At 44.9% G+C, this 144,179-nt stretch overlaps 1 protein-coding gene across 5 annotated transcripts; it reads right to left on the reverse strand.

Annotated features, from left to right (window-relative positions):
• Window positions 1-36,731: 36,731 nt before the first annotated feature.
• C3H6orf120 (chromosome 3 C6orf120 homolog) lies at window positions 36,732-108,815 on the reverse strand. 5 transcript variants are annotated; one of them, XM_029594281.1, is made up of 2 exons: window positions 108,675-108,815; window positions 36,732-38,292 (listed from the first exon to the last, which is right to left on the reverse strand). In XM_029594281.1, the coding sequence occupies exon 2, from the start codon at window positions 38,224-38,226 to the stop codon at window positions 37,669-37,671; it is 558 nt and encodes a 185-aa protein (XP_029450141.1). In that variant the 5' UTR covers window positions 38,227-38,292; window positions 108,675-108,815; the 3' UTR covers window positions 36,732-37,668. The 5 variants fall into 5 exon arrangements, with proteins under 5 accessions (XP_029450141.1, XP_029450142.1, XP_029450144.1 ...); XM_029594282.1 differs by having other exon boundaries at window positions 36,732-38,295; window positions 108,675-108,787; XM_029594284.1 differs by lacking the exon at window positions 108,675-108,815 and adding an exon at window positions 107,219-108,069.
• Between the last annotated feature and the right edge of the window lie 35,364 nt (window positions 108,816-144,179).

The following is a 144,179-nucleotide window of genomic DNA, read 5'->3' on the forward strand; positions in this document are numbered from 1 at the left end:
GTAGAGCTCTGTCTGGTTCGTCTCTGCTCCCCTGGATGTTTTGTTTTCTTCTGATGTTGCACTCAATGTGGTTTCCTCTTCCCTAGTTGAGTCTCAGGAGGATCGGGAGAGGATTTCTGTAGAATCAGTGAGAGGTATTCCAGGAGTGTTTGCTCCTGGGACATTGGGTGAGTTTTACCATCCCCCACACAAACCAGCCGTGGTCACTCTTGGTGCCTTATGGCACCTAATAGGGTTTGGAAGCTCTATGAAAGAATGTCAAAAGATTGAGACTCTTCCTACAAAAGTGAACTCTATAGAGGTTAAATTTGAAGATCAAATTCATGATCTTAAATCTCAGATATTGGCATCGGAGGTGTCTGTTTCTCAAATTCAGTCCTGCAACTTTAAGTTGATTAAAGACCATGGTAACTGCCCTCATAGATTGGAATTTCTGGAGAATCACTCAAGGCATTTAAACCTCTGCTTCTTGAATTTTACTAAAGTGATAGGGGAAGACCTCTATCACATTTTGAAGAAGTTTTTTCTAGAAAGTTTGAAGTGGATAAGGTTCATTCAATTAATAAATTGTTTTTTTCTACCGGGAACTAATAAAGGGACACTATCTCGAGATGAACACCCTGATGCCATTGCAAATTTAACTCAATTTCTTGAGGACTCTACGGGTGAAATTTATGAACGATCAACACTTCTTGTTTCCTTTATATCAGAACAAGAATTGAGTGAAGTTATGAAGAGGTATTTTAAGAATCTCTCTACTTTATTTTATGGTCAGTTAGTAGGTGTTTTCCCAGACTTCGCTAGAGTTACTCAAGAAAGGAGAAGTGATTTCCTTGCATTAAGATCACAGATTATTTCATTGGGGTTCTCATTTGTATTAAGATATCCATGTAAATGTTATTCGTTCCTCGAATGAATGTTTTGTTTTCTTTCTTCCAGAGCAGCTAAAGTCCCTTATTAATTCCAGGAGTTTTCCATCTTCTTTACCTGGGGAATGACAGGCATAATGATCCATGACAATAGGTCTGCCGTAACACGTTTAGCCTGTTTCTCTTAATGGTTTCCTATTACTCCCTTCTTTTTGCAGCCCCCTCCCCCCTGGAATTACCTTTATTACCTTATGGAAAAATGATGTATCTTTGATTTTGTTTTTTCTTATTTGTATAATTTGATGTTTTTCTTTGATACACCATTTTTGTTTTCTGAAGCAAGGTTGTATCCTGTCTAATTTTGTTGAAATTAATAAAAATAAAATGAAAAACAAAAAAAAAACCCCAACAAAAATCCACACCCCAGGAACTAAGGGCCGTGAAACGCAGCTCTCTCAGGCTATGGTGTCAAACTCTGAATGTCAAAACTCAGATCAGTACCACATTGAGCTTTCACTGCAACCACAACTCTCACAGTCTCCAGCATGTTTTAACTGTGGAAAATGGGATCATTTTGCCAAGGATTGCCTGGGTGAATGGAGTGAGCTAATGGATGTTCACCTGGCAACCTCATCAGTTCCAGACTTGGGCGTCCAGAGGGGCCAAGTACCACAACCTGAAAAAGAAGAGCTAATGACTCAAAACTTGGCCTGCTCCTATTGTGGCCAGGAGCATATGACCAAGTCCCTGGCTTGAGGTTGAAGAATTGTGAAGCTTCCCACTTGCAATTTTGTATATATTCCTCACTCTGGCTTGATAATTCCGGTGCTGCAATTGAGAAGCAGTAAAATACTTATTAGGAAGGAACTAGCCCCAAGATATTAAAAGGATTATAAGAAAAGTGCAATGCTTGCTGTATACATGGGAATCAACAACAATATCCAACAGGACAAGTTGTTTTGAAAACACTGGCTGGACAAGCCAACATCTTCCATGCTCATTGGTTCTGGGAACACTATCCCCATTTTGAGAATCTTTGGAGTCAGCTCATGACCCGTTGTTCTAGATCAGACTGCATGTAACCATATGTCCAAGATCCGAGAATTAACAGGCCAATGAAAAAAGAAACTTAGCTACTCCCATTGTTTAGAGACTGGTATAGGGAACATTCTGCCAAGACACAAAAAGGTTAACTCAATCGAGACAGAAATACCCTAAGGCTCAGCGAGCCTGTCATACCTATCCAAGGGCATATGGGAGACAGGGAACCCACTGTTTCCTCATTAATGAGGGGGGAAAGACAAGTCTCATTCCAGGGTACTAACCCTAGTAAAAGCAAGTGCTTACCATAAGAAGGTCCGGTACAGTTATCTGCTCTGGTCTTCCTGAGGACGCTTCCCTGCACCAGGGGATAAGAAGGCAGACCCCAGAACGGACAAGGAAGTCAAGTCTAGGTTAAGATAAGCTTCATTTGAATGCTGTAAAGAAGCTCTTTTCTGCTATTTTGTTTGAATAATAAAACTTATGTAAGGAAACAGCCAGAGTCCAGCCTCCATTTCATCCTCTGGTGCATTTACTAAGCCTTGACTGCTCATGCTATACCACATCCCTATTCTCAAGTCACTTCTTTGACTCCCTATTCATTTCCACATACAGTTCAAGCTTCTCTTACTCCACCTACAAGAACCTTTACTCTGCAGCTCCTCACTATCTTTACTCTCTTCTCTCACCCTATACCCTTCCTCATGCACGCAAGTCACTTCTATGTACGCTCTTCTCCTTCACTGCTAATTCCTAACTGTGCTTGCTACCTGGCTGCAGCATATGCTTGGAACAGACTTCCTGGGTTGGTGCATCATGCTCCCTCACTTGCCTTATTTAAAACCCCACCTTTTTGAGGCTGCTTTTAAGTCTTAATTCCTGATTACCTCTTTACAGCTGAATTAATTTGTGACCACTTTCTTAAATAAATTTCCAGTCTCTTTTGTCCTGTATATTTGTCTTGATTAGACTGTAAGCTCTATCATGACCTGTTTCATATATTTTTGTACAGTGCTGTGTGTGTCGATAGGGCTACAGACGTGATATAGCAGTAATAGGTTACCCTAGGGGACCCTCTGTGTTTATCCCATGCCCTTTTGAATTAAATGATAGCTTTTGCCTTCACTACCTCTTTGCACCCTGTACAAAGAGCTCCTGTCTCTCAGAGAATGAGTCTGGTTTCTGGAGACTAAAATTGCAGACCTGGAAGAGCTGAGACAGGCAGAAAGATATACAGAGAAGACCTTCAGGGACATAGTAGAGTGATCCCAACTCCAGTCTAGCAGTTTGTGTTGCTTTGGAAAAGGTCACCTGGCAGGAAACCATCACCTTGGTGTGGCAGAAAGTGATTCTGTAGCTTGGACCTGCCATCCAGATGATGCTGTATCCTCTTGCACTGAGGATGTGTCTCCAGGGGTCCATGCACAGGGGAGAAGGGTTAGCACAACAAGTGATTCAATCATTAGGAAAATAGATAACTGGATGGCTGGTAGGTGTGAGGATCACTTGGTGACTTACATGCCTATGGTGAAGGTAGCAGACCTTAAATGCTACCTCTTATCAGATTTTAGAGAGTGCTGGGGAGTAACTGGCTTCATAATACATGTAGGTCCCACTAACTTAGAAAGGTGCAGAAGGGAAGTTTGGAAGGTTAAATTTAGACTCTTAAGATAGGAAATTGAAATCCAGAACATCCAGGGTTACATTCTCAGCAATGTTTCCCATTCCACACACACAGAACCTCAGATACAGGATTAACTTCAGAATCTCAATGTGTGGATGAGATGATGGTGCAGGAAAGAGGGTTTTAGATTTATTAAGAACTGATAAACATTTTGGGGAACTGGGACTCTACTAGGACAAGATGAGCTTCACCTTTACCAGAGTGGAACCTGGTTGCTGGTGCTATCTTCGAAGGCTACTGGTAAACCAGCTGGGTCATTCATCAAATTGTGTTAGGGGCTTATGGTATGATAATAGGCTCTAACACATTATATCACATTTATCACATGATGTATGCAAAATTTGCATTACCCACCCACATACCCTCCCCATTACAATGATCTTTTTTGCATGCATGAATAATGCATAAGTATGCAAAGAAGGTCATTACTAGGCAATTTGATACTAATATTTTGTGGCCAATCGAGAAAGTCCCAAAGCTCCTGCTGCACATTTAAAGCAGCAGGGGAAAAAAAACTGCAGCCAAATGGAGAGGTTGAGCAGGGATCATTGCTGACCCTCCCCCAAAATAAAAATAAAATGTAAAGTATGAATGTGGCAGCAGCCCCCCCCCGAACCCCTCCATATGCAAATGTCCCCTCCCCCTTCCCCAGCAGCCTGCCACCACACGAATAGTTTACACTTTGTTTATTGCAGGGGAGGCAGGGCTGCCTCAACTAGTGGTCCCAGGTTGAAATGGGGGTTAACGACCCTCACTCAACCTCCCCGTTTGGCTGCAAGTTTTTTTTGGGGGGGTAGAAAGCGGCCCTTTAAAACAATAGCAGTTCTGTGAAGTTGGGGCCTCGCTTTAAAGGGGCCTTGCTTTAAAGGGCCACTCACCGTGGTCATTTGTGTTTTGGTATTTGGCCACAACACAAAAGAAAGTGCCATCAAGCCACAAGATGTTTGAGGAAGGGGCCTCCCCGCATTAGTGGGACCCCTCCTGTGAAAAAAACGTGTTTTGATGATTCTAGGCCCATGTAAATTAAAATATCCCAATATGGAAGAGGTTGTAAAAGCTTAGGTACATTTAAATACAGAGCACACATATAAAAATGACTCCCAAATGCCTGCATCATCTGATAATAAGCAGGTTGTGGGTATATTCTAAAAATTGAAATACAAATAAACTACTTTAAAATGTTTGCATGTGAATACCAGAAGTGTGAAGAATAAGAATGGAGATGTAGAATGGATGGCGCTAAAGAAAGAAAAAAACAGAACGGGCATTTTGAAAACCTGGTGTAAGGAGGATAACGATTAGGACACTGATACTGGGGTGCAAATTATATAGATATCTTAGAGCAGATAAAATTGGTGGAGTGACAGCAGTATATGTTAAGCATGTTATAGAGTCAAGCAGGATAATAGTTTTGCAAGAAATAAACTGCACTTTTGAATCTTTATGAACAGAAATTCCAAAAGTAACAGGAAAGAGTATAATATTGAGGATATATTACTGTCCACCTGGCCAAGATGAGGAAACAGACTGTAAAAACAAGGGTTTGTGCGCGTGGCTGGGCCTTCTGAGTACAGCACGCATTTTATAACAGGTCCAGCCATGCGCTCATTTGCCGGACCCTGAAAAAGGGTCAGGCTGGGGGCGTGGTCAGGGCAGGATGGAGGCCAGCCTGGACAGCAACCATTAACCGCTCTTCTGGGGAAGCGCAGTCTGGCAGCCGGCTGGCACGCGAAACTCACTTCTGCTCCAGAGGAGCAATAAGTAATAAAATAAAAAATGTAGGGAAAAGTCGGTTAGGTTTAGGAGATGAGGAGGAGAGTAGTATAGGTAGGGGGGGTAGAGAAGGTCCCTCCCATTCTGTTCCTTAACTGGAGCGGACTGGAAGGGAACTGGAGAAGGTCCGATTGTGTCGCAGCGCGTATTTTATGAAAATTTGACACCCCCCCCCCCTTGGCGCACTGCCCGAACATGTGTGCACGGATTTTAAAATCTGGTGCATATGTGCACACAGCCTTTTGATTTTAATATGCGCATGCTGGAATGCGAAGGTTACAAAAATTGGCGCATCCACGTACATTACCCAGGAACCGTGCGCGCACATGGACAGCCATGTGCTGCTTTGAAAATCTATCCCTAAATGTCATATCAGGACATGCAAGTGAGGTAAAATTCTTAGTTGCCATCAGTGACTGATTCATTCAGCAGTTGGTGATGGAATCAATGAGGGGGGGGGGAGCTATATTAGATCTAGATCTCAGTGGAACACAGGATGTGGTGCAAGAGATAAGAATGGTGGATCTGCCTGGCAACAGTGATCATAATATAATTGAATGTGACAATCAATGGAGGGTGAATATTAAGGAAAAATACTGCTGTAGCATTTAGCTTTAAAAAAGGAGACTAGGATAAAATGAGAAAATTTGTTAGAAAAAAACTAAAAGCAATTTAGAACGTTAAAAGCTTGCAGAAGGCATGGACATTGTTTAAAATTACCATCCTTGAGGCCCAGACAAAATGTATTCTCTGCATTAACAAAGATTGAATGAAAGCCAAACGACTGCCCATGTGGTTTAATAGGAGGTGAAAGAGGCAATTAAAGTCCAAAGAGCATCATTCAAAAAATGGAAAGCAGACCCAAATGAGGAAAATAGGAAAGAGCATAAGCACTGGCAAGTTAGATGTAAAAAAAGTAATTAAGCTGTCCAAAAAAGGATTTGAAAAAAAGCTTGTCATAGTAATACATTATTTTTCAAGTACATTTGAAGCAAAAAGTTTGTGAAGATGTCAGTTAGGCTGTTCGATGACAGAGGTAAAAGAAGTGCTCAGGGAAGACAAGGCAATAATACTAATTCATTGCATCTATCTTTACTGAGGAGGAGAGTCATACTCAGACTGGAAATAATTTTTTGATCGTGATGAGTCTGAGTGACTAAATAAAATCACTGTGAAACTGGAGAATGTAATACATCAGATTTGACAAACTAAAGAATAACAAATCACTGGGACTGGATGGTATTCATCTAAGAGTTCTGAAGGAACTCAAACAGGAAACTACAACCCTGTTTCTGGTGATTTGCAACCTATCATTTAAAACAGCCAAGGTACCAGAAAATTGGAAAGAGGCCAATATGGCACCAATTTTTAAAAAAAGGTTTCAGAGGTGAGCTGATATTGTTGGGCCACAGTTAAGCTATTCTAAAAAAACAAAATTACTGACTATATAGATAGACATGATTTAATGGGGAGAGGCATAAATGAAGAAAAAAAACAAGTGCCCTTAAATGTTCACACTACATATAGTCATGGAATTATCTCAATACATTTTTCATTGGAGGAAAAAGGCTTCAGATGATAAACAAACTCTAGGCTTATGATTTGGGCTATGAGTGCATAATCTTTAGCCAAAAAAACCTGTTTTTTTGAAAATATTCATTTGCTTTACATAATGACAAGTGCTCAGACACTTAAAATTATGCAAAAGGTGGAGTGACAGGAGAGCTGGTGAAGAGTGTGGCCCGGGCTCTGGCTTTCCCCCGGTCACCATTTTGCCGTGAAACCGGCAACAGGGAACTTTACTTGTTTTAAAACTATCAGACGCCTGACTCCTGCCGCAGCATTGGATCGGGTAGGAGTTGCTGATTCAGGCAACCACCAAAAGAGAGAGAGGGAAGTGCTGTTTGCAGAGAAGTGGGAGACCTATTCATGAGTGCAGTCTGGGCTCTGTTTCTTGCTTCTTCCTCAGCAGCCATTTTCGCCGTGAACACAACAGCGGGGGGGGGGGGGGGGGGGGGGGGGGGGGAGAATGCACTGAATCGGGTGAGAACCGCTACTTGAGGAGGGACAACAAACAAAAAAATCATAAAACAATAAATATAAAAAAAAGGGAAGAAAGGAAAAGAGCTGCTCCCCGTGAAGCAAGAGAACTGTTGGCGCCTGAGTTCCCCCGAGGTCTCCTGGATCCTCACTTTCTGAGTGAGGGGGAAAAAGAAACAACAACAACGGGGAAAACTCATACATAAAACTACATCAACAAAAGATAAAGGAAGAATTCTGTCACCGCATCGGCACGGGTAAGTGCCATTACTTAATTCAAATTAAAAATACCGGGAGCTGTCCGCGGGGAAGCAGGGGAGCTGAGGGAAAGTGCAGCCCAGGCTCCGACTTTTCTCTGGCCGCCATCTTGACTACGCCACCAACAGCGGAAAACGGAACAAGGGAACAGAAGTCAGATTTTCATCACAGCCCCACTTCGGGTGCGTGCCGCCTCTTAAAAGAGACAACAACAATTAAAATACACTATAAGGCCGCAAAACGAGACAGCTGAGTGCTCCTACAGCTCTTGCCCTTTTTCTCCTTGACCACCTTTTTCGTCACGGGACAATTTTTACTCTGACTCCTGCCTCAGTATCGGACAGGGCAGGAGTTGCTGATTTGGAAAATACTCCAAAAGGGGGCAAAAACAAAAGGACGCGCTATTTGCGGAGGAACGGCAGAGTTGAGAGTGCAACTTGGGCTCTGCCTTTTCCCTGGCCGCCATTTTCGTCGCAAAAACAACAAACGGAAAAAGTAAAGGATGTTGGAATTTTGCTACCGCGTTACCGCTGGTGAGAGCCAAAAATTAACAGGGGACAAACAAAATAAAAACCAACCAACAATCAGAGAAGTGTTTTCCAAGAATCAGGTGTGCTAACGGCGACTGTGGCCCCCCTCACAGCGGCCTCCCCGACCATTATCATTTTTCCCAGGTGGAAAAACAAAAGGGGAAACCTTCAACTAACATCAATAATAACTAACAAAAGAAGAATTCTGCCACTGCATCGGCACAGGTAAGAGCCACTCTCTACACAATTAAAAAAAAATACAAATACAAATAAGAGAGGAAATGATGTCATCACAGACCATGGAAGTTTAGCCCTATTCTTGTGCTTCCCCTGCGGCCTTTTTCTGGATACTTTCCTCCCTCTAAAAAGAAACCGATCGATTTAGCTAAATACTCCTTTGATGCCGCCGGCTCGCATTTTGCGGCCTTGGGCAGAGATCCCACTGAGCGTACAGAGGGGGAACAGCCGGATCCCACACCCCCTGTCCTGTCAGAACATGGGCTGACGATAAACACTATTACCAAACAGGATTTTGATAACTGGTTTGTGGACATCAAGCGCGACATTCGATCTTTGAAAGAAGATGTCACTGAAACGATGGAAAGCCTCTACCAGGAAATGCGTGATCTCAGTCATCGCGTGGAAGATGTGGAAGGGATCGTGGAAGGCCAAGTCCTGCAAGTCACAGCGATTTTGACTGATGTTACCAATTTACAACGCAAGCAGGAAGAAATAACAAATTGGAAGATCTTGAGAATTGCTCACGGCAATCGAATATCAGGATTTGAGTCTTACCAGAATCGCCAGAATAATGCAATGGAAGTCACACGAAAAATATGTGCGGTGATACTGGCTGCACCCTCGTGGCGACATGATGTGGTCGTGGAACGAGTGCACTGGGCCCTGGGGAATGCGCCTAAAGATCTAATTGTGTGCTTCCACAGCTATCTCATTAAAGAAGACCTTTTGCACTGTGCTCGGAAGATGTCCCCCTTCTCCTGGGAAGGCCACAATCTGCAAATCTATAGTGAACTGGCTCCTGCTACTCTGTGACGCTGACGGGAGGTACCACCATTGACGACGCTTCTCTGGAAAGAGGGGATCAGGTACCGCTGGATTTTTCCCTGGGGTATAGTCTTTACCCTGCACGATACCACCTCGCAAGTTAAATCGATAGTGGAGGCCCTCCCCATTTTGCAGGCTGCCGGAGTCGATGTCTCTCAGATGGATAAACCGCTGATGAAGACCCTGTCCCCAGTCAGCCTCAGTGGCAGTGACTGGATAATGCTGCTGCCACGGAAGAGCCACCATGAATTTGGATATTTTGTTAGTCCTAGTAGTTAAAAGGTTATGCATCTTGCATGTCATGACAGTGTCGATGTATGGCTTCTGTTAGTGGTTGTTGGACTGCGAGACCCGAAGCACTTATTAGAGGGACGACAAGCAAGGACATAGTAGGGCAGTTTGGCCTATCACATGGTTTATACTTTAACATCGTTATTGCTTCTCTTGTTATATGTTCTAGCTGGTTTAAAATCTGTTGCTACTTCGAGGGAGGGGAGGAGAACAAGCACAGTAGGTATAGCATTGGCCATATTAGCTAACAATGGGCATGGATGCTGAGAGGAGAGCCGCGGGGGAGGTACTAGGGCTTTCTTCCTGGTCTAAGTGCTCATCCTTAGGATGAGTGGAATGGTTAATCTTCAAGGGGAGGGGTCTGGGAGACTGGGGGAGTTTCAAAAACAGATTATACCCCACTTATTTCTTAAGGGACACTATATCTTTCATAGACACAGCTGGGTATGGACATATAATGGGGGATTTTCGGGGAGAGTCCTGGAGATATGTGAGCCTTATACCAGAGCGGGTGAGAGGGGTATAATGAGTCATTAAAGGTTGATGTACAGTGTATTTCACTCAATGTTAAAGGCTTGAATACCCTGTTTAAGAGACAGATGCTTATCAAAGAATTAACAAGGCTTTCAGCGGCAATAGCCTTTGTCCAAGAAACTCATTTACGTCGTAGGGACGAATGTTTAATGTTCTCTCGGCATTATCCACTACAGTATTATGCTCCCGCCTCCATACATCGGAAATAAAGTGGGGTGGGAATTCTCTTTGCACAGACCCTGGTAGTTCAAGTGCATGATAAATATTGCGACCCTTAGGGCTGGTTTCTTATTTTGAGAGTTACCATCCATGACAGGTCAATGGTATTGGTGAGTATCTATTGCCGCCCTGGCATGCAGGCAGAGACATTAGGGGAGGTGACTCAGCAACTACTTCACTTTCCTGGGACTAATATGGTTCTAGCAGGAGACTTTAATGTGGCCTTGTCTCCTGCGGTAGACACCTCGAATCCGGCCTCTCGCGGGGCAGGGGGAGCTCGAAGGTCCCTGAAACGTTTTATGGCTATAGTCAGGTGATAGATAGCTGGAGGCTTCAGTTCCCTCACAGTACAAATTACTCCTTTTATTAACATCCACAAAATTCCTATACCAGAATAGACTATTTTTTTTTTTTATTTCCAAAGACTTAGTGGGGGGAAACGTCCCAGACAGATATCGAACCAATCACGTGGTCCAATCATGCTCCTATCAGTTGGTTGTTGTCTATGCAGCCTAAAGGCACCGGGCAGAAATTTTGGCAACTGAATGACTCCTTATTGAAGGAGTCCAGTTTTCAGGAACGCATTGCAGAAGCCATAAAGGACTATTACTCACTTAACAATGTTGCCAGGGTCTCGTTTATATCTATTTGGGAGGGCATGAAAGTGGTATTAAGAGGGCATCTTATTAGTTTAGCCTCTTACCAGAAAAAACAAAAGCAGAATCGTAAGGAGGCCCTTTTACAGGAACTTTGAGTTCTCGAAGGAAGTCACAAACACCAGCCGAGGTCCTTTTCCACACAACTTGTCACCCAAAAAAAGAGCAGAACTCGTGGCATTAGATGCGGCAGATATAGCCTTCACATTGGATATCCTCAAGCAGGGACATTATGAGTTTTGGGACAAACATAGTCGATTACTTGCTAGGTGGCTTCAGAAAAAACGAATAAAAGAATTGGTATACAGTATTAAACGACACTCTGGCACAATGCTCTTAAAGCAGCCAGAGATACGGAACAGCTTTTGGAATACGATGAGGAGCTTTGTACGCCAGAGACCGAACCCACTGATGAGGCTATTTCCACCTTTTTGGCAAATATTCCCCTGCTGCAATTATCTGCTGTGGACCAGGTGCAAATAGGCAAACCCATCTCACCCTTTGAAGTAGACTGGGCCATTAAAGATCTCAAACCAGGGGTTGGATGGGTATACGCCTTTCTTTTATAAAAAGTATAGGACTCAATTACGAGGCCCACTGGCCACTATGGTTAATGAGCTACGAGAGGGAGCACGTTTTCTGCCTTATGGGAACATGGCAGGTATTACCATCATACCTAAACCAGGGAAAGATCCTGCAAACTGTGCCTCATATAGACCTATTTCCCTGATCAATATCGATTTAAAAATTCTGGCCAAAATTTTGGCATTTCGATTGTGAGGGTTGATAGGGCATCTGATACACACAGATCAAGCAGGTTTTATACCTGGTCGAGCAACGTCCGATAACATTAGAGAGTTAATTGATCTAATTTTCATCGCAAACTCCTATCCTATACCCATAAGGGGTAGATTTTAAGAATTTGCGTGATCGCGTACTTTTGTTCGCGCACCAGGCACGAACAAAGGTACACTGGATTTTATAAGATACGCGCGTAGCCGCGCGTATCTTATAAAATTCGGGGTCGGCGCGCAAGGCTGCCCAAAATCGGCAGCCTGCGCGCACCGAGCTGCGCAGCCTGCCTCCGTTACCTCCACCCCCCCCCGCACCTTCCCTTCCCTTCCCCTACCTAACCCACCCCCCCGGCCCTATCTAAACCCCCCCCTACCTTTGTCGGCAAAGGTCCGCCTGCTGAAAGCAGGCGTAACTTTGCACGCGCCGGCCGGCAGCCCCGCCCCATGTTCCGGGGGCTGGTCAGGAGGCTGTGGCCACGCCCACGGAACACCCCCGGACCAAAACCACGCCCATGTCGCCGCCCCCGAAATGCCGCGTCACTCCGGGCATGCCCCTGACACGCCCCTTTTACAAAGCCCCGGGACTTACGCGCGTCCCGGGGCTCTGCGCGCCGGTACGTGAGGGCCCTGTGTGCGTAAATCCGGCCGGATTTACGTGCGCAGGGCATTTAAAATCCACCCCATAGTGTTCATGACACTTGATGCAGAAAAGGCCTTCAATAGAGTCTTGTGGACTTATCTCTTCACAGTTTTGCATAAAATGGGATTGGGTGGCTGTTTTGCAGTATGGCTCTGAGCGCTTTACAGTGTATCAAGATAAACCATAGCTATACACCCCTATTCCCGATAAGACGGGGCACACGGCAAGGATGGCCATTATCTCCACTCCTATTTGCTATCAGCTTAGAGCCATTAGTGTAAGCGATCCGAAGGGCAGAAGACGTGCACGGGATTCAATGCGAAGGACTACAGTATAAGTTAACACTTTATGCTGATGATGTTATCTTATCTCTCGCACGACCAATGGCCTCCCTGCCACGAGTATGGTCCTTGATAGAACAATATGGTGTAATATCGGGGTTCAGGATTAACCCTGAGAAGTCCGAAATCCTCCCTGTGTATTGTTTGGATATGTTATTGAGAGAACGGAAACAAGCGTTCCCATTTTGATGGACTGCAGAACCGATACGATACTTGGGGGTCAATCTAAGCCTGGATCTCTCCCAATTAATCCAACTAAATTATTGTCCATTAATCAGGTCTTTAATGGGAGACCTGGATGGGTGGGAAAGGTTATCATTCTCATGGTTTGGCAGGATAGCTGCTCTCAAAATGAAACGCCTACTTAAACTTGGTTATATTTTTCAAGTGCTATGTTGTCTATTTCCGGCAAAGGAGTTACGGTCACTCCAACGTAAGATGTTCGCCTGTGTTTGACGATGACAACCCCCAAGGGTTTCTAGACAGGTCCTCTACAAATCACGCAGAGACAGGGGACTGGGTCTACCTTCCCTACTTCACTATCATGGGGCCTCCCACGTAAAATTTGTTATTGATAGCTATGCTCTGAGCTACCCTAAGAAGTGGGTTGAGATAGAATGAATATTAGTGGGTGGTACTCCAATCCATGCCTTGTTTTGGCCTTTGTCCTGCCCCTAAGAGGGATCTACAAACATTCCCCATAAGTACCCAAACTACATTAATGGTCTGGAAAAGGTGGAAATCTAGCTTAATTCGTACAAAGCAATATTCCATTTCTCTCCTATCCGATATCTTGGGGACTTTCCAGAAGGCCAAAGAAACTTGGTATTTCAATATTGGGAAGAATGAGGGTTAACACACTTGGGTCAATTGTGGCATCAAGGGATGATCCCTTTTGAAGAATTGCAGACTCAGTTTCACCTTATGTACCGAGACTTCTTAGCTTACGCTCAAATTAGACATTTTTTGGGTACCCAAAGGGCCATGACAGGACCTATAACGCCCACGCACGGTGTTTGAAGGCTATTGGTTATTGGCAGGACACTTACAAAAGGGTATTTCTAAGGTTTATCTATTGCGTCTATTGCTATTGACAGGAAAGCAAAGCATGGGATAGCGTGGTAACGTGATTTGGGCGAACAATGGGACAAGGACAAGTGGGAGGAGTGGTTTCGGACGCTGAGCCACTTTTCGATGTCTGCATCTATGATGAAAATCACTATAAACTTTTGTATAGATGGCATTATTCACCTGCACAAGTGGCGCAATGGCTCCCGAGCCGGTCCCCCCTGTGTTGGCGAAAATGTTCTCAGATAGGTTCTTTCTGGCACATGTGGTGGCAATGCCCCAGAATACAAGCCTTTTGGGGTACCTGTCAAACTCTGGTAGAAGGGGTGTGGGACATGCACATTTCTTTGCAAGCAGAATTTTGGCTCTTAGGGCTCTCCCACCCAGCACTAGATAATGAAATGCAGAAAATGTTTCTCTTTATCACAACAGCGGCTAGATTATTGATTGCAGCCCGATGGAAACTTCAGCTTCCACCGACTATCTCAGTTGTACATGAAACTAAGGCAGATACACTATATGGAAAAATGAACAGCCCTCAGATGCGACTCTTTTCCTAAATTTTACAGAATGTGGTCACGATTGATGCGTTATATTATGCTTGAGAAACACTCTAGTGCTACTTAACCGTCACTGATGCTGAGCGGTATTGGAAAAAAGGAGGGTCAGCTTTATTATATGGTATAACTTTCTAGGTGCTAGCAGTGATATATGGGATGTGAATTTTTGCTACAATGGAACTCCCAGGGGAGTGGGGACGAGAAAATGGAAAGAGGGGGATAAGGGATGAATATAGCAGCTATGTGATAAGACAATATCTATACCTTCCAGGATAACCCAACGGTGGGGATATCTGATTGTTTTGATTTGATATATTACAGATACTATTATACCTATTAATGTTTACTTCTGTAATAGCCTCAATTGATACGTGGACATTGTTCATATTTTACTGCTATTGTTATCATTATATTTCAATATTTTGTTTAATAAAATAATAAATAAATAAATAATTATGCAAAAATACTTAGCGGTAAATTTAAAAAGCTAGGCACGCACCAAACTGGGAGATGTGTGTGTCCTTGTCGGGCTGGCATGCACTGCACATATTCTTAAAACTAAGCAAGTATGTACGTATCTCCTGGAATGCGCACAAAAAATTTTAGGGAAAAAAGGGGTGGGGCATGGGCTTTCCCAGATTTTAGCATTAAAACAGCACATAACTATTTATGCATACAAGAGCACGCCAATCCACTGGGAGCACTGAGAGGAGAGGATCACCTTGCTGGTGGCTGAAAGGAATCAGTAAGTTTTTGCTTGGACATTGTCTTTTTTTAAAAGTATTGGGGCTATTTGGGAATATTATTTAGTGTGTTTGTGCTTTTAATAGTCAGTAAGGCAGCAAATAAACAAGTTAGACTGTTTGTATTTTTAAATAGTCTGTCAGTAAGGCAGCTAGTAAGCAGAACTGAATGTTTGTATTAAAAAAAAAAAAGTAACCAGAAGCTAGAAATAAGCTAGGAGCAGTGTATACCTAAGTAAAAAGGTTGAAAAGTTCAGTTACTCACCTTGGAAAGGTGTTGAGGTAGTGTGACTTGGTTTGAATAGGTAAAAACATTTGTTAATCAAGAGAGCAGTGACTCACTCTGGCTGACTAACTGAAGTTAGACTGTTTGTATTTCCCAGCCCACCCACCCACCCCTAGCTCATCCTTTAAGTTACAGGCAGGTGTCACTTTCACAAAAAAAAACAAAAAACAAAAACCCAAGAACAAAAACTTAGAGTTTGATCAGTCCCTTGTAGGCCATAAGAACATAAGAAAATGCCATACTGGGTCAGACCAAGGGTCCATCAAGCCCAGCATCCTGTTTCCAACACGGGCCAATCGAGGCCATAAGAACCTGGCAAGTACCCAAAAACTTAAGTCTATTCCATGTTACCATTGCTAATGGCAGTGGCTATTCTCTAAGTGAACTTAATAGCAGGTAATGGACTTCTCCTCCAAGAACTTATCCAATCCTTTTTTAAACACAGCTATACTAACTGCACGAACCACATTCTCTGGCAACAAATTCCAGAGTTTAATTGTGCGTTGAGTAAAAAAGAACTTTCTCTGATTAGTTTTAAATGTGCCCCATGCTAACTTCATGGAGTGCCCCCTAGTCTTTCTACTATCCGAAAGAGTAAATAACCGATTCACATCTACCCGTTCTAGACCTCTCATGATTTTAAACACCTCTATCATATCCCCCCTCAGTCGTCTCTTCTCCAAGCTGAAAGGTCCTAACCTCTTTAGTCTTTCCTCATAGGGGAGTTGTTCCATTCCCTTTATCATTGTGGTAGCCCTTCTCTGTACCTTCTCCATCGCAATTATATTTTTTTGAGATGCGGCAACCAGAATTGTACACAGTATTCAAGGTGCGGTCTCACAATGGAGCGATACAGAGGCATTATGACATTTTCCGTTTTATTCATCATTCCTTTTCTAATAATTCCCAACATTCTGTTTGCTTTTTTGACTGCCGCAGCACACTGCACCGACGATTTCAATGTGTTATCCACCATGACACCTAGATCTCTTTCTTGGGTTGTAGCACCTACTATGGAACCCAACATTGTGTAATTATAGCATGGGTTATTTTTCCCTATATGCATCACCTTGCACTTATCCACATTAAATTTCATCTGCCATTTGGATGCCCAATTTTCCAGTCTCACAAGGTCTTCCTGCAATTTATCACAATCTGCTTGTGATTTAACTACTCTGAACAATTTTGTGTCATCTGCAAATTTGATTATCTCACTCGTCGTATTTCTTTCCAGATCATTTATAAGTATATTGAACAGTAAGGGTCCCAATACAGATCCCTGAGGCACTCCACTGTCCACTCCCTTCCACTGAGAAAATTGCCCATTTAATCCTACTCTCCGTTTCCTGTCTTTTAGCCAGTTTGCAATCCACGAAAGGACATCGCCACCTATCCCATGACTTTTTACTTTTCCTAGAAGCCTCTCATGAGGAACTTTGTGAAACGCCTTCTGAAAATCCAAGTATACTATATCTACCGGTTCACCTTTATCCACATGTTTATTAACTCCTTCAAAAAAGTGAAGCAGATTTGTGAGGCAAGACTTGCCCTGGGTAAAGCCATGCTGACTTTGTTCCATTAAACCATGTCTTTCTATATGTTCTGTGATTTTGATGTTTAGAACACTTTCCACTATTTTTCCTGGCACTGAAGTCAGGCTAACCGGTCTGTAGTTTCCCGGATCGCCCCTGGAGCCCTTTTTAAATATTGGGGTTACATTTGCTATCCTCCAGTCTTCAGGTACAATGGATGATTTTAACGTTCAACGGTTTTTATTGAGTAAATCAGAAACAAATGAACAGTGGTAACACCGATATTACATATGATCAGGTCCAGATACTACAGCTGAAAATCATTGTTCCACTAACACGAGTACTAGCATGAACCACCAAAACCTCTGAATGTCAACAGCCAACTCATTTTATCCCTCCCATCCCCCCCTTCCCCCCCCCTTTTTTCCCCTTCTGTTTCCCCCCCCCACTCCTTGGTTGTATGTCTCTCCATTGGCGTAAATTACTGCAAGGTTCTCAACCGTGTCGCAGCCACATCATTCAGTATCCGGCTGCGAATCATGGGTGAGAGAGATTGTAAGTACGAATCCCACACACTGAGGAAGCGGCGCTCCCGTTGGAATGAGGTGATCGCCCACTGCTTGTCCATCAAGAGGAGTCTATGAAGATGATTCCTCCATTGCCAATACGCTGGTGACTCCGAAGATTGCCAGTTTAGTAAAATTATTTTCTTCCCCACAGCAAACGCCTTCCGAAGGAATAAACGTGGTCCCTTTCCTCTGATTGTGCTTTGCGGAATCAGTCCAAACAGTATCAGAGTAATCTTAAAAGGTATCACAGCAGTCAACAACCCCTCCAAATACTGCACCAACCGACCCCAAAATCTGCGCACTCGGTACAATCCCAAAACATATGCTGTAGAGAGCCGTCAACCGCTCCACATTTCCCACAGTGCCCAGTGGGCACCAATTTATAGTGTACAGCCCTGATAGGCGGGATGAAGGCCCTCCACAAAAACTTGAACTGCATCTCACGGTAATAGGAATTTGAGGAGATACAAGATACGTGACCAAAGCATCGCTGTAGGTCCAATGCTGTTACCACTGAGGTCCCAGTCCCATTCCAACGCTCGGCTAAAGCCGCAGTAACTCCCACCACCTGAGTACCCATAAGCTTTTTATAATATTTAGCTAGTGTGGGAGCCTTCTGAGTAGATAGGGAAAGAAATGCATCTAACTTGTGAAAAGCTTGGACCTGCCTGATGGCTAAAGGTAGCGAATTGAAATAGTGTTGCACTTGCATATAAGGGAAAACATGTTGAAACAACAATCCATATTGCGCTATTACCTCTTTATGTGACAAGAGACGGCCTTCTTCGTCTAGAACATGGCCCAAGTACTCTATACCTTGCGCTGCCCAATCTTGAAAACCCCGTGTTTGGGAGCCCGGTGAGAACTCTGGGTTACCCCTTAAAGGCAAAAGATAAGCATTCTTTCTAGGGATTCCCAATTTGCGGGTCAGCACCCTCCAGGCCCGTTTCAATGGCGACAGTAAGGCCTCCACCAGCGGCGGATAGGACACTGTTGAGGCATCCGCCTGTAACACATAGCCCAATCCAAGGGGAGCCACCAAAGCCCTTTCCACTGAAAGATTAGTGTACGTCGGGACGCCCCTAAGCCAGTCACGAACTAGTCGGAGATTGCCTGCCACATTATACATGTGGAAGTCGGGTACTCCAATCCCCCCCTGCCCCCAACGATTCTGCAAATACCGAAGAGGTATTCGTGCCCTCCTACCCCGCCACAAAAATTGGCGCAAGGCCTTCTCCAATCGCTTCCTATCTAGAGCCTTAAGAAAAATGGGTAAATTTTGAAAAAGAAAAAGCCATTTAGGCAAAATTATCATCTTAAACAAGTTTAGACGACCCAGCAACGAAATAGGGAGCGAGCGCCAGGCCTCTAATTTTTCCATGGTCTGCTGCAAAAGAGGGGCGACATTACTCGCATACAGCAATGCCAATTGTGCCGGGAGTATGATTCCCAAATAGCGTATGCGAGAATCAGCCCACGATAAGGGAAAGGCCTGTCCCCACCCATCCTTTAAGGACAAAGGGAAGGGCAGCGCTTCAGACTTGCCTAGATTCAATTTAAGCCCCACAAAAGAGCCAAATTCCCGAATCAATGCCAACAAGGAGGTCAGGGAGTTTACTGGATCAGTCAAAAAAACCAGAACATCATCAGCAAACGCTGCATATTTAAAAGTTTCCGACTGAAACCGGATTCCCTTAATCGTACGAGTCTGCTGGATAGCGATCAGTAAGGGCTCAAGTTGTAACACAAAAAGCAAGGGTGACAAAGGGCACCCCTGCCTGGTGCCTCTGCAAATGGGAAAAGCGTCTGAGCAAACATTGTTGACCACTATAGTGGCTAGCGGATCATGATATAACAACTGGATCACCTGATAGAAAAACCCCTTAACTCCCACCAATTGAAGCACATGAAATAAATAAGGCCATTCAACCCTATCAAACGCTTTTTCAGCATCTAGACTGACTACCAAGTGGGGGAAGCCGTCATTCTGACCAAGGGTCATAGCAGCGATAACCTTCCTAATATTTGTTATGGCGTACCGACGTCTAACAAATCCCACTTGACCCAGCCCCAGCAAATCGGGCAGCACCAGTGCCAACCTGTCAGCCATAATTTTTGCTAAAAGCTTCTGGTCAACATTGAGAAGGGAGATTGGTCTGTAAGATTCCGCTTGCAAGGGATCCTTCCCAGGCTTAGGCAACAAAGTGATAGTGGCACTATTCGTATGTGGCAGATAAGAACCCCGTTGTATCAGAGCATTAAAAGCTTGAGTAAGGGGACCTTGTATAGAGTCTCGGAGAGTTTTATAAAACTCAACCGCATAGCCATCGGGACCCGGGGCCTTATTTCGCTTTGCCGTGGCAATGACTAACCGAACCTCCTCCTCAGAAATGGGCTTATTCAAATCTGCTTGCTGAGTGGAAGTTAACTGGGGAATGTGTGTGCGGCTGCAAAATTGTTCCTGATTGACCCCATTCACATGCCCCTGTGAATATAGATTCGAATAAAATTCCCTAAAAGATTGCAGAATGGATGAGGTATCCCGTACCAGTTGCCCCGAGGAGGTGTAAAGAGCAGGGATGTGCCGGGATGCCCTCTGTGATTTAGCAAGATTGGCCAACATCCGTCCCGGTTTATTCCCAAATTGAAACAATCGGTATTGATAGTATGCCCACCCCTTTTTTGCCCTAAGGTGCAATAAAGTGTTAAGTTCGGCCTGAAGAGCCAGGTAGATGGCCCGCGTCTCAGGGCTCGGGGCACCTTGCAGCCTCTGTCTTGCTCGCCGAAGCTGAGCCGACAATAGCACTAATTTCTGGTCCCCCAATTTCCGTCGACGGGCCATGAACGCTATCACATCGCCCCGCAACACTGCTTTAGCAGCGTACCAGAGTAACACAGGGTCTGATGTATGGTCACTATTGAAGCGTAAATACTCATCCCATTTAGTGTGAAGATAATCTTGAAACCCTCGGTCGTCCGCCAAAGAAAGTGGATAACACCACCACCGCCTTCCCGGCTCTGTCACTGCTCTATTGAGCTCTAATGAGATTGGAGCATGGTCAGACACTATTATATCATCTATATCAGCCTGAGGGACATGACTTAGCAAGTTGGAACTAATAAAAAAGTAGTCCAATCGAGCCTGTGACTGATGTGCCCTAGAAATATGTGTAAACGTTTTCTCACCGGGATGGAATAGTCTCCAGGGATCTAATAAATGCAGCGATCTTTCCAAAAATTGAATACCCTTACTAGGAGGTAATGCTTGGGCCCGAGCACTAATCTTGTCCACAAGGGGATCTCTAACGGAGTTAAAATCTCCCCCAATAATGAGTTTCTGCTCAATGTATGGCAATAACGCTCCATATAGCCCATGAAAAAAAGTTAAAGGGGGACTATTAGGAGCGTACACAGTACACAATACTAACGGTTTGTGATCTAGTTCCGCCTCGAGGATCAAGTACCTTCCCTGAGGGTCTTTAATCTCCCTATGGACAAGCAAAGGCACGTGTTTCCTGACTAGGATTGCCACCCCGGCCGACCGAGTCGTACCTGATGCATAATAAGCATTGGCCACCCACTGCCTCCGCAGCTTCTGATGCTCAATGTCATTAAGGTGGGTCTCCTGGAGTAGGACCACATCGGCCGACCTCTTATTGAGAACCGATAGGATTTTTGAGCGTTTCAAAGGTGAGTTAACCCCACAAACATTCCAAGAATAGAGCTTAAGAGTAGGATGCGTCATATTTTAAGTAACCCCCGAGACCCAACCGGATATGCTACAAAACAAGTTACTGAAGTGACCACCCGGGGACCCTCCCAGCTGGAGCCCCCGCGCCGAGGTTCCCGCTAACCGGGACAACAGAGGAACCTGTAACATGAAGTCATTAAATACAGCCCACAACAGCAAACCAAGGAGTGGAACCCACGCACAACCCACCCTCCCCCCCCCCCACCCCGCCCTCTCTCCCCCCTTCCCTCCATACACAGTTATCACTGCTTTCCCCCTCAAATCTCCTTCTGGAGATGAAGATCACTAGTTTGCTGATCGGCACCCCCCACCCCCCACCCAGCCCCATCCCCCAAGCAAGCAATAGCAAAAATTCAAGTAAACAGTACCCCAAGCATACATTCAATGTGCTAACATTTTAAAACAGAACCTCTGTAAAACATGCAGAGAAGAACATATGGAAAAAACCAATGTCTGACAGACAGGCTAACCACAACGAGAACAAGGCTGATATGTCCCATAGACAAATGCACACTCTGTAGCCCTCCAGCTGGAACTGTCCTGGAATAACAGGCAAGCGCTGTGCCCCGATCTGGCAGCTCAAGTGCCACCATTTATCGTGGTGCAGATATATGATGCCCACCTCTATTCAGGTGGAAGCTAAAATCATGGCCCGGAGCAAAGGCTGCCATTGCTAGCAAAGAGTCACGATGCCGCTAACACTGGCGTAACTGTCTTCCCACGCTCCTCGACAAACTTGGCGGCCACAGCCGGATCCGTGAACCAACGTGTACCTTCACTGGTATGAACGCGCAATCGAGCCGGGTATACCATGATCGCTTTCTCGCCCATCGCGTGTAGCTTAGAACAAATTGGCGCCATTGCTCGGCGCTGCTGCGACACCGCCGCGGAAAAGTCCTGAAACACCAAAATACGCTGGTTTTCATATTGCAGGGTTTTACCTCGCCGTACCGCCATCAATATTTCATTTTTATGCACAAAATTCAGCACCTTCGCGATAACAACCCTCGGGCGGGTATCCTCCGACCGCCTCTGGCCCAGTCGGTGTGCGCGCTCAATAACCAATGGGCCATGCGTAACCGCCAAGTCCAACACGGTGGGCAGCCATGTTTCTAGTAATTTAGGTAGCTCCCGATCAGTAAGAGACTCCGGCAACCCAACAAACCTGAGATTCGACCGCCACGAGCGGTTTTCCAGATCTTCCATGCGCTCGGTTTGTTTAAGCACCGTTTGTTTAAGCGCGGTTATCTCCTGCTGCATCGCCTGGTGCCCGTCCTGCAGGTCAGAAATTCGTTGTTCCGCCTCGTCAAACCGAGTCTCAAAGGTTTGAATGGAATTATTCAGTTCTGTTAATTTAGATGATATGGTTAACAATTCCGGTTTTATCGTTTCTTGGATTGCAGCCTTCAGATCTGCCATATTCGCCTGCAGTAATACTTCCGAGGGCTGCTCCTCCCCCTCAAGCATGGCCTCCGAGGGCCGCACCCGTTCTTTTTCTTTTTCTCTGTCCTTCTTTGCCTGTCTCGAAAGCATGGAGCCAAAGCAGGCCACACGATATTAGCACTACAGAGAGGCTTGGTTAGTGAAGTATGGGGCTTCTTTAGACGCCGGATGGAGCCAGATGGCGGGCTAAGGGCGCCGACAATAGAGAATGTGCGACTTCTCCCTTCACAGCATCACGTGATCTCCCAATGGATGATTTTAATGATAAGTTACAAATTTTTACTAATAGGTCTGAAATTTCATTTTTTAGTTCCTTCAGAACTCTGGGGTGTATACCATCCGGTCCAGGTGATTTACTACTCTTCAGTTTGTCAATCAGGCCTACCACATCTTCTAGGTTCACCATGATTTGATTCAGTTCATCTGAATCATTACCCATGAAAACCTTCTCCATTACGGGTACCTCCCCAACATCCTCTTCAGTAAACACCGAAGCAAAAAAATCATTTAATCTTTCCGCGATGGCCTTATCTTCTCTAAGTGCCCCTTTAACCCCTCGATTATCTAACGGTCCAACTGACTCCCTCACAGGCTTTCTGCTTCGGATATATTTAAAAACGTTTTTACTGTGAGTTTTTGCCTCTACAGCCAACTTCTTTTCAAATTCTCTCTTAGCCTGTCTTATCAATGTCTTACATTTAACTTGCCAATGTTTATGCTTTATCCTATTTTCTTCTGTTGGATCCTTCTTCCAATTTTTGAATGAAGATCTTTTGGCTAAAATAGCTTCTTTCACCTCCCCTTTTACCCATGCCGGTAATCGTTTTGCCTTCTTTCCACCTTTCTTAATGTGTGGAATACATCTGGACTGTGCTTCTAGAATGGTATTTTTTTAACAATGACCACGCCTCTTGGACATTTTTTACTTTTGTAGCTGCTCCTTTCAGTTTTTTTCTAACAATTTTTCTCATTTTATCAAAGTTTCCCTTTTGAAAGTTTAGCACGAGAGCCTTGGATTTGCACTGTTCCTTTTCCAGTCATTAAATCAAATTTGATCATATTATGATCACTATTGCCAAGCGGCCCCACCACCGTTACCTCTCTCACCAAGTCCTGTGCTCCACTGAGAATTAGATCTAAAATTGCTCCCTCTCTCGTCGGTTCCTGAACCAATTGCTCCATAGAGCTATCATTTATTCCATCCAGGAATGTTATCTCTCTAGCGTGACCCGATGATACATTTACCCAGTCTATATCGGGGTAATTGAAGTCTCCCATTATTACTGCACTACCAATTTGGTTAGCTTCCCTAATTTCTCTTAGCATTTCACTGTCCATCTCACCATCTTGACCAGGTGGACGGTAGTATACCCCTATCACTGTAGTCTTCCCTGACACACAAGGGATTTCTACCCATAAAGATTCAATTTTGTATTTAGTCTCATGCAGGATGTTTATCCTGTTGGACTCTATGCCATCCCGGACATAAAGCGCCACAGCTCCTCCCGACTGCTCCTCTCTGTCATTGCGATATAATTTGTACCCCGGTATAGCACTGTCCCATTGGTTATCCTCTTTCCACCATGTCTCTGAGATGCCAATTAAGTCTATGTCATCATTCACTGCTATACATTCTAATTCTCCCATCTTACTTCTTAGACTTCTGGCATTAGCATACAAACATTTCAAAGTTTGTTTTTTGTTTGTATTTTTATTCTGCTTTTTAATTGATAGGGATAAGTTAGAATTTTTTAGGTCAGGTGAGTTTTTAGTTACAGGCACTTGGACTACTTTTCTAATTATTGGAACCTCACTGTCGGGATGCCCTAATTCTAATGCATCATTAGTATCCTTTAAAGATACCTCTCTCCGAACCATGCGCTGCTGAGCAACTGTCGGCTTTCCCCTTTGTTCTAGTTTAAAAGCTGCTCTATCTCCTTTTTAAAGGTTAGCGCCAGCAGTCTGGTTCCACCCTGGTTAAGGTGGAGCCCATCCCTTCGGAAGAGACTCCCCCTTCCCCAAAAGGGGAAGGGGGAGTCTCTTCCGAAGAAGGTCTCATAATGGGAGTGCACCAACCAGGCTACACCTGGTTGGTGCTCTCCCATTATGAGACCTTCTTCCTCCAAGGCAGCACCAGGGCTGCCAGTCTGAAGTTGGGACTTGACTACTGTGTCCCTGAAGGTCTCATCTATATACCTCTCTGTCTGCCTCAGCTCCTCCAGGTCTGCCACTCTAGCCTCCAGAGATCGGACTCGTTCTCTGAGAGCCAGGAGCTCTTTGCATCGCATGCACATGTACAACTTCTCACCGGTGCGTAAAAAATCATACATGTGACACTCGATGCAAAAGACTGGGAAGCCCCCCTCTTGCTGCTGGACTGCTGCCTTCATCTCAATTTTGATCAGTTCCTAGTTAAGTTTTAGGTTGCTATGGGAGTAGGAATGTGTCTAACTTCCTTTAAATGTATTAGTGAATTCACTATGGGTCTGGTAGTGGCCTACCGGGGTCTGATCGCATTCTCAATAAAGTTTTTGTTGTTTTGTTTTTTTTTTTTTGTGAAAGTGGCACCTGCCTATAAATTAAGGGATGAGCTAGGGGTGGGTGGGTTGGTAAATCCAAACAGTCTAACTTCAGTTAGTCAGCCTGAGTGACTCACTGCTCCCTTGATTAACAAATGTTGGTCCCTATTCAAACCCAATCACACTACCTCAACACCTTTCCAAGGTGAGTAACTGAGCTGAACTATTCAACTTTTTTACTTTGGTATATACTGCTCCTAGCTTATTTCTAGCTTCTGGCTACTTTTTTGTGGGGGTTTTTTTTTGTGGGTTTTTTTTTTTTTCAATACAATGCACTCAGTATTAAAAACAAACAGTCAGCTCTTTAAAAGTTTGGAGAACACTCAGTTCTGCAGACTTTTAAAAATAAACACACTACTGCTACCTTATTGACTGACTAAAAATACAAACAGTCTAACTTGTTTATTCACTGCCTACCTACTGCTACCTTATTGACTGACTAAAAATACAAACAGTCTAACTTGTTTATTCACTGTCTACCTACTGCTACCTTATTGACTGACTAAAAATACAGTCTAACTTGTTTATTCACTGCCTACCTACTGCTACCTTATTGACTGACTAAAAATACAAACAGTCTAACTTGTTTATTCACTGCCTTTCTGACTATTAAAGGCACAAACACACTAAATAATATTCCCAAATAGTTAGCTTTGCCACAATACTTTTAAAAAAGTCAATGTCCCAAGCAAAAACTTACTGATTCCTTTCAGCCACCAGCAAGGTGATCCTCTCCTCTCAGTGTTTCCACTAACCACATCCTCGGGCAACAAATTCCAGAGTTTAATTGTGCGTTGAGTAAAAAAGAACTTTCTCCGATTAGTTTTAAATGTGCCCCATGCTAACTTCATGGAGTGCCCCCTAGTCTTTCTACTATCTGAAAGAGTAAATAACCGATTCACATCTACCCGTTCTAGACCTCTCATAATTTTAAATATCTCTATCATATCCCCCCTCAGCCGTCTCTTCTCCAAGCTGAAAAGTCCTATCCTCTTTAGTCTTTCCTCATAGGGGAGCTGTTCCATTCCCCTTATCATTTTGGTAGCCGTTCTCTGTACCTGCTCCATCGCAATTATATCTTTATTGAGATGCGGCGATCAGAATTGTACACAATATTCAAGGTGCGGTCTCACCATGGAGCGATACAGAGGCATTATGACATTTTCCGTTTTATTCACCATTCCCTTTCTAATAATTCCCAACATTCTGTTTGCTTTTTTGACTGCGGCAGCACACTGAATCGACGATTTCAATGTGTTATCCACTATGACGCCTAGATCTCTTTCTTGGGTTGTAGCACCTAATATGGAACCCAACATTGTGTAATTATAGCATGGGTTATTTTTCCCTATATGCATCACCTTGCACTTATCCACATTAAATTTCATCTGCCATTTGGATGCCCAATTTTCCAGTCTCACAAGGTCTTCCTGCAATTTATCACAATCTGCTTGTGATTTAACCACTCTGAACAATTTTGTGTCATCTGCAAATTTGATCTCACTCGTCGTATTTCTTTCCAGATTATTTATAAATATATTGAAAAGTAAGGGTCCCAATACAGATCCCTGAGGCATTCCACTGTCCACTCTCTTACACTGAGAAAATTGTCCATTTAGTCCTACTGTTTCCTGTCTTTTAGCCAGTTTGCAATCCACGAAAGGACATCGCCACCTATACCATGACTTTTTACTTTTTCTAGAAGCCTCTCATGAGGAACTTTGTCAAACGCCTTCTGAAAATCCAAGTATACTACATCTACGGGTTCACCTTTATCCACGTGTTTATTAACTTCTTCAAAAAAGTGAAGCAGATTTGTGAGGCAAGACTTGCCTTGGGTAAAGCCATGCTGACTTTGTTCCATTAAACCATGTCTTTCTATAGGTTCTGTGATTTTGATGTTTAGAACACTTTCCACTATTTTTCCCCCTCCCCAAAAGGTTCCTCAGTTCCTAACAAAACTGAATCCCTCTTCCTTGCACCATTGTCTTCTCCATGCATTGAAACTCCGGCGCTCTGCCTGCCTCTGGTGACCTGCACGTGGAATAGGAGGCATTTCAGAGAATGCTACCCTGGAGGTTCTGGATTTAAGCTTTCTACCTAAGAGCCTAAATTTGACTACCAGAACCTCCCTCCCACATTTTCCTATGTGGTTGGTGCCCACATGTACCACGACAGCCGGCTCCTCCCCAGCACTGTCTAAAATCCTATCTAGGTGACGCATGAGGTCCGCCACCTTCGCACCAGGTAGGCATGTTACCAGGCAATCCTCACACCCACCAGCCACCCAGCTATCTACATTCCTAATAATCGAATCACCAACTATGACGGCCGACCTAACCCTTCCCTCCTGGGCAGTAGGCCTTGGGGAGATATCCTCAGTGCGAAAGGACAATGCATCACCTGGAGAACAGGTCCTTGCTACAGGATCCTTTCCTGCTGCACCTGGTTGGTGCTCTCCCATCAGGGCTGCCAGTCTGAAGTTGGGACTTGACTACTGTGTCCCTGAAGGTCTCATCTATATACCTCTCTGTCTGCCTCAGCTCCTCCAGGTCTGCCACTCTAGCCTCCAGAGATCGGACTCGTTCTCTGAGAGCCAGGAGCTCTTTGCATCGTATGCACATGTACAACTTCTCACCGGTGGGTAAAAAATCATACATGTGACACTCTATGCAAAAGACTGGGAAGCCCCCCTCTTGCTGCTGGACTGCTGCCTTCATCTCAATTTTGATCAGTTCCTAGTTAAGTTTTAGGTTGCTATGGGAGTAGGAATGTGTCTAACGTATTAGTGAATTCACTATGTGTCTGGTAGTGGCCTACTGGGGTCTGATCGAATTCTCAATAAAGTTTTTGTTGATGTTTGTTTTATTTTTGTGAAAGTGGCACCTGCCTATAAATTAAGGGATGAGCTAGGGGTGGGTGGGGAAATACAAACAGTCTAACTTCAGTTAGTCAGCCAGAGTGACTCACTGCTCTCTTGATTAACAAACGTTGGTCCTTATTCAAACCCAATCACACTACCTCAACACCTTTCCAAGGTGAGTAACTGAGCTGAACTATTCAACTTTTTTACTTACTGCTCCTAATTTATTTCTAGCTTCAGGCTACTTTTTTTTGGGGGGGGGGGGGGGGGGGGTTTCAATACAAACACTCAGTTTGTATTAAATACAAACACTCAGTTCTTTAAAAGTCTGCAGAACACTCAGGTCTGCAGACTTTTAAAAATAAACACACTAGCTACTGCTTACTAGCTACCTTATTGACTATTTAAAAATACAAACAGTCTAACTTGTTTATTCACTGCCTTTCTATTAAAGGCACAAACACACTAAATTATATTCCCAGATAGTTAACTTTGCCCCAATACTTTTAAAAAAAGACAGTATCCCAAGCAAAAGCTTACTGATTCCTTTCAGCCACCAGCAAGGTGATCCTCTCCTCTCAGTGTTCCCACTACCAGACATATAGGGGTAGATTTTCAAATACTGCGAATAGGTGTACTTTTGCTGGCGCATCAGGCGCAAGCAAAAGTACGTGGGATTTTAGCAGATACGCGCGTATCCGCTAAAATCCTGGATCGGCGCGTGCAAGGCTATCGATTTCGTATAGCCGGCGCGCGCCGAGCCGCGCAGCCTACCCCCGTTCCCTCCGAGGCCGCTCCAAAATCGGAGCGGCCTTGGAGGGAATCCTCTAACGCCCTCCCCTCACCTTCCCCTCCCTTCCTCTACCTAACCCACCCGCCCGGCCCTGTCTAAACCCCCCCTTACCTTTGTCGGGGGATTTACGCCTCCCGGAGGGAGGCGTAAATCCCCGCGTGCCAGGACGCGACCTGGGGGCGGGTATGGAGGGCGCGGCCACGCCCCGGGGCCCGCCCCCGAAACACCGCGCCACCCAGGCCCGCGCCCCGACACGCCCCCCTCGCCAAACCCCGGGACTTACTCGAGTCCCGGGGCTCTGCGCGCGCCGGTAGGCCTATGTAAAATAGGCTCACCGGCGAGCAGGGCTCTTAAAATCCGCCCCATAGTGAATTCACTAATACATTTAAAGGACATTAATTAGACACATTCCTACTCCCATAGCAACCTAAAACTTAACTAGGAACTGAACAAAGTTGAGATGAAGGCAGCAGCAGGAGGGGGGCTTCCCATTCTTTTGCATCGAGAGTCACATGTATGATTTTTTACCCGCTGGTGAGAGGTTGTACATGTGCATGCGATACAAAGAGCTCCTCGCTCTCAGAGAACGAGCCCGATCTCTGGAGGCTAGAGTGGCAGACCTGGAGGAGTTGAGACCTTCAGGGACATAGTAGCCAACTCCCAACTTCAGACTGGCAGCCCTGGTGCTGCCTTGGAGGAAGAAGTCTCATGATTGGAAAGCATCAACTTGGTGCAGCAGGAAAGGATCCTGTAGCAAGGACCTGCTCTCCAGGTGATGCATTGTCCTTTCGCACCGAGGCTATCTCCCCAAGGCCTACTGCCCAGGAGGGAAGGGTTAGGTTGGCCGACATAGTTGGTGATTTATTAGGAATGTAGATAGCTGGGTGGCTGGTGGGCATGAGGATCACCTGGTAACATGCCTACCTGGTGCGAAGGTGGCGGACCTCACACCTCACCTAGATAGGATTTTAGACAGTGCTGGGGAGGAGCCGGCTTTCATGGTACATGTGGGCACCAATGACATAGGAAAATGTGGGAGGGAGGTTCTGGAAGCCAAATTTAGGGTCTTAGGTAGAAAGCTTAAATCCAGAACCTCCAGAGTAGCATTCTCCGAAATGCTCCCTGTTCCACGCGCAGGTCACCAGAGGCAGGCAGAGCTCCGGAGTCTCAATGCACGGCTGAGACGAAGGTGCAAGGAAGAAGGATTCAGTTTTGTTAGGAACTGGGGAACCTTTTGGGGAAGGGGGAGTCTCTTGCGAAGGGATGGGCTCCACCTTAACCTGGGTGGAACCAAACTGCTGGCGCTAACCTTTAAAAGCTGCTCTATCTCCTTTTTAAACTAGAACAAAGGGGAAAGCCGACAGTCGCTCAGCAGCTCATGGTTCAGAGAGAGGTATATTCAAAGGATACTAATGATGCATTAGAATTAGGGCACCCGACAGTGAGGTTCCAATAATAAGAAAAGTAATCCAAGTGCCTGTAACTAAAAACTCACTTGAGCTAAAAAATTCTAACTTATCCATGTCAACTAAAAAGCAGAATAAAAATACAAAAGAACACAAACTTTGAAATGTTTGTATGCTAATAACAGAAATCTAAGAAGATGGGAGAATTAGAATGTATAGCAGGGAATGAGCCTCTACTGTAAATGCTCAGAATGACCACTTTTTATGGTGGGAATTGTAGGTCAATGCTATAGTCCTCTATGAACAATTAATTGGCTAATTGTATCGTAGAAACTCTGGGCATAAAGATCATAGTTGGCTGACAGCATCGCATTGAAGAAAAATATTCCCGAAGTAAGATAAGTCTTAGTTTTGAATTTAAACCATGGACTAAAATATTTGCAAATATAGAGACTGAGAATTGATATCATCATTTTAATTTTCAGGGGTGAAGGATATTACAAGAAGCACGTATAAAAAATAACCAAAAAAATTGTTCCAGTTAGTGGATTGACCTATGATTAAATATAAGGCAGAGTGATAAAAGGCTGTATAGCACCACACCATGATGCCTATTATGATGGTCATTACTTATGTGTCGATATAGATGTGCTGATAGAGGGAAATTAGTTGTTCATAGAGGACTATAGCAGTGAATGATGACAGACTTAACTGGCATCTCATAGACATGGTGGAAAGAGGATAACCAATGGGACAGTGCTATACCGGGGTACAAATTATATCGCAATGAGAGAGGAGCACCCGGGAGGCGGTGTGGCGCTTTATGTCCGGGATGGCATAGAGTCCAACAGGATAAACATCCTGCATGAGACTAAATGCAAAATTGAATCTTTATGGGTAGAAATCCCTTGTGTGTCGGGGAAGACTATAGTGATAGGAGTATACTACCATCTACCTGGTCAAGATGGTGAGACGGACAGTGAAATGCTAAGAGAAATTAGGGAAGCTAACCAAATTCGTAGTGCAGTAATAATGGGAGACTTCAATTACCCCAATATTGACTGGGCAAGTGTATCATCGGGACATGCTAGAGAGATAAAGTTCCTGGATGGAATAAATGATAGCTTTATGGAGCAACTGGTATTTATTTATTTATTTTATTTAAGTCTTTTCTATACCGTCATTAAAGTGGGTACCAGCACATAAAAGTAATGCTATTATAATCTTTCATTTTACTTAGGTGTTTTTTAAACAAGATTAATTATTAGAAGACATTAATTAAAACATGTCCAGGTCAATTTTTATAGCAGTTTGAGTACAGGACTCATTCTATAATTGTAACTTTATCCTTTACTGCAGGGTTCACTTAAAATTGCACACTTAGTGATTACTGTTGTGTGTGCGGGTGCTCTTTGATTGTATCTTGCGCTTCTTTGGTTTTCTATTCTCTCTTCTCTTTTTGAAAAGCTTGTTTGAAGAGCCAGGTTTTTAGATTTTTTCTAAATGTTTTGTTTTCTCTTTGTAATCTTTACTCAACGAGCATGGAGTTCCATAGGATGGGTCCTGCTAAGGATAATGCTCTCTCTCTTACCTGGGTCAGTCTTGCTATTTTGACTGAAGGAATAGTTAGGAGTGCTTTGTTGGCTGGTCTTAGGTTTCTATTGGGCACGTGTACGTTAAGGGCAGTGTTAAGCCAGTCTGCGTTTTCGTTGTGTATTTATTTGTGTATGGTGCAAAGTGTTTTGTATTGTATTCTTTGTTCAATGGGAGGCCAGTGTTTCCGAGATGTGATCACTTTTCCTTTTTCCAGTTAATACTCTTGCAGCTGTGTTTTGCAAGATTTGTAGTGGTCTTAGGGAGGTGTATGGTAAACCTAGTAGAATGGTATTGCAGTAATCAGTGCTTGCAAATATTAGCGCTTGCAGTACTGATCGAAAGTTAGCGGTTGTTAGAAGTGGTTTGAGTTTTCTGAGGATCATGAGTTTGGCGTATCCGTCCTTTACTTTTATGGATATATGTTGCTTTAAGCTTAGTTCTGTGTCGATTATAACTCCTAGATTGCATACTTTGTCTGCTAGTATTATTTGTTTGTTGTTATTGAGTGTGATTGGGTTGTGTGAGATTTCCATATTTTTTTTTCCTTTCTAAATGAAGGAATTCAGTCTTCTCTATATTAATTACAAGCTCCATTTGGTTTAATAGCTGTTTGATAATGTCAAGATACATGTTCGCTATGCTTAATGTTTTCTCAATTGTATCATCAATGGGTAATATTAATTGAATGTCATCTGCGTCTATATAGTGAGTGATTCCCAGGCCAGCTAACAGGTGGAATAAAGGTAGCAGGTATATGTTGAAAAGTGTAGCAGATAGGGCGGATCCCTGTCTATTTTTTCAGACATAGAATCTTTGATTTGAACTTGAAAATATCTGTTACTTAGATATGATCTAAACCAGCTGATTGTTTTGTTGCCTAATCCTATTTCTTCTAGCCTATTTAACAGTATGTTATGATTCACAGTTTCAAAGGCTGCTGAGAGGTCTAGCATCACTAGAAGGTAGTGTTTACCGTTATTGAAACCCCTCATGATGTTATCTGTTAGCGCAAGCAGGAGTGTTTCTGTGCTATAGTGTTTTCGAAAACCATGTTGTGAGGGATACAGGATGTTATTGTTATCCAGGTGTTCTGTTAGTTGCTTTTGTATAGTTTTTTCTATTAATTTTGCAATTAGGGGTAGGTTTGATACTGGTCTGTAGTTGCTTAGGTTAAGTGGGTCGCTGTTTTTCTTCTTTAAGATTGGTTTTACGATTGCTCCTTTTAGTGCATCTGGCATGGACCCTTCCCTCTAAGGATAGGTTAACGATTTTTGTCTGTGTCGGGGATACAGTGTTGGCTATTTTTTTTTATGTCTGTGGTGGGTATTGTGTCCTGCGCATGTGGGGCGGGATTTAGTTTTTTTTTAGCATAGTTTCGATTTCAAACTCGGATACCTCATTAAATGTTGACCACTGTTTAATCTCTCTTTTATTCATTTTAATTTCTTGTTTTGTTGTATTTGAGATTTTCATTTTAAGGTTCTTAATTTTGTCATTGTTCAGGAGCCGACGAGAGAGGGAGCAATTTTAGATCTAATTCTCAGTGGAGCACAGGATTTGGTGAGAGAGCTAACGGTGGTGGGGCCGCTTGGCAATAGTGATCATAATATGATCAAATTTGAATTAATGACTGGAAGAGGAATAGTATGCAAATCCATGGCTCTCGTGCTAAACTTTCAAAAGGGAAACTTTGATAAAATGAGAAAAATAGTTAGAAAAAAACTGAAAGGAGCAGCTACAAAAGTAAAAAGTGTGCAAGAGGCATGGTCATTGTTAAAAAATACCATCCTAGAAGCACAGTCCAGATGTATTCCGCACATTAAGAAAGGTGGAAAGAAGGCAAAACGATTACTGGCATGGTTAAAAGGTGAGGTGAAAGAAGCTGTTTTAGCCAAAAGATCTTCATTCAAAAATTGAAGAAGGATCCAACAGAAGAAAATAGGATGATGCATAAACATTGGCAAGTTGAATGTAAGACATTGATAAGACAGGCTAAGAGAATTTGAAAAGAAGTTGGCTGAGAGGCAAAAACTCACAGTAAAAACTTTTTAAAATATATCCGAAGCAGAAAGCCTGTGAAGGAGTCAGTTGGACCGTTAGATGATCGAGGGGTTAAAGGGGCACTTAGAGAAGATAAGGCCATTGCGGAAAGATTAAAGGATTTCTTTGCTTCAGTGTTTACTGAAGAGGATGTTGGGGAGGTACCCGTACTGAGAAGGTATTCATGGGTAATGATTCAGATGGACTGAACCAAAATCACGGTGAACCTAGATGTGGTAGACCTGATTGACAAACTGAAGAGTAGTAAATCACCTGGACCGGATGGTATACACCCCAGAGTTCTGAAGGAACTAAAAAATGAAATTACAGACCTATTAGTAAAAATTTGTAACCTATCATTAAAATCATCCATTGTACCTGAAGACTGGAGGATAGCTAATGTAACCCCAATATTTAAGAAGGCCTCCAGGGGTGATCCGGGAAACTACAGACCGGTTAGCCTGACTTCAGTGCCAGGAAAAATAATGGAATTTGTTCTAAACATCAAAATCACAGAACATATAGAAAGACATGGTTTAATGGAACAAAGTCAGCATAGCTTTACCCAAGGCAAGTCTTGCCTCACAAATCTGCTTCACGTTTTTGAAGGAGTTAATAAACTTGTGGATAAAGGTGAACCAGTAGATGTTGTGTACTTGGATTTTCAGAAGGCGTTTGACAAAGTTCCTCATGAGAGGCTTCTAGGAAAAGTAAAAAGTCATGGGATAGGTGGCAATGTCCTTTCGTGGATTACAAATTGGCTTAAAGACAGGAAACAGAGAGTAGGATTAAATGGACAATTTTCTCAGCGGAAGGGAGTGGGCGGTGGAGTGCCTCAGGGATATGTATTGGGACCCTTACTTTTCAATATATTTATAAATGATCTGGAAAGAAATACAACGAGTGAGGTAATCAAATTTGCAGATGATACAAAATTGTTCAGAGTAGTTAAATCACAAGCAGATTGTGATAAATTGCAGGAAGACCTTGTGAGACTGGAAAATTGGGCATGAAAGTGGCAGATGAAATTTAATGTGGATAAGTGCAAGGTGATGCACATAGGAAAAAATAACCCATGTTATAATTACAGAATGTTAGGTTCCATATTAGGTGCTACAATCCAAGAAAGAGATCTAGGCATCCTAGTGGATAACACATTGAAATCGTCAGCTCAGTGTGCTGCAGCAGTCAAAAAAGCAAACAAAATGTTGGGAATTATTAGAAAGGGAATGGTGAATAAAACAGAAAATGTCATAATGCCTCTATCGCTCCCATGGTGAGACCGCACCTTGAATACTGTGTACATTTCTGGTCGCTGAATCTAAAAAAAAAAAAAAGATATAATTGCGATGGAGAAGGAACAGAGAAGGGCTATCAAAATAAGGGGAATGGAACAGCTCCCCTATGAGGAAAGACTAAAGAGGTTAGGACTTTTCAGCTTGGGATATGACAGAGGTGTTTAAAATCATGAGAGGTCTAAAACTGGTAGATGTGAATCTGTTATTTACTCTTTCGGATAATAGAAAGACTAGGGGGCACTCCATGAAGTTAGCATGGGGCACATTTAAAACTAATCGGAGAAAGTTTTTTTCAATCAATGCACAATTAAACTCTGAAATTTGTTGCCAGAGGATGTGGTTAGGGCAGTTAGTATAGCTGTGTTTAAAACAGGATTGGATAAGTTCTTGGAGAAGTCCATTACCTGCTATTAATTGAGTTGACTTAGAAAATAGCCACTGTTATTACTAGCAATGCTAACATGGAATAGACTTAGTTTTTAGGTACTTGCCAGGTTCTTATGGCCTGGATTGGCCACTGTTGGAAACAGGATGCTGGGCTTGATGGACCCTTGGTCTGACCCAGTATGGCATGTTCTTATGGAAGTCATTCCTCAGTAAAAGGCACATGGAGCTTGCCAAAAGGTACTTAACGACTCTCATAGCATGAGAAACAAGAATCTCTGGTATGATGAAACCAAGATTTAACTTTTTGAATTGAATGCCAAGCATCATGTCTGGAGGAACCAGGCACCGCTCATCACCTAGCAAATACCATCCCTACAATGAAGCATGGTGATGGCAGCATCATGCTGTGGGGATATTTGTCAGCTTCAGGAACTGGGAGACTAGTCATGATTGAGGGAAAGATGAACAGAGCAAAGTACAGAGAGGTCCTTGATGAAACCTGCTCCAAAGCGCTCTGGACTTCAAACTGGAGCAAAGATTCACCTTCCAAAAGGACAACGCAGGAGTGGCTTCAGGACAAGTCTGTAAATGTTCTTGAATAGCCCAGCCGGAGCCCAGATGTGAATCTGATCAAACATATGTGGAGAAATCTGAAAATGGCCAGGATTGATTAGATGCTCCCCATCGAACCTGACAGAGCTTGAGGGGATCTGCAGAGAATGGGAGAAAGTCCTCAAATCCAGGTATGCTAAGATTGTAGAATCATGCCCAAGATATAGGCTGTAATTGCTGCAAAAGGTGGCTCTACAAACTACTAAGTAAATGGTCTGAATACTTATGTAAATGTGATTTTTTTTTTCAATTAATTTGCACAAATTTCTACAAACCTGGTTATGCTCTGTCATTATGGGGTATTGTGTGTAGACTGAGGAGAGAAAAAAAAAGCACATTATCCATTTTAGAAGGCAGCTGCAACAAAATATGGAAAAAGTGAAGGGGGTCTGAATACTTTCTGAACGAACTATATACATTTAATTTTAAGATTGTTCTGGTCTATGAAACGAAGCAAATGAAAAATTAAATTAAAAAGAGGAATGCTTTTATTTTAAATCAGTTGTGACAAATTCAAGTTTATAAGTATCTGTGATATTTTTCCTTATATAAAAAGGAATCAATTTATATGGCCAAAATCACTTAAATTGTAATGCTAGGAGACAATTCCTACTTGCCATGGCATGTGCATTTATTGTTCTATCCAATGCTAAGAAATCATGGATCCAATGAATGAAGCTTAACAGATAAATTATTGTACTTAGAGTGCAATAATTAATGTACACACTCCTATGAAATTATAGTTAAGTATTTTGCATATTATAAAATGTATACTTGTAATTAAAAGAATATATTAATATTTGTACTCTGGGAATATATTCATTTTAGCAGATTAAAGCACAAGACTACAGTTTTTATGTACATGTTTGAGGGAGGATAAGAGAAAAGTAAGCTACAGTCAACTAATTACTGATTTAAGTTACCATCTCTTACAAGTGCTCATTGTTACAGTACAGTCAAAATTAGTAATTAAAAAAACTGAATTAGAAAAAAACATTTCAACTTTATTAAATGTCTTCATATAAAATTTCTACACTTCTATAGACTAAATGTGATTTAAATATTATTTCATTTACATAATATATTTTGAAATACTAAAGCCAAAATGGAATTGTCAACTTTGTCAGTTTGGTTAGTAAAGAATATATATTGTATCTTCTCTCATCCAAAAAGAAAACTAGAAATATCAAGCCTGCATTGCATTTTAAGATTTAAAACATATAAAGCTAAATGATTGTTTGTTTTCTTATTCTATCCCTCTCCCAAAAACAAATTAGAAAAAAAATGCTATATACTGAATCTGCCCAAGAAATTTATAATCCAGTTTTCACTGGAAACCAAGATTCCACATTTTTTAGCTTTTTAATATATCATTCCAGTGCATGTCCACTTAGTATTGTATTTAAATTAAAAAAGGATCTCCAACACTAGCTTCAAAATCCCTATCAATATAGTCCAAAAGATGGATTCCTCATCTTGAGATGCATCTTGTGGTGAATGCTGCTTCCTTTGACTTGTCTCCATCTTCTCTGGATCATATGAGGATTCAAGAAATGGATTTAGTAGAAGTGTTCTATCATAATATACTTTCATTTCATACTCGCTTTCTATGTGAGAGGGATGGCCATAGATTCCTATCCCTACTGGACGCTGGAAATGAGCAGGCACAACAATAACATCCTGTCCACAAGTTGTCGACTGTAATTCATACTCATCAAAATTAGGATGAAGGGTTGCATCAGACACGTATAAATCTGCATCACCTCTTAAAGTCTGCATTTTGAGTATTATTTTCCCTTCATGATTTAGTCTTAAATAGCTATAGTTGCCAGCTCCAATCTGACCCTGGAGGACATGAAGAAGCATCCATTCATCAGGTATTCTTTCTTCCTCATAGCTTTGTACCATAAACAATGCTTCAGATGTTAGAAGCATCCACAGGATTTTTCGCCAGTATGCTTCCATAGCTTCTATAGGCTTCAAATCAAATGAAGAGGACACCTTTTCTTTCCTATGTCATCTGTAAGCATCCTGCTTATTAACAAAACAAATGGTTACAGACTAAAACCATTTAAGTCAGAATAAAATCAGTTTGTATTATAAAACATTTACACTGTCATGTTCTGAAACTTTTAAGATGTAAACTAAGTGGGCAATATTTTCTCATTAAAATGAGTAAAAATTGTAGACTTTTACTCTGTAGTGATCTGTACACAACACTAATTTATAAAAATGTACATTAAAATAACTCATTTCTAGAACACACTTTAGCTCAGTTACTAAAAAGACAATGATGTACTGCCTCAAAAACATTTAGACTGCAGAACTGTTAAATTATTCTTACCTGATAATTTTCTTTCCTCGAGTCCTGCTAGACCAGTCTGTACATATCAGATTTTCCTCTTCACAGCTGACAGAGGAGACCTCTTATGACATCACTTCCAGGCTTATACGAGAGGTGTGGGTTAGAGTCCAATCCCAGTAGCCTACTGCCAAAGCATAGTGACCATAGAAAATCCTCCACTGCCCAATTTGGTACTACCACCACCAGGTAATTCAGAGTGTTCAGGTATGGTAACTTTAAATTTAACACATGCACACACATACTGGAATTTTAAATCATGCGTGCATATAATATAGAATATGCTTTGTGCTTGTATGTATGCTAATTTTAAGCGGTTACGCAAATAAACATTGTGTATTTTTCCTTAGGACTTGTCAATTTTTACACTCCCAAGTAAGCACATTTTAAAATGTGTGCGTGAAGGAAATAACCAGTTTGACCACTTAGTCCACCAGTTTTCCCAGTCTTTCTAGATTATCAAGACTCCTCTGGTTGCTCAGTCTGCACTCCCCCCAGTTTACACAGACCCCTCATCCAATCAATTTTTGGTGTATAAATCCAGATTGTGTAAAGAGATGTGACACAGGAAGGCCAAGAAAGAGAGACTGACTCCTATGGTGAGCTGAGGCCCAATATCCGCAGTCACCTTTATCTTCCTGGGCAAGAACTGGATTGCTCTAGCAGAACTCAAGGAAAGAAAATTATCAGGTAAGTATAATTTAACATTCCTTATCTTCCTGCTAAACCAGTCATTACCTATGGCTTCCTACTAAACCTTGACTGGAGCAGGAGGAAGATAGCTGTCCTCAGCACTCCTGCTCAAAAGGCCAAGTCTGACCTGGCCTGCACATCCAGTCCGTAATACCTCGTGAAAGTGGGTAGTGATGACAGTGTTGCAGCCTTGCAGGTTTCTTCTGGAGAGACTGAGGATGCCTTAGAACTAGATGCTGCTTGTGCCCTCATTGTGTGAGCACTTAGACCTGCAGGGGCTGCTTTGCTTGCAAGCAAGAATACTGAGGCTCTTGTCTCTTTCATCCACCTGGCTAGAGTGGCCTTGGATTCTTCTCCTTTTCAAGGACTGTTGAACAGCACAAACAGCTTGTCTGTTCTAAAGGAGTTTGTCTCCTTTAAGTACCTCAGCAACACTTGGCATGCAGCTAAGTGATGAAGAATTTAATCTTTGTCTGCCCATAAAGGCTGGTAGAGACACTGATTGGTTAATGTGAAAGGCTGACACCATTTTAGGAAGAAAAAGAGGCTACTAGCCGGACTGTCACAGCATCTGTGGAAATTACTAGATACTAGTCTCTGCATGAAAGGGCTTGTAGCTCTGAAATGTGCCTAGCCGAGCAAACTGCTACTAGGAAGACTGTTTTCAGTGAGAAGTTCTTCAGTGAGGCCTGCCTTATTGGCTCAAAGGGTGGACTGATCAAGGCCCTCAGGACCAACCTAAGGTCCCTCTGGGAAGCTAAGGATATAAATGGTGGGAAAAACAATTTTACCCCACTAGGTGAGCACTCACCTGTACACTTTCACTTGCCCCATACCAAATGATTACTGACAACTTCAGGGAGCTAGCAGCCAACCCTTTCTCTAGGTTCAATTGCAGAAAGTCTAAAACATGTGGTATGCCTGTCTTCCACCAGGAGAGACCCCGTCACTGCAAAATTCCAGACACGAATGAATAGCAGCGATTTTGAGGGTTTCCTTGTCTTTAACATAGTCGCAATTAAAGCCAAAGTGAAGCCCCTGCTATGCAAGAATGCCCTTTCAAGGGCCAGGCTATAAGTGAGAAAGGTTCTGGATTCTCAATTAAGACTGGACTTTGCCAGAGAAAGCCCTGCCCTTTGGACAGGAGGTTCTATCAATAGGCTTCCTTGGCTAGTCTAGGTCTACTAGTACTATTAGGGATGAGTGGCCCTCTATCCTCTTTATGGTCCTGCCCACCAGAGGCCATGGTGAGAAGTCAAGTGGGCTGCCCTGAGCTTACGGACACAGGACGGCATCTATGCCTCAGGAGCCGGGATCTTCTCTTCAACCGACGAACATCTTGACCTTGGCATTCGCCCTTGTCGCCATTAGGTCTGCTGCTGGAGTCGCCAGCGATCTTCTAATAACTGAAAGCCCCTGAGCTCAGCTCCCACTCTTCTGGTTCCAGCTTCTTCCTGCTGAGGAAGTCAGCCTGACTGTCTTTCACTGCTATATGAACCACCGCGAAGAGTAGATTCTCTTCTGCCTACTTGCACAACTGGGCTGCCTCCTGCACTAATCCCCTGCTGTGGGTGCTCCTCTGTTTGTGAACATATGCCGCTATTATGGCATTGTCCAACATTATCCTGACAGCTCGCCTTAATAGTGGGAGAAAGTGCTAGAGCACTAAGCAGATAGCCCTTGTTTCCAGACTTTATCAACCACTGTGACTCTACTTGTGACCACAGCCTTTGGCACTGGGCCCCCCAAGCTGGCATCCATGGTGATTATGATCCACTTAGGAGGCTGTCTTCACCAGTCCAGACTCCTTTTCATCTTTGGAGGCACCAGAAGGCAATATTGGTGGTCCTATGACATGGGTGACCAGCATAATAGAAGGGACTGCTGGTATCATATGGGTCCTGGCCCAAGGACCAAATTTAGTACTGCCACCAAGAGGCCAGAGGTAGCCCATGCCCTGGACATGTCTTGCCTCTGAAAGGTTTACACCTTTTGGACCAAGTTGGTCAGCCTGTTCGGGGACAAAGTGACCTTTTCTTCCTTGGTATTGAACCATACCCCAAAAACGCCAGCGCCCGAGTTGGTTGTAAAATATGCAGTATGCTAGACTTTGCGAGGTTTATTACCCAGCTTATCTGTTCTACGAATTGGACCACTCATTGCAAAGACCTGTAACTCTCCTGTACAGACTTGCCCCTTTTTAGCCATTAGCCAATCAAGATTCCCCATTTACACAGGTCTACACCATTACCTTGGTAAAGGTCTTGGGCATGGTGGCCAAGCCAAAGGGCAGTCCCTGAAACAAAGTGCTTCAAGACACAGACCTTACCAGGCTATGGTAAGAGATTTGAATGGAGATGTGGAAGTAGCTTCTGCGAGCCCTGTTTGACTGAGGCCATTACTAACCTTAACGTCTCCATCCAAAAGTGGGGCATATAGACACCTGTTAAGCTCTTTTAGGTCTAGCACTATGCGAATGGACCATGAAATATGTGCCTTCCTCCCTTTCCAGTGAGGCACTAGCACGATGACTTTGAGGAGCTGCAGCCTGTGCAAAGTTCATTCTATGGTTTCCTTTTGAACAAAGACATGCATGGGGATACCACAAAAACATTCAGAATTAGCTACATGCATTTGGGGATGTAGCCCTGCCAAATTATGTCCAGGACCCATTGGTCCGATGTAATTAGGGTCCATTCCCAAAAAGTGGCTACCAACAGGTACTATCGTGAGGGGGATCCATTTTGCTTCATTGTTAGGAGTGCCCTGAGCCCAAGACTGCAGGAGTGTTATTCTTAGGCCTTCTGGCCCCTCAAAAAAGACTGGGTCTTGGACCTCCTAGTTTGCTGTGATTTACCTGCTTGAAACTCCCCAAAGCCTCTAAAGTGCTGACACCTTGGGTGTCGGGTCCCTGTTCTGAGCTGGTCTTGGGGAAGCCTCTGGGGCTTAAAGACCCTTATGGCCTTTAGTAGCTTCTCTCAATCCTCTGTGCACAGAAGCCCATCTCTGAAAAGCAACTTACCAGGGGGATTTTTGGACACTGCATTGGCTGCCCAGTTCTGGAGCCGTAAGAGCCTCCTGGCCGCCACTGTACCAGATTATACAGGATGTCTGCCAGACAGGCTACCCCCGATTTTAATTCTTGCTGTCTCCTCTGAATCCAGGAGCTGCTTAACCCAGCTTACTACAGGCTGGGCCATATAACCAACACAAATGACAGCCTGCACAGGCAAGGTACTGGTAGAGAAGGCCTGCTTCGGGACAGAATCAGTTTTCCTATCCTGTTTATTTCTCAAAGATGCCACCCCCCTTCCACTAGAAAAGCAAGTTTGCTTACCGTAAACGGCATTTTCCATAGATAGCAAATGAATTAGCCATGCTGTCTGGGTACATCTTCCGTGCCACTAGGTGGCAGAGCTCTCTAAGTCTAGTAAAGTCTTTCAGCTAGGTGCTCCCTCTTGTATCTTCCCGGTTTTGCTGTATCAAAGCAAGTTAGTATACCATGTCGGAACTGTCTGGGGAGGCAGGCGGTTAGCATGGCTAATTCATCAGCTATCTACAGAAAACACCGTTTATAGTAAGCTTTTCTAGTGGAAGGGGAGTGGCATCTTTGAGAAATAAACAGGATAGGAAAACTGATTCTGTCCTGAAGCAGGCCTTCTCTGCCTTCTAGGTAAGCAAACTTGCTTTTTTCCATGTAGATAAGCAGCTGAATTAGCCATGCTGTCTGGGAGTCCCCAGCTGTCGTATTGAGCAGAGATATAAAAGTGTAGTTTGTTTATTGTTGTGCTCAATACGTGAATTATAGGCAGACAGTTCTCAGAAAGGCGTTTTATGTGTAGAACACGTGCTCTTCTGTAGTATAGTCTGGCTCATGTTTGCATCGTCCACAGTCTGTTTGTCTAAACAGTAATGGGATGTGAAAGTATGCAGAGATGACCACGTCGCCGCCTTACATCTGTCTATGAGTGGCATTTCATGGAAGTGGGCGATCGACATAGCCATTACACGAACTTGATGAGTCTTAGGTGTGTTCTGAATGTTTTTGATAGCAGAACTATATGCAATTGGATATCCAGGAAGATAAAAGTTAGTTTTGTCACTGGATATCCTGTTGCGTTTGGGTTAAATGAGAGGAAGAGTTGTGAGGGTCTGTTAGGTATGTGGGTGCGCTTTTTGTAATAGGCAAGTGCACGTTTATAGTCAAGGGTGTGAAGTTTCCGCTCATTGTCATTGGCGTGATGTTTCGGATAAAAAGTGGGTAAAGTGATGGTTTGGTTTAAGTGAAAACTGGAAACCACCTTCGGTAGAAAACTTGGGTGTGCACGTAATGTCACTTCGTCATGGTAAAATTGTAGGTAAGGTGGGTAGTGAACCAAGGCTTGAAGCTCACTAACCTGTCTAGCTGATATTAGGGCAGTCAAGAAGAGTACTTTCCAGGAGAGGAGTCTATGAGGAAAGCGTCCGGAGCTAGTCGGAGAGGGCTTGGGTACACTGAGCAAAAATGTGTCGACTTTTCTGTTGCGTTTCTTCATGAACAGTTCGATGCAGGGAAGACCCCAAGTGGAGAATATGCAATGCGCTGTCTCTTGATGTAGTTTCCATTCGTAGGGTGTGTGTGTGTGTGTGTGTGTGTGTGTGAGAAATATTCTGCTCAATTTGTCTGCTCTGGAATTGCTGACTCCGGGCAAGTAAGTTGCTTGTAGGTGGATGGATCTGCTGTCTGCCCATTCCAGGATCTGGATTGTTTCCTTGCAGAGGTTCCAAGAACCTGACCCTCTTTTATGTAAAATATTGTGACTTGGTTGTCTGTGTGAATCATTACAGTTTGTAAGTGTTCAAAGGCTCGAAGGGCATTTCATACCGCTTGGAGTTCCAGCAGGTTTATGTGTTGGTTGCGCTCAGTTGTGGACCATAACCCCTGAGTCTGAAGATGGTGTAGGTGAGCTCCCCATTCCGTGGGAGAGGCATCTGTGGTGAGTATTACCTGATGTCGAGGGGGGTCGCAGAGGCGATCCCATGGATAGTGTAGTAGCCACCATTGTAGGTCTTTTTTCATGCTGAACGTTGTGTGTACATGGGTCGATAATGGATGTAGGAACTGAGTACATTCGTGTTTGAGGCCCCATTGAAGGCGACGCATGTGTAGACGTATGAGAGGAATCACATAGATAGATGCTGCCATGTGTCCTAGGATGGTCAAGATTTGGCGGGCTGGGACAGTCGTGGTTTGCAGAAGAAGTGAAGACAGCATGTGAACAGTGAGTGCCTACGAGTGCAGTGGGAATGCTTTGACTTGAATGGTGTCTATATAGGCTACGATAAACTGCAAGGTTTGTGCTGGTTGAAGGTTTCACTTCTTGTAGTTTATCAGGAGACCCAGAATGTCGAGGCAAGAAATGGTGTGAAGTAAATTCTTTTGCAGGAGAGACTGGTTGGGTGCTACTAAAAGCCAGTCGTCCAGGTAAGGAAATATTTGCACCCCCTGACACTGAGGTGTGCCACCGCTACTGCTAGACATTTGGTGAATACTCTGGGGGCAGAGGAGAGGCCAAATGGTAGTACCTTGTATTGGAAATGCCTGTTGTCCATCTGGAAACAGAGGTAACACCAGGAATTGGGATGCATTGGTATGTGGGCATCTGCATCCTTCAAGTCCAGTGAACTCATCCAATCGTTGGGCTGAAGGAAGGAAAAATGGACTTGAAAGAAGTTATTTTGAATTTCTCCTTGTGGATGTATTTGTTGAGCGCATGTAGGCCTCCCGCTTTCTTGGGAATGAGGAAGTATTGTGAATAGAAACCAGGGTGCAATATAGAGGAAGGTAGTTCCCGAATGCAGTTTTGTTAGAGGAGAATCTTGACTTTCCGTAGGAGAGGGCCCTTGTGTGTTGCTCGATGTTTCTGGGGAACTAAGTGTGGTATCATTGGAACGGATGTAAAGTGGAGAGATTAACCTTTTATTATTGTGAGGACCCATTGATCGGATGTGATGTTGGACCATGCTGAGCGGAATTTGGATAATATTCCTCCTACTGCCAATGTCTGAGCCGGTGGCAAAATTATCTTCAAAAAGATTGTGTTTTTGATGGTTGGGATTCAGTTGTTGGATGAGCCTGTCGAGGGGCTTTTGTCCTAGTATGCGAACATTGTGGTTGGTAAGGTTGAGGCCTATAATAAGAGTATGGCCTGTAGGTCCTTTGGTAAGTGGGCTTCTTGTATGACGGGTATTGTCATCTGAATGATCCAGGCTGATATGGGGACGTTAGGGACAATACAGCCGTTTTCTATTTTTAGTTTTGTGACTGTTTTGGTGAATTTGTCACCAAATAGATTATCCGGTCGGCCTGGGAGGTTAGCCAGCTTATCATGGACATTGTCCCTGATTGCGCTTGACTGGAGCCATGCCAATAGTCTTGCAGCTTTAGAATTTGCTGAAGTTTTTGAAACCTCAAAGCCCTCATATATAGGATGTAGAAGATGTCTTAATCCTTCTTCCATGTTGTGGAATTCCGTGGGTAGTGTAGAGTCTGAGCGCCAAGTACTGGGCGATAAAATAATTGTTTTGAATTTTTGCGTTAAGCATGTTCGATTGATACAAGCGCTTCGCAAAGTCGTCCAGTAATTTAGCATCTCATGATGGTGGTGTATTTGAATGCAACCTAGACTTTTTTGCATTGCAGATTCTACAACAGATTGATGGGGTAGTTGTACAGTAGAATAAAAGGGGGGGGGGGGGGGGGGAGTCCCTCATACGATATTTAATATCAGTTTTACATGAAGTAGATGGAGTAGTTATAGGGGTATCCCAGGACTTCTCCATGAGGGCATTTAGCACTTGGTGTTGAGGTAGTGGCTACTGGTTCGCTGGGAGTGTCAAATATTTTTAAAATGCCCATCATCTCCCGACGAGGATCGTGAAGCTTTCCGGTCTCCACATGTATTTATTTATTTATTTATTGTTTTTGTTATACCGAGTTTCATGACAGGCATCACATCAACCCGGTTTACAATTAACAAAGTGTGAAAAGCATAACGTAGCGTAGTAAACAATATTCTCAATAAAAACCTTGAACTTTAAATACAGGGAATCACAAAAAGGATGTGAGAAAGTTACAATAAAACAGGGAAAAATTAACTTGGAACTGGAAGGGGGGAGAGAAAAGAACAGAGCAATATTTACATTTCAGCCAATTAATGTAAAAAATTAGCAAGATGAGTAAATAAGACTATGCGAATAAATGTGGCGGTACATCACTGTGAGATGGAACATACGTAACCAGAAGGCTAAGTATGACACAGAATATGAATAAATATGACACAGAATTTGGATCCAATTGTGCTGTTCCGTGAAGTTTTATTCCGGGCTTGGAAATGCTTTTTTGAAAAGCCAAGTTTTTAGTCTTTTCCTAAATGTTAGAGAGCATGGCTCCTGTCTCAAATCTTGTGGGATAGAGTTCCAGAGAGCTGGACCTGCTGAAGAGAAGGCTCTGAGACTCAAAGATTTATGTTGGAAGGTTTTGGCCTTTGGAATTTGGAGTGACTCTTTGTAGTATTCCCTGATGGGTCTGACGGAAGTGTATTTTTTAAGTGGTATTTGTAGGTCGATTTGCGTGTGTTGGTTGATAGTTTTGTATATGATGTTGATGGTTTTGTACATGATTCTATAATGGATTGGTAGCCAATGGAGGTTTTTGAGGATAGGTGAAATGTGGTCGATTTTCCTGGAATTTGTGAGGACTCTGGCTGCAGAGTTCTGAACCATTTGTAGAGGTTTAGTATAAGAAGCTGGGAGGCCTAGTAGTAACGAGTTGCAATAATCTAGTTTGGAAAAGATTATTGCTTGCAAGATTGTTCTAAAGTCCTGAGCGTGGAAGAGTGGTTTAATTCTTTTCAGAATATGCAATTTGTAGAAGCAATCCTTTGTGGTTTGATTAATGAATGGTTTGAGGTTGAGACGATTGTCTAGTATGGCTCCTAGGTCTCTTACATGGGCTGTTTGAAGGAGTGTGGGTGGTTTTGGAAGTATGTTATTGTTTTCCGGTGATATGAGCAGGAATTCTGTTTTTGAAGCATTGAGCACAAGATTTAGACTGTTGAGGAGAAGTTTAATTTCTAATAAGCAAGTGTCCCAGTATTCCATTGTTTTTGAGATTGATTCTTTTATGGGGATCATGATCTGTACGTCGTCTGCGAAAAGGAAGTGTTTCAGGCTTAATTTTGTAAGTAATTGACATAGTGGTAGCAGGTAGACATTGAAGAGTGTGGGTGAAAGTGATGAACCTTGCGGCACCCCTCTATTAGATGGGTGGTATTGGGATTCTTTATTGTGAATTTTGACTCTATATCCTCTGTTTCCTAGAAATGTTTTGAACCAGTTTAATGTGGCACCTGTTAAACCAATGTTTGCCAGTTGTTTTAGAAGGAGGGAGTGGTTGACGGTGTCGAAGGCCGCCGAGAAGTCGAGGAGGATTAGTAAATATGCTTGGCCTTTGTCAATACCAGAGAGGAGGAAGTCCGTGAGTGAAAGTAGTAGCGTTTCTGTGCTTGCGGCTTTGCGAAAACCATATTGGTTTGGGGACAGAATACTGTGGTCTTCTAAGTAGTTGGATAGTTGGGTGTTTACCAATTTTTCCATGATTTTGGCTATGAAAGGGAGGTTGGAAATAGGGCGGAAGTTGTTGGGATCACATGCATTTAGATTTGGTTTTTTTAGTAGTGGCTTGATTGAGGCAGTTTTTAGGTCATCTGGGTAGATACTATGTGCTAGAGAGCAGTTTATGATATCTGCTAGGGTTTTTGCTATTGTGTCAGGGATGAGAAGAAGCATTTTAGAAGGGATTTGATCAAATGGGTGAGATGACGGTTTCATTCTCCTTAACGTCATTTGTATCTCTGTGATTGTTATGGGTTCGAAAGCATTTAGCCGGATGTCTTTGTTTTGGGGGAAAAATGTGTTATCTGGAGAAGTAGAGTTTTGAATTTGTTGATTGAGGAGATCCGATATTTTTTTGTTGAAATGAAGGGCCAGTTCGTCTGCTTTAGTCTGGGCTTGTTCGGGTGGGATATCTGGAGTGATGGGTTTGGTTAGGCTTGAAACAAAGGCGAATAGGGCTTTTGAGTCAAAGATGAGATGATGAACCTTCCGGGCATAGTAGTCTCTTTTGGTTTTCAACGTGGTACTTTTGTATAGATGGAGTGATCGTTTGTAATCAGAGAGAGAGGCCGGTGAATGGGCTTTGCGCCATTTTCTTTCTTTTTGCCGAAGTAGTTGTTTGAGCTTTCGTAGTTCATCATTAAACCAGGGTTGTTGTTTAGATGTATTAGAAGACCTTACTTTGGTTGTCAGTGGGCAGTAAGTGTTTGCTATAGATTTTGTTATTTTGGACCAGGATTGGAGGGCAGAGTTGGGTGTAGAGACATCAATGAGTGGTAGCTCCGAGGTTAGAAGTTTGCTGAGTTGTTCCGAGGTGCAAGGTTTTCTGTATAGGAAAGCGGGTCTTGAGTTGAGGTTAGAGTCTGATCGAGGTAAAGAAAAGCTGGTGGAGATTAGAGAGTGGTCTGACCATGGGACTTTTTTGCAGTTTGGTTGTTTTGTAAGAGAAATACCAGAGTTTGTAAATAGGAGATAGAGCGTGTGGCCTGCTTTATGAGTGGGTTTGTTGATTTGTTGGCTGAAACCCATCGCTGACAGTACGGTGAGGAGAGCTTCACAGTTTGTTGAAAGGGGGACTTTGTCAACATGTAAGTTAAAGTCGCCCAGGATTATAGCAGGGGAGTCCAGATTGAGATGCAAAGTTATAGTTTCGATAATAGGTGAGGAGTCTGACTCTAGTAAGCCTGGAGGGGCATAGACTAGCAGGATTTGGAGATGTTCCGATTTGAACAATCCTAGTTCTAGTTTAGTAGCTGTACTGATGGGGTGGTATGTGAACCTTAAGGATTTTTTAGCAGCTAGGAAGATACCCCCTCCTCTTTTTTTTTGTCTTGGGATGGAGAAGAAATCGTAAGTCTGTGTTGGTAGTTGGTTAATGAGTGCGATGTCTGTGGATTTGAGCCATGTTTCTGTTATGGCGCAAAAGTCTGGGGTTGTGTCCTGTAGTATGTCGTTGAGTATCAGAGATTTGTTGGTGAGCGATTGGGCGTTGAATAGGATTAAGGTGAATAGGGATAGACCTAGGAACTGTGTAGTGGGGGAAATCATGATTGGGATGAGTGATTTGTAGGTGCGTGGGCGGTATTGCATTATTGTTAAAGGTTGGATCGGTGCTGGATGAGAGCTGTTGAACTGGAAGTGCTGCTAGAGATTGGATGAGTGCTGATGGAGATTGGATGAATGCTGCTGAAGACTGAATGAATGCCTCTGGAGACAGGACTGAATGAGTGCCTCTGGAGATTGAATGAGTGCCTCTTGAGACTGGATGAGTGCTTCTGGAGGCTGGGTGAGTGCTGCTGGAGATTGGATGCGTGCTGCTGGAGATTGGATGAGTGCTGCTGGAGACTGGATGTAGGAGTAGGCTTACTTTCTCTAGAAACTGTGAATAGTTTAAATCTTCAGGTGGAGATGCCAGTTCAGGTGGGACCTCAGCTGGATCTGAAGGGTATCCTGTTGATGAATCAGAGGAAGATGTAAGAATAAACTCTTCCAAGGGTGTTGATGGCCTCTGTGGCTGTACTTTCAGTGAGGGCCTTGGAATAGAGGGGGTCTTCCGGCACAAGTGGAACCTCCACTGGAGGAAGTGGTGGGGGCGTGTTTTGCTGATGTTCTATCGACTTCAAAAATTGCAATAGGATGTTTGTTATCTGGGTGCTTGCGAAGCTAGCTCAGAGGTTGATGGTGTAGAAGGTAGGGGCTCTACTGGTGATGGGGCAGAGGAGGTGCCGTGGTCAATGGGCTTTTTGGATGACCTGGGATTGGATCTGATCTCCATCCAGGAGAGGATGATTAGCTGCCTGAGAGACGTGGTGAAGATATGTCTCTGAGTCGACCACAAGGAGTGGAGAAGGTTCCCTAGGTCTTTTATGGCCAGAAGTATGTTTCTTGGGCCCTGGGTGCTTCGGCTGTTTTGGTCTCAAAGGTCCTGCATCGACATGCGCCGGATGCTTCGGTGGTGTGTCAACTCGACGCTGCTGCAACGCACTTTACTCCGTGCGTTGGTGCTTCAGTGCGTCGATGCTCTTTAGGTACGTCGAAGCGTGGATGCTCCCGAGGCGTGTCAGAGCATCAGTGCTTCGGACGCGGTTTCTGTTCCTTGCTTCGGGGAGCCGGTAGGGTCGGTAAGTTGTGTGGCCGCGATGCTGTTGACACATCCCCCATGCCGTGCACCAGTTCTTGAAGGGGCATCGGCTGTGAGTATTTTGCCCGGGGGGGGGGGGGCGCAACAGAAGAAGCCCTTCTGTGAGATGTTGCATTCTTTTTATGTTCTGGGCCCAGAGATGACTTAGTAGAGGCATAAGAGCCCGATGGTGCTGCCATAAGTTGCTGGATTCGAGCTGCTTGCTGGCGCTGCGCTCTTGGGGCCGCAGTCCCTGCAACTTTCCTGATCAGGTCCCAGGCATATATAGCATGACTGATGGCCATCAGTCACTGACACTGTTTTACCACAACTGCAGAATCTGAATCCTGGGCGAGGCATGATAGAAAAAGATAGCCTTTCCTGTGGTAAAAAGTTTTGTTTCTTCTCTTTTTACCTCACAAACTCAAAAGGTCTGGAGAGACAGAGCTCCGTGTGCGATTAGTCGCGCGGGAAAAAAACAAAAACAGGCAAACCCAGAAAGATACAAGCTGAAAGACTTTACTAGATTTAGAGAGCTCCGCCACTTAGTGGCACGGAAGACGTACCCAGACAGCATGGCTAATTCAGCTGCTTATCTACGAGAAAATGGTTGTTTAAAGGCGATGACCGCAACTAGTGCATCCACTCTGGGAATTCTTAAGAGGGCCTACTAATCCTCCAGTGGCAGAGTATATATCCTGCTCATAAGTGTTCCACCCTTTAAGCCCTCTTGGACGCATCCCATTCCAATGGCACCATGGCCCTTAATGCCAGGTGCAAGGACAAGATTTTTGTCGGCTTGCACACCCCCTATAACAGGGGTCGGGAACCCATGGCTCGCGAGCCAGATATGGCTCTTTTGAGGGCTGCATCTGGCTCGCAGACACGTGTCGCCATACTTCGCGGTTCCCCGCTGACCCAGCTGCTCCCCGGACCTCCGCCGCCCGGGCTTAAAATGCTGTCAGCCCGGGCGGAACGCGGCAGGACAGCTGGAGTCAGCGGCACCGGCGTGCTCTCTTCTCCTCCCCCCCCACCCCCCGCGGCCCGGAAGAGGAAGTGGAGAGCATCGGGTGCCTGCGCGGGAAGAAGAGACCACACTAGCGTGGTCTCTTCTTCCGCGCAGGCACCCGATGCTCACCACTTCCTCTTCCGGGCCGCGGGGGGGGAGGAGAAGAGAGCACGCCGACTGGAGTCATCCGGGTGCCTGCGCGGGAGTCATCGGGTGTCAGCCGGGTGCCAGCGCTGGAGTCATCGGGTGCCTGCGCGGGTCTTCCCGCGCAGGCACCCGATGCTCTCCACTTCCTCTTCCGGGCCGCGGGAAGAAGAGAGCACGCCGGTGCTCTCTTCTTCCCGCGGCCCGGAAGAGGAAGTGGAGAGCATCGGGTGCCTGCGCGGGAAGACCCGCGCAGGCACACTAGTGTTCGACGGGAAGAAGACTGCAGCGCGGCTCGGAGGAAAATGAAAATCTTCAACCGCGGCCGATGGGACTCCGCCTTCGCTTCCGCGAGGGCTGAAAATGAAGGAGGTTAGCGTTGGGAGGTGGCTGCTGCTGCCGCGAGTTCCCGGGGGGGAAGGGGGAGAGAGAGAGAGTGAATGAGCGAGCAAGCATGTGTGTTTGAGATCCTGTGTGTGTGAGTGAGAGATTGCATGTATGTGAATAATTGAGAGCCTGTATATGTGAAAGAGAGTATGTCTGTGATTGAGATCCTGCCTGTGAGAGAGAGAGCATGAATGTAAGTTTACCATTGGGACCCTGTATGTGTAAGTTTGTAATTGAAAACCTGTTTGTTTGAAAGAGTATGTGTGTATGATTGAGATCCTTTGTGTGTGAGAGAGATCATGTGTATGTATGATTAAGAGCCTGTGTGTATAAGTAAGAGAGATCATGTGTGTCTGTGTCTGATTGACAGCTGGTTTAGGTGATGGAGCATGTGATTGAGAGCCTGTGTTTAAATGAGAGAGAGAGACCATGTGTGTCTGTGTGTGATTGAGAGCTGATTTAGGTGAGGGAGCATGTGAGTATGTGATTGAGAGCCTGTGTGTAAATGAGAGAAAGAGAGGACATGTTTGTAAGCATGTGAATGAGAGTCTGTGTGTGAGAGAAAAAGACAGCATGTATTTATGTGATTGAAAGCCTGTGTGTGTGTAAGCGTGAAAAGATAGACAGCATGTGTGTAAATGTGTAATTAAGAGCCTATATAAGTGAGAGAGAAAAAACATTTGTATATGTGAGTGACTGAGAGCATGTGTGTATAGGTGTGTCATTGAGAGCCAGTGTGAGAGAGAGCGCTGGTATGTGACTGAGAGAGGAGAAAGTTCCAAGCAAACCACCCCACCTCCTGCTAATTCAGAACAATCTCAGGACACCTGGATATCAAATGTTCCCAGGTATGCAGAGCAAAAAAATTTTTGTATCCTTATTATTTTTCATTACTGGATCTTTGTGTCTGCTATTTTGAAATATTTTGTTGGTATCTGGAAATGTTTTATATGAGTTTTTAATTATTGGATATTCCACTCATCAGCTGTTTCGAAATATGTTCTTTTTGTTAGTACAGTTTTACTGCTGATGATTTTATATTTCTTGATTTGTTTTATAAGGATGTGTGATGTTTCTTTTTTCCTTTGTTACACTGCATACAGAGACTCTGGCTTGTTGCAGTTTCCAATTCAGTTTTTGTCTGCATGCTTCTTGTTATGCGTTTTGGTCTCTTTATTCTTTGTTAGGTGAGGGACAGCACGTGATTCAGGTGAGGTTTTCTGCTGGCGTGTAGTTTCTGTGTAGGACTCTATAGCAGCCTGACTTGGTCCGTTTTCCTAATAGGAGATGTATTGGTGTCTTAAGGCCTGGTGTAATATTTTCAGAGACTTATTGTACTTTAAAAGTGTGATCTTACATAAAATGCACACATTTACTTGTATTTAGTTTTAAACATATTGTATGGCTCTCATGGAATTACATTTTAAAATATGTGGCGTTTATGGCTCTCTCAGCCAAAAAGGTTCCTGACCCCTGCCCTATAATCTGGGGTCCCCTTCCATCCAATTGTCCCTCCGAAGGACAGATAAAACTAATGTAATGTCCTTCCTTAAGTTGAGTGTTAACTCATACCTGTGGAATAGCCACACCACTATAGACTCATTCTCCTCTGAGGAACATTCACCATCTTCTAGGAGCAACAAGAGTCTACCTTGATTAGAATCCACTTCTGACCCTAGATTCCTGGATGACTGTCTGGGCTGAAGAGCCCAAATCTCTTAGTAAACAGGACTTTTTAACGGGAAGACCCTATTCTTGGGATCCTCTGAAGGACCAGGCTGTGGGAGCAGGAGTCCCTAGCCAGTCTCTGAACAGATGAAGGTCTGATTCATGAGATGGACAAATTTTAGTGTTACACCCCTAATGCCCCCCCCCCCCACCAGACAGTTCTTGCAGACATGATGAGAAACCCCCCCCCCCCCCCCCCCCCCAACTACAACTGCAGGTCCTTTTCCTGGTTCCTCTAGGGGGAGGTTCCTGTTGAGAACCTTCTAAATCCCGCGGGTCCAAAGGCCCTCTGGATCCAAGGTATCCCCCCTGTGTCAGCCATACCTCGATGGGTCCCTTGCCTGCTCCCGTCCATCCTGGGTGGGAGAGGCTAGTGCCTCCTGCAGAGGCTGCACCTCCTCCCTATCATGTACGGGGCACAAGGAGCCAGGCACCTTTTTTATGCCACAGACTGTACATCTAAAGCCTCTCATCATGGCATTTTCTTCGGCTCTTTTTTTTTTTTTTTTTTTAAATATACCATAACCTGTTTGATTTTAACAGAGTTACAGAACCAAATCGTAAGATAACAGACCACCTTAGACAAAGAATATATTCAAAACACAAATACAATAATGTAAGTGTATAGAAAAAAGTTGCTTCACTGTCTGAAATTCCCCCTCCCCCATGCCCTAGTAGGAATTCTCTAATATCTAATCTAGAATTAAACCATTGTTACAGAATGCAATGGTTAATACAAATCTTATTGGCTACTAGGTTATACAGCTGTATCAATAAACTAAACTTTATAGTTTTTTTCCTCACACCTTAGCATTGGCTCTGAATAGATGGCAACATTTCCCATAGTCTGGGAGATGTACATCATTTTGAGTTGGGGAGACATCAAACTGAAGATAGTATTCTTCACCAGTAGAGAGAGTATATTCAAACAATCTTGCCATATCTGTAACACAGCCTCAAGGCGAGTCTCTGAGATTGATTTTGCAGTTAAGTATTCAAAAGTAAGGAGTTTAACCATCCTTGCTTTCCATTGAGATAGCACCAATATATCAACTCCCTACCCAAGTATGTTTTTTGTTTTTTTGCTACAATCATAACTTTATCCAGGATTTACTTATTAAGCTCCATTTTAATAGAGACCTCATTGTATATACCAAAAATCCAAAGTCTAGGATCTGCAGGCAAGCATAACTTCCAAATATTTTCAATATAAGCGTGAACTTGATATCAAAACTTCTGAATTTTAGGGCATTGTCAGAAACTATGAAAGTAGTCCCTTATCATTTGACCACATTTCTGACAGTTAGGTGACAAATATTGTAGCTTGGAACGCTCTCTCCTGGGACAAATATTTGACAGAGAAATTTAAATTGAGTTTCCCTTAACACTACATTTTTCTGTTTTATTTTTTTTGAAACTTTGTCATAACTCTTGTTCCATAAGATTACAACTTGGCCATTTGCTAAGGATCCGAGCCCAAGTGATCGTTCAACAAAAAGTCCTGTTGAACCTAGCACAGGATGTTTTTTCCTGCCTGCTCCCAACTAGAACCTCTTCTAGTAGCTCAGGCTTGAACTCGGGATTATTCTGTAATAAATCGCATACATAATGCCATCTGTGTGTGGTAATTAGTACCAGGATTGTAGTTCCCAAAAGCTTTATATTATGTTGGAATCTCCAAAGAATAAAATGGTATACTTGTGTAAACCCGTTCAGGCTCCAAATTTTCAATACCTGGTTCTCCAAGCCAGGCATAAACTGTGGATTAGCCTGAATAAACATGTAGGGGGGGATACTTTGCATGCTCGTAATAAAAACTTACTTAGAGACGACCATGTTGCATGGCAGGAGAATAATAAGTGATCTTTGATGTCACCTGGAATCTCTCTCAGAGTAACTTGAATCAGTGAATTCAATGAGAATGGACACCAACATTGTAAGATATTAAGAATTTCAAGAGGTCTGAAACAGCCAATCATGTAAATGCCTTAGCATACATGCTAAAATTATATATCTGAAAATAAGGGCACTTTAGACAGCCCCCCCCGAGCTGCTGTTCTTATAGTATCCACTGAGAGTCTCGCCATCTTCCCTGGCAATAAAAAGTATCTGAGCATCCTATTGATTTCTTTAAGATCTTTCCTTTGTAGCAAAATAGGAAGCATTTGTAGTACATAACAATTTAGGGACCTCCATTTTTATGAGCTGAATTTTGCCAATTAAAGAAAGATCCCGCCATCTTTGCAGTCATCCCCATGGTCCTCATTAACAACTTAACATTAGCATATATTCTGCCTACATCTGGAACCTTAATTCCCAAATACCTCTTTCCCCTTCAACCCACCGTAAAGGGAAATTGCCCACCCAAAGACTTCTAAGAGTTCTGAGAATATCTAAAACCTCAGATTTGTCTTGGTTAATTTTCAATCCTGCAAATGCCCCAACGTCAATTTGATGTTGTAGAACTTTACTTACCGACTCCCATGGCTCAGTGAGGAGTAAAAGGACATTGTCTGCAAAGGCCACTATTTTAAATATATGCCCACCTTTAAGGCCCTGCATTGAACTATCTGCCTCAATTTTCTTCAGCAGGGGATCTATTGACAAGATATATAACAGAAGAGAAAGAGGGCATCACCGTCTCACACCTTGAGAGATACAGAAGTCAACAGATTTATATCCGTTGGCAATATTAGAAACTGGAGACAGAAGTGATAGGTATCCATGCCATACCTCTGCAATTCGGAGAACCTATATGTCCAAGCACCCTGTCAAAGGCCTTTTCAGAGTTGAAACCTATTGCTACTGCCTGTATGTTACTAGTATTACAAATGTTCATTGCCAAGGTTAATTTCACTATATGGGAACATGCTGTTCTGCCCTCAACAAACCCCACCTGATTAGAATAAGAACATGATATGCTGGGTCAGACCAAGGGTCCATCAAGTCCAGCATCCTGTTTCCAACAGTGACCAATCCAGGCCATAAGAACTGGCAAGTACCCAAAAACTAAGTCTATTCCATGTTACTGTTGCTAGTAATAGCGGTGGACTTCTCCAAGAACTTATCCAATCCTTTTTTAAACACAACTATACTAACTGCACTAACCACATCTTCTGGCAACAAATTCCAGAGTTTAATTGTGCGTTGAGTGAAAAACAACTTTCTCTGATTAGTTTTAAATGTGCCACTTGCTAACTTCATGGAGTGCCTCCTACTCTATTACCCGAAAGGGTAAAAAACCGATTCACATCTACCCTTTCTGGACCTCTCATGATTTTAAACACCTCTATCATATCCGCCCCCCTCAGCCCTCTCTTCTCCAAGCTGAAAAGTCCTAACCTCTTTAGTCTTTCCTCACAGGGGAGCTGTTCCATTCCCCTTATCATTTTGGTTGCCCTTCTCTGTACCTTCTCCATCGCAATTATATCTTTTTTGAGATGCGGCGACCAGAATTGTGCGCGGTATTCCAGGTGCGGTCTCACCATGGAGCGATACAGAGGTATTATGACATTTTCCGTTTTATTCACCATTCCCTTTCTAATAATTCCCAACATTGTTTGCCTTTTTGACTGCTGCAGCACACTGAACCGACGATCAGAGGGAATAACCAAAAAATCTATCAGCTAAAATTTTGGCAAAGATCTTCAAGTCACAGTTTAACAGGGATATAGGCGAGTAAGAAGCTTGGGAAAGTGGATAATTGCCCACCTTAGCCAACACCATAATATATGCTCTATTGAAGCCTGGAGGGAAATGGTTGTCCCAGAGAGCTCCCAGGAAAAGGGTCCCCATAGAGCCCACACGTGCTGACCCAAAATCTTGTAGTAATCATATGAAAAAGTCAGGCCAAGTGGCTTTACATGATTTGATGACTTTAAGGATTTCATATGATTGTATAGGCTTGTTTAGGAACTCTAGCTGTTGACTAAAAAGAGTAGGTAATGATAAACCCTGAAAACATTGGTCCTCCTCAGAGTACAGAAGTTCATAAAAACTTTGTAAATGTCTGGACTTTTAGATACTATATTCCCCTTATTGTTAAGTTTTTCAATAAGGGACTTCCCTTTCCAAACCCTCAATATGTTGGCTAGAAGTTTGCGTGCCTTATTTCCAAACTGGAAAAAATTATGTTCAGTTTGCTGTAACATACGCTGAGCTCTTTGGTGTATAACGGTGTTTAGACTCTTGAGAACACTTTCATACTCCTTATATTTTTTGGAGCCAGGCTATCATTTTATCTTTTGCCAGTTTCAACTTTTCTTCCAGCTGTAAAATTAATTCTTACAATCTCTTATTCCTAGCTATCAAATATGGAGAAATTACTATTTACTCAGTAATTTCTTTTTCTTTAATGAAGACAAGTTAATCTACGACCAGTGGGTTATGCAACTCTACCAGCAGATGGAGATGAGAAAAGCCGAAGTCATATATATCAGCCCTCCAGGATTCTCTGCAAAAGCCATCTGTGGACAACTAAACAAAACATGATCATAATTAACAGACACCCAGTCAAGCACTTAATTAACAGGAAAACATTGAGCTCAGACAAGAAGTATAAAATTTATTTAAAAACTTTTTTATACCGATATTCATTTGCATATCACATCGGTTTACATATAACAGGATTATAACAAGATTTAGAAAATGAAAAATAAGTTACATGAAACAGGGCGGTGAAGGAACAAGATGGGAAAGAAGTGGAAGGATAAAGGGTCGAGCAGGCGGTTAGAAAGGTTAACAAAAAATCATATAACTAATTTACAAAGATTCTGAGTTGCGGCTCTAGTTCAAAGGGTTAACTAAAGGTAAAATAGATAAGCGTCTGTGGATTTCATTGGCGGGGGAAGGGAGAAAGATTTTTTTGAGCAAGGATGGTAGGGGGTTATTGCTAAGAATAGGCCCTTTTAAATAACCAGGTTTTTAGTTTTTTCTTGAAAGTTTTTGTGCAGTGTTCTTGGCGTAGTTCTGCTGGTATTGAGTTCTATAGTGTAGGTCCCCCTATGGAAAAAGCGCGATCTTTAGTGGAGATATGGCGAGTGAGTTTGTGAGAGGGTAGTGATAGGTTTCCTTTGTAGGCCACTCTGGTAGGTCTATTGGAGATGTAATAGTGCAGGAGTCCTTAAACCAATGAGTATTTTGGTTATGAAGTGTTTTATGGATAATAGTGAGGGTCTTGTGGTGCATTCTGGCGGAGATAGGAAGCCAATGAGGTCTCTAAGGATTGGTGTAATATGATCTATTCTGCGGGAGTTGGTGAGGATTCTAGCAGCTGCGTTTTGCAGCATTTGGAGGGTTTGATGGAAATTGCGGGAAGGCCTAGAAGTAAGGAATTGCAATAATCAATCTTGCTGAATATAGTGGCTTGGAGGACATTTCGGAAATTGTGTAGGTGAAGAGGGGTCCTGTAATTTGAAGAAGCAATCTTTTGTGGTGTTATTGATACATTTTTTTAAATTTAAGTGACTGTCCAAGGAGACACCTAAATCCCTGATGTGTTGGGGATAGGGGGAGGGCTGATCTGGGGGGAGGAGGTTGTGGTGGTCTGGAGAAATGATCAGTAACTCTGTTTTTGTGGTGTTTAGGGCTAAATTGAGGTTAGTTAGGAGTTTGTTGATGGTGGAGAGACAGTTGTCACAGGTATTGAGTGCTTTAGGTAGGGATTCCGTGATGGGGATGAGTATTTGCACATCATCCGCGTAAATGAACATAAGAATATAAGAACATAAGAAAATGCCATACTGGGTCAGACCAAGGGTCCATCAAGCCCAGTATCCTGTTTCCAACAGTGGCCAATCCAGGCCATAAGAACCTGGCAAGTACCCAAAAACTAAGTCTATTCCATGTAACCATTACTAATGGCAGTGGCTATTCTCTAAGTGAACTTAATAGCAGGTAATGGACTTCTCCTCCAAGAACTTATCCAATCCTTTTTTAAACACAGCTATACTAATTGCACTAACCACATTCTCTGGCAACAAATTCCAGAGTTTAATTGTGCGTTGAGTAAAAAAGAACTTTCTCCGATTAGTTTTAATGTGCCCCATGCTAACTTCATGGAGTGCCCCCTAGTCTTTCTACTATCCGAAAGAGTAAATAACCGATTCACATCTACCCGTTCTAGACCTCTCATGATTTTAAACACCTCTATCATATTTATTTATTTAACATTTTTATATACCGAGGTTCTAGTGACAGAGTCACTAAGCACATCGGTTTACATACAACAATTGAAATGACTGAATGTGAGTCTTACATAGAACAGGAAAAAGGAGAACTGGGATGTAACTCATTTAAAAATAAAACTCATTATGAAGAAGATCGCATAAAAACAGGAAGCAAAAGTACAAGAGAATTGGTAATCAAACATGTAACAGTAACATATCCCCCATCAGTCGTCTCTTCTCCAAGCTGAAAGTCCTAACCTCTTTAGTCTTTCCTCATAGGGGAGTTGTTCCATTCCCCTTATCATTTTGGTAGCCCTTCTCTGTACCTTCTCCATCGCAATTATATCTTTTTTAAGATGCGGCGACCAGAATTGTACACAGTATTCAAGGTGTGGTCTCACCATGGAGCGACACAGAGGCATTATGACATTTTCCGTTTTATTCACCATTCCTTTTCTAATAATTCCCAACATTCTGTTTGCTTTTTTGACTGCCGCAGCACACTGCACCGACGATTTCAATGTGTTATCCACTATGACACCTAGATCTCTTTCTTGGGTTGTAGCACCTAATATGGAACCCAACATTGTGTAATTATAGCATGGGTTATTTTTCCCTATATGCATCACCTTGCACTTATCCACATTAAATATCATCTGCCATTTGGATGCCCAATTTTCCAGTCTCACAAGGTCTTCCTGCAATTTATCACAATCTGCTTGTGATTTAACTACTCTGAACAATTTTGTGTCATCTGCAAATTTGATTCTCACTCGTCGTATTTCTAGGCCAAGATCTGCTAGGAGATGGCACAGAGGAAGAAAGTAAACATTAAAGAGTGTTGGGGAAAGGGAGGAGCCTTGAGGGACCCCTCGGGTCAGGTTTATGGGGTTAGATTCATGTTTGCCAATTTTAACTTTATAGAGTCTGTCACTGAGGAAGGATTTGAACCAGCTGAGGGCAGTTCTGGAAATACCTATTTCGGAGAGACGGTCAATTAGTATGTTATGATTGACCGTGTCAAATGCAGCAGAAATGTCTAGCATTGCTAGGAGGTATGACTGGCCCTTGTCAAGACTCTTGAGGAGGGTATCCGTGAGGGATATTAGAAGGGTTTCCGTATTGAGGGACTTACGGAAGCTGTATTGTGATGGGAATAAGATGTTGTGATGTTCCAAATGGTCTGAAAGTTGTAAGTTGACCACCCTTTCCAAACGTTTAGCTAGGAATGGGAGATTAGAGATAGGTCTGAAGTGAGAGGGATCTGATGTTTCTAGGTTTGGTTTCTTTAGAATGGGTTTGAGGGTGGCTTGTTTCCAGGCATGAGGAAGAGAGCAGTTAATAATATCTGTTAGTGGTTTGGCTATAGTCTCAAGGATGGAGAGGAGAGATTTTATTGGGATAGGGTCCTCTGGATGAGAGGAGGACTTCATTTTCTTTAGGATTGAGGTTATCTCCGATGTGGTAGTCTGTTCGAATGAATTGAGAGAGATGTTTGGGTTATTTTGGGTGGTGGTGGAGTCTGAGGTGGGAATAGAGATATGAGCTTGTCTACTTTGTTGTGGAAGAAGTGAGCTAGTTCATTACATTTGTTTAAGGCCTCGTTCTCTGAAACTAGGGGAGGGGAGGCTTTTGTTAGGCTTGAGACATAAGCGAAGAGAGCCTTGGCATTATATTGGTAGTTGTGGATTTTGCGAGCGTAGTAGTCTCTTTGTTTTTTGGATTGCGGTTCTGTAAGTGTGGAGAGTGTGTTTTGTATGTGGCTAGAAGAGTAGGGGATGGCTCCTTGCGCCATTTCTTTTCTTTGGTCCTTAATTCAAGTTTAAGTGTCTTTAGCTCTTCTGTGTACCAAGGTTTCTTTTTAATATTAGACGTTAGGGACTGGATCTGACCCCAGTAATCCCCGGAAACGCAGCCACTCAGGACAATAGAATTAGGGCACCCGACAGTGAGGTTCCAATTATAAGAAAAGTAGTCCAAGTGCCTGTAACTAAAAACTCACCTGAGCTAAAAAATTCTAACTTATCCCTATCAATTAAAAAGCAGAATGAAAATACAAACAAAAAACAAACTTTGAAATGTTTGTATGCTAATGCCAGAAGTCTAAGAAGTAAGATGGGAGAATTAGAATGTATAGTAGTGAATGATGACAGACTTAATTGGCATCTCAGAGACATGGTGGAAGGAGGACAACCAATAGGACAGTGCTGTACCGGAGTACAAATTATATCGCAATGACAGAGAGGAGCACCCGGGAGACGGTGTGGCGCTTTATGTCCGGGATGGCATAGAGTCCAACAGGATAAACATCCTGCACGAGACTAAATGCACAATTGAATCTTTATGGGTAGAAATCCCTTGTGTGTCGGGGAAGACTATAGTTATAGGAGTATACTACCGTCCACCTGGTCAAGATGGTGAGACTGACAGTGAAATGCTAAGAGAAATTAGGGAAGCTAACTAAATTGGAAGTGCGGTAATAATGGGAGACTTCAATTACCCCAATATTGACTGTGTAAATTCTCACACACTTACCCCAGACGGCCCAAGCACCGGCCACAAGGCATCCGGACTCTCCTCCCTGCTGCTACAGCCTATCGGAAGCTCCCCGGCACACACGTCACACGCCGGAGGTGAGCGGGGGTTTTAAACCCCAGCACTCTCCTCAGGAAATCCCTTTTGCTGCCGCGATCGGCTGGGAGGACACGGCGAGGGACTGCGCAACCGGCGCCCAGGCCCATCGGGGTAAGGCCTCGCGATTCGCACACACTTACCCCAGACGGCCCAAGCACCGGCCACGAGGCATCCGGACTCTCCTCCTCCCTGCTACTACAGCCTATCGGAAGCTCCCCGGCACACACCGGAGGTGAGCGGGGGTTTTAAACCACAGCACGCCGGGCGTCGCGCGCACGAAGGAGCGCGACAAAGGGACCTGCCCCTTTGTACGCCCCTCTTACGAACATTATCTTGTAACATAATTGATATACGCTGTCTTACCTTTTTTGCCTTTTCTTCAGTCTCCCCCAGTGACTTTCTGGCTGCCTGTCCTTCAACTATGCCACCGCACACATGTTATTGTTCCTTCCCTTATCAGAATAGATACCCCTCCAAACCTTCTTTCCACCTCGCCTTCCCCCCCACCCCTCCAAAAAGGCGTCTTACCACTATTCCCATATCCCCCTCCACGCAACTTCTTAGCTTATCCCTTATATCACTCATCCTCTTCAACACTCAATCCCTGCAAAAAAAAAACAAAACACAACTCACCTACTCCATGATCTCCTAACCGACTCCAAGCTAGAAATCTGTGCCATAACCGAAACATGGTTTAAGGACTCTGATACTCCCCTTATCAACCAACTCCCCGTTGATACCTATGATATTTTCTCTATTCCTCGCAAAAAGAAAAGAGGAGGAGGATTACTCCTAATTGCCAAGAAAGAACTTAAACTCACACCGCAAATATGCAATATTCCCAACCAATACGAGGTAGGCTTCTTCAAATCAAACTCTCTACAAATCTGCATGATTTACACCCCTCCGGGTCTGCTAGAGAAAGATTCCTCTCCTCTTATCGAATTCCTCGCAGACTCACTCTCTCCTGACATTCCCACTATCCTCCTTGGCGATTTCAACCTCCATATTGATTCTATACCACAATCCCCACCATGCGAAGTGTTCATCTCATCCTTAGAAGCTATGGGCTTCACTCAAATCATACATTCTCCGACCCACAAGGCCGGACACACCCTAGACCTGATATTCACCAACCCCTCCATCAACATCATTCACCCCCCCCTCATGCCTGCCTGTCCCCTGGTCTGACCACTCCATTATAAAAACCACACTTGCACTTCAACTGCAACCCCCTTCTACCTTCTCCCATCCTAAAACCTTCCAGTTCCGTAAGACTTGCGACCTAGACACTCACCACAGCTTGCTCTGACATCCCCAATCGTCTTGACTTAACGTCAGCTGGCAACACAGTCTCCTCCTGGACTAATATCACCCTCAATATTGCAGACAAACACTGCCCCATCTCACATAAAACTACCACTCCTACCCACACAAACAAAAAACCGCCGTTCACCCACGAACTCAAGAACAAAAAAATCCACCTTGGATCAGCTGAAAGACGTTGGCGAAAACACCCCTCTCCTGCCTCAAAAACTATCTACTACCAACTCATGCATGCCTATAGAAATGCTATCCAAAAAATGAAAAAAAGATTACGCCAAAAAAAATTAATCACTTACAGTTTAACCCTAAGGCCCTGTTTACCTTAATATCCAATCTCACTAAACCTAATTTAACACTACCCCAGGAACCCCCCACACAAATACGTTGCAATGAAATAGCTCTATTCTTTAAAAATAAAGTATCCAACATCACCTCCAAGTTCTCCCCGAACACCAACAAAATAATACTCCCCATTCTTCACACGTCCGCCTCACTATCATCTTTTGAACTCTCATCTCTCGAAATAGAGAACATCCTAAAAAAAATGAGACCATCATCCCATCCTCTTGAAACCATTCCCACAAAACTCTTACTATCTATCCCTAAAACCATAGCTACACCTCTTTCCAAAATTGTGAACCGATCCTTAGAACAAGGATTGGTCCCCAACTCTTTAAAACAAGCTGTTAAACCTATACTAAAAAAACCCTCTCTTGACCCTACCAACCTATCTAACCTCAGACCTATTTCCAATCTCCCTTTCCTCTCCAAAGTCCTTGAGAAACTGGTAAACTCCCGTCTCTCAGACTACTTAGAGCAATACAATATACTCTCACCCACACAATATGGTTTCCGCAAACATCTCAGTACGGAAACCCTACTCCTCTCCCTCACAGATACTCTAATCAAAGGAATGGATGCCGGTAACTCCTACCTCATTGCTATGCTGGATATTTCGGCCGCTTTCGACACAGTCAATCATAGCATCCTGTTCAACATTCTCATCAGTATAGGGATCTCCGGAACAGCCCTCATGGATAAAATCATACCTCCAAACTCGCTGTTACAAAGTCACCACTGACAATATTGAATCCTTCCCTATAAATCTCGACTGTGGTGTCCTCCAAGGCTCTTCCCTTTCCTCTACCCTGTTCAACATTTATATGCTCCTTCTTACCGACCTTCTTTCTAAGCTTGGTTTCACGCACTTCATCTATGCAGATGACGTGCAAATCCTCGTCCCCTTCACAAATTCCTCTCTCACCGATCTTCAAAAATGGGAAACCTGTCTTGCTGCCATTAATCAGCTCCTAACTGATATGCACTTATCTCTTAACCCCCAAAAAACTTAACTCCTTTTCATCTCCTCCAAACACTCATCACCACCTATACCTTCCACCCTCCCCTCTTCCACTTTCCCCACCCACTCTCGAAACCTAGGTGTCATACTTGACAATCACCAAACCTTACATCAAATCTATCCTCAGCAACTGCTACTTCAAGCTGCAAACTCTTAAAAAACTCAAACCTCTACTTTACTTCTCCGATTTCCATACTGTACTCCAGTCTATCATATTTTCCAAAATAGATTACTGTAACGCCCGCCTTCTTGGCCTCCCTGCTTCCTACATCAAACCTTTACAACTTCTTCAAAATGCCACTGCACGTATCCTCATAAATACCAACAAGAACCACCACATCACTCCCACTCTAATCGATCTCCACTGGCTTCCTATACAATCTCGTATCCTCTACAAAATCCTTACCCTTATTCACAAAAGTATTACTAATGAGCATTACCACTGGATAAACCCCCCTTCCTTCCTCGCACCTCTACAAGACCAACTCGCACCGCTCTCCATGGAACCCTCTGTGCCCTTTCTATAAAATCTATAAGACTTATCGCTACCACAAACAGAGCCCTTTCACTTGCCGGCCCCACCCTCTGGAATTCCTCTCCCCCAAACCTACACATGGAAATCTCCACACCAAAATTCAAGAAAAAACTCAAAACCTGGCTCTTCCTACAAGCCTACCCATCGCTTTCTTCTCATGCTAAATCTTCCCCTTCTATTACTTACTGTTAAAAAATACCTCCTCACAATTGTCAGGCCTCCCTTACTTCCCTAATTTTCAATCCCAATTTCAGATTCAGTAATTGTAATGAACTTATTATTTGGAACCCTGTACATAGCCTCTCCTATAATGATTTTTATCCCCCTCTCCTAACGTAAGCTACCCCTAGTTGAAGTTATCAGCTAAAGTATTTGGCTTATTGATATATTCTTGTTGACTGTTCCTACTGTTCATTGTAAAGGCCATGCCTATTTTATACTTTGGTTATAAGTTATATGTAAACCGATGCGATGTGCAAACGGATGTCGGTATATAAAATCATTAAAATAAATAAATAAAATAAATCGGGACTTGCTAGAGAGATAAAGTTCCTGAATGGAATAAATGATAGCTTTATGGAGTAAATGGTTCAGGAACCAACAAGAGAGGGAGCAATTTTAGATCCTGTGGAGCACAGGACTTGGTGAGAGAGGTAACAGTGGTGGGGCCGCTTGGCAATAGTGATCATATGATATGATCAAATTTGAATTAATGACTGGAAGAGGAACAGTATGCAAATCCACGGCTCTCGTGCTAAACTTTCAAAAGGGAAACTTTGATAAAATGAGAAAAATAGTTAGAAAAAAACTGAAAGGGGCAGCTACAAAAGTAAAATATACCATCCTAGAAGCACAATCCAGATGTATTCCACACATTAAGAAAGGTGGAAAGAAGGCAAAACGATTACCGGCATGGCTAAAAGGGAAGGTGAAAGAAGCTATTTTAGCCAAAAGATCTTCATTCAAAAATTGGATAATACATAAACGTTGGCAAGTTAGATGTAAGACATCGATAAGACAGGCTAAGATGGAATTTGAAAGAAGTTGGCTGAGCGGCAAAAATTCACAGTAAAAACTTTTTAAAATATATCCGAAGCAGAAAGCCTGTGAAGGAGACAGTTGGACCGTTAGATGATCGAGGGGTTAAAGGGGCACTTAGAGAAGATAAGGCCATCGCGGAAAGATTAAATGATTTCTTTTCTTCAGTGTTTACTGAAGAGGATGTTGGGGAGGTACCCATACTGGAGAAGGTTTTCATGGGTAATGATTCAGATGGACTGAACCAAATCACGGTGAACGTAGAAGATGTGGTAGACCTGATTGACAAACTGAAGAGTAGTAAATCACCTGGACCGGATGGTATACACCCCAGAGTTCTGAAGGAACTAAAAAATGAAATTTCAGACCTATTAGTAAAAATTTGTAACCTGTCATTAAAATCATCCATTGTACCTGAAGATTGGAGGATAGTTAATGTAACCCCCATATTTAAAAAGGGCTCTAGGGGCGATCCAGGAAACTACAGACCAGTTAGCCTGACTTCAGTGCCAGGAAAAATAGTGGAAAGTGTTCTAAACATCAAAATCACAGAACATATAGAAAGACATGGTTTAATGGAACAAAGTCAGCATGGCTTTACCCAAGGCAAGTCTTGCCTCACAAATCTGCTTCACTTTTTTGAAGCAGTTAATAAACATGTGGATAAAGGTGAACTTGTAGATGTAATGTACTTGGATATTCAGAAGGCAGAAGTTCCTCATGAGAGGCTTCTAGGAAAAATAAAAAGAAGTCATGGTATTGTTGGCGATGTCCTTTCGTGGATTACATGGACAATTTTCTCAGTGGAAGGGTGTGGGCAGTGGAGTGCCTCAGGGATCTGTATTGGGACCCTTACTTTTCAATATATTTATAAATGATCTGGAAAGAAATACGACAAGTGAGGTAATCAAATTTGCAGATGATACAAAATTGTTCAGAGTAGTTAAAATCACAAGCAGATTGTGATAAATTGCAGGAAGACCTTGTGAGGCTGGAAAATTGGGCATCAAAATGGCAGATGAAATTTAATGTGGACAAGGTGATGCATGTAGGGAAAAAAAATAACCCATGCTATAGTTACACAATGTTAGGTTCCATATTAGGTGCTACAACCCAAGAAAGATCTAGGCGCCATAGTGGATAACACATTGAAATCGTCGATTCAGTGTGCTGCAGCAGTCAAAAAAGCAAACAGAATGTTGGGAATTATTAGAAAGGGAATGGTTAACAAAACAGAAAATTTCATAATGCCTCTGTATTGCTCCATGGTGAGACCACACCTTGAATACTGTGTACAATTCTGGTTGCCGCATCTCATGAAAGATATAATTGCGATGGAGAAGGGCGACCAAAATGATAAAGGGAATGGAACAGCTCCCCTAAAGAGGTTAGGACTTTTCAGCTTGGAGAAGAGACGGCTGAGGGGGGGATATGATAGAGTTGTTTAAAATCATGAGAGGTCTAGAACGGGTAGATGTGAATCGTTTTTTTACTCTTTCGGATAATAGAAAGACTAGGGGGCACTCCATGAAGTTAGCGTGTGGCACATTTAAAACTAATCGGGAGAAGTTCTTTTTTACTCAACGCACAATTAAACTCTGGAATTTGTTGCCAGAAGATGTGGTTAGTGCAATTAGTATAGATGTGTTTAAAAAAGGATTGGATAAGTTCTTGGAGAAGAAGTTCAGTACCTGCTATTAAGTTGACTTAGAAAATAGCCACTGCTATTACTAGCAACAGTAACATGGAATAGACTTAGTTTTTGGGTTTTTGCCAGGTTCTTATGGCCTGGATTGGCCACTGTTGGAAACAGGATGCTGGGCTTGATGGACCCTTGGTCTGACCCAGTGTGACATGTTCTTATGTTCCTAATAGCACCACCATCCGGCAGCCAAGGGCAGGAAGGTGGATTAACCTGTCTTCATTAAAGAAAAGGAAATTATCAGGTAAATAGTAATTTCTCCTTTCTTAGCATTTGGACAGGTTAATCCACGACCAGTGGGATAGACCAAAGCTACTCCCGAAAAGAGCAGGAGGCTGAGCGCGGTCCAATCAACACCACATGTGCAAAGGCTGCATCCTCCTGGGTCTGCACATCCAGGCGGTAGTGCCTGGAAGAGATGTGTAAGGAGGAACAAGTTGCAGCTCGGCAAATCTCAACAGGAGTCAATCTAATCTCCAACATGACACCGCCTGAGCCAGGGGCGGATTGGCCTATTGGGGGCTTGGGCATCCCCCGTTGGACCGGTCACGTGGTCTTCATCTCAGCTCCTGCTGAGATGAAACTGTGGAACATGTTCTTTTGCAGGGCTGCAACACCCGACACGGCCAGAGGGAGGTGTCAGAGCCCAACCCATCAGAGCTGGAGGAAGGTCTTGGCAGGGCCCCAAGGCAGCTGAACCTGACGCAGCCCGAAGAAGGGCCTACAAGCTTGGCAACAAGAACATCTGGCGGTTGCAGGTCCACCTCCTCCCACAGTAAAATGAGCAGCAAGGGCATGGTCAAGGCCCAGAAGGATGACAGAGGGGGGGTGTGAGGAAGCGAGAGAGAGAGCGAGCAAGAGCGAGAGAGAGAGAGAGAATGAATATAAAGATTGTGTGGCCTTCTTCACCCAAATCCACAATAATCTCTAGGAAATCAAAAGATGCCATTTATTTAATGGTATGGAGAGCTTGAGATTTAATTATTTATTATTTTAAATTTTGGGGTGTTATTTCATGTGTTTGCTGTTTTGGAATGCTTTATTCGTGTTTGGGACACATTAGAACAAATTTGTGAATTTTTAAATCATTAGGGGCCCAATATTGTAAGGCGGCCGTTTAACAGGCCGATACTGTTAGCCCGCGCATTTGACACGCTATTTTTACCCCTTATACAGTAAGGGGTAATAGCGCGCAAACACGCGGCCAACCCCCCCATCCGTAACTAATAGTGCCCGCAACATGCAAATGGATGTTGATGGCTCTTTTAGATATTCCCACGCGATTCAGAACAAACTGCACATTTCACTCTCAGAAATTAACTCCTGCCAAAAGCAGGTTTTAATTTCGGCTGGCACCAGGGAAGTGTACAGAAAAGCAGAAAAAAAACTGCTTTTCTGTACACCCTCCGACTTAATATCATAGCGATATTAAGTCGGAGGCCCCAAAATAAAAAAATAAAAAAAATTAAAAATCTGCCCGCAGCCCGGAAGAAGGATGCTCAATTTAGCCGGCGTCCATTTTCTGAACCCATGGCTGTCACCGGGTTCAAGAACAGACACCGGTAAAACTGAGCGTCGGCTATCAAACCCGCTGACAGCCGCCACTTCTGTCAAAAAGGAGGCTCTAGGGATGCTCGTCTGCTCTCCCGCGCGTTTTTTGTATCGGCCCGTAAGTAACTTGGCTGGATATAACTTATCCGGCACAGCTAGGTCACTGAATATACGCATACATATTTGTACTTAGCCATCATTTATAACTGTCTAATGTAGCTGGTAAACTTATGTGGCTAAGCCCGAATATTGCTACTTAATTCTGTTCCACTTATGCAACTATCTTAATTTTAGAAAAAAGGTTAAGGCCTGGCTCTTTCTATCTTAGCCTGGGCACATTTTAAATTGAGAACATTATAAATAGAAGGGGCCTTGAAGTATATAGATTAGGCCATATGAGTATTATGTTATTTTATTGCATTTTGTTTTAGAATATTTTGTCATCCCACACCTTCTTTGGGTGCAGAACAGCAATGTCTGACGCTCCAATTCAGCCAACACTTTGTAAGCTTATTTCCTGCTGCAGAACTCTCCCATGTAGTGTCACTGCTTAGAGACTTAGCAACAGCTTGAATGGTTTCTGTTAATCTGCAAAAAGCTCAGCCCCCGGTAGAAAGTACCTTGCTTTGCTAGGCCTAATTCAAGGCTCCTGCCTCCAGTTTAAACGCCTAGATCTCCAGGCACAGTGCAGGGCTTTTATCTCTGGTTTAAACCCTTAAATCCAGTGCCTGTGGGCTTGCCCACCTACTGCTACATCCACCCACAGCAGTTTCCTTAGGTTCTAACCTGATTAGTGTCCATGTCTCCTTGAAGGGGTTTCCACCAGTCCTCTCCTTCCTCCATTGGTATGGGCTCCAGGTCTGAACTCTATGGCAAGTCCACCTCCATCTCCTCTATGTCTCTCTCTGTCTTTAGTAGCCCTTCTTCCTGTTCCCATCCAGTCCCTTTGTCAGACCACCTCCTCGGCTCCTCACAGTCCACCTGGATGTTCCCGCCCTCTTGAGGTGCAGGCTGTGCAGTCCCTCCTTCTTGGTTCACCTCTCCTCCCCCTCTCTCAGTACCTTTCAGAGCAGGATCTCTTCCCCTAACCTGGGGTTTCTAAGGTTCCACCCAGGTTCCCCGCCCAAACCTTCCCCAGGGATTTAATATCCTTCACGCTGCACAATTCGGCTTCCGTAAACATCTTAACACTGAAACCCTCCTCCTTACACTCACCGACCACCTCCTTATAGGAATGGACAAGGGTACCAGCTATCTTCTCGCTCTCCTGGACATATCAGCCGCCTTTGATACTATATGCCACAATCACCTACTTGTCCGCTTAGAAAGTATTGGTATCTCTGGTTTGGCACTAGCTTGGCTCAAATCCTACCTTTCAAACAGAACTTTCTCTGTCAAAATAGGCAATGCTACCTCCACTTCCCTCCCCTTACTACAAGGTGTCCCACAAGGCTCTTCCCTCTCCTCCACCCTCTTTAATATCTACCTTACCCCCCTATGCCATCTCTTAACAGATCTCAAACTCAACTTCTATCTCTATGCTGATGACATCCAAATCTTAATCCCCATCCACAATTCAATATCCGACGCCTTGAAGTACTGGGAAACCTGTCTCATCCCTATTAATGCTCTACTAACGAACCTCCACCTCGCTCTGAACACAAATGAAACGGAACTACTACTAATCTCCCCCCATTCCAAACCACATTCACCTCACGATCCCATCTGTCAACCTGCTATAAATCAACCCTTTGTAAGAGACCTTGGAGTCCTCCTGGATGAACAACTAAACATGAAAAAGTATGTAAGTTCCATCCTCAAAAGTGGTTTCCACAAACTAAATGTCCTGAAAAAACTTAAGCCACTGCTACACTCTCAAGACTTCCGCACTGTTATTCAAGCCTCCCTACTTGCTAAACTCGATTACTGCAATTCTTTACTCTTAGGCCTCCCACACACCTCGATCAAACCACTCCAAATGTTGCAAAATGCAACAGCCAGAATCATCACCAACTCCCGCAAAACAGACCACATCACCCCCATTCTGAAGGGCCTTCACTGGCTGCCCATCCCCTTCAGAATTCTTCACAAAACTCTTACCACCATACCTCCTCTAAAAACAGCTCGCCTCTCTTCCACTAGGGAAAGAGCTTTCTCTATTGCAGGCCCCACCAAATGGAACTCCCTGCCCATGACGCTTCGATTAGAACCTTGCCCAATCAAATTTAGATCCAAATTAAAGACTTGGCTATTCCATCAAGCCTTCCCTGACTAATCGACCTCCCCAGCAATACTGCCCCTCTATCTGTAATTTACTCCCCCTATACCTGTCCCTTCCCTTGTACACTACCCCTGCCCTTTTGTAACACATCCCCCTGTCCCAGCCCCTTCCCCCTGTCTTTTTCTAACATGTTGCCTTCCATGCTGGAGCTCACCCGCACCTCTCCCTTTATATTAACATATCATTATGTAGCCTCTTATATTAGAACTTGCAATTATTATTTATTTTAAATACATATTTATCAGTTTTATTTGTTCTCTAGTTGTAGTTTCCCCCTTTTCCGGCTTTTCTATTGCTCTAACCAGACTTACATTCCCTGTTATAATGTATTTCCTTCGCTTTTGTTAATATGTGAACCGGCATGATGTGCCTCTCTAATGCCGGTATATAAAAGTTACTAACTAACTAAATAAATAATAACCATCACAATATGTATATATTGATTGTATTTTAATTGTAAACCGCTCTGGCCAGATCTGGTATCTGATAAGCGGTACATAAGAAATTAGAAATACTTAAAGTTATGTGGTTAAGTCGCTCCACCCACTGCCTGTCCACAAATTTGGCAGTCAGCTTTTTAGCCATATAATAGACTTATGTAGCTAAGCAGCAGCCACTAAATGTAAGCATATATTCAATGGCCATTACTTAACCACATAAGTCCTACTTATCCGGCCAAGTAGCACAGAACACACTTTGAATATTGACCCCCCTATGTTTTGATATATACATTCTTTTTCTTGGTTTTAATATTATGAATGTCCTATCTCTTGATTTTATTGCTTGATGTTTTGTGAGGCGTGATTATGTTTCTGTTTTTTCATTGTTTCACTGCATAATACAGTCAGGCTTGTTGTGGTTACCAGAGCATGTTTGTGAGCGAGAGAGAATGAGTATATGTTTGAGCAAGAGGATTATTTAAACCAGTGTCCCTTGTGTGAGTATAAAAGAGAAAGACAACCAGTGAGCATGTGTGTGAGCAAGTGTGTGAACAAGCACGTGAATGTGTGAGAGTGAGCATGTCTGCGAGAGAGAGCATGTATGAGACAGGGTGTGATCTAGTGAGCATTGTGTGACAGAGAATATAAGGGAGTTTGTGTGGGAATGAACATGTGTGATAGAGAGAAAAAAGTTGTGTATATCTCCCACCCCTTACTAATCCATGACAATCTCAGGGCGACTGGAATCTAACGTTCCCAGGTACAGAGAGAGCAGATTTATTTTAGCTTTAATTTTAATTGAGTGTTTGCTTTGGCTGCTGTTTTGAAATACTTTATTGATGCTTGGGAAATTAAAAAAAAACAAAAACAATGTTATACGTTTGTAATCAGTGGATGTTTTGAAATATTTATTCTTTATATGAGTTTGGTTTTACTATTATGATTGATGCTTTATATTTCTTGAGGTTATTGTTTGATGTTTCGAGAGGAATGATATTTGCTTTTTTATTCCATACAGAGTCTGGCTTGCTACGGTTTCAAGTTCAGTTTTTGTCTGCATGATTCTATATTATCTCTTCATTTTGTATTTGGTGAGGGTCTGTGTTCTACATGTGTGACTAAGGTGAGGTATTCTGCTAAGCAGACTTCTAGGGTGGCCCCAACTGATCTGCATGGATGGAATGGGTGTGTTCAGCTTTGTTTACTCACTGCTGGTCTAGAGTATGCTCTATATCTTGGTTATTTAGGAAAAATGTGAAATTTATTTTGGAGATGTTTGGGCTTAATTCTACCAAATTTCAGAGTTGACTTGGCGTGTTAATGCATGTGCTGCAGAGAAAATGCACAAGGAAGGCAGATACCCCATGGGCTGGTTTTGAAAAAAAATCTGAGGCTGCTATTTTCTTGCAATCCTCCCCTGGCCTGAGCCCTAGTGGAAGGAGCACTAACCTGACTAGACAACGACTGTTCAGCATCCACATACCAGCCGTGATAACTTTCTTAATCTAGCAAGCTATCGTAGCCTGTGATGCTGGCTCAATCTGTTTATCCCCACAGTGGAGTCTAAACAGCCAGTCCATCTTTCTGAGAGGTTTAGAAACTTCCAAATACCTCATGATACACTGCTTGATATCCATGGTCCCTAACAGACTATTCATTCACATCTCTCTCCCTTGTCCAGTGTCGGTAGGGAAACAGATTGATTCAAGTAAGAATCAGAGACCAGCTTAGACCAAAAAAAAAAACAAAACAAAAAACGGAAAAGGTTCGCAGTTTGACTGCCCCCAGGAACAGTTCCCGGCAAGATAGAACCTGCAGTTTGGAAAATCTATGCACAGAACACAGTCCTCAAAGTAAATAACCTCAAGGAGAGCTTATGCAGTGGTCGAAAGGTGGGACCCATCAGAAAATCCAGAAGCAGTTTAAGACTCCACAAGGGTGCTAGCCACCACAAGGGGGGGATGAAGATGCTTCACCCCTTTCAAGAACTGGGTCACATCTGGATGGTCCAACAAGATTTCACCAGTCACCTGACCTTGGAAACAGGCAAGAGACTCAATCTGTACCTTCAAGGAATTTAAGGGGCAAGCCTTTAATCAACCAATCCTGCAAAAAAATCCAAAATGAAAGGATCTTAACCCAACAAGGATGAAACCTTCGTTCCTCACACCAAGCCTCAAATATTCGCCAAACCCGAATATAGGTTAAGAAAGTGGAGACTATTTGTGCTCAAAGCAAGGTGGAATCACAGCAGTAGAATATCCACACTTCAGAACAGAGCCCTCTCAGGGGCTATAACATAAGACAAAAATCTAGTCTGATCTTCATGAAGAATAGGCCCCTGTTGTAGCAGATCCCTGTGGACCAGTAATTTGTGAGGAAAGTCCACCAGGAGCTTCTGTAGATCTGCGTACCATGGCCTCCTGAGCGAATCTGGCACCACCAGAAGTACCAACCCCATTTGTCTCTTGATCCTCCAAATCATTCTGCCCAATATGGACCACGAGGAAAAGGCATATAAAAGCCTGCCTTCTGGCCACTCCTGCATGAGGGTATCGATGCCCAAAGACTTTTTCTCCTGCAACCGAAGAAGCGAGGAACCTCTGCACTGTGTAATGTCGCCAACAAGTCTAGAACTGGGAAGCCACAGCAACCCACCATGAGCTGGAACGCTTTATTTGACAATTTCCATTCTCCTGGATCCAGACTGTCTGCTGAGAAAGTCGGCTCTTGCATTGTCTTTTCCTGCAATGTGTGAGGCTGAGATCTCATGAAGATGTACTTCTGCCAATTCCATGAGTTGGGCTATTTCCTGCAACACTTACTGGCTCTTTGTTTCTCCCTTGCAATTGATGTAAGCCACTGTCACACTGTTTGACATCATTCGGACTGCTCGACCTTGCAAGTGGACAATGAATCGCAAGCATGCCAACCGAACAGCACAAGAAACCAGCTGAGTGATGCTCCAGAGACTCCTCTGTACTACAGCGCTCCTGCTAGTGAGCTCACCAAGCCTGGAGGCTCGCACCCATCATGAGTACTAGTCAGTCCGTGTTTGTAGGGGGAACGCCCTTCCTTAGAAGATCCACTTACAACCACCACTACAGCTGGAAGCGATATCCACTGGTAAGTGAAGCCGTATCGAGTAGTCCTGAGACTGTGGACTTCAACATGCAAGCAGTGTACGATGAAGAGGTCGCATATGTGCCCTTGCCCATGGAACCACCTCTAGGGTGGCTGCCAAACAACTCAAGCACCTGTAGATAAGACCACACCATCGGGTGTATTTGTTTGTCAATAGTCGCAACTGCGCCATCAGTTTCTGAATGCGGATCTCCAGCAGAACACCCTGCCGTGCTTAGTGTTGAAACAGAGATACTCCAGTGACTGGGATGTCTTGCAGAAGGAGATCACCTTATGCAAGGTCTGAAGACTTTTTCATGGTCTTCGCTCAAATTAGCCACTCATCTAAGTACGGGTGGACCAGAATGCCATCCTCTCTCAACAATGCCGCTACCACCACCATAACCTTGGAGAAGGTTCTGGGCGTGGTGGCCAAACTGAAGGGTAGTGCTCGAAACTGCTAATGTTGCCCCAAAACAGCAAAATGCAGAAAACAGTTGATGTTCCAGCCAGATGGGAAAATACGGATAAGCCTCTGACAAATCCAGAAACGTAAAACTACCAACTGTACTGACATTATCACAGAATGTAAGGCTTTCATGTGGAAACAAGTGACTCACAATTGATGGTTAACTCTCTTGATATCCAGAATGAGGCGAATGGAATCCTGCTCCTTGGGCACAATGAAATAAATGGAATATCGTCCTGTCTTTTTTTTGTGACATGGGCATTCGGATCAGAGCCCACAGGCTGAGGAACCTTGACAATGTACAATCCACTGCCTGTCTCTTCTGCAGAGAACTGCAGGGAGATGCCACGAAAGCGTCCCGAAGTACACTGAGAAACTCCAGAGCATAGCAGTCTCTTATCACCTCCAAAACCCACTGGTCTGACATGATCTCTGCCCACCTCCGCTAAAAGATGCTGGCAATCCCCTATCTCCTGTTTCTGGGGGGAGGGGGGGCACTGCCGCTCAAGCCTGTGCCCCATCTGGGCTGCCTGGCATGAAGGACAGACCTACCCCAAAGGTCAAGCCATCAGAGAAGCTGCTTCTCTGTATAGTCAAACATTTGTAACCCCTAGCGCTGAATGTTCGTGGCGCCTTCTTTATCCTCTGGTAACAGAGGAACCTGGGACTCACCCTATTTTTTCCCCAACTCACTCCCAAAGAAGTGAGCCTTTAAAAGGCAATTTCATAAGATTAGGCTTTGAAATTGTATTGACTGACCAATTATTCAGCCATAGCTGATGCCTAGCTGCTCTATCCGAAGCCACCCCTCTGGCAGAAGTATGGACCAGGTTGCAGCCTGCAACCGCCAAAAAGGAGACTGCCAATTCCATTACTGCCCTGGAATTCAAACCAGAATCATCAGCTTCCTGAGAGAGAAGCAATCAAGAGCAAGCCACCAAGGAGCAGCAAGAGGCTATTCTGCAAATTCATTGCCACCGCCTCAAAGGCCTGCATAAGGATAGCCTCAATTCTCCTATCCTTTGGATCCTTCAAAGCCGCTCCCCCCGTTCTACAGGGATATTAGTCTGCTTGGTGACGGCACACACCAGCACATCCACTTTCGGAAAGCACGCCTGCTCGCTCGCTGCCGGAATCAGGAGGTACAGCGCTTCCAAGACTCGTCCCCCTTTAAAATTAGCTTCCGTGGAGTCCTATTCAAAATCAATCAATTCGTGAATAGCATCCATAATGGGAAAGAAATATGATGCTTTAAACAAACAAAACTAAAACAGAGTTCTTCTTTAGTCCAGACATGGAATCAGCACCCGGCACCCCCAGCTTCTTCAGTGTCTGGGAAATCAGAGCCGGCAACTCATCTCTATGAAAAAAACGCAATATAGTAATGACAGCAGAAGATGACCAAAATGGTCCATCTAGTCAGCTCAGCAAGCTTCCCAAGGTAGTTACTGCCACTCCGTGCAGGTTACCCTGATGTTTCTCTTAAGGGTAGTAACTGCCGCTCTCTGCCAGTTTAGCTTTATTTCCATCCTCTAGCCTTTTAGGGATCTCCTTGCTACATTGTTCTCTAAGGATCCAACCCCAGAGAATTTCCCCATCTTTTCAGGGACGCATAAACCATCAGACACTGTTTCACGGCAGACTTGCGCATAGAAAAGTGCACGAACGCTGTTATTGCCTACCACGCGGTGTCTGAGCAAAGCCTGATAGCTCAGCCTAGGCAAAAGGCTGTTCAACCCGCCAAGCTGCCACGACTCCCCAAGCTCCCCTGGAAGTGGGAACAGACGTCAAATCTACACACCAAGGCTTGGAGACTAGAAGAGGAATGGAAACCCTAAAATTATCTCTCCCTCTTTTCTCATTCTAAATTTTTTTTTTTTGTTAAGCAATCCCCAGCAGGGAGATGCACATCCACCATCTACTGGAGATGGAAAATACAGGCGGGCTGATGTCAGCACAGGAGTATATATACTGTGACGTCAGCTTTGCTCACTCTCCATCTGCTGGTAGAGGTGCATAACCCACTGGTTGTGGATTAACCTGTCAATGCTGAGAAAGATAATTTCACCATATAAAACAACTTTGCTGGTTTCTCAAAAAAGGCGAAGGAATCCTTGTGTTGAGAATTATTAGTTTCAAACTCCTATGTCTTATCAAGGAAGGACTGAAAGTCTATCTCCTCTCAAGTGACTTGGGAATCTCCATAATCGTTTTCTTGGGTCTGCATTACCTGATTTAAAAATCTACCCATATCTAGGAATGGTCTGAGATGACTGGGAGCCCTATTTCTGCTTTTGATATATTTGAGAAGGAAGTTTGGGAAACTAGAATGTAATCAATCCTGGATAAGGAACTATGTGCCCTAGAAGTATGGGTGAAATCTTTGGTCTCAGACTTTTGGGTACACCATACATCCAGTAGCTGCAGTTCATTACAAAAAGTGTAATCCCCTTATCTCTCCGAATCCAATGTAAATATTCTGCAACAACGGCTCACTACCTCAAATTTTATCAACTAACAAAAACAATTAACTTTGAGGATTAATGCTCAAAAGCATATATTGTATTTTATAATACTTTAACAAACTCTACTGGGGAAGGTATCAGATAGAAGTGCTCACAGTCTTACAGGCTCTTGCCCTATACAGAGCTACAACCCTTCTCATGTATCGGCACTTAGATCACGTCATCTACCATTACCCCATAAGAGTAAGCCTATTTTATTTGTGTTTTTATTTTTAATAAATCACCCAATAAAAAAAATTTTCCTTTTAAAATTTTTTTACCCTTGAAAATTATTCACCATTATGTTTTACGTGGTCCCTCTATTCAATAAAATTACTTATCTTTTCATGTGCTTGACTTCCGAAATTATCAATACTTGTTATGCGCTCACTTGCTTGTTGTCAGCTGTCTTCCTGCCCGACATTGTCAATGTTTCGGCGCAACAAGTGTGCCTGCTTCAGGGGCTTACTGCTCAATATTCTACAAAAAACACATCTTTTTAATATACTCTTATAAATGCATTTCTAAATGACCAAATTCTTAATGGTACTCACTATTCAGATTGGCGCTTTTTTTCACCCGATCTTTCACAGCGTTCAAATATGGCGCCAAAACGCCTTCGCTATCTCAATGCCGGAAATGCATATGCTCTTTATCTCCTGTCACGCATTGTTAACGCACCTATCAGCTGATTTGTCTAGAACACTGACCAATCGACCTCCTTGTTTAGCCCAACTGGGGCTACTGTTTGTAATTTAAAGATCCACTTTTGCTCACGTTGTAGCAAACGTAAGTTTAAATTGCCTCCTCTTTCGTCCTGCTCCATTACCTCTAACACCGTACTTTTTAAACTCCAAAAATTATGTGATTTTTCTAAACAATGTTGCACCAGCGGGGCTTCTAATCTGTTGCGTTTAAGTGCGCTCTTATGTTCTATTAAGCGAGTTTTCAACTGTCTTGTTGTTTTGCCTATATACAAAAGACCACAAGGGCACCATATAGTATACACTACAAAGCTGGAATTGCAAGTTGACTTTTTTATAGGTTTAAACCTTTGAAGTTTATCTAAGGGGATACTGATATTAGAATGAGCTAATGGGCACATCACGCACGACCCACATGCAGAATGTCCATCCCGATTTACTTCATATTGTAGGGAACTCAGTGTTCTAGACAAATCAGCTGATAGGTGCGTTAACAATGCGTGACAGGAGATAAAGAGCATATGCATTTCCGGCATTGAGATAGAGAAGGCGTTTTGGCGCCATATTTGAACGTTGTGAAAGATCGGGTGAAAAAAAGCGCCAATCTGAATAGTGAGTACCATTAAGAATTTGGTCATTTAGAAATGCATTTATAAGAGTATATTAAAAAGATGTGTTTTTTGTAGAATATTGAGCAGTAAGCCCCTGAAGCAGGCGCACTTGTTGCGCCGAAACATTGACAATGTCGGGCAGGAAGACAGCTGACAACAAGCAAGTGAGCGCATAACAAGTATTGATAATTTCGGAAGTCAAGCACATGAAAAGATAAGTAATTTTATTGAATAGAGGGACCACGTAAAACATAATGGTGAATAATTTTCAAGGGTAAAAAAATTTTAAAAGGAAAAATTTTTTTATTGGGTGATTTATTAAAAATAAAAACACAAATAAAATAGGCTTACTCTTATGGGGTAATGGTAGATGACGTGATCTAAGTGCCGATACATGAGAAGGGTTGTAGCCCTGTATAGGGCAAGAGCCTGTAAGACTGTGAGCACTTCTATCTGATACCTTCCCCAGTAGAGTTTGTTAAAGTATTATAAAATACAATATATGCTTTTGAGCATTAATCCCCTTATCTCTGACATTTCTAAGACCTCTAACCGCCGGAGATTTATCTAATAATGGGTCGCTCACGCAGTTATAGTCTCCGGCAATAACGAATGTACCTTGAATATTAGCTAAAGTTATATTCACTAGCTTGGTAAATAAACTATGATTGTATTCATTTGATGCATACAGATTACAGATAGTAAGCTCCTTTCCATTCAGTTTCCCAATAAGTATTATAAATCACCCATCCTTATCATGAATTACCTCTCCTATAGGTGTATGTTCTTGTTAATTATAGCCACCCCAGCCTTCTTGCCCACAGCTGCCGAAAAAACCCCAAAAACCTGATTGTACCTATTCCCTCTTAAGTTTGTTACTTTTTAATTCTATAAGATGGGTTTCTTGTATACAAGCTACTAAAGCCTGATTTTTGTTCAAAACTTGCAGTACCTTTTTTTTCTTAATGGGTGTTGCAGACCATTAATATTCCAGGAGAATTTGCATACCCTTACTCATTTAGATGAAACATATGACAAATACAGGGTATCATAATAAAACAGACCCAGGACACCCAGGCTTGCCGCGGGCGCCATGCCAAAAAACCTGAGGTGTGCAACCACACTTCCTAAAAAAAAATAAATTTGATGATCAACCCTCATTTTATCAGCCCCCAATATTAAGAAATTCCCACTAACTCTCCCATCTCTTCAGCACACTCCCTCTGTTTTCCCCCCTTTCCTTTTCAGCCTTCTAGTCTCTTCCATTCATAACTGCTTCCTCTCGGCAAGCCTGAGGTACGCAATACATGTGGATGGGTGCCATCCCCCAGCGTAAGATAGAATACCATGAGATGTAACCCCTTCTAAACTTCCCAACTCACTAATACCCTATGCCTTAGTAACTATAACAGCAACCATGAGCTCAATCAATTCAACTCTCATGGGTCTTTTCAAACAGTTCTAAAAGGTCCTTTCCTCGACCAAAAGTTTCTCTCCCTTGCAGTCAAAAGGAAATACTGTCTAGTTCATTAGCCAACCAATTGGGTCATCTCCGGCATGGCCCACATAAGGAGACACCAGAATCTTAGAAGAAAACCTATAGTTGTGCAATTACCTGCATCATCAGTTTGTTGCGACTGTCTCTGGCATAGCCCTGCGAATACTCCACATATCCAGGGTTCTGCAAATTTTAAACACTTGACTACTTTGAGTCCATTGTAAATTCTCAATGTTTGCTGTTACATATATATGTAATCTGACCTATTATTCCAAGCAGAAGGATCCCTGCTTCTGGCCAAGGTAGGTGGTGTGCAAATCCGGCATTTGCAGGAACCTGGCGTTGGTGACTGAAAACTGCAGATACTTATCTGCAGTCGACATTTTCTAGAGCGTCACACTGTCTCAAGCACCAAAAACTTTATCATACGAACATCCATTAGGTCGAAACACCAGAGTCTGGTGAAAGAACTATAGTCTAGCACCCTCTTGTTAAGGGTGATTCCGGCATGGCTCTATGAGTAACCCCTGTACTCCGCCTTCTGCACATTTAAACACACTGCCTTGATTTCCCTGTAAACGCTCGATGTCGGTCATCTTGAGTTATACGTGTCTATAATTTGATCTGGACTTAATCTGGAGCAGAAAGAGTCCCAGCCTCTTACCGAAGTCGAAAATATGCATGCCTCAGAGTTTGCAGAAACCTGGCGTTCGTAACAATGCCATAGTTACTTATCCACATCAGACGCCATTTCCAGCATGTCACCAGACAACTAACAAAAACTTTATTGCACTGACATCTAAATAAAGAAAAGCAAGTTTGCTTACCGTAAACGGTGTTTCTGTAGATAGCAGGATGAATTAGCCATGCTGTCATGGGAGTCCCAAGCTCCCGATCACGTTATTTGTGATATGTATGGTTGAATGTGATCTTTAGTAGTGTGGTAATCACCGTGAACAGGAGGATAGAGAGTGCAGGATTGCTTGCCCTATCTTCGCATCCTTGGTTGCTTGTTGATCAAGGCAGTAGTGGAGTGTGAAGGTATGGAGTGATGACCATGTAGCTGCCTTACAAATGTCTATGGGTTGTACGTGTCGAAGGTGTGCCCATGAAGTTGCCATTGCTCTCACTTGGTAAACTTTGGGAATAGAAGATAGATGTAATTTCTGCTTGTCGTAGCAAAATTGTATGCATTGTACTATCCAACTAGAGATGGTACGTTTGGTTACTGGAAGTCCAGGTGCTTTCGGATCGAACGATACAAATAGTTGAGAAGCTCAGGATTCAGATTTTGTTCTCTCTTTGTAGTAAGCTAACGCTCTTTTACAATCCAGCATATGGAGTAACTTTTCCCTATCATTGGAATGAAGTTTAGGAAAAAAGATTGGTAGTTCTATGCTTTGATTGAGATGGAACTGCGAAACTACTTTTGGCAAGAAGGAAGGGTGAGTTCTGAGAACCACTTTTTGATGAAAAAACTGCAAGTATGAAGAATAATGGACTAGTGCTTGTAATTCGCTGATTCGTCTTGCCGAGGTTACTGCTATTAGAAACACTACTTTCCAAGTAAGGTATTTTATATGTGCTGATTCCATAGGTTCGAAGGGAAAAAGCATGAGTTGTTCCAGGACTACGTTGATATTCCATGGAACTGGAGGTCGAAGATGAGTTAGTCCTTTGATGAAATGAAAAAGGATGATTGGATATCGGTGTATCATTTAACGGTCTATGATATGCGCCTATGGCACTGAGATGCACTCTAATGGAAGATGTAGCTAGTCCAGTTTCGTACAGTGTATGAAGGTAATCCATGAGTTTTTCTGGTGGACAGTCCATTGCTGATACGTTCTTGGATATGCACCAAGTAGAGTATAGTTTCCATTTGTAACTGTAGTTCTTTCTTGTTGAAAGTTTCCTGGATTCTAATAAAATGAATTGTGTAGAAGTAGAACTCCTGTTTCTGTTAAAAGGAGCTGTTCAACCTCCAAGCTGTCAAATGGAGAGATGAGTGCAACGGATGTAGAAGTGTCCCTTGATCCTGTAGCAGATCTGGACGGATCGGTAGTCTTATTGGATCTTCTAGAGATAGTCTGAGAAGGAAGCTGTACCACGGTTGCCTCGGCCAGGCCAATGAGTATTAGTTGAGCTTTGTCTGCTATGCACTTTTGATTATAGAAACATAGAAATGACGGCAGAAGAAGACCGAATGGCCCATCCAGTCTGCCCAGCAAGCCTCACACATTTTTTCTCTCATTCTTATCTGTTACTCTTAGCTCCTTGTTCTATTCCCCTTCCACCCCCACCATTAATGTAGAGAGCAGTGATGGAGCTGCATGCAAGTGAAATATCTAGCTTGATTAGTTAGGGGTAGTAGGGGCAGTAACCGCCGCGATAAGCAAGCTACACCCATGCTTATTTGTTTTACCTAGACTATGTTGTACAGCTCTTGTTGGTTTTTTTTTTTTTTCTTCTCCCCTGCTGTAGAAGCAGAGAGCCATGCTGGATATGCATTGAAAGTGAAGTATCAGGCACATTTGGTTGGGGTAGTAACCGCCGTAACAAGCCAGCTACTCCTCGCTTTGTGATTGCGAATCCTTTTTTTTTCTTCACCCCTGTCGTTGAAGCTATGCAGGATATGCGTGAAGCATCAGTTTTTGTTTTTTTTGTTTTTTTTTCCCCCTGCCCTTGAAGCAGAGAGCTATGCTGGAAATGCGTGATGTATCAGTCTTTCTCCCATGCCGATGCAGGAGAGAACCATGCTGGATATGCATGGAAAGTGAAGTATCAGGCACATTTGGTTTGGGGTAGTAACTGCCGTAACAAGCCAGCTACTCCCCGCGTTTTGAGTGCGAACCCTTTTTCTTCTCCTTTGCCGTTGTAGCAGAGAGCTCTGCTGGATGTGTGAAGTATCAGTTATTCTTCTCCCCTGTCATTGAAGCAGAGAGCTATGCTGTATATGCATTGAAAGTGAAGTATCAGGCATATTTGGTTTGGGGGCAGTAACCGCCGTAACAAGCCAGCTACTCCCCTCTTTATGAGTGCAAATCCTTTTTTCCATTACCTCTTGCTGTTGAAGCTTAGAGCGATGTAGGAGTCACAGTAAGCATGTGTATGTTTATTTAGTAAGGGTATTGTGTCAATAGCCATCATTCTGGCGAGTCACCCACTCTTCATTGGTGGCCTCTTGACTTTATGGATCCGCAGTGTTTATCCCACGCCCCTTTGAAGTCTTTCACAGTTCTGGTCTTCACCACTTCCTCCGGAAGGGCATTCCAGGCATCCACCACCCTCTCCGTGAAGAAATACTTCCTGACATTGGTTCTGAATCTTCCTCCCTGGAGCCTCAAATCGTGACCCCTGGTTCTGCTGATTATTTTCCTACGGAAGAGGTTTGTCGTTGTTTTTGGATCATTAAAACCTTTCAAGTATCTGAAAGTCTGTATCATATCACCTCTGCTCCTCCTCTCCTCCAGGGTGTACATATTTAGATTCTTCAATCTCTCCTCGTACGTCATCCTATGAAGATCCTCCACCTTCCTGGTCGCCCTTCTCTGTACCGCTTCCATCTTGTCTTTGTCTTTTTGTAGATACGGTCTCCAGAACTGAACACAGTACTCCAGGTGAGGCCTCACCAAGGACCTGTACAAGGGAATAATCACTTCCCTTTTCTTACTTGATATTCCTCTCTCTATGCAGCCCAGCATTCTTCTGGCTTTTGCTATCGCCTTGTCGCATTGTTTCGCTGTCTTCACATCATTAGACACTATCACCCCAAGGTCCCTCTCCTGCTCCGTGCTCATCAGCCTTTCCCCCCCCATCGAGTACAGTTCATTCGGATTTCCACTCCCCATATGCATGACTTTGCACTTCTTGGCATTGAATCTCAGCTGCCATATCTTCGACCACTCTTCCAGTTTCCTTAGATCCCGTCTCATTCTCTCCACTCCTTCCGGCGTGTCCACTCTGTTGCAGATCTTAGTGTCATCCGCAAAAAGACAAACCTTACCTTCTATCCCGTCTGCAATGTCGCTCACAAAGATATTGAACAGGACCGGTCCCAACACCGATCCTTGCGGCACACCACTTAAAACCGCTCTCTCTTCAGAGAAGGCTCCATTTACCATCACACATTGTTTTCTGTCCGTCAACCAATTTGCAATCCAGGTCACCACATCGGCACTCACTCCCAAGCTTCTCGTTTTATTCACCAGTCTCCTGTGCGGAACCGTATCAAAAGCTTTGCTGAAATCCAAGTAGATGACATCTAGTGCTCTTCCTTGATCCAATTCCTTGGTTACCCAGTCAAAAAAGTCAATCAAATTTGTCTGACAGGATCTTCCCCTGGTGAATCCATGCTGCCTCTGGTCCATCAATTCTCCAGACTGTAGATAGTTGACTATTCTCTCTTTCAGCAGTGACTCCATTACTTTTCCCACCACCGAAGTGAGGCTAACCGGTCTGTAGTTGCCTGCCTCTTCCCTGTTCCCACTCTTGTGAAGCGGGACCACCACCGCTCTTCTCCAATCACTCGGCACCACTCCCGTTTCTAGGGATCTATTGAACAGGTCACACAGCGGACCCGCCAGAACATCTCTGAGCTCCCTCAATATCCTTGGATGAATCCCATCAGGCCCCATGGCTTTGTCCACTTTCAGGTTCTTTAGTTCTTCCCACACATTTTCTACTGTAAAAGGATTTTCATCTATTCCCCTTCCCTCCAGTTTCTTGTTGTTTAGAGATGGTCCTTCTCCAGGGTCTTCTTTAGTGAACACAGAGCTGAAGTATTCGTTTAATATTTCTGCCATTTCTTCGTCTCTCTCTACACATTGATCATTACCACCTTTCAATTTCACTATACCACTTTGGACCTTTCTCTTTTCGCTGATGTATCTGAAAAATGTTTTGTCACCATTTTTTATCTCCTTGGCAATCCTCTCTTCCGCTTGACTCTTTGCTAACTTGATTAATTTCTTTGTCTCCCTCAGTTGATACAAATATTCTTCTTTGTGCTCCTCCCTTTGGGATCCTTTATATTTCTTGAATGCTGTTCTTTTAGCTTTAATTTTGTCAGCCACCTCCATTGAGAACCAGATAGGTTTCAGTTTTCTTTTGCTTTTCTTTACATTTCTAACATATAGAGCAGTTGCCTTGGTGATTGCTCCTTTTAGATTGGTCCACTGCTGATCCACATCTCTCTCGTTCTCCCATCCTTTAAGTTCTTCCTCCAGGTAGTTCCCCATTTCCTCAAAGTCTGTGTTTTTGAACTGTAAAACTCGGGTCTTTGTGGTTCTTTTCCCTATTATTTTAGTGATATTAAACCATACCGTTTGATGATCACTGCTGCTGAGGTGGGCGCCCACCTGGACATCTGAGACATTATCTGCATTAGTGAGCACTAAGTCGAGTATAGCTCCTTCTCTCGTGGGTTCCAACACCATTTGTTTGAACAAAGATACTTGCATGGCATCCACTATTGCTCTACTATTTTTAGTTTCTGCAGATGGGATTTTCCAGTCTACATCTGGCATATTAAAGTCACCCACGATCACCACTTCTCCCTTCTTACCTATCTTATGGATGTCTTTAACCAGATCTCTGTCCAGCTCTTCCTTTTGGTTTGGAGGCCTGTAAACCACTCCAATATAAATGGATGCTCCGTCATCGTTTTTTAGGTCGACCCATAGAGCTTCTTCAATACCCCAACTTCCTTGTAGCTCAGTTGCTTGGATGTTGTTTCTGACATAAAGAGCCACACCTCCCCCTTTTCTATCCTCTCTGTCCTTCCTTAACAAGTTGTAGCCTGGTATTGTTGTATCCCATTCATGAGATTCTGTGAACCATGTTTCTGTGATAGCAACAATGTCCAATTCTGCCTCAGCCATTAGGGCCTGCAGATCTGGGATTTTATTTCCCAAACTATGAGCATTTGTGGTCATAGCCTTCCAGGTACTCTCTTTACGAGTTATGAGTGGTATGGGAGGAAAGGTGTACAGGAGGCCTGTCGACCAAGGGATGAGAAAGGCATCTTGAGCTATCCTGAATCGGCTTGGTCTTATCGAGCAGAATTTGGGAACCTGAGCATTGATCTCCTTCACAAAGAGATCTACCGAAGGTGTTCCCCATTGCATGAAGATGTTTTGGGCTATTTCTGTGTTGAATACCCATTCGTGAGGATGAAAGATTCGGCTTAACCTGTCCGCTCGTGTTCACCACTCCCGGAAGGTAAGTCGCTTGCAAATGTATGCAATGTCGATGAGCATGTTCAAAGATGATCAATGTCTCTTTGCACAAGGACCATGAACCGGACCCTCCTTGCTTGTTGATGTAAAACATCGCTACTTGATTGTCCATGTAGATCATGACTCTGCGGCCCCATAGGTAGTCTTGAAAAACTTGTAAGGCTTTCCGGATCGCTCTAAGTCCCAACAAATTTATCTGCAGGGTTTGCTCTGCTATTGTCCATAACCCTTGCATTTCGTATCTCTCGAGATGTGCTCCACACCCCTTGCGAGATGCGTCTGTTAGAACTGTGTTGCGAGGGGGAGGACTGAATAGTGCTCCCTTGGAGAGGGTGGAGTGTAAGAGCCACCATGTTAAGTCCTTTTTCATCTCGGTTGATAGCACTATTTTCTGTGTTAAGGATTGTGTGTGTTTCCACTGTCGTTTTAGTCCCCACTGCAGACATCTCATGTGTAGTCTGGTATTGGGAACTGTAAAATTGGCTGCCGCCATGTGACCTAAGACTACTAGAACCTGTCTCACTGGGGGTCTTTGAGTGTTGTTCAAGAGATAAAGAAGTTGACGTAGTTGTAATATTCGTTTTAATGGGAGGTATGCTCTGCTACGAGTGGTATCCAGGCATGCTCCTATAAACTGCAGCTTCTGTGTTGGTTGCAGATGTGATTTCTGAAAATTGATCACTAGTCCTAATGCTTGTAAGCATTGTATTATTCTTTGGAGATGATCGATCAATATATCCTGAGTCAAGGCTATTATTAGCCAGTCATCCAGATATGGAAAGATTGTCATACCCTGTTGTCTGAGATGAGCCACCACCACTACCATGCATTTGGTGAACACCCTGGGAGCAGCCTATAATCCAAAAGGGGAGAACTTTGTACTGGTAATGCTGATGTTTGTACCGAAAACATAGGTAACGCCAAGAGGATGGATGGATTGGAATGTGCGTGTACGCATCTTTCAGGTTGATAGAGCACATCCAGTCGTTGGGTTGAATTAAAAGGAGAATTGACTTTAAGGACACCATTTTGAATTTTTCTTTGGTTAGGAATTTGTTGGGGCGGAGGCCCCCTGATTTCTTGGGTATCAGGAAGTATGGGGAGTAAAATCCCGAGTTTTGGTGTTTCCGGGATATTCGTTTGATGGCCTGTTGATTGTGTAGGCTTGAAATCTCCTCCTCTAGTTGAGGCAGAGAATTTTGAATTTTTAGTGTGGAGAGGTAGGGTAATGTTGGTTTTGTTGTAAATTGAAGTTGATAGCCTTGACGTATTATCTCCAGAACTCATTGGTCTGAAGTAATCTGCTCCCACACTGGTAGACATGACTGGATTCTTCCTGGTGGTGTTAATTTCTGTGGTGGTGGCTGTATGTCTAAAAAGACTGAGTTGTTTTAAGTGCAGTTGCCGGTGGTTGAGTCTGTCGTCTCTAATTGCGAGGTTTACCCCTACGTGGAAGAGGGGCTTGTTGTTGTTGTGGTCGTTGATAAGACGGGTATGGTTGTGGATGGAAAGATTGGTAAGATCTATAAGGCCTGCGACTATAAGAAGATCGACGATTATACGGGTAGTAACGTCTGGAAGCCGAGTAAGCTGGTTGCGACTGCAAAGTTTGTACTGCTATCGCTTCGTCTTTTAGCTTGCCTACCGTTTCTTGAAACCTGTTACCAAATAGGTTATCTTCTGTACACGGCAGATTTGCTAGTTTTTCGTGCAAATCCTCTCTTATAGAACTGGAGCATAACCATGCCACTCGACGGGCAGCTATGGCTGTTGCTCTGGATGATGTTTCCAGACCTTCATAGACTGACCTAAGTAGGTGTCTGGAGCACTCTTCCATATCATGGAGCGTTTGAGGTGCTTGATCCGCTGTAGAGGAGAGCATACCTTTCATCGCCTGAATGCATTCATATAAATATTGTACCATATAACATTGGTGATGTATAATTCTACTGTTGAGCATTGTGTTTTGGTACATTTTCTGTCCGAATTCATCCAAATATCTATTATTGTCTTTGGTCGGTGGGTATGTACAGTAAGTTTTTGATTTTTTGAAGCATTGCATCACCGATTCTACCACTATGGACGCATGAGGTAGTTGCGGCAGCGCATACGGTGGATCTTTCCTCATCTGAAATTTTATGTCGGTCTTCCTTGAGACCGCTGACAAAGATTGAGGTGTTTCCCAGGATTTTTGGAGAACACTGGGTAACAAATCCTGCGGTGGCAGTGAAGTGGGTTCTCCTGGAACATCAAAAATTTTTAGAAGACCTAAGGTCTCTGATCTAGGATCCGATTCCTTCTGTACATCTAAATGCAATATGGTACCCATTTTCTCTAAGAATCGTGGGTACGAGAGGTCTTCGGGCGGGGAATATGGGTTCCTGCGGATCCGAAGGAAACCCTGTCGAGGATGATGGAGATATAGGTGGGGGATGTAGAATCTCCTTGTGCGTCATGCTTTGTACTTGGAGATGGAGATAGTTCTGGAACTAGCGATAGTGGAGATTCCCTTGAAAGTTGTGCCTTAGGGTCACCGGAAGCCTTTGGTGGTTGATTTGTCATTTTGTAAGAGGATTCTAAAGTTTCATAGAAACATGCTAGAGATTGTTGACAACTGCCAGAAAGCTTCCCTTGTTTTAGGGGACATGATCGCTTTACCAGTATATTGTGGTAACAGTTCTGCCAGTGGTCAATTTGTATCTCCTACTCCTTTAGACGAAGTACTTGAGGAAATGGAAGCATGAGAAGAAGTGAGGCATATGGGCAACCGATGTGAACGTACCCTAGGATGCTGATTCCTGGATGACTTGGAGGTGGAAGGACTGACTTCCGATTCTGAGGTCTTTTTTGGCAATGTTCTATGATGGGAATGATTTTGTGCCGACGTGTATGCCCTGATGGCATCTGAGTTCCTTCCTTTGAAGGTGAACCTCTCCTACGCTTAGTTAGAGACCCTTTTGATGAAGTCTTGGAACGTCATGGCATAGATTCACGAGAGGTGGAGTGAGATAATTGTGGAGATTGATGTCTGCTTCCGACCACTTCGGTGCCCGTGTGTTCTCTTTTGCCTGTATACAGGTTGAGAAGGTTGTTTGTCCCATGATGGACTCTGTGATCCGTTTCGGTGTCTTGGCGCCACAGTAGGCTTTGACATCCCCGGTGCCGTAATCTGCGGAGACATCCTCGGCGCCGTAATTAGTGTGGATATTGTCTGCACCATGCTCTGCGCCAACTTCTTTTTCGGCGCCATTTTCTGGGCCTGCGCCGTTCCATCTCGAGACGACGAACGGATATGCGACGCCGGCCGTTTCGTCGAGGCTGATCAGTCCCGATCAGCTGGATCAGATCCCTGATCCAATGGCTCCACTTGCCTCGTTACCTCCTTCCCTCCAGGCCTGGAGGGATGAGGATCCCACGAAGCCGCTCTTCTGTGAGGAGGAACGGGTTTCTTCACTGGTCCCGGCGAAGAGTGAGCCTCCAACGGTTCCAAGAGGCTGAGGAGCTCTTTCATTCGGTAGGCCCGTTGCCTCTAGGCCCGAGGGGACATGCAAGCACAAAACTCGCATTCCCCCCGTGTTGTGGTTGGCGCCTAGGCAACGGTAACATCGGTCATGGCCATCCGTGACCGACATTACCTTGCTACAGCGACATCTTTTAAACCCCGATTTCGGCATCTGAGGAGAGAAGTAGCTTCGCATGCGATCCTGCACGCGGAAAGAACAAACTGAGGAGAATCTGTTACTTTCCTGCGCGGGAACACACACGCAGCCGCGTCTTACTTTCATACCAAATAAGGAGATGCACGGGATAGTGCAAGGCAAATTTCACAGTGCATAAAGGATTAAATTCTTTTTGTCTTTGAGACCCCCGACGAGTAATCCAAAAAAATTCAGATTCCCTTTCTTGGTATGTCAACTCTAATCTTATGATAAGACTGCATGACCTCTTGTTTCTGGGACCAGTCTATGAACTTGGCAATTATAATACGAGGCCTCGTTGCTCCATCACATTTGCTTCCAAACCTGTGAGTCCACTCAATTCTTTTTTTTTTTTTTTCAATTCTTTATTTATTGTTTTAACACATTAGTACAATAAATAAAATTATACTTGGAAATACAACAAAAGACTGAATCTTAGAAAAGTACATCAACTTTAAATCCTAAAGATAATTTATACCAAAAAGAAACGCCATTTGTTTGATATCAATTAGGTTAAATCATAGTGACAATCAGCTATATATTAAGCGGATCAAATGCATAATAAAGGAAAGTGACACTTTCTAAGGAATATTTGCATTATTTATGACCTCTCTTATCCAATAAACCCGAAAACTATATACCAAGAAGATTTCTGAGATCCTCTGGCTCTGTAAATACATAGTTCTTCCCTTCCAATTTTACCAGACAACGACAAGGATATCTCAATATAAAGGACCCACCCCTTCCCAATAGATCCTTCCTTAATAGTAAGAATTTTTTCCTTCGCAATTGTGTAGATCTTGCACACAGTCTGGAAATATCCAGATTTTCTGTCCATAGAACATTTTTAGACGGTTGCGAAAGAAAAATTTCATTATTGTATCTTTATTTGTAATAAAGGCACATTGAACTAGTAAAGTGCCTCTTAATTTAACCTCGATTTCTTCTTGTGACTTTTGTATCAAATCTGAGATGTCCAAAGAACTATCTTTATCAGTTTTTGGGTCCGATGATGCATCAATTTTTTCTTTGTCATCTATTAGTTGTTCCTGTTCTAAATTCTTTTTCTTTTTATCCAGGTAAAAAGCTCTTACAATTATTGGAAGACATTTTTCAGGAATTTCCAAAATTTGCATCAAATAGTTTCTAAACAACTCTGTTGGGTTCAATTTCCTGATAATAGGAAAGTTATTAATTCTAAGATTTAATGATTTAATAGAATTTTCTAATCCTTCCATCCTTTTATGTACTTCTGTTTCTATTATCTGGTGATTCTGGATTTTTTCTACCTGTAATATTCTCTTATCTAACTCCTTCATATCTTTTTCTTGTTCTACCAATTTTTCAGAATTTTGCACTGAAATGTTTGTATTCTTCATAACCATCTCTGTTAATTTATTTATTGATGCATCCATCTTGACCAAAAAACTCCAAACATTATCCAATGTAACATTAGCTGGTTTAGAAATCAGTATATCAGAGTTAATAACAACTTCAACATTTTGATGAGGGTTGTCCTTTTCATATTTCCCTACTTTGGGAGTACTAGAACTCCTTGGGAGGGGATGTAATTTACTTGAGATATTCTGTTGAATTATCCCTTGATCTAGTTTAACTATCGAGTCTGATTTTTCTTCCTGATGTAGTTTATTATCCAGAGCAGTGGTTTTCAGAAATATTCCTTCCTGATTTCCTCCTGGGTTCTCTGGGGATAATACTCCCCCTGACCCTGGTGGGGGTGGTACTTCGGGTGCCCCAGGGCTTAGAGATGTTTCTTCGACCGGAAGGAAAATATTCCGCTCTGATATTACTCCTTCAATGGTCTGCTCTTCTGGGGAATTCTGGGTCATCCATTCAGAGACAGATCTCTGACCTGAATCTGCCATCATCACACCAGTTGGAGGCTTTAGTTTAGCCTTCCTCTTAGTGTGAGGCATATCATCAAGTAGGTAAAACAAAAGAAAAGGTGAAATAATGTCCCGGACAGAGTTGTATCTGATATGGAATGCAAACCTATGACTGTTGTCACTTGATGGAGGGTGAGAGATTTAAGTTAAGGACAGTTTAAAGGAGGTACTCGTATAATTTATAAATCCAATTTCCAATTATATAATAGAAGGAGAAAAAACACACTTACAATGTTCATCTAGGTCCGGCTGAATCCGGCTAATCCCGACAAAGCCCGAAGGCACGCGCCCCTTTAGCGCGTGGGGCTTCAGCGGCAGCTGCGCACCGGTACCATTCAAATTTATAGTGAAGGAAACTCAACTCACTTCCGGGTTTGGCCACGCCCCTCCGGCGGCGTCAGTCGCTGGCTGAAGATCTCAATACCGTCGGGGCAAGTAAAACTGCTTACCCCCGGAATAGTCAGCAAGCGAGCAGCAGGTAAAGCAGGTATGTCCTCCTTCTCCTCTCACCCTCAAGGAGCGAGAGGGAGAGAATCAATTTATACAAGCACACTTCCGGGTCCAGGTTCGGCCACGCCCCTCCGGCGGCATCAGTCGCTGGCTGAAGATCTCAATACCGTCGGGGCAAGTAAAACTGCTTACCCCCGGAATAGTCAGCAAGCGAGCAGCAGGTAAAGCAGGTATGTCCTCCTTCTCCTCTCACCCTGAGTCCACTCAATTCTTAATTCTCAGAGTTCTGGTAGAGAAAGAACTTCGGGCAGCCATTTTTCAAGGAAGACCACTCTGACAATCCCACAAGCCTTATGTTGTTGCATCCTGACCTATTCTCAAGGTCCTTGAGCTTATTTTCCTGCAATTCAACTTTCCTTTCTAGGAGATACTATTTTATTAGTAAAGGCCATGGAATCATCCTTAAGCACGGAGACTCTCCCTTCCACCACCTCCATCCTCGGTCCAAAATCTGATATTTTTGTATTTAGCTCAGTAATTTGTTCCAAGATAGTGGTAAGTCTACTATCTAAAGCTGCCACTACTGTCATTAGTTCCTCTATTGCTTGCTACATGAAAGACTGACCAGATTCATCTTTTCCACCAGAACCTTCGGTTTTTCTCTCTGTTTTCCCAGCCTTCAACTGTATAAAGCAAGTTTGCTTACCGTAAACTGTGTTTCCGTAGATAGCAGGATGAATTAGCCATGCTATCATGGGACTGTCAGTCTGGCGGAGGCAGAGCTTTTCAAAGCTGATACAGAGCTTAGCTCTGTGCGGCTGCACGTGTGTTCCCGCACAAGAAATTTTATTTATCAGTGGTTTTAAAATATTCTTTAATTAGTATGGTTTTACTATTATAACTGATGCTTTATGTTTCTTGATTTTGTTTGTTTTATGAGGAATGGTGGTTCTGTTTTTCCATTGTTAATACACAGAGTCTGGCTTCTTGGGGTTTCCATTTCAGTTTTTGTCTAATTTGTGCTCCTTTATTTGATGAGGGTCTGTCTCTGCTCTGTGTGTGACCATGAGAGATTCTGCTAGCATACAGTGTCTGTATAGGGATCTATAGCAATCAGGTTTGTTTTGTTTCCTCAGAAGGTGGTGTATTGGTATTTTAGGACCCAGTGTAATATTTACCCTTGCTTTTTCACAGGTAGGGTTATTGTTGTTTAAGTCCTTGGTTATGTTACTGTTATGTTACAATGGGATTGCTGTATAGATTTTGAGTGTCTTTTGTGGTGTTTTGTGTTAGTTCACAATGTGCCTTTACAGTGAAAGGTGTTTGTGCTGTTACTGTGAGATGACACCAGAATTTGAAAATATTTTTTAGTGTGATGAGCTGTAAGGAAACATCCAAGCTCCATTGTTTGTGCATCCACTGAAATTACCCCAGAGTTACAGAACTGGAGGTGCAGGATTTATATTGACATTCTGTCCCTTCCTATATATTCCAGACTTCACTCTCATAGCCATATAGAATTAGTTGAATGAGGCTATCAAATAATTTTAGTGTGAAACTGGCCAGCTTTTTAAAATTACGCAGAAGACCCTTTGGACTTTCCTATTAACACCAAATATTCAAAAGCTGTGTTCATCCCATCAAGCTCATACATCTCATTAAAGAGGTAAATTGAACAACACAATAACTGTTTTATTATTGTTACTCAAATTATAACAATAACATTAATCTTGGAATATTATATATTTTTAATATAAATGAAAAGTTTTCACAAGATTGTTTCACGACAACCTTTTTATTTATGTATATATTTAAGGAAACATACATAAATTGTCGAAATACATTTCATTCGTTTAACCTTTAACCTCTGGTTTGCTAGTAGACTGAATTACTGTGTCACGAAATTATGTTTGTCTAAAAAGTGTGTCACCAACATGAAAAGTTTGGAAAGCTCTGCTCTACTGAATCATTGATGGGGAGCAAAATCTGAACGTCATCTGTGTATATGTAGTAACTTCTCCGTCGTTATGGTGAGGTTTTAGAAAAAATGTAGGGAATTCTATGGACTAGTTGAAACCACCTTCGGAAGGAAGAAAGGGTGAGTCCGTAGCACTGCCTTGTGGTGGAAGAATTGAAGGTAAGACTTGTAAAGTAGAAGTGCTTGCAGTTCACTGACTCGGCGAGCTGAAGTTACAGCGACGAGGAATATCACTTTCCATGTGATATACCTTACACTCGCCCCTACCACCGACGGGCCCGCACCGACTACGTGACCACTGCCATCCACCAAGGCCGCCTAACCCACGCCCCCAAACCGCAGCAGCCAATCGGGGACCAGGCACCCCGGTGACCACATTCACCCGTGACTACCAGGCCTCTTAAGGCCGCGAACGGAACCCAGGCGTTGCGCGCACAAAGGGGCAGGCCCCTTTGTTCGCCCCTTCAGTGCACCCACTCAAACGACTCCAGCACCCGCTCAGACGACTTCAGCATCTAAAGCAGCTCAAGCATCCAAAATGCATCCAGCCTTCCCAATCCCACATCACTGCTTATCACAGAAAAGAATTCCAACCAGACAAGCACATTATCGCAACCTAAAAACACTTACACCTATCTTAGTTGCTCTGATTACCCAACTCCTAGGCCTCACCCTATCTCTATTCAATGTGCAATCACTGACCAAGAAATCTCTAACCCTCAATGACTCTCTCACGGATGCTAAGCCGGATATTTGCGCAATAACTGAAACCTGGCTGAAACCCTCAGATACTGCAATAATAAACCAGTTACCGACGCTAACCTATGACATTTTCTCCCTCCCTAGACTGAAAAAGAGGGGAGGGGGAATTCTCCTAGCAACAAAAAAAGACCTCAGATTCTCGCACCATCCGGTCCACTCTGATACTAAACTCTAAATTGGCTTCTTCACATCATACCAACTTCAAATTCTACTCATCTATGCCCCCCCGGGCCTCCTAGAATCTGATGCCTCCCCTATCATCGAAATAACCACAACGCTCCTCAACCTGGACGCCCCAGCAATAATCTTAGGAGACTTTAATCTGCACATAGACAATCCTTCACTCTCTTCCAGCTGTCAAACACTTCTCTTAGCCTTCTCAGCGATGGGCTTCACTCAAATAGTCAAACCTACACATAAAGCAGGTCATATGCTGGACCTGATTTTTATCAACAAAGGCATAAAATCGTCCTCCCTTCTGAAGAGTAAGAAGGTACCCTGGTTGGATCACTCCCTGATCTCTACTTCCTTCTTGCTGGAACAAACTAGCGCCCCTCATATACCTTCACCTTCCTTTCAGGAGATCATGCCCCTCTGAAGACCTCAACAATCATTTGGTCCAACACCTTCCCTCTATAGATCTCACCGACCCTAACACTGCTCTCCGCTCCTGGAATGCCATCACAGAATCCATAGCCAACAAGCTCTGTCCTCTAGCAATAAAAAAATCCCACCCAAATGCCTCCAAAAGACAACCCTGGTTCACCAACGAACTTAGAAGGCTCAAACAAAATCTAAGACAGAAGGAAGCAAACTGGTGGAAATCTCCAAGCGCCAGCACACTCTCTGCCTACAAACTTACGCTACACCTGTATAAGTCCTCCACCTCTAAATCAAAAAGGGATTTTTATGCATCCAAAATACACAACATGGTCTTTGACGCTAAAGCTCTATTCGCCTATGTATCCAGCCTCACTCAAGTCGCCCCCCCAGAATGTCCCAGTATCCAAGCTCAATCTAAAGCAGAAGTACTCGCACTGTTTTTTCAAAACAAAATCAGTCTTCTTACCCAACTACCCTCTAAGATCGCCCCCCTACCATCGGCTCTACAGCCTCCCATCAAAAATATTCACCTCAAAGCTTTCGAACCCATCTCCTCCTCTGAAATTCAAGTCATTCTAAGAAAAATGAAACCATGCTCTCACCTGGCGGACCATATCCCCACTAAACTTCTCCTCACAATCCCAGACGCCATCTCAAACACTGGCGGACATCATCAACTGTTCTCTCTCCCACGGTTCCTTCCCAGAAGACCTCAAACAGGCCTCACTCAAACCACTCCTAAAAAAACCTAATTTGGAGCAAAAAGATCCCAACAATTACCGCCCAATAGCCAATCTTCCCTTCATTGCAAAGATTATGGAATGGCTTGTGAATTCTCAACTATCGGACTACATTGAAGATAATAAACTTCTGCCTCGCAATATGGATTCTGCAAAAATCTAGGCATGGAATCCCTCCTTACTTCCCTAACAGACCTCCTCATCCTAGGTCTCGACAAAGGTCAATCTTTTCTATTGGTCCTTCTGGACCTTTCGGCAGCCTTTGATACCGTCAAACACTCCATCCTCATCAACCAGTTAGCCGCCATAGGAATTTCCGGCTCTGCTCTCTCCTGGTTCAAATCGTTTCTCACCAACAGAGGTTATAAGGTCAAAATCCAGAACAAAGAATCATCACGCCATGACTCATCCATTGGAGTCCCACAAGGCTCCTCTTTATCCCCCACACTCTTTAATATTTACCTACCTCTTTGCCAACTCCTCACCAACCTCAACCTAAAACACTTTCTCTACGCAGACGATATCCAGATCCTGATCCCCATCAAAGACTCATACTCAAAAACCCTCGACTACTGGGAGTCCTGTCACCTAGAAATCAAACGCCTCCTCAATAGCCTAAATCTAGTACTAAACTCCTCCAAGACCGAAATATTACTCATAACTCCTGAAAACAGCAATCTCACCGCCTCTCATCCAACCAACCTAAAAACCACTCAAGTGAGAGATCTAGGTGTGATAATCGATAAACTGAACTTCAAAGCCTCCATCAATAGAACGACCAAAGACTGCTTCTACAAACTTCAAGTTTTAAAAAGGATAAGACCTCTCTTCCATGCCAAAGACTTCAGAACCATCCTCCAAGCAATCATCTTCTCAAAGTTAGACTACTGTAACGCTACTTTACTTTGTCTCCCTTCCTCATACACCAAACCGCTCCAAATGGTACAAAATGCAACACCAGGAAGAGAGAACATATCTCCCCACTTCTAAAAGACCTTCATTGGTTACCAATTCACTTCAGAGTCATCTACAAATCCATCTCTTTGATATACAAAATTATCCACCAACACACCACAATTGACCTACAAATTCCCCTCTGCTTACACAAATCCAAAAGACCTACCAGAAAAGCATACAGAGGATCCCTCCATGTTCCCCCTACTAAAACCACTAATCACAGTACCTTAAGAGATCGAGCCTTCTCCACAGCAGGCCCACCTTTATGGAACTCCATCCCTCCCGATCTCAGAAATGAGCCTTGCCTCCTAACCTTTAGGAAAAGACTCAAGACATGGCTGTTTAGGCAAGCTTTCCCAAACTCCAATTAATGCGCCTCGCCAGCAAGATATCCTACACAGCACCTGTACCTCATCTCCTTGTATATAATTAATTTCTTCTATCTTTATTTCCTCTACCCAAGTTCAATAGTCCCTGTTAATTGTAACTGCATTTCCTCATCACGTCTATCTATGTTTTTTATTGTATTCTTTGCACCCCTGTTTTATGTAAACAGACATGATGTGAGCGCTTCATGAATGCCGGTATAAAAAAACCTTAAATAAAACAAACATGTGTGGAGTCCAAGGGTTCGAAGGGAGGAAGCATTAATTGTTCTTGGACTAAATTGATGTTCCAGGCGACTGGAGGCTTGGATATTGGGGGCCAGAGGTGGTAGAGGCCCCTAATGAATTTAGAAACCAGTGGGTGTTGGGAAATTGGATGGCCCTGAAGGGGCCTGTGGTAGGCTGCGATGGCACTGAGGTGCACTCGGACGGAGGTGGTCGCTAGCCCTTTTGAGTATAAGGTGAATAGGTAATCGAGTAAAATTGGTTGGAGCGCAGTCAAAAGGATTGTAACAATTAACGGCGCACCAGTCTCGTAGTGTTTCCATTTTAGTTGGTACGCTTTTCTGGTCGATGGTTTCCTGGCAGCAAGCAAAATATTCTGTGTTTCTGCAAATACACCTTGGCTTATCAGTAACGCCCATTCAACCTCCACTCTGTCAGGTGGAGCGAGTCCTGCATGGGGTGGAGAAGGGCTCCATGTTCTTGGGAGAGCAGGCGGTCTGTGTGTCCCAATGGGATGGGTGTGTCGATTGATAGGCAGAGGAGGTATGTGTACCAAGGTTGCCTGGGCCATGGTGGGGCAATCAGTATGAGGTCTGCTGCATCTGTTATGCATTTCTGGATAGTGCGCGTTATCAGTGGGATTGGTGGAAAGGCATACATCAGGCTTCCTGACCATTCGAGTAAGAAGGCATCCTGAGTCATGCGGAGATGACTGGGAAACAGCGAGCAGAACTGAGGCACCTTTGTGTTTTATTCCGTGCAAAGATCTACGGATGGTGTGCCCCATCGGTTGAAAATGTTGTGGGCTACTTGCTGGTGTAACGACCACTCGTGAGGGTGAAATATTAGACTTACTTTGTCCGCCCAGGTATTTGGCTATACCCAGAAGATAGGTCGCTTGAAGATGGATTGCATAACGATTCGCCCAATCCCATATGAGAAGTGCTTCCCTGCACAGTATCCAAGAACCTGACCCTCCTTATTTGTTGATATAAAACATGGCTACTTGATTGTCCATGTATATCATGACTCTTTTACCTTGCAGGTTTGCATGAAAAGTTCTGAGGGCATACCGATTTGCTCCGAGTTCGAGAAGATTGATTTGATATGACTGTTCGCGAAGGGTCCATAAGCCCTGTGTTTGTAGGCGGTCGAGGTGAGCTCCCCATCCCTTGTGGGAAGCGTCTGTTGTGAGCGGGCATTGTGAAAAGTGCTCCTCTATGAAGTACCTGCAGTTTCAACCACCAATTTAAGTCTATGATCATGTCTGGAGTCAAGGTGATTTTTTGAGACAAAAGTTGAGGGAGGGGGGGGCATTTAGTCCCCATTGGAGTCAGTGAATGTGAAGATGGGTGTTTGGAACCATGTGAATGACTGCCACCATATGAGCCAATGCAGACAATATTTGGCGGGCTGTTGGCTGTGTCGTCGACCGTAGGTGGTTTGTAAGGATCTGTAGTAGTAACCTTCAGTCTCTGGGTAGAAAGGCTCTTCTCTTGGTTGTATCCAACAATGTTCCTATGAACTGACGTGTTTGGGAGGGTTGTAGATTTGAATTTTCATAATTGATTATGAGGCCTCGGTGCTGAAGACACGAAATGGTCTGTTGTAGAGGTGGGTTAGGAGGGTAACCCGATTTGATGACACTATGCGCCAGTCGTCTAGTTAGGGAAATATTTGGATTCCCTGTTTTCAAAAGTGGGCCACCACCACTGCCATGCACTTTGTGAACACGAGGGGCTGCTGAAAGGCCGAAAGGCAGAACCTTGTATTGGTAATGCTGTTTCTTGTAGTGGAAACAGAGGTATTGCCATGAAGAGGGATGCATTGGAATGTGTGTGTTATCATCCTTCAAGTCTAGTGAACACATACAATCTTTGGGTTGAAGAAGGGGAAGAATTGTTCTCAGGGAGAACATTTTGAATTTTTCCATAACCAGATGTTTAACTTGCGTAAGTCCAGAATTGGGCGTAGACCTCCCGACTTTTTGGGGATTAAGAAGTAAGAGGAATAAAACCCCATATTTTGAAGGTTCGAGGGTAAGACTCGAATTGCTTGTTGACATTGAAGAGTTAATATTTCTTTGGTCAACTGAAGATGATTGGCACACTTGCCTGTGCTTGGAATGAGATGTGGTAGGTAAGATCTGGAGAGAAAGTGTAGTTGATAGCCATGATGGACTATTTCTAGAACCCAGTGATTGGTTGTGATTTGTGACCAGGCTTGACAATGCCATGATCCTTCCTCCCACCGCTATTGGGGGTGGTGGTCCGGCTGGAGTTAAAGAGAGGGTGGATTCTTCGCAGTAGTGGAGGCTGGTTGATTTTGTGGACGCTGCGTGCGTGGTCTCCCACAGCGTTGTTGATGTTGGGAGGACTGTCGAGGTGGTGGAGGATAAGGAGGTGGTCTATACGACGGATAGGCTCTGAACGGGTCATTGGTGATATGAAGCTCGCCGAGCACGTGAAAAATATCGGCGAGAGAAGGCACCGTATGTGTGAGAAGATGTTAGGGCTTGAACTGCTACATTCTGTTCCTTTAACTGAGCCACTGTTTCTTGGAGACGACTGCCAAACAGGTTGTCTCCTTTGCAAGGGAGATTAGCGAACTTGTCATGGACATCTTCTCTTATAGCACTAGATCAGAGCCAAGCCAGGCGTCTGGTCGCTACAGCCGACGCGGAGGCTCTTCAAGACGTCTCAAAGCCTTCATATACTGTTCTCAGAAGATGCAGAATGCCCTCCTCCATGTCCTGTAAACGGTTGTGGTGTTGGTGGCGTCATGGCATCCGTATCTGGAAGGAGACCTTTTAGTTGTTGCAATAATTCATACAAATATTGTACGATGTAGAATTGATGTTGGTGTATTCTTGCTCCTAACATTGATGATTGGAAGATCTTTTTTCCAAAGTCATCTATCCTTCCCATTTATTATGCTAACCTGGATTTCAGGCACGTTACATGGGCGACTCCACTACTATGGATTTGTGAGGTAACTGAGTTGATGAATAGAATGTAGATTGCTGCATTCTGTACTTCATGTCCATTTTCCTAGAGACTGATGTGATTGAGTATGGTGTTTCCCATGATCTTTTAAGTACTGTCTAAAACTTGATGCGATGGAAGCGCTGATGAGTCTGATGGGAGATCAAAGATCTTCAAGAGTCCCATCGTTTCTGACCTCTGGTCGGGCATTTTATGGACTTCCATGTTGAGAAGTGAGCCCACAGTCTATAAATTTTGGGTAAGATAGGTCCTCTGGCGGAGAGTAAGGTTCTTGGGGACCTTCTGGTGGGTCAGAGGGATACCCCATAGAGGAGCCTGGAGATGACAGAATGGATTCTGGTTGATTAGGTAATGGGGGTGAGTTGGTCAGCCTAGGTAGCGTAGGCTGGGGGGGGGGGGGGGGGGGATTGTTGAGTTATCAATAAAGTTTCCTTTGCTGGAGATGATTGTGGGAGTATTTGTGATTTTCTACCAGGACTTGTGGAGGGTTGAGGTAACAACTATAGGGAGGCTAAGAAGCCTGAAAACACCGATAATTGGGCGATGGCTTCTTGTGTTCCTTCCGGTATCTGTGTGTGGTTAGGTGTTTTAGAGGATCCCTGGGAATGATGTGGAACTGCCACCAATAGAATTAGTATCCGGTGGTGCTGGTTGGTGTTTATGTAGTTCTACCAGTGTTCCAACTCTTCTGCGCTTCACTAAAGGTTCTTGTAACTGAGGCGAAGCACGTTTTTGTCTAGAGACAGAAGAAAGTCTGAGAAGACCTGACATGCAGAGAATGATGAAGGGGAAACTCCTATCCATTCGTCTTCTGAATCCAGAGGGGATTCTGGATTGTGAGTGTCTGGAATATGGAAGGATGTACCCGAGCCCGAGGGTGGAGTATGTTCCTCTGGCCCTGATGGTATGGGTTGCTTCTGTGAAGTAGGGATTTTGGTGGTATTTTTCTGCAGAGTCATATATGAAGCATGGACTTGTGCTTGCTTCATATGTGTCGTAGGATGTTGCCCCAAATGAGGTGTTGACGCTGATATGCATTTTGCTGGTTGCGTGGGTAATTGCTTCGAGCTTTTAGTCGAAGAATGCTTCGATTGCGGTATCGATATATGCTTCGTGGGTTGCGTTGTCATTTGCGTCGGCTTGTGTGTCGATACTTGTGTTGAACTGTGCACCAGCGTCTGCGTTGTATTATGCGCTGGTACTGGCGGCGCACTTTGCGCCGGAACTTGCGTCAAGCGTCTATCCGGTGTTTTCTCAGAACGATGCGTCGAAGCTTGTGGTGACCGAGGCAACAGTGGCTGATCGGCTCGACACTTTAAGGAATGCTTCGAACGAATATGCGTCGACGGCGCAGCTTCGATTGAGCTTTTCAACGTTTTAGGTCTCTGTGTCGACGCAAACAGGGAATCCTACGAGTCCCTGTGGTGGCGTTTCGATTTTTTGAGAGCTTTCCCTTGTTTTTGACCCATTTTTGAAGAGCCTGGTTCTAGGGACGCTGCCCTTCAAATCAAGGGTGCAGGCTGCGGCTTCGGCGAGGAGTGAGCCTCGGGGGGGGCACATATGAGCCGGTGAGAGAAAGTTTTAGTTTCTCTATTTTAGCCATCCTTTGGTGCTGCGCTTGAGGCGGGAGGTAAAGAAGTCGCCCTTGCTTTGCAGTCACTCCTCTTTATTTCTGTATTTTATCTCCACCCCCCCACCCAGCCCCCGCAATGATATGAGGAGAGTGGAAAGAACCCTAATGGCCCTCTGCCAACACGTTGCTAAAGGCTCGGCGACCTGCAGCCCAGCATAGCCCCTAGCTTCTGCTGTGGCTGCTGCAACAGACCCGCAGCATTTCTCCCCCACATGAGCCCAGGGAACAGCATACAAACAATTACTCTTCCCTCCACAACTTTTCTAATCTTGGCCAACATGGCCCCATGTACTTTGGGGCTACTTCTGGACCAGGCTTTTTTTTTTTTATATATAAACTTTATGGTTCCACACTGCTCAGCTAAGGGAGAGGGGCATGGAGGCATAAGGCAGAGGAAAAGAGAGAAGAGATGAAGGAACACCCCATAACCCTACCTCACTTATCAGGTTTCCAATCCCCTGGTGTGGAGGAGACAGAACACCCCTGCAAGGGTACTTAGCAGACCCTGAGGGAACCCCACAAAGCTCAACTAAGCAACTCCTCCTAGGTTCTTTTTTTAAACCCAGGAGCAGAGTGCAACCAGCAGAGCAGCCCAGAGGGACAGGTAGCCTGGAAGTCTAAGGGCTCAACCAACCCAAGAACTAACCATGACTGAGGGAGCTTAACCCTGTCTGCACATCACGACTGCTGGAGACAACTGGGATTTGACTATAACCACACCTCCCTTATAAATCCAGAAGTGAAGTCATAAAAGAGGTGTGTCCTCCATCTCCTTCACTTGTAAGAAGAAAGGAAGATAGAGATATATATAGACAGATATATAGATATAACAACTGATCTAAGTAGGATGATAAGGAGTAATCTGATACCTGTTGCTTGAATCATTTAGCACTACTCACAAACTGAACCAAAACCTGACATACCACACACTTCCATTCATCGCCACATCCTGTTTCCATGCCTTCCAACTGATCAGTGTTTCTGTTTAGGTGTGAGAAAAATTGCTTTTGATATAGCTGCTCAGAGCTGACATGTACTCTCACGCTGAAATGACAGTGGGGCTACAAAGGAGAATGTGAGCACACACCAGCTTACCATGTTCACCATGTTGCCAATTCTGCTTCAGAAGCACTCCACAAGCCAGGGTGCCCATTAGCTCAGAGGAACAAGTGAAGGCCCATACCAGGGATAGGCCTTCACTTGCTTTTCACCCCTGCTTTTCACTCCTTTCCCCTACACCCTTCCCCCCCCCCCCCGCCCCCCAAGCATATGACTGATTTCCCCCCCTTCTTAACTCTCTCCCCCTAACATTTTATTGTAAATAATATACTTGTATATAATTATTGTTATTGCGTTTATCTATTTGTACAACATTACCTTTGTTTCCCCCCCCCTATCCATTCTCTTATCAGTTTCATTGTAAAGCCCCGTTGGCCATTTTTTGTTACATGGAAACCGATGTGATGTTTTCTTAATGAATGTCGGTATACAAAAACTTTAAATAAATAAATAAAATAAATAAATACAGGGGCAGTCCCAGGCACGATTCAAGAATTCTACTCACAGCAATGGAAACATTCTGGGCATTTATTTGACCTGGCAGCTTGTTTTGGTTTTTTTCCTATCTGCTGCAAAGTTGAGGAACTAAGCCCCCCCCCCTGCAGAAAACAGGAACCAGTGCCACAGTGTACAGAGAATGGCAACATAAGCAATGCTATGGAGTGGCAAGTACCAACCCCAGTCAGTACCTCCCTAGCATGTCTATGATGAATTTTAATTTTTCAATGATAGTGACAGCCATGGTAAGGGAGCGCTACTTCAAGTTCTTCTCCTTTGCTCCACATCACACAAAAAGACTGAATACACACAGGATGGGGGAAATGGCCTCAACAGCTGCAGCACTGGCGGCTGAAATAATGGCTGTGACTCCACAATGCCATCAGAGCACAGCATGAGTATGCACAAGGAAGTTGCGGGAAAAATGTCAAACTGGTGCGCTGAAGTCACAAGCCTCTCCTCCAGCAGAAACAGGGATGGGCAGACCAGCAGAAAGCAAACATTGTCATTGAGACAGCATCATAGCAGGGAGGAGGAAGAGGTGTGAATATTTAAATAATGTTGGTGTAGTTGCTGTATATATACTGCCCTGCAGTGGAAGCTGTATGTGGAGCCAGAGGGAAGGAGGGCTTGAAGGAAGGTCTGTCCTGCCCAATGGATCATGTAGTTGAGGGAGATTGGAGACATTGGATTAAGGAGGTAGTTTCCTATTTTAAGGCAAACTCTGGGCATGGGCCTTTGCTCAGGCAAACAAAATCAACCAGAGCTCCCTCTTCCTGTGGAGTGCCACACTAAGAAAAAGCCTAGCCTATCAGAAAACTTAATGCCTGGTATTGGTCGGTAGAACATGAATGTAGTGTCCCCTGCTGGAGATTACCCTTCAGTTAATACAGGGAACTTGCCACCAAAGAAGGGGGTAGACTTCACTAGAAGAACCCCATCTGCCTCTCTGGGTAGAGAGAAGCAGGGTAGGGGGTACTGTACAGCAACTAGGAGAGAGGAGTCCCGTGCCTGCCAGATCCATGGACCCCTTCTTCTCTGGACTCCCTATCCCCACATCTTATTCATTACCACCCCATATCACCACACAAAGAAAACCATGACAACTTTTACTAGTAAGTTGTGACTAAAATAGGAACATTTAAGTAAAGAAAAGGCAATGATGGTTAACATAAAATATCAGGTAATCAGTAATAAGGCAAGGTAAAATTCTGGCAGTTAATATTTAAGCAAGGCAGAAAAAAAAAGAAAAGTTAAAGCCTCAGGGCTTTTTTACCTTTGGATACTCAGAAGTCTATTACACACACAAAACAATGGGGTCCTTGCTGATTATATGAAAGCAGATGGTGAGTAATCCAAGAGTACTCTGGCATGAGATTTGTTTCTCTCCCTGGGATGCTCCAAAACTCTCAAACATCCCAAATATAATGGACAGGCTTGAGTTCAAGTGCTCCCAAAAATGCCCTTGTTACTAGTGCCTGCCTCTTCCTAGCTTAGTACCATCAATAGAGTTTTAGCAGGCTATAAACACTAAGGGAAGTCTAGTTCACTCTGAGCTGTACTGCAGTAGCAAAATAGGTACTTTCTGAAATTCTGGTTTCACTTATCAAGTCCTTCGGGAAGAAGATTGGATTCCTGGTTTCAGGACTCCATACCTGGGCCAATTCTCTGCCCACTGCATCTCTGCCAATCTCACATCGTTCTAACGGCTGGACAGGACAAACTCCTAGTCTAGTTCCTTCCCTAGCTCAGCTTTTTCTGCAAGGTCTCTGCAGGCTAGCAGTTCTATTCAAAACCCAGGGGAAAAAACCAGCTTGCTATCCTGCATTTTCCCCTTTTGTATACAATATATAAATCAGCCAATCCCTCACTATCTTCCTGGATACTGGCGAGCTCCCACTGGCTCACAAAGTCAGATTCATTTTTTTCCTGGGCGGGCTACTCAGTCTCATCCTTTCCCCAGTATTGTTAACCCTGCTAATGTTGATTCTGCAGAGCTGTCTGCTCTGAGGGCAGCAATAGTTGCCTAGCTGAACCAACAAGTTTTTTCTGTTGCTCACTCTCCTTACTTCTTCTCTTACTACAGCCTTCTCTTTTTCTTTTCTCTTACTCCCAACCCTCCTTTGTCTGCTTCTCTCCCCCTACCTATCAGTCTTTCTCTGCTCTTACTGCTGCCTTCCCCAGAACCCTGGCTAGCTGAATTCCTGCAGCTCCAGAAGGTAAAGTTTCTTCCCCCCATCCATTCCCATCTATTCTGCGATAACTTCTCAGGTGGCAGGGACTTTTGCCCGGAGAAGAAAAGAGCAATAACTTTAAAAAAAAAAGTTAAACTTAAATACTAATTTTTTTTTCCTCCCCTAATTTGTTTCAACCCTTTCCTTCAGCCTCTTTCCCTTCTAATTAATTTTCCCCCAACCTTCCCTAGTTTATTTCCTTTATTTTATTCAAACCTTAACACCTCTCAAGCTTGTTTTAGAGATGTTTCTTTTGTTTTATTCATTTAACCAGAGGGTTTTTCCTTTTTTCTGTTTGTTACCTGCCTCACCCAGTTAACTCCCTTACTTGTTTGTTCTTCCCCACCCCCTCTATTGAACAGAAATTAAACTTTACTAGTTCTAGGTCTTTCTTTATACCCCCACAAAAAAAAAAAAAGGAAAAAAAATCCGTTTGTACACAGAAGTACGGTGCACTGGGTCACAAGGGGCACCATCAGCGTGGCTGGTCAGTAGTACCTGTTTGTTTCCTGAGCTGTGTATGCGCCTGTGCACAGCCTCTCCCGTCGCAGTTGCTTCATATTTCAGCACGGAGCTGACGTCAGCAACCGGGGACGAGGCCCGCTTAGCAACCAGGTAAAAGGAAATGACGTTGAAGAAGGTGGCCCCGGAAGGAGAGGACAAGGAGAAAATCAGACACCAGCAGAGCATTGTAAACAAACTAATTTCAATAGTTGGTAGCAGGAGATCCGATCCAATCTGATGGACCCCCACCTCAGCAGTCAGCATAGATTTGCTTACTGGCTGTCTGTCTGTCTGTCAGTATTGTATTGTATGATTTGTCTTTCTACCGGCATGGCATCTAATGAAAAGAGTGTTCATTTCGTCTGCTTTTCTTAAAGGGGAAGTGCAGTTACAGCTGCTGTAACTAATTAATTTAGCTAACAAAATTTGGCTTATAGAACCACTTCTGACAGTTGTGGAGTTTGTGAATTTGATTAAGGACAGGGACCAACTGAGGGGTTAATACTGAAGTGAATGGAGAGGGGGGGATGCTTGATGGGGAAGAATCAGCTGGATGGGGTGGATTCTTGAGAGAGAGACCAACTAAGGGTTATTCCCTGTACTTACCTGGATCAGTCCAGACAGTGGGTTATGTCCCCAATCCAGCAGATGGAGTCAGCACAAGCTTCGAGGGGGCATCACCATATATACTACTACCCCCTCTGCAGGAGTTCAGTATCTTCTGACTCCAGCAGATGCGAGTAGGGGAATCAGGGTTTCCCACAATTGGTTAGACTATCTCTTGTCTTTTGGTTCTTTTCTTGGGATTTTGCCGTTTTTCTATTTGGATCAAGTTGTTCAAATTAAGTTTAAAAAAAAAAAAAAGACTTGCAATTTTTGGGGAGGTGTGGCTTCCCCTCTGTCTTGCGCCGTGCTCTGACCCGTCGATTTTGGCCGGGGGTAAGTTCAGGGGGTTTTTTCCTTGCAGTGTTTTGTTTTTTCTTTGCAGGTTCCCTTCGGTGCCTGCCTCGCGGAAGCCGGTGGGGCCGGCCTCTCCGCATCTCTGCTCTCTCCCTGTGGCCATTTTGCAGCACCTCGTGGGCTGCTGAGGCAGACAGGGAGGGATTCTTTCGGGCGGGTTGAGTGGCCGGGAAGGCCCCCCCGCGGCACTTGTTGATTTCCGACGGACGGGCAGTGCAGGCCCAACGGGCCCCCCCGCCGCGGCGCTCCTCGCGCTTGGCCCCCCCCCCCCCCCCCCCCCCCGAGGCTTTTCTTGTTTTCTGCCGGTTTTTCTGCCTGTCAGAGACCGATCCCGATGCCGCGGCCGTCGCGTTGTTCGGCCTGCGGTGAGGGCATCTGCGCTCGGTGCCTCCCAGGGGGGGAAGGCACCTCGCAGTCCCTCAGCGAGTTTTCTTTTGTTTCCTCGTTGCCCGGGCGGCGCAGGCCGGCCACTCCGCCATTTTTGGCGGGAACGGCGGCCAAAAATGGCCGCCCTGAGGCCGCCCTGAGGAGACTCAGGCAGCGCGGGAGGACTCTGGATTTTTGGGGGTTCCCCCCCCCCGCTTTTGATGCCGGAAACTGGCCCTCAGGGACAGGGAACAGCGGACTCTGCTGCATCCGGAGCCCCCCCGAGCAGGCCGGGGTTTTCTTCGGAGTTTATTCTTCTGATGCACACGGCCTACCTGCAGGGCTTGGATGCGCCTGCGGGACTTCCACCTGCCAAGGCGCCACGGATGTCGCCTTCCCCACAGGCCCCTCCGGCCCGGCGGGGGGGGGGGGGGGGGCCCGGCCAGCCTCCCACCCGGGTACGGCTGTCTTCCGCGGCGGTGGGGGCGACCTCAGGCCAGCTGGGACACGGCCCGGACCTCCAGGACGTAAGACAAGGGGACGGCACGCCTGAGGGGGATGACCCGCGTACCCTCCGCCTCTTCCAGAGGGAAGAGCTGGATGACCTTATCCCACAGATTATTCAGGAATTGGATCTGGACCCACCGCCGGACCCGCCCGCTCCAGTAGCCCCCACGGTCGTCACTTCTTCAAAGAAGGGAGATCCGGTCCTGGCGGCGCTTCGGCCGCGGGCACGGGCTTTTCCCATTCACGAATCGTTTCTCCAACTTCTCACTAGGGAATGGGATACCCCGGAGGCTTCCCTGAAGGTCAGCCGTGCCATGGAGAAGCTGTATCCACTCCCTGAGGACTTCCTGGACCTCATCAAGGTCCCGAAAGTGGACTCCGCGGTGTCGGCAGTCACGAAGAGGATGACTATACCAGTGACGGGAGGAGCGGCCTTACGTGACACGCAAGATCGCAAGTTGGAAGTTTTTCTCAAGAGGGTTTTCGAAGTCTCCGCACTGGGTATGCGGGCGGTGATGTGCAGTTCCCTTGCCCAGCGAGCTAGCCTTCTCTGGGTACAACAACTTCTCACGTCTCAGGAACTGCCTCCCGAGGAGGCCGCCCAGGCGGACCGGCTAGAAGCTGCAGTGGCGTACGGGACGGATGCCTCGTACGACCTTTTTCGGGTCCTGGCAAGATCCATGGTCTCGGTAGTGGCGGCAAGACGACTGCTGTGGCTTCGCAATTGGGCAGTGGATACTTCCTCCAAGTCGAGTCTGGGCTCTCTCCCCTTCCGGGGTAAGTTCCTCTTCGGTGAGGACTTGGATCAGATTATCAAGTCCCTAGGGGAAAACGCTGTCCATCGTCTCCCGGAGGACAGATACCGTCCTTCCAGGGCTTTTGCCTCCTCTTGGACCAGAGCCAGGGCGCAGCGACGCTACAGGAGCTACAGACAGACGGGGTCCCGACCCTCCCCTTCCAGATCTCAGACCTGGTCGCGCTCCTTTCGCGGGCCGCCTCCGGACCTGGGAATCCCTCACCCAAGGCCACCCAATGATGCCAGTCTCACCCACTCCTCCGTCCCCAGGATTGGGGGCCGGCTGGCGAATTTCTACGAGGAGTGGGTGCGGATCACCTCGGACCAGTGGGTCTTGGAAACCATAAAACACGGCTACGCCTTGGAGTTTGTCCGCCCTCCGAAGGGAAGGTTCATCTTCTCCCCCTGTGGTTCGGCCCTCAAGAGAAGAGCGGTACAGCTGACGCTGGACAGACTCCGGGAGATAGGCGCTATTGCGCCCGTGCCCTTCGGAGAGGTGGGCTGGGGCCACTATTCAATCTGCTTCGTCGTACCCAAGAAGGACGGTTCCTTCCGGCCCATCTTAGACCTGAAGGAAGTCTCTCTGAGTCGTTCGGTTCCGCATGGAAATGCTCCGGTCAGTGATTGCGGCGGTGCACCAGGGGGAGTTCCTCGCCTCCCTGGACTTAACGGAGGCCTACCTGCACATTCCCATCCGCCCGGACCACCACCATTTCCTTCGTTTCAAAATTCTGGACCAGCATTTTCAGTTCACGGCTCTCCTGTTCGGTTTGGCGACGGCGCCGCGCACCTTCACCAAGATCATGGTAGTCGTGGCTGCAGCTCTCAGGAAGGAGGGCATTCTGGTTCATCCCTATCTGGACGATTGGCTCATCCGGGCGAAGTCATTCGAACATGGACGCTCAGCGGTGACTCGAGTAGTACGGTTTCTACATTCCCTGGGATGGGTAGTGAACTTCTCCAAGAGTTCCCTCGTGCCCTCGCAACGCTTGGACTTTTTGGGGGCGACCTTCGACACCCGGCTGGGCAAAGTTTTTCTGCGCCAGGACAAGGCTCAATCCTTGCGGGATCACACACGACGGTTCTCTGCGTTACCAGAGCCCACCTCCTGGGACTATCTGCAACTCCTGGGATTGATGGGTTCCACCATCGACCTTGTACCTTGGGCGTTCGCGCACCTCAGACCCTTACAGTGGGCGCTCCTCTCCCGTTGGAAACCAGTATCGCAGGACTACCAGGTGATGCTCCCGCAGAAGGCCAGGGACAGTCTGGGCTGGTGGTTGGATCCGTCAAACCTGGCTCGCGGCATGTCCCTCGATTTGCCAAATTGGATGCCAGTCTAGTAGGCTGGGGTGCAGTCTGCGATCGAAGCGCCACGCAGGGGACGTGGTCCGCGGTGGAGGCGAAGTGGTCAATCAACCGTCTGGAAACCAGAGCGGTCAGGCTGGCTCTACGACATTTCCTGCCGCTTCTTCGGAACCGGGAGGTCAGAATCCTATTGGACAACGCTACCACCGTGGCCTACATCAACCGACAAGGAGGCACGCGCAGCCCGCAGGTCGCGCTAGAGGCGGCGCTGCTGATGCAATGGGCAATGGGCAATGGGCAGAGCGTCATCTCGTCCGGCTAGCGGCCTCGCACATCGCCGGGGTGGACAACGTCCAGGCGGACTTCCTCAGTCACCAACTGCTGGACCCCGGAGAGTGGTCTCTCTCCGAAGCGATGCAACTTCTCGTCCATCGGTGGGGGGCTCCCCACCTGGATCTGATGGCTTCCGCTCTCAACGCCAAGGCTCCACGCTTCTTCAGTCGCCAGAGAGAGCGCGGCGCGGAGGGAGTGGATGCCCTGGTCCTCCCGTGGCCGCCACATCTTCTACTCTACGCTTTTTCACCATGGCCCCTGGTGGGCAGGATGCTCCGCAGAATAGAAAGCCATCAGGGGACCGTGATTTTCGTCGCCCCAGAATGGCCCAGGCGACCCTGGTTTGCGGATCTGCTACAGCTGGTGATCGACGGGCCCATCAGGCTGGGGCACCTCCCCCGGCTCTTACATCAGGGCCCGGTATTTTTCGAGCAGGCAGAACTCTTCTGTCTTGCGGCCTGGCTTTTGAGAGGCGCCGCCTCCGGCGCCGGGGCTACCCGGAGGCGGTAGTATCAACGCTATTGCGGGCACGAAAAACATCGACGTCGGCGGCCTATGTTCGAGTCTGGAAGGTGTTCGAGCTGTGGCGTACCAGCCAGGCCACGAGACCCGCAAAGGCTTCTGTACCTCAGATCCTTCAGTTTCTACAAGCGGGGGTGGACAAAGGGCTCGCCTATAATTCATTACGGGTTCAGGTGGCCGCCCTTGGTTCGCTGTTGAGCGATGGGGGCTCTCTCCTACAGCATCCGGACATTGCTCGTTTTCTCAAGGGTGTCAAGCATATGCGTCCTCCGCTACGGGACTCTTGTCCCTCCTGGAGTCTTAACCTTGTGCTTCACTCCCTGGCGGGACCACCGTTCGAGCCACTGCGCAGTGCAACGATAAAGGATCTCACCCTCAAGACTGTATTTCTTGTTGCCATCTGTTCCGCTCGACGCATTTCGGAGCTGCAGGCTCTGTCGTGTAGAGAGCCTTATCTCCGTTTCTCCGACTCGGGAGTCTCGCTTCGCACCGTTCCCTCCTTCCTCCCGAAGGTGGTTTCTGCATTCCATGTGATCCAGACGGTGGAATTGCCGTCCTTCTCTTCCTCAGAGCCGAAGTCTCTCCGACTCTTGGATGTCAAGCGCACTCTGCGCCTCTATCTGGAGGCTACCAATGAGTTCCGGACCTCTGACCATCTCTTCGTACTTTGGGCCGGTCCTAAGAAGGGGTCTCAGGCTTCGAAGACGACCATTGCCAGATGGCTGAAGGCTGGCATTGCTGCTTCCTACATTGGGGCGGGACGGACTCCCCTACCCGGCATCGTAGCGCATTCTACATGCTCTCAGGCGGCCTCCTGGGCGGAGGCTCGCTCGGTCTCCTCTCAAGAAATCTGTAGAGCAGCTACCTGGAAATCGTTACACATGTTCTCGAGGCACTATCGCCTGCACCTCGCCTCTTCCGTCTCTGGACACTTTGGCGAGCAGGTTCTTCGAGCAGGCCTCGCAGGACCCCACCCGATTTAGGGAAGCTTGGGTACATCCCACTGTCTGGACTGATCCAGGTACGTACAGGGAAAAGAAAATTATTACTTACCTGCTAATTTTCGTTCCTGTAGTACCATGGATTAGTCCAGACGCCCACCGCGTTTGGGGTCTCGTCCTGCTCCGCTCTTCTCTACGGTACTGTAGTGTTATATGTCTTTCACGACTTTTCAGTTTTCACTGTTTTTCACAGCTCCCTACAAGTTGGCAGGCTGTTTCCGCAGCTCCCTACAAGTTCATAGGGCGTTTGCAGTTAGTTACTAAAGTTACAAGGCCTATTGTTGCCGGTTCATATAAACTTGATCCAATAAGGGGGTTTTGTTTTCTACTCGGGCTTTGATATACTCGATACTGAACTCCTGCAGAGGGGGTAGTAGTATATATGGTGACGCCCCCTCGAAGCTTGTGCTGACTCCATCTGCTGGATTGGGGACATAACCCACTGTCTGGACTGATCCATGGTACTACAGGAACGAAAATTAGCAGGTAAGTAATAATTTTCTTATACTGAGACAGGCTGGGGCGCTTGAAAAGGCAACATTGGCTGCAGGAGGGATGCTGGCGAGGTTGGAGAGAAGGAATCAGCTCAGCTCTTATGGTTCCTCATTCTAAACATGCCTAGAGGAGCACCTTTTATTAATGCAGATTGAAGTGCATGCGCTGTGGAACTGGGGTACAATTATAGCTGCATTTGAAGGCAATGTTGAGTCAAGCGAGAGATTTTGGGTTAGTTTGATGTCCCTTACATAGTCCTAAAATGCTACTTCCTTTGCTGTTTGCTTGCAAGTTTTTTTTAAAGCTTCCATAATTATGTAGCTGGGAGACATTTATTTAAAATTATTGGATTGCTTTCCAGATCAAATCTTCCAAAGTGATTTACAACAAAATTAAAACTTTCTCTTGGTTATATAAAAACATAAGAAATTGCCATGCTGAGTCAGACCAAGGGTCCATTAAGCTCAACATCCTGTTTCCAACAGAGGCCAAACTAGGCTACAAGAACCTGGCAAGTACGCAAACACTAAGAAGATCCCATGCTACTGATGCCAGTAATAGCAGAGGCCATTCCCTAAGTCAGCTTGATTAATAATAGTTAAGGACTTCTCCAAGAACGTATCCAAACCTTTTTTAAACCCAGCTACACTAACTGCACAAACCACATCCTCTGGCAACAAATTCACGATGAGTGAAAGAGAATTTTCTCTGATTAGTCTTAAGTGTGCTACTTGCTAATTCATGGAGTGGCCCCTAGTCTTCTTTTATCTAAAAGTGTGAATAACAGATTCACATCTACTCGTTCAAGACCTCTCATGATTTTAAAGAGCTCTATCATATCCCCCATCAGCTGTCTCTTCTCCAAGCTGACCAGCCCTAACTTCTTTAGCCTTTCCTCATAGGGAAGATGTTCCATCCCTTTTATAATTTTGGTCGCCCATCTCTATACCTTCTCCAGTGTAACTATATCATTTTTGAAATGCGGTGATCAGAACTATACACAATACTTAAGGCGCGGTCTCACCATGGAGCAAGACAGAGGCATTATGACATTTTCCGTTTTATTCGCCATTCCCTTCTTAATAATTCCTAACATTTTGTTTGCTTTTTTGACTGATGCAGCACACTGAGCCAATGATTTAAATGTATTGTCCATTATGCCTAGATCTTTTTCCTGGGTGGTAGCTCCTAATATGGAACCTAACATCATGTAACTACTGAATGGGTTATTTTTTCCTATATGCAACACCTTGCACTTGTCTACATTAAATTTCATCTGCCATTTGGATGCTCAATCTTGCAGTTTCGTAAGGTCCTCCTGCAATGTATCACAATCAGCTTGTGATTTAACTATTCTGAATAAGTTTCTATCATCTGCAAATTTGATAACCTCAATCATCTTTTCCTTTCCAGATCATTTATAAATATGTTGAAAAGCACTCTACTGTTTACCCTTTTCCACTGAGAAAACTGACCATTTAATCCTTTTCCTGTCTTTTAACCAGTTTGTAATCCAGTTTAGTCAGTCTCTCTTCCTGCTGGTAATAATCTAAAACCTAAAGAGATGAACTCAGTTGTGTGGAAATCTGAAATGCACCATCATTTTGAGATTCCCATATGATAATCTTGTGTTTCAGATCTGGCAACACTATTTCCTAGCAGTGCCTGTAGCCAGGGCTGCTAGTCTCCTGCAAATCTCAGCCTCTGTAAGGCAAAATCCAGCCCTTCCTGCAGAACTGGCCAGAGATGGGGCTAAGGCAGATTGAGCAAACAAAGCAGCAGTGGCAATGGTTAATGTAAACACCCTTGGGCACCAAACTATCTCAGGCATTGTCGTGTGTGTAGCCAAATGGTAAGGCTAATGGGGTTTCTGCTTTTAAAGATGGTATGGAGATGGTTTGCACACCCAGAGTTTCTTCACCAGAAAATAAATCAAAATAGAAAAATGATTCCAGAGACACTTTTATAATTAAATGATTTTATTTTGCTGGCAATTGGATAATTTTCTAGGTTCTTCACTTTTAGAAACAGGTGTGATTATTGAACAAACAAACCTTTCAATAATGTCAATAATTTCAATGAAAAGTAATTTACTTCTGGTGCACAAAAATCATTTTCCATATGTAACTCTCACTCTAATTCTTAACACAGTTTGGAATAGAAACCAGTTCCTGTACAAGGATTACTTCTTTCCAAGATACTATCAGATAAGTATTTTCTCTGTTAGTTACTTCTTAATGAGAACAAATGTTGAATTTCAACTTTAATTCAAGAAATCTGATTCTTTGTGTTAACTTATTACAGGCTCTTCAGGCAATTCTGGAATTCTCCGGGTAAGAATTAATAACTTTTATCTTTAACCTGTTTTAACTCAATGACTTTAACCTCTTGTATGTCCAATTGTGTTGTACTAGTGCAATTTACCAAAATTGTGTCACTGTTTGTTGGTGCGCACTTATCTTTGATTTCTGGATAATAATTTTTGAGAGCCCTGCTTGTGAATGCTGGGTATAGAGCGCTGAGCCAGGAATGATGTGAAACTTTGTTGGCTTGTGATCGAGGAATAGCTCATGCTGCTGGATGGTGCAGACTGGACCTGATCTATCACCCTTGAATATAAAGTCTCAGGATTCAGTGAGAGAACAAGTCCTCTGAAAGCCAGGGGACTGGTTCCCTCAGGGCCTCCAAGGCCTCTGTCTGCAAGGTCCACGGAATCAGGGAAGAACCACTGTGTGTATTTTTTCTTTGTATCTGATTTTAAAGTTTGAAAAAGTAAGAAAGGAGCAGAAAGGCAGACAGCTAGTTGCTGGGGGTGGAAGGTACAGCCATGAAGCAACGAGGGCTGCAGGCCTCGGCAGACAGAAGGTAACTACTGTGCCAATCTGTGTGTGTTCAGAAGGAGCGGGATTAGCAGCCAGGCCTATAGTGAAGGAGGTGTGGCAGCGGTTGGTGCGACCGCATTTGTTTTCCCGCGCTTCTCTGGGGGCCATGCTGAGACTGGAGAGCAGCGGTCTTTTCTGTGGTGGTGCCTGGCTGATTTTTCTGCGCTGCAGGAAATGGTGCAGCATGGTTACGGAAAAAAAGATGCGCGCCAGAGTGGTGATTGAGGCCGGCAGTGTTTGCGGGCCACAGAGCGGCCATTGATGAGGGGCATGTGGTATGGCGCCCGAACCGAGCAGAGAAGTGTGCCGCGCAGGTGGGCTGGAGTCTACACACTTGAATTCTCGCTCCATCAGTCCTGGTTGCGCGTCAGGAGAGGAAGGTTCCTCAGTGGGGGCGAACCAGGGGAAGCAGATTTCCCGCCCTTCAGAGGGGACGTCGGTATCAGTAGCCGAGGGGTCCGGGGGGCCCCGCAAGGTGGCTGGATCCTCGGAGGGCTGCAGGCAGGAGTCCTTTTTAACAAGGAACCCTCCCCCATTTTTCTCCTGTGGTTCAGGGGGACCCTGATGAGGGGGGGGGGGGAGGGGACGGGACTCTGACGACAGCCTGGAGCAGGGGACGGATGACCCTGATGGATTTTTACCAAAATGTATCCTCTAGATACATCCGAATGCATAAAGCCTTCCTGCCAAGGAAAGGGGTGAAGGGGAAGCAGGTGAGAGTCTGGTCTCCCCTTCCGTGCCAAAGAAGCCTAAGAGGGCCGCAGGTGGGTCCAGGGACCTACTGCATCATCTGGGTCTGTGTTGGGCGGAGTTGGAGGTGGGCCTCAGGAATGGGGGAGACTCCATGGACGATCTGCAGGATGTTCCTTTGGACCACCAGGGGGTAGCTAAGGTTGACCTGGATTCGGATGAAATATTGGAGCAGAATGATCCTCAAGTTGTCCATTTATTTAAGAAAGTGGAACTATGCCCTCTTATTCCCCAGGTCTTGGAGGAATTGGGGATTAAAGTGATTCAGGAGGCGTCAAATAGCGAAGGGGTGAGTCGGTTACTGGATGGGCTGAGGCCCCCACCCCCGAGCACCTTTCCCTTACCTAAGAAGATTAGGAAGTTGGGAAGCTATATCCCCTGAGGGAGGAGACTTTGGAGATACTGTGGGTACTGAAGGTGGATGCTGCGGTGTCAGCGGTCACTTAAGACGACCATCCTGGTGGCGGGAGCTGCTGTTTGAAGGCTGTGCAGGACTGCAAGTTGGAGATTTCACCTAAAGCGGATGTTTGAGGTCCCCGCACGGAGTCTGTGGGCCGCCGTTTGTGCTAGCTTGATGCAGAGGGCTTATTTGTGTGGGATGCAGAAAGCACAGGATCCGGCTTCAACAGGAGATGGTGCCCTGCCGTCAGCTGGGGTGGCTTATGTAGCCGATGCATTCTATGATTTGGTTTGCATGTCAGCCAGGAGTAAGCTCTCGGCGGTGGCGGCCTGCAGGCTTTTGTGGCTGCGCAATTGGTCAGCAGATATGTGGTCGAAGGCTGAGCTGTGTAATCTCCCTTTCAAAGGGAAGCTTCTCTTCAGGGAGGATTTGGATCTTGGGATTAAGACGTTGGGGGAATCTAAGGGTAAGGCTGCCTGAGGATAAGCATGCTGGTAAGAAGGGGTTTCCGCTTTGAACCCCGGTTCAGGGATTTGAGGAGATTTCGGTCTGGTAGGACCACCTCCAACGCGTCTGTGAAGCCAACAGGCAACAGCCAGCATTCCTTTCGTGGAGGCCGTAGTGGCTCCAGGAATGGTGCCAGTCAAGGGACTGGTGGTGGAAAGTTAACACAAGAAGCCAGGGTGTCCCATTCCCACATAGAAGCCGTTGGGGGCAGCTTATCCAGCTTTTACATGGAGTGGACCAGGATTACTTACATAAAAGATGGCTATGCTCTCAAACTTTTGTGCCTGGTTAGGGAGCCCTTTCTCAAGTCTCACATGGTCTCTCGCAGCAAGTGCAAGGTGGACGCTGCAAAGATTAATGTATCTATGTGCCATAGTGCCCGTGCCATGGGAGATACAAGGGCAGGGCAGGTACTCCATTTACTTCATGGTTCTCAAGAAGGAGGGTACCTTCTGTCCAGTTTTCGACCTGCAGAAAGTGACTAGGGCCCTTCGGGTCCTGTGTTTTCATATGGGGACATTGTGCAAGGTTGTAGAGGTAGTCCGCAAAGGAGAATTCCTGGTGTTCCTGGACTGGACGGAGGCGAATCTTCATGTTTCCAGCATGCATCTCTGTTTCCTTGCCAGCCCCCACTCATTTTGCTAGTGATCCCCAGTTATGCAGGGGCTTTCTCACTACAACCTACCTACTTCCCAGATGTAGTGTCCAAAACTACGTATATACTGTCGTTGTTGGATGGGAAAGCCCTGGCCTGGGCTTCACCTCTCTGGGAGCATAGTGATCCCATTCTCAGCGATTTAAAAGCCTTTCTAGTCCTTTTTTGTTCTGTTTTTGATGACCCCGCTCGCAAGACTGTTGCTGGATCTGCACTTCTACATTTACAACGAGTACCAAACCTTTGACCGACTACGTTATTGAATTCAAGACTTTGGCCTTGGAGCTATGTTGGGCCCTGAGTTGCCTATGGACTATTTTCCTGGAGAGTCTCAACACTTGTATTAAGAACGAATTAGAACTGCCGGATACCCTGGACTCTCTCATAGACCTGGCTGGGTGAATTGATCGTCGCCTATGCAAGCGGTCACAAGAGGTAGAGTCCCAAGAGACCACCATGAGCAGATCCACGCGCTCATCCAGCACTTGTTACTCAGACCCCTCTCTCACCCAGTCTAGACGAGGAAGAACCCATGCAACTAGGCCACAGCCACTTAACACCTAAGGAGAGGCGTCATCGCCTTTATGTACTACGGATAATCTGGCCACGCTGTTCACTCCTGTCCTATCTGTCCGGGAAACTTGCAGGCCTAGGATCCGCCGGAGGACTATTCCTAGTTCTAACTGCTCCATCTCCTCCACTGACACTCCCAGTTTCCATTATCTCAGAGACTCTTGAATTCGCCACATTAGCATTAGTGGACTCTGGTGCCGATGGGAACTTTATACTCCAGCAATTTGTAGAGCACCTACGAATTCCCACGGTCCGGACACCAACACCTGTACTTTTGCCATCCATACATGGCGAGCCACTTCTTGGAGAGGTCTCTCATTCAACTCTACCCATTCGTCTCTGCACGGGATCTCTACCTTCTGAGACCATCTCCTTCCTAATCCTGGATAAAGCCATACATCCAGTGGTACTTGGAATACCCTGGCTACAAGAGCATTCACCCCAATTCGATTGACCACCATCAAACCTTTTCATTGGGGAGCTGCCTGTCATGGGAAGTGCTTAACAGAAGTAACTCCCATACCCTGCTTAAATACCACCACTCTTCCAGGCCTACCCTTACAGTACTCATCATATCAGGATGTATTCTCAAAGAAGGCGGAAGACACCCTACCACCTCATCGGTCTTTCGACTGCACCATCAATTTAATACCTAACTCCGAGCCTCCCAAAGGAAGGGTATACCCGCTTTCTTTGTCAGAGACCAAGGCCATGTCGGCCTATATCCAAGAAAATTTGGCAAGGGGTTTTATTCGGCCTTCCAAGTCACCTGCCGGTGTCGGATTCTTCTTCGTGGCAAGAAGGACGGATCTCTTCGCCCATGTATAGACTACCGTGGATTGAACAAAATCACCACGAGGGACTGATATCCATTACCTCTGATATCTGAACTTTTTGATAGGCTCCAAGGGGCTAAAGTATTCACAAATCTAGACCTCAGAGGAGCATATAACTTGGTATGAATACGCCAGGGTGATGAATTGAAGATGGCGTTTAATACTCGTGATGGCCATTTTGAATATTTAGTCATGCCCTTTGGCCTTTGCAATGCCCCGACCGTATTTCAAAACATGATGAATTAAATCTTCAGGGACATGCTGTACCAATGTGTAGTAGTGTATCTGGATGATATACTGGTCTTCTCCCAGAACCTCCAGAGGCACCAATTAGACGTAGCCAACGTTCTACAGAGACCTCGGGACAACCGCCTATATGCTAAATTAGAGAAATGTTCATTTCATCAGGAGTCGATTCCTTTCCTAGGCTACATTGTATCCAGTCAAGGATTTCAAATGGACCCACACAAGACCAGAAGCATTCAGGACTGGCCACAACCTACTGGTCTTAATGCTCTAAGACGCTTCTTCAGATTCAAAAATTACTACAGATCCTTCATTCATCACTATTTCACTTTGACTGTACCGCTTACAGCCATGACAAGAATGGGAGCCAACCCCTCTCAATGGTCACCAGAAGCCATGGGCGCCTTCCAGGAACTCAAAGAGGCATTCTTCCGAGAGCCATGTCTTCACCACCCATATCCCCGATGACCCTTCATCATTGAGGTAGACGCCGCGGATGTCAGAGTTGGGGCAGTTCTTTGTCAACACAGTGTCACCCACACATTACATCCTTGCTCCTTCTTCTCATGGTGATGCTTCCCGGCTGAGCGAAACTATGGGATAGGAGACAAGGAGCTACTTGCAATTAAATTGGCGTTTGAAGGGTGGCGCCCATGGCTCGAGGGTGCTCAGCACCAGATAATGGTTTCTATCGACCATAAAAGCTTAGAATATCTACATCGATCACAGTGCTTGAACCATAGACAAGTCTGATGGTCCTTGTTCTTTAACCATTTTGATTTTCTTCTGAAGTATTGCCCAGCACATACTCTTTCACGTTCCTTCTCCACGGAAGATGTACCAGACCTTCCGCGTCATATAATTGACCTTACCAAGATACTTCTATTGGCTACACACACAGTTCTAGCCGGAAAGACGGTGGTATCTCGGACGCTTCAGAAAAATATTCTCCAGTGGGCTCATGACTCCCGCCTTGAGGGTCACCCAGTACAATTCAGGACCTTAACAACACTACAGAGGTTCTACTGGTGGCCGTTGATAAAAAGACGTACAGGCCTATGTGGCGTCTTACCCTACCTGCGCTAGGCAGAAACCTCCTGCCAGTCACCCCTGGAGACTCCTCCAGCCTCTACCCGCTCCTAGTGAACCATGGACGCACATCGCCATAGACTTTATCCATGATCTACCCGTGTCTAATGGCAACAACACTATCTGGGTCACAGTAGATTGCTTTTCCAAAATGAGCCATTTTGTGGCATTACCCGGAATACCGTCCACTCCAGAGCTGGCTAAATTTATGGTTTATAGGGATGTGCATTTGTTTTCAACGCATGGGCAATCCGCAATGCATAAGTCCTTATTCGTTGTATTCATGGGTTCATGAAACGCATAGTGATCCCCCATGAATAAAAAATATCATATTAGTTTCATTCTTTTGGCTCGCAGTGATTTCTTAGCAGCCGTTTGAAATAGGAGATGGCCATGTGGGAGTATCCATAGCAAAAACCAGCCCTTTCCTGTGAGTCATAAGTGACCTCACAGCCCTGTGTGTGGGTCAGACAGGTTGGGAAGGAGACGATAATGCAACCTATCAGAGCCAAGCATTTTTCTAATGCAACCAATCGCCGCTCTCACTTAGTGGTCTGTGACGCTATTCCTGATGACGCAGCATTAATTATACCTTACGCATGTGGCGTGCATGCACTTTCTTTGCAGGGGTGGTCTGGGGAGGTGGTCCGGGAATGGTGGTTTTACTCAGAGCTAGTCTGAGTGTTTCAAATCTGTTTTCAATTGCTAGCTACTTTGATAGAATTTTCCATTGAAAAAGATATTTGTTCAATTTGGCTGCAGTGCCAGCTAGCCATGTTTTTTTAGACCGCACTTTTTTTTATTGATATGAGATGGTCTCTCTGTGTCACTGAGAGATGCTGCTAGCAGTGGCATTTTGCTGCTTATTTTACCCCTTGGGGAAGGTTGCAAGCAGGATTTGGGTGTTGTGGGTGGGAGATATATCCAATTTCTAGCTAGTTTGATAGATTTGCCATTGAAAAAGATACTTCATCATTTTTGCTGCTGTGCAAGCCAGAGTTTTTTATTTAACTGCAGTTTTTTTTATTGTGCTCTTTTAAGCCAAGAAGGTAGTGCAGTGGGGGGTCTGTGGGCAGTTTTTCAGACTCACATATATTGGGACAGTGGTGCTCTCTGAAGCCAAATCCCCAGTGGGCCTCTTTTGTAGTTACAAGCTTGGTGTGTGCACATTGTTGCGTCCGTTGGTCTCAGATGGCTTCGACCTTTGTGCCTCACCTTTCTTCCTTCTTTCTCCTCAAGCCTTGGGAGGTTGGCTGCCACCACATCTTCATGCCATTCTCCCCGGCGTCCCCGGATCGCCACCCACGTCTTTATCCACGTCATGGCGGGAACCTCGGGGGCGTCCCCTCTGAGTGACGTCAGCACATCCTGGTATTTAGGCGGCCCTTCTTTTGCTAACAAACTGAGTTAGCAAGAATTGGAATCGCTCCAGTCTAAGCTGCTCTGCTGCTTCCCAGCAGCCGCTGGAAACTCTCTCTCTGCCCTTCGGGGTAATTTATCGCTAACCTGGGTACCCGCTACTTAGGGACCCATCTTCTCTCTTTCAGGTACCTATCTGGGAAACCGGGTACTCGTTCCTCGCGGGCCTGCGCTCCCTACTCTGGTGCCTGCAACTGCTTCGCTTCTGCCTGCCAGAATCTCCATCAATACAGCTAACTACTCAGTGAATACTATTTCTCTCAGTCTGTTCCACCTTCAGCTTCAGCGCTTGGAGTCTACATCTGGGTCCTGTCTCTGCTACCCTGCCCTGTCTTTCATCTACTCAAGAGTGGAATTGGTCTCCTGTGCCGAGGACCCCTGGACTGCTTCTACTGGGTTGCCTTACTACTGTCCACCGTGGGCAGTACCATCAAGCTGTATAATAAATACAAATTCTCTGTGTCTGTGTGTATAGAGTCTAGCCTAGTACTGCGGTTCCTCACGGGGCTCCTCCCCGTGGCAGTGGCCATCTCCGCAGTACACAAGAATCCACTTCAACACCTCAAAATGCTAACAGATTGCTAACTCCATGGATTCGGCTCAGCTCACCGCCTTACAGGCCATTCCGGGCCTGGCCCAACGAGTCTCTGAACAACAGAACTCGGACAATTTGACTGTTGCCTTTAATCAATTACACGCACAGATGAATACACAGACTACCACAGGTAAAGAAGCTACATCGCCTGAAGTGACGGTCAAGTCTACAGTGCCTCTATCTGCTCCGACATGCTTCGCGGGTGATGTTTGGAAATGTAGAGGATTTATTAATCAATGTTGCATGCACTTCTCTCTGCAACCTAACCATTTCCCCACAGCATATGCCAAGACCACCTATATCCTTTCATATCTGGACAGAAGAGCGCTGGCTTGGGCCTCACTGCTGTGGGAGCACAATGACCCTATTCTGAATGACTGTTTAAGTCAGTCTTTGATGATCCTGCCCAGTATTCAACAGCAGGATCAACTTTGGTTCATCTAAAACAAGGTAATAAACCTTTACCAGACTTCGCCATTGAATTCAAGATAGCTTCTGAATTACATTGGGACCAGAGGTGCTTAAAGACCCTATTCTTTGACGGTCTGAACTCCCGGTTGAAAGATGCCTGAGACCTTAGTGGAACTGATGAACTTGGCAGCAAAGATTGATCACCGAATTCGCGACAAGGTTCAAGAGGTCAAGAGTCCCAGAAGACCACTTCAGGGAGAGACTCATGTCAAGTCTGTACCCAGGCCTACACACCCAGAGTCTGTTGCTGGCGAAGAAGAACCAATGCAATTGGGCCGCAGTCATTTCACTTCTAAAGAGAGATGATTTTGAAAGAGGTTGGGACTATGTATGTATTGTGGACAAGCTGGTCATGCTGTACAAACATGCCCTATATGTCCGGGAAACTGGAAGACCTAAGTCCTGTGGGAGGACTCTTCTTAGGTCTAACTGCACCCTCTCCTCCACTTTCTCTTCCAGTATCTTTAATCTGCGGGCCTTTGGAATACCAGACCCTTGCCTTAGTGGACTCTGGGGCAGGGGGAAATTTCATTTTGAAATGTTTAGTGGAACATTTGCGGTTCCCTACCACTACTATGACGCCACCATTAATTTTGTCCTCTATTCATGGAGAGCCCTTACCGGGTGAAGTAACCCTGCTTACAGAACCAGTGAGCTTACGTACTGGAGCTCTTCATACTGAGACTATTTCCTTCTTTGTGCTAGAGAAGGCCATGCCCCCTTTGGTGCTTGGGCTACCATGGCTACAGAAACACATGCCACAATTCAACTGGGCCACTTTGGAGCTTTCATGTTGGGGTCCAGATTGTCATGGCAAATGCTTGATGGAAGTCTCTCCTATACCATGCATGCCAACTACCCCGTTGTTGCCTGGATTGCCGCCTCAATACATCTTTTGAGATGTATTCTCAAAAGAAGCTGCTGATGTGTTGCCTCCACACAGATCATACGACTGCACAATTAACTTGAAGCCAAATACGGAGCCATCCAAAGGAAGAGTCTGCCGTCTCTCCGTGGTGGAGAATAAAGCGATGTCAGAGTAAATCCAGGAGAATCTCCAGAAAGGCTTCATAAGACCTTCTAAGTCTCCTGCAGGAGCAGGATTTTTCTTCATGGGAAAGAAGGACGGAACATTACATCCATGCATTGACTATAGAGGTATGAATGAGATCACCATAAAGGACCGCTACCCTTTATCACTCATCTCAGAGCTATTCAGCAGGTTACAGGGAGCCAAGATATTTTCCAAGCTTGACCTCAAAGGAGCCTACAATTTAGTTCGCATCCGCTCTGGTGATGAATGGAAGACCGCTTTTAATACCCGGGATGGACACTTTGAATACCTGATGATGCCCTTCGGCTTATGCAACGCCCCGGCTGTCTTCCAAAACATGATGAACGATGTTCTGTGTGATTTTCTCTACCAGTGTGTCATTGTCTACTTAGACGACATCTTGATATTTTCTCAGGACCTGCAATCCCATCAAGAAGATGTCAAAAGAGTTCTGCAGAGAATTCATGAGAATCGCTTGTACGCCAAATTGACCAAATGCGAATTTCATAAGGAATCAGTGCCCTTCCTAAGGTACATTGTCTCAAACCAAGGTTTCCAAATGGACCCACAGAAGCTTGAAATTATTCAAAAATGGCCACAACCCACTGGCCTAAAAGCTCTAAGATGGTTTTTGGGATTTACCAACTTCTACAGGACCTTTATTAAGAATTACTCTTCACTGACTGTTCCATTAACAGCAATGACTAAGAACAGAGCCAACATTACCACTTCGTCTACAAAAGCTGTGACAGCATTCTAGAAGTTAAAAGACACCTTTTCAAGCAAACCATGCCTCCGCCATCTAGACCCTACACGAGCTGTCATTGTGGAACTCGATGCCTCTGATGTAGGTGTAGGCGCCGTGCTAAGCCAGACCAGTGATTCAAAGATCTTGCACCCCTATTCATTCTTTTCCCGACGCTTCTCGCCAGCGGAGAAGAACTACAGCATTGGGGATAAAGAACTGTTGGCAATAAAAATGGCATTTGAAGAATGGCGCCCCTGGCTTGAAGGTGCACAACATCAGATCACTGTTTACACTGATCACAAAATCTGGAGTACCTTCGTCACGCCCAACGCCTCAACCATAGACAGGCGAGGTGGTCCCTGTTCTTCAACAGATTTGATTTTCTGCTGAAATATCGCCATGGTGACAAGAATGTTAGAGCAGATGCATTATCTCGCTCTTTTCTCTCAGAGGACGTACCTGATGAACCCCAGCATATTATTGACCTGAAGAGAGTGATTCTCGCAGCTACACATCCAGTAATCCCGGGCAAGATCAATGTACCCCGCAATTTAAGGAAAAAATTGCTAACATGGGCTCACGATTCAAGACTGGCCGGACACCCTAGTCAATGGAGAATACTGGCTAAGCTACAGAATTACTATTGATGGCCCACCATGTAAGAAGACACTCTTGCGTATGTAGCCTCTTGTTCCAACTGTGCTAGACAGAAACCTCTGCCCAGAAGTCCTTGGGGCCTGCTTCAACCCTTACCAGCACCGGTTGAGCCCTGGACCCACATTGCACCAGACTTTGTGGTAGACCTGCCACTTTCCGGAGGTAACAATACCATTTGGGTGACAGTGGATCGATTTTCAGCCTTGGTACTTGCTAAGTTATTCATCAGTCACATCTTTCGCCTACACGGCATGCCTAAACACATTGTTTTTGACAGAGGAGCTCAATTTACAGAAAAGTTCTGGAAAGCCTTGTGTAATAAATTCGACATCACTCTTGACTTCACCTCTGCATATCATCCTCAGTCAAATGGCCAAACAGAGAGAATGAATAGAACTCTCAAGCAGTTCCTCTGCGCCTATGTTGGTTCACGACAGAATGACTGGACTGAACTGTTGCCCTGGGCTGAATTTGCCATCAATTCCCATCCAGCGTCATCTACTGGATCTACACCATTTGAAGTGGTCTACGGACAACAAACTTTACCACCTTTACCACTACCACTTACTGTGTCGTCCCTGGAAGCTCAATCTACTGCCAAGGATATACAGCAGCTCTGGAGAGAGACTAAAGAGATGCTCCAAAAAGCAGGACAAAGAGCAAAGAAAGGCTATGACACTCACCGAAGTAAGGCTCCTGAATTCCAGCCTGGTGATAAAGTTTGGCTGGCTACCAAACCTCTGAGACTTAAGCTTCTATCTGCTCGATTTGTTCCACACTTCGTCGGACCCTTCCCCATTCTCCAACAGTTGGGCTCACTCACTTACAGTCTGAAACTTCCTCCAGCTATGAAGATCCATAATGCATTCCATGTTTCGCTGCTGAAACCGCTTGGCCTGAGCGAGTTCTCCACCAAGACACCTGAACCTACTTCTGTTGATGAAGAAGAAGACATCGAGTATAAGGTTGATGCCATCCTTGATGTAAGAAAGAGAGGCAGAGTTTGGGAATACCTCCGGTCATAGGAGGGATATGGACCAGAAGAAAACTCTTGGGAACCATTGGCTAATATCATGGACAAAGATATGCTTCAATTTCATCGATTGCATCCTCAAAAACCAAGACCAGGTAGGGGGTCTGGAGGAGGCCCTTTGAAGGGGGGTACTGTTGCATCCATTGGTCTCAGACCTTCGACCTTTATGTCTCACCTTTCTTCCTTCTCTCTCCTCAAGCCTTGGGAGATTGGCTGCCACCGCGTCTTCATGCCGCTCTCCCCGGTGTCCCCAGATCGGCAATGGCGACGGCGTTTGCCATGTTTCTCCTAAGGGCCTCCTAGGGTGCGCACATACACGCCACCCACATCTTTATCCACGTCATGGCGGGAACCTCGGGGGCGTCCTCTCCGAGTGACGTCAGCACATCCTGGTATTTAGCCTGTCCTTTGTTTCCTGACAAACTGAGTTAGCAAGGATTGGAATCGCTCCGGTCTAAGCTGCTCTGCCGCTTCCCAGCAGCCACTGGAAGCTTTCTCTCTGCCATTCAGGGTAATTCATCGCTAACCTGGGTACTCGCTCCTCGGGGGCCAATCTTCTCTCTTTCAGGTACCTATCTGGGAAACCGGGTACTCACTCCTCGAGGGCCTGCGCTTCCTACTCTGGTGCCTGCAACTGCTTCGCTTCTGCCTGCCAGGATCTCCATCAAAACAGCTAACTACTCAGTGAGTACTATTTCTCTCAGTCTGTTCCACCTTCAGCTTCAGCGCTTGAAGTCTACATCCGGGTCCTGCCTCTGCTACCCCACACTGCCTTTCACCTACTCAAGAGTGGGACTGGTCTCCTCTGCTGAGGACCCCTGGACTGCTTCTACTGGGTTGCCTTACTACTGTCCACCCCGGGCAGTACCATCAATCTGTATAATAAATACAAATTCTCTGTGCCTGCGTGTATAGAGTCTAGCCTAGTGCTGCGGTTCCTCATGGGGCTCCTCCCTGTAGGAGTGGCTATCTCCGCAGTACCCAAGAATCCTCTTCAATACCTAAAAACGCTAACACACATACAGCGGCCTGTGGGCAGTTTTGCAGACTCACATATATTGGGACAGTGGTGCTCTCTGAAGCCAAATCCCCAGTGGGCCTCTTTTGTAGTTACAAGCTTGGTGTGTGCACAAACAGCGGTCCCAGTAGAAGTGTACATCCAGGCACTGCCTTGTGGGCCTGTGGGCAGTTTTGCAGACTCACTTATATTGGGACAGCGGTGCTCTCTGAAGCTAAATCCCAAGTGGGCCTCTTTTGTAGTTACAAGCATGGTGTGTGCACATACAGCGGTCCCAGTAGAAGTGTATATCCAGGTACTGCCTCGTGGGCCTGTGGGCAGTTTTGCAGACTCATGTACAGCGGTGCTCTCTGAAGCCATATCCCCAGTGGACCTCTTTTGTAGTTACAAGCTTGGTGTGTGCACATACAGCGATGCTAGTAGAAGTGTATATCCAGGCACTACCTCGTGGGCCTTGGGGCAGTTTTGCAGACTCATGTATATTGGGGTCAGCGGTGCTCTCTGAAGCCAAATCCCCCGCGGGTCTCTTTTGTAGTTACAAGCTTGGTGTGTGGACATACAGCAGTCCCAGTAGGAATGTACATCCAGGCACTGCCTCGTGGGCCTGTGGGCAGTTTTGCAGACTCACATATATTGGGACAGCAGTACTCTCTGAAGCAAAATCCCCAGTGGGCATTTTTTGGAAATAATTCTTTTAATTGAAATCCCTAGTAGGCAGTGACATTAAATCCACAGTGTCAGGGAAAGCTAGACATGGTCAAGTGATTGGGACTGGCAGAGGAGGCACTTCAAAAGGCAGTGCCAGTCCCCCATTAAAGATAAAAAGGGACCTGTTCTAATCTAAAATCTCTGGAGGGGCAGGCAGTTCCATCTGGAAAAAAAAAAGAAATTTAAAGATGATGCATTGCCGACTCCTGTGGTCCTGTAGTTTTGGAGGTGAGGGAAGGGGGAGGCTGAGTCTTGCACGACAAAATGGCGACACCCAAAAGCAGGAGTGCGAGAGCAGAATCGACTTAGCATTGAAAATGTAGTGCAGGCACTGTTTGCTTCTGATTCCGATGAAGACTTATCTTGTGTGGGATTCTCATAATCAGAAATGGAAGAAGTAATAGCTGAAGGAGGTTTAGGAGGATTAGTTAGTCCTGTCTTAGCCTCCACTTCAGTGCTGCAGGGGAGAGATGAAACTGATGATGATGAGGAGGAAGAGCGGTCAGTGCAGGCACAGAGTGTGACTGATGCCCCTGACATTGCTTCTCAGGGTGCACCCACTACTTCAGCTCCAGTGCCAGCATGCACCTCGAAGGCTATAGAGAAGGGATCACGAAAGAAATCTGCGATCTGCAGCCACTTTAAAGTGACAGAGGACCCGCGTTTTGCTCAGTGTAATTACTGTGCCAGGGCTATTAGCAGAGGCAAGCAAATGGGACATTTATCCAGTTTTGGCATGACGCATCATATGAAGCGGCAACACCCAACAACAGTACTGCTATCTGGGGATGGTGGCAGTACCAGTCAGGGGACTCCTTTTTCCAGGCAGCGTAAAGTGGTTGAAAAGGAGCAGAGTCACCCCAGGCCCTCAGCCCCTTGTAGCAGTCAGGTGGCAGGCCAGCAGCCTCCTGCCATGTGGGAGAAGCGACAACCCACCATGGAGGAAATGGGGTGGTGTTCGGTAACGCTATTCTGGGGTAGGAGGCAGGCAACCTCAAATGTTGTAACCGGGAGCATTGGGGAAATGATTGCCCTTGATGACCAGCCCTTGCAGATAGTGGAGAATGTGGGTTTCAAGCATTTGCTGAAGTTCTTAGTTCCAAATTACAAAGTCCCCTCCAGAACCACTATTAGCAGTAAGGTAATCCCCAGCCTGTCAACCAGTGTCGCAGTCGCATCCAAGCACCGCTAGCTAAGGCACAGTGGAATGTGCATTTCACCTGAGATCTGGACTGCCATGAATGCTGCACACTCTTACCTCTCCCTGACAGCACACTGGTGGGACCTGGCTGAGGCAGGGGCAGGCAGCAGCTCTATTAGTGAACAAGTATCAGGGTGGAGGTGGGCTTTACTGCACACCCTCCTGATGGACGAGGGCCATACCTCAGCCAATATTCTAGCATGCATCAGACAGATGCCGGCAGGCTGGTAGCTACACCAGTGAGACAGGTATCTTCAGGCAGGGTTCTTTGTCACAGACAATGGTGCAAACATGGTAAAGGCAATATGCGACGGGCACTTTCAGAACATCCGTTGTTTTGCACACACTCTGCAACTAGTCGTGAAGTCAGCTCTGGGGTCTGCATATGTTAACACACAAGTGCAGGAATATAGCAGCGCACTTCCACAGAAGTGTGAAGGCGGGGCAAGTTCTCCGACAAAATCAGAGTGATTTGGAGATGCCTCACAAGTGTCTTATTCAAGACATTTCCACCCGGTAGAATTCCACCTATATGATACTGCAGAGGTTAGTGGATCAGCAGACACCCCTTCATGAACTTTGTGCGGCAATGGACATAGGTGTGCATAATCCCCTAGGGCATCATGATTGGTTAGTCATGAGCCAGCAGTAAAAATCCTGCAGCCCTTCAAGGATGCCACGAAGGAGCTGAGTTCAAGAAGTGCCACCTTGGCTGACATCATTCCTATAGTTAATTTTCTGGAGGTAAATTTGGAGGCCTTTAAACAGGAAGAGGGAATGACAGCAAAGGTGCTGCATTGTCTGGAAGTTTTGCAGAAGCAGGTGCAAGAGAGATTACGGCCTTTAACAGAAGACCAGACATACATGCTCGCCACAGTCTGTGATCCCCGTGTGAAAGGGAAACTCGCCCTATAGTCCAATTGTCTCACATTTGTGAAGGACCTGCTGTTACTAAATGTCCGTGAACAGGAGCGCCATAGGCAGAGACAGATTAGGCATGAAGCAGAGAAGGAAACAGTGGGCACTTCAGAGAGTTGTGCTAGCCCAAGCAGGAGTAGCACTCTGTCAGCGACAGCTAGTACTTCTTCATCCTCCAGTTCAGTACGCCAAAGCAATGTTGCCCATAAAGAATCATCTGTTCTGCTACAGGCTAGAGAGAAAGCAGCTGGCATGAGTGACTCTCAGCCCACCCAAGCAAAGGAGACACAAGCACAAATGTCAGTGACACGCTATCTCTCAGAGCCCACAGAGGACATGCAGACAGATTCGCTGGCATATTGGGCACACAAGTCTGGCCACAGCTAGCCAAAGTGGCTCAGCGATATCTGTCATGTCCACCATCCAGTGTGCCCAGTGAACGTGTATTTTCAATGACAGGGGATATCATGAGCCCTCACCGCTCAAGGCTGGCACCAGAGTTGATGGAAATGCTAGTGTTTTTGAAAATAAACATGCCTTTGCTTGGGTTTCCAAATTTTCCCTGTGAATGGAAAGATGATTAAAAGCAAGTGAAAGCCTTGCAGCAGCTCCAATTGCTTCTTATGCTCCAGATAATATCAGCACATGTACCTGACCTCAAACGCTGTGCCTGTCCGTCCGCTGTCCAGGCCGTTTGTCCCTTCAAGGGCTTGACCTCAAATGCTGTGCCTGTCTGAGTTTAGTTCTAGTATTTCTAATTTCAGTTTCTTGAATTTGTGCATCACTTCTTTCCAGAATATTCTTTTGCCTGTGTTGCAACATTTGGAATGTAAGAACATAAAAAGCTGACTTTGGATGTTTGGAGCTTGCATATTTCATATGCTCAATAGTTTTCATGGCCTTCATAATACGGGCCATTTTCCCTAGATGTTTCTTAGGTACCAACATTAATATTTCTAGTACTATAGAAAACTGGTGGTAGTTGCACTCTAGTTCATCCTCTGTGTTCCCATAGTTTACAGAGGCACTGTGTAAACTGCAAAATCAACATAGGTTGATATTGTAGATTTGGACTTGACTAGCGGTTTTCTTATTTCTGAGAGCTCTTCATGTTCCTTTGTCATTAGCTGAAGTGTATAAGTACAGTTAATAGCTTCTGGGTATTTACAAGGGCTTGACCTCTAATGTTGTGCCTGTCCGTCCAGACCTTACATCCCTAAAAGGGCTTGACCTCTAACGCTGTGCCTGTCCATCCAGACCTTATGTCCCTACAAGGGCTTGACCTCTAATGCTGTGCCTGTCTGTCCAGGCCTTACATCCTTCAAGGGCTTGACCTCTAATGCTGTGCCTGTCTGTCCACTATCCAGGCCTTATGATCCTATAAGGGCCTGAGCTCAAACGCTGTGCTTGTCTGTCCAGCTTGGAGCTTGCATATTTCATATGCTCAATAGTTTTCATGACCTTCATAATACAGGCCATTTTCCCTACATGTTTCTTAGGTGCCAACATTAATGTTTCTAGTGCTATAGAAAACTGGTGGTAGTTGTACTCTAGTTCATCCTCTGATTTCCCATAGTTTACAGAGGCACTGTGTAAACTACAAAGTCAACATAGGTTGATATTGCAGATTTGGACTTCAGTAGCAGTTTTCTTATTTCTGAGTGCTCTTAAATTCCTTTGTCATCAGCTGAAGTGCATAAGTACAGTTAATAGCTTCTGGGTATTCACTAGATGCCAAGGGAACCACCACACTCTAGAGGCCAACCCATTTCAGGGAGCCCTTTCCTGCGCAAAGAAGAGGGAACTCTCCCCGGGTGTAGGCAGCCTATCTCTTAGCACCCATTGACCCATGTTGAACCAGATCTGCTGTTCACATGAAAACCTCTACCACGTCGACCCGCCAAACTCCGAAGGCTCGTGCTCCACTCTAGGGGCCAACAACCCATCTCTTAGTACTCGTTGACCCATGTTGAACCGATGTTCACATGGAAACCTCCTCCACGTCGACTCGCCATGCTTGAAGGCTCGTGCTCCACTTTAGGGGCCAACCCATTTCAGGGAGTCCTTTCCTGCACAAAGGAAAGGGAACTCTCCCCAGGTGTAGCCAGCCTATGTCTTAACACCCGCTGACCTATCTTGAACCGCTGTTCACATGGAAACCTCCTCCACCTTGGCTTTGAAAATTCTCGTTTGTATATCTGCTAGGGATGTGAATCGTGTGCCCGATCGCCTTAACGATCGGGTTTGGCTGGAGGGAGAAAAAAATGTGATCAGTGGAGATGTGAATTGGAATCGGTTCCGTTTACATCGTTAATTTTTTTTTAGTGAGGCCCGACCCTTTAAAATTGACCCCTTACCTTCCCCCACCCTCCCGAACCCCCCCAAAACTTTTTATGAGTACCTGGTGGTCCAGTGGGAGTGCGGGGAGCGATCTCCCGCTCTCAGGCCATTGGCGCCATTTTGGCTGCCACTCAAAAATGGCGCCGATGGCCCGATTAAAAAAAACAACCCACCCAACCCTTTAAAAATGACCCCTTAGCTTCCCCCACCCTCCCGATCCCCCCAAAACATTTTAAAATTACCTGGTGGTCCAGTGGTGGTCCCGGGAGTGGTCTCCCGTTCTCGGGCCGTCGGCTGCCACTCATAAAGACGGCACCGATGGCCCTTTGCCCTTACCATGTGACAGGGTATCCGTGCCATTGGCCGGCCCCTGTCACATGGTAGGAGCACTGGCTGGCCGGCGCCATCTTTAAAAATTGCGGCGGCTATTTTTACGATGGCGGTGGCCATCTTTAAAGATGGCGCCGGCCAGCCAGTGCTCCTACCATGTGATAGGGGCCAGCCAATGGCACGGATACCCTGTCACATGGTAAGGGCAAAGGGCCATCGGCGCCGTCTTTATGAGTGGCAGCCGATGGCCCGAGAACGGGAGATCGCTCCCGGGACCACCACTGGACCACCAGGTAATTTAAAAATGTTTTGGGTGGATTGGGAGGGTGGGGGTAGCTAAGGGGTCATTTTTAAAGGGTCGGGTGGGTTTTTTTTTTTTATCGGGCCATTGACGCCATTTTTGAGTGGCAGCCAAAATGGCGCTGATGGCCAGAGAGTTGGAGATCGGTCCCCGCGCCCCCACTGGACCACCAGGTACTCGTAAAAAGTTTTGGGGTGTTCGGGTGGGTGGGGGAAGGTAAGGGATTAGTTTTATAGGGTCGGGGTGGGTTTAGGGGTTGTTTTGGTGTGCCGGTTTTCCCGCCCTCCCCCCAAATAACTCTCGTTAGTGGACACTAACGGGAGTAACGATTTTTCACGATAAATCGGGAAAATTTCTATTGTATCGCGCACTCTAACGATTTTTGACGATTTAAAAAATATCGGATGATTTTTTTAAATCGTCAAAAAACGATTCACATTCCTAATATCTGCTACATCCAACAGATATTAAAAGACCAGCAAGAGCTCAGTAGATGCCTATGGAAACACCCCACTCTAGGGGCAAACCCATTCTAGGGAGCCATTTTCTGCGCAAAGGAAAGGGAATCTCCCCGGGGCCAGCCTGTCTTGCCCGTATCAAAACCACAGGGACCAGACTACCTCTTCTCTGCCAGCCTGTCTTGCCCCTATCAACTTTCTGCCACTCTGCCTTGCTGCCATACACCAGATGACTCACTCTACTCCTTGTGGTGTTCTTGCCACTATCACGGTTCCTCAGTGTGTTTGTGCTAGTCTTTCTGCTGCTTTGTCCCTTTATCGACACCTCATGGTTTTTTCTGACACTCTTTCTGCTTGCTATGTTCCCCCTTCATTGTGCTGTAGGATGCTGATGACACTTGTCTTGTCACTTTGCCTGTCGTGCTGCCTTCAAGGGTTCATGCAACTGTTCTCAGTGCTCTCTTTTGAAACTGTGATGTGTTTTTAACACACTCGCTGCTGCTTTGCACCTCTGTTAAAGCGCTCTTGCCACGCCTGGTACCCCTTTTATTATTTATTTATTTATTTATTTATTTAGAAACTTTTATATACCGGCATTAGTGGGTACATCATACCGGTTCACATAATAACTGAAAGTTTGGAAAATACATTTCAACAGGGAGACAGTAACTGGGCAGGGGATAAAATAAATAGGCAGTAGGAAAGATAGTTAAAAAACAAGAAAGTCATAACCAGAGAATACAGTTTATAATTTACAATGATAGTCTCCTTAATATAAGGAGAGGGCAGACCCCTGAAGGGGGAACTGTGAGGGGAGATGGAGAAGGGTTATTCTGGGTAGGCATGGTTGAACAGGAGTGTTTTTAATTTCTTTTTGAATTTGATTGCACAGGGTTCAATGCGCATGTGGTCAGGTAGGGAGTTCCAAAGAGCCGGACCGGCAATAGAGATAGCACGGTCGCGGGTAGTGGAGAGATGAGCCATTTTCAGGGATTGGACATGTAGGGTGCCTTTGTTGGTAGATCTGGTGGCTCGGGTGGACAGGGGGGCAGTGAAAGGTAGGTCGAGCCAGTTGGAGTTGTGGGTGTGGATGGACTTGTGTATTATGGTCAATGTTTTGTAATGTATACGGGACAGGATGGGGAGCCAATGTAAGTCCTTAAGGATGGGGGTAATATGGTCGTGTTTGCGTGCGTTAGTAATGAGTCTTGCAGTAGCATTTTGTAGTAGTTGAAGGGGTTTTATTGAGGACAATGGGAGCCCTAATAGGAGAGCATTACAGTAATCTAGTTTGGAGGTGAGAGTGGCTTGAATCGCTGTACGGAGGTCATGGGTGTAGAGCAGGGGTCTGAGTTTCTTTAGTACATTGAGCTTGAAGAAGCCCGCTTTAAGGATGGAATTGATGTGAGGTTTCATGCTAAGATTAGGATCAAGAAGGACTCCGAGGTCCCTAATGGACGGTTGGGCTGTGAGGAGGTTAAGTTTAGGGTCGTTAGGTGGGAGGTCGGGGGGATGTGAGGAGATGTAGAGGAGTTCCGTTTTGTTCGTGTTGAGTGCAAGCTGAAGGTTGGAGAGGAGTGCGTTGATGGCTGCAAGGCACTTTTCCCAGTGCTCCAGGGCGTCAGATATAGAGTTGTGAATGGGAATGATGATCTGTACATCATCAGCATAGAGATAGAATTTGAGTTTAAGGTCGGAAAGGAGATGGCAGAGAGGGATGAGGTAGATATTGAAGAGGGTAGATGAAAGTGATGAACCTTGCGGGACTCCTTGTTGTAGGGGTATGCGGCAGATAGGTTGTTTCCGATTTTAACAGAGAACTTTCTGTTACAGAGATAGGATTTGAACCAGGCTAGAGCTATTCCTGAGATGCCGATGCTTTCTAGCCGTGTCAGGAGGTGGTGGTGGCTGATGGTGTCGAAGGCCGCTGAGATATCGAGAAGGGCGAGGAGGTAACTGTGACCTTGTCCCAGTCCTCTGAGAAGATAGTCAGAGAGGGAGAGCAGTGTACCCCTTTGCCCCTTTACAGTGCCTTAGGCTATTTGTGCCACTTTGGTGCCACTTTGCCAAAGTCTAAGTACCTTGGAGCCCTTTTCTCATTCTGATGATTGTTCCCCAGAAGTTTCATCAGAATTGATAAGAAAACCCTAATTCTGCAGCCAAAAATTGACTGCAAATACTTCCCTCATTGACTTTAATGGGAAAATGGACAACGAATACATCTAATCAACTAATTTTTTTTCCCCCCTATGAAACTAATGCAACGAATTTAGGTTCCGGTGAAACAAAAACTGAATCAAAACAATTTTTTTCCTTCAGCACATCCCTAATGGTTTATGGTTTATTTAGTTTTTAGACCGTCACATCAGTAAAAACCTTCACAACAGTGTATAATTCATTAAAACAGGGAAATACAATAGATAGCAATAAAAAACAGCAGCTAAAATTACAAAGTATATGGTTGTTTGTCCGACACATCTTCCGTCTGCACAGCATGCCCAAGCACATTCTCTCCGACAGAGGAGTTCAGTTCACAGCAAAATTCTGGAGATCCCTCTGCATAAAATTTGATATATCTCTGGATCTTAACGTCAGCTTACCACCCGCAAGCCAACGGACTGACGGAAAGGACAAATTGGATACTTAAACAATTCCTCCGAGCCTATGTCAATGCCAGACAAAGCGACTGGTCCGAGTTGTTCCCCTGGGCCGAATTTGCGTTGAATTCCCACCAGTCAGCTGCCACAAGGTCATCATCCTTTCAACTTGTTTACGGACAACAACCTCTACCTCCGTTACCAGTGCCATAATCAGTATCCTCTCCTGCAGCCCAGGCATCGGTGCAAGAACTGCATCAGCTATGGGAACATACAAAAGGCCTTCTTTAAAAGGCTGGATTACAAGCCAAAAGGTTCTACAACGCCCATCACAGGGCAGCTCCACAGTTGTAACCCGAAGACAAGGTATGACTCAGTACCCACTTCATCCGCTTAAAGCTACTCTCCGCACGCTTTGCGCCCTGGTACAAAGGGCCTTTCTCGATTCTCCGCCACCTGGGTCTAGTCACGTATAGCCTGCGGCTACCAGCTACCCTCAAGATCCACAAAGCCTTCCACATTTCTCTTCTGAATCCACTTGTTCTATCAGAATTCTCAAAGAAGACACCTGATCCTCAACCACTTTCGGCAGAAGAGGACATCATATACCAAGTAGAAGACATCCTTGATGTGAGGAAACATGGAAGACTTTGGGAGTAGCTCATATCCTGGGAAGGATATGGCCTTAGGAAAATACTTGGGAGCCTGCTAATAACATTCTTGACAAGGATCTGATTAGACAATTTAATTTGTCACACTCTAGGAAACCAAAACCCCCGGGAGGGTGCCCTAAGAAGGGGGGCACTGTTACGTCAGTCAGTTGCAGATGGCTCTTTTTTCATTTTTCCATCAATTCTGGGAAGAGTGGCAACTGCCTCCAGTCAACGCCGACCTCCCCGGCGTCCCCGAGACAGCGTGGGCGCTGCTGACTGCCATCGTGAACCTGGAATCACCTAAGGCGTGCATGCACACAAGGGCGTCCTTTGTACACGTCATGGCAGGAAGCTCTGGGGCATCCCCTCCGGATGACGTCATCTCAATGCCCTCTGCAACTACAAGTTAGCAAGGAGTTTCTTCATTGCTCAATCCACTCTACACTGGAGTTCCTGTTCCAGATTTCCTCTTGGGTAATTGGATGCTCTGGGTACCCGCTCCTCGGGGGCCCTTCCTCGTTCTCGTCTATCCGCTCGTTCTCAGCTATCTGCTCCTTGGAGGGCCTTACTACCTGGGAACTCTCCTGTTCTACATTGGATTTTACCTTGGACCTCCACCTGTGAGTACGTCTTACAGACTTCTACGAGTCAAGCTTATACTGTAGCCTTCCTGCGGGTTACACCGTTCTTCGGGCCACTACCATTCCTGCTTCAGTGGAGCCTTTCCAGCATATCCTGAGCTACTGGGTATTCAAGACACAGCTACCAGTTCCTGTTCTGGGTTTCATATCTCAGTCTTATCATTGCTGCACAGAATCCATGGCGTACCCCGCTCCACTGGCCACTATCGGATCTGCACCCTGAGATCATCTATACCAATGGAGGGAACCTATCGGCATACCCCGCGCTGTGGGCCACTACTTGATCATCAGCTATGGTATCTCTCTGATATACCTTCCTGCTCAAGAACTGTGTTTACTAACTGTCCCGCTTTGCGGGTTCTACTTTCCTTCCTCATAATAAAGTCTCTAATTATAGCCTTGTCATATGCTGCTGAGACCACGCCTGTTGACGGTGAGGCTCACAGGGCTCCTCCCTGTGGGCGGAGACAATGCTCATCTCAACCCAAGGGTTCACATCTACCCATGAACACAACACCCACCACTTGCATCCTTACCATCGCTAGCGAATAACCCATCTGCTTAGCACTGAATATGAACTGTATCATCTCCAAGTCTGTCACCAGCCCCTTTCTCCAATCTTGATTCCAAAGGAAACTGGAAACAACACCTTGTCCCTTGGAATAGCATGCCCAGGCTGCTGGAGCCATAGATGATTTAATCATTTCCCATGCTCCTTCATTCCATACTGCCAGAGGTACTCCAGAACAGCCACTCCAAATTCCTCTACCTGAGGAGACAAAGCCTGGAAGGTGTTCCACTTTGAACCTGAGTGGGCATCAGCAACTGAATTATCAACTCCAAGAACATACCTCACAAAAGCAGTCACATTCCAACAAAGACACAATGACACCAATTCCCGCGACAAAGCAGATACCCACTGGAATCTTGCCGACTGCCTATTTATCACCTTCATTTCCCCCTGAATGTCACACTAAAACAGGACATTCCTATCTCAAAGCATAGGACCCAACAACACAAGGCTGCAACAATAGGAAGTATCTCTAGCAAAGTTATATTTTTAGTAACACCCAACTCCTCCCAATGAAGGAGGCCATTGACCCGCACATCACGCCCCTTTCCAATAAACTCCCAAACCTGAGGATCCTGCTGCATCCAAGTACAACTCAATGTCTCTACTTGACACCTGCTCAGATTGCATTATACAGACCTCATTAAAAGTCTCCAAACATTCAGCCCAAACACCCAATTCATCCCTAATTCTATGAGAGACTTGAATAAAATAATATCCCGCTTTCACACCTACAGTGCACACCCCATAGGATGATGGAAACAAGCAAAATTTAAAGATCCGATTAACGACTGCATTTGCTGCAGCATCACTTTCTTTGTTGCACCAACCAAAGCTACTAAATCCTTAAGCCTGTGCACATTTGCAGCCAATAATCTGGACACCAAGCTGACTGAGTCCAACTCTATACCCAAAACAGTAAGTTTTGAGACAGGACCCTCAGTCTTCCCATGCCCCACCGGAATACCAAAACTCCGGGCAATTTCCAGAAAACCTCAACAAATGTTTACAAGTACTTGACTCTGCCTTCCTGACAAACAAAAAATCATCTAGAAAATGTAAAACACTATCCAAAACCATCACTTGCACTGTTACCCAGTGCACAAATGTACTAAATAGGGATGTGAATCGTTTTTCTGACGATATTTTCAAAGTCGTCAGAAATCGGGGGCTCCCCGGAACCAATAGGAAAACCCCACGAAATTGTTCGTGGGGTTCTCTTATCGTTTTGGGGGAGGGCGGGAAAAACGGCACACAAAAACAACCCCTAAACCCACCCCGAACCTTTAATACAGCTCCCTTAGCTTCCCCCACCCTCCCAGACCCCCCAAAATGTTTTAAAATTACCTGGTGGTCCAGTGGGGGTCCCGGGAGCGATCACCCGTTCTTGGGCCGTCGGCTGCCACTAATAAAAATGGCGCCGATGGCCCTTTGCCCTTACCATGTGACAGGGTATCCGTGCCATTGGCCTGCCCCTGTCACATGGTAGGAGTAATGGATGGCCGGTGCCATCTTTAAAATGGGTCGGGGTGGGTTTTTTGTTTATCGGCTCTGGCGCAGCCGATAAAAAAAAACCCGATCGGGCCACACGAAAAAAAATTCACAATGTGAATCGGAACCAGAATCGGAACCGATTCTGGTTCCGATTCACATCTCTAGTACTAAATGCCTCAAACAGAGTGCATGACACCACACATCCCATAGGCAAACAGCGATCAACAAAGTATTTACCCTGGAATGTTAAAACTAATAAAGGGAAACAACTTGGATGGATGGGCAACAAGCGGAAAGCTGATTCAATGTCTGCCTTAGCCATAAGGGTCTCACCAATGCCACTGCTGCATCAAAAGATGCATAACGGACAGAACACTGTTCCTTGGGCACAAAATCATTCACCGAATGCCCCGGGAGGAACGACAAATTAAGTATCAATCTATTTTTACAAACCTCCCTTCTTGGAACTACTGCTATCGGACAAATGCATGAAATCAAATGGCTGTAAATCAAAAGGCCCAACAATACAACCCAGAGCTACCTCCGACCTTAATTTTTCCCAAACCACTGACACAAAACACATAGCTGACCTTGCCTTCTTAACCACACCCCCAAACACTGGACCCACATAAGGAATAGAGAACCCTTTACCAAAATCGTCTCTTAACAGCTCAGTGGCTCCTTTGTTAGGATATCGTGACAACTAGCCCTGCATCATATCTAAACTGACAGGCGTTGGAGCCTAAAGATAATAAATTGATACAACTTGGCACCCTGCCCATCCGATCCTCCAGGCTTCTTGACACATTTACTAGCTGAATGCCCTGCTCCACAAATGGATCAGGCATGTCTAAATTTGCAGTCAGGGAATAAGGAAGATGTTTTATTGAATCTCCAGCATACATTAGCAGACCTGGGCTGCGGTTTTGCCTCAATACCGACCTCGAGTCCCATTCTGAATTACGAAAAGAATAAGCTGTACTTCCCCCGCTAATCCCTTTATTACCCCTGCCATTCCCTTATTGATCATCTGAGGTAAACATAAGGTTATGTGCTGAGTCCCCCAAGACATATGACAATTTCCCTCCATCTTATCATGAAACCTTTCATTGTAATTGAGCCAAGCCCATTCTTCATGATCCTTATAAGCCCCCAAAATGCTATCCCCGTGAGCCAAAGGATCTAAATGCCCTACTATGCTCACCAGCCGCAAAAAACACATAACACAATTCAAAATATTCCTGGGAATTTTTTTAGATGAACAGCTTACCCTTCTTCCTCCCCTCCCTCACCCCCTCTGCCCCTCCAACAAGTTAAAAATGTCAAAATAATGCCTCTTCTTAATTTTCTTCCTCAAACCCCTCAGGACCCTCTCCCATAACTCAGTCAATGTGACCAGTGCTGGATGACCCATGTCCTGTGCTGGACCATTCCCACCCACTCCTTTCCCCACAGGCCAGATGCCTGAAGAGGATGAAGAAAAAGAAGGTGAAGAAGAAAGCTCCCTGTATTTTTTCCTTTTCCTTGCACCTCCCTGAGAATCCTTTCCCCTAACCCCAAGAGACTCACCGAAAGAAGATGCGACAACAAATTTCGAAGCTTCTCCACTGGATGCTCTCACCAGATGCCCATGATGCCTGAAGATCCTGCTGACGTTCGCCTCCTTCCACTGTCTGCTGCTGAAGATCCCAATCCCCATGACTGGCTCTCTGCGCTGACTCATCAATCATCCTCCGCACATACAGGTGAGATGTTTCAGGCTGCTCCTCATCCGCAACCGTACCTGCAAGTGAAGACACAGGGCATGGTTCCTCATCGGAACCAAGATCCCTCACTCTCATATTCCCTACACCCCAGAATACATCCTTGGGTGTGCTCTACATCCAAATCCTGATGCAACTCCCTGCTTCCCTGAACTCGCATCCCTACTGACCAGCCAGGGGTCAATTCCCTCCATCTCATCCCATTTTGAAAGCCCCTTGTGTTCTTTCCATGCAGACATTTGTGTTATGCCTGTCGGTCGCAGACGGCTGCGACCGCTGTTGCTCACCTCTTGTTTGACTACT

This window comes from Rhinatrema bivittatum, chromosome 3 (assembly GCF_901001135.1).
Source record: "Rhinatrema bivittatum chromosome 3, aRhiBiv1.1, whole genome shotgun sequence".
Lineage (NCBI taxonomy): Eukaryota > Metazoa > Chordata > Amphibia > Gymnophiona > Rhinatrematidae > Rhinatrema > Rhinatrema bivittatum.

Bases quoted from the DNA above. Each gene is read 5' to 3' on its own strand.
- C3H6orf120 (XM_029594281.1), bottom strand. From the start codon at position 38,226: ATGGAAGCATACTGGCGAAAAATCCTGTGGATGCTTCTAACATCTGAA.